The sequence below is a fragment of the Lacerta agilis genome, chromosome 14, assembly GCF_009819535.1.
Source record: "Lacerta agilis isolate rLacAgi1 chromosome 14, rLacAgi1.pri, whole genome shotgun sequence".
NCBI lineage: Eukaryota > Metazoa > Chordata > Lepidosauria > Squamata > Lacertidae > Lacerta > Lacerta agilis.
In genome coordinates, this window is record NC_046325.1 from 28,298,250 (window position 1) to 28,405,668 (window position 107,419).

The 107,419-nt window shown below is 46.8% G+C and overlaps 3 protein-coding genes across 6 annotated transcripts; all 3 read right to left on the reverse strand.

Moving 5' to 3' along the window:
- Positions 1 to 4,981: 4,981 nt before the first annotated feature.
- Positions 4,982 to 12,250, reverse strand: LOC117058421 (keratin, type I cytoskeletal 17-like). Its single transcript, XM_033169587.1, has 6 exons — positions 11,660 to 12,250; positions 10,377 to 10,459; positions 8,007 to 8,163; positions 7,362 to 7,520; positions 6,259 to 6,384; positions 4,982 to 5,233 (listed from the first exon to the last, which is right to left on the reverse strand). The coding sequence occupies exons 1-6, from the start codon at positions 12,248 to 12,250 to the stop codon at positions 4,994 to 4,996; spliced, it is 1,356 nt and encodes a 451-aa protein (XP_033025478.1). The 3' UTR covers positions 4,982 to 4,993.
- Positions 12,251 to 22,952: 10,702 nt separating this feature from the next.
- Positions 22,953 to 28,968, reverse strand: LOC117057944 (keratin, type I cytoskeletal 19-like). The gene is made up of 6 exons (XM_033168787.1): positions 28,121 to 28,968; positions 26,895 to 26,977; positions 26,028 to 26,184; positions 25,190 to 25,351; positions 24,324 to 24,449; positions 22,953 to 23,183 (listed from the first exon to the last, which is right to left on the reverse strand). The coding sequence occupies exons 1-6, from the start codon at positions 28,904 to 28,906 to the stop codon at positions 22,953 to 22,955; spliced, it is 1,545 nt and encodes a 514-aa protein (XP_033024678.1). The 5' UTR covers positions 28,907 to 28,968.
- Positions 28,969 to 43,028: 14,060 nt separating this feature from the next.
- On the reverse strand, positions 43,029 to 76,601 carry LOC117058318 (keratin, type I cytoskeletal 14-like). Of its 4 annotated transcripts, XM_033169415.1 has the most exons (10): positions 76,113 to 76,329; positions 53,654 to 53,676; positions 53,307 to 53,623; positions 49,675 to 49,757; positions 48,476 to 48,632; positions 47,445 to 47,606; positions 47,194 to 47,319; positions 45,550 to 45,770; positions 44,654 to 44,694; positions 43,029 to 43,413 (listed from the first exon to the last, which is right to left on the reverse strand). In XM_033169415.1, exons 1-10 carry the CDS (start codon positions 76,310 to 76,312, stop codon positions 43,316 to 43,318), a joined length of 1,428 nt encoding a protein of 475 aa, XP_033025306.1. In that variant the 5' UTR covers positions 76,313 to 76,329; the 3' UTR covers positions 43,029 to 43,315. The 4 variants fall into 4 exon arrangements, with proteins under 4 accessions (XP_033025306.1, XP_033025305.1, XP_033025307.1 ...); XM_033169414.1 differs by lacking the exon at positions 76,113 to 76,329 and adding an exon at positions 76,337 to 76,601 and having other exon boundaries at positions 53,307 to 53,870; XM_033169416.1 differs by lacking the exon at positions 76,113 to 76,329 and having other exon boundaries at positions 53,654 to 53,984.
- Positions 76,602 to 107,419: the final 30,818 nt, after the last annotated feature.

A 107,419-nucleotide genomic window follows, 5' to 3' on the forward strand; every position in this document is an offset into this window, starting at 1 on the left:
AGGACAGGGATCGCCCATCTTCTGCTTCTGTGCTCTGGTGACTTCTAGGCAATATTACTGCAATTCGTTATACATGGGGCTGCCTTTGAAGACAGTTTTGAAGCTGTAACTGGTGCAGGATTCAGTGGCTAGGCTGCTCACCAGGGCAAAACAGCCAGGGCACATAGCACCAATCCTGGCCCAACTGCACTGGCGATGGTGACCAGGCAATCATTTAATAACACAAGTCTGCTGTAAGCAGTTAGTTTTCGGCGTCCATGAACATTTTTGTCTACCTAAGTTGCCAATCCTCTTTAGTTGGATCCTTGCTCACTTTCCATTTTTGGGCTTACAGAACATGGGCCGCAGATGTTGCATGCATAAATAACCTTTTCTGACACCTGGGAATACATGCCTTTGCATTCTCTGCCATGGACTCACTAACTGTTTTCAGGACTAATTTCATTCTCAATGTTCTCTATCTGCGAAATGGGTCAATGTGTTCTAGAATCTACTAAAGGCTTAATCCCTTAATAATATGCTACATATATACTTATGCCTTGTCATGTAATTCTAGCTATGCTCGTCTTGCCTGACTTGTGTTCCGTGTGCACTTTTTATTCCTGCTTTGTGCTTTGACTCTGCTGGTAATTTGTATAGCGTATGGATTCTGCACAACCCAAAAACCAACAACCCCACAATCCATGCACAAGAGGGAGATAGCAGCAGGTTTGGATGAATCCCAAGATTTGTGGAAGTTAGAAAAAAAGTGGAAAAAGAAACAAGAAGAGGACAAAAGCAGCCTCTGAGAACTAAGCATGTTCCGTGGCCACAGAAGGCTGGCTAATTGTTGGAGAAAACCAAAGGGGTGTCAAATGGAGTGCAGTCATACCTTGGAAGTCAAATGGAACCCGTTCCAGAAGTCTGTTCGACTTCCAAATGTTCGAAAAACCAAAGCGCAGGAAGCTTCTGCAGCTAATCAGAAGCCACAGAAGCCCCATCGGACGTTCAGCTTCCAAAAGAACGTCCGAAAACCGGAACACTCACTTCTGGATTTTGATCGTTTGGGAGCCAAAACATTCAAGAAATAGGCTGTTCAAAAACCAAGGTACGACTGTATCCTAGAAATGGGCATGCCTGGATAAACCCCCAGTCCCACTAGGAGAACAGAATATCTAAGAGGTTCTTCCATTCCCTGAGAAATGCTTTGCTTCTGCCAGCAATTGTGCAAAGCTTTTTTAAAAATAAAAATAAAAAATCTTGTTGCCTGTCATAATGAGCTTGCTCGATTTACATAATGCCTAGCAGGCACCATCTGATGAAGACTTTTTCCGTGTCTTTGATGTGCTAGGGAAGTAATGTTGAGGAAGAAATTAACATAGGAAAAATAATGAATGTGGGCTTTTAATTTGTGTTTGCGTGTTAGACACACAGAGAGAGGCATTAAATTTTAATTCTATATTACATGTTTACTTAATTCATGTATTCATTACAGTTCAGGAGGCGCAGCTACAACCTGGAAAATGTTGGTGCTGCATTTTTTTTTCCTTTTTAATGATGGGGTTGCCTTTAATATATATTTGACTGACAGGGTGTCCCTTATTCTAATTCATCCCCCTTTCTTGGTGTCACAGCGGATTCCTTTAAAAAAAAAAAATCCAGTATCTAAAAGAGACTATCACATGGTTAAATTAGTGCTGGATAGACCCATAGCTGTCAACTTTCCCCTTTTCTTGCGAGGAATCCTATTCAGAATAAGGGAATTTCCCTTAAAAGGGGGGGGGGAGTTGACAGCTATGGATAGACCCAGAACATCTTCATCATCTGAATTATATCCTGACCTTCCTCCTCAAGTAGCAAATGGCTACACAATTTCAAAACAAAAAATCAGAGCGAAAACACTCCAAAAGTTTTAAAGCTTTCTAAAAACAGTTACAATGAAAAACATGTAAAAGCAGTTTCAGTTTTAAAATATATATATATAAGCAATTACAGCTAAAAACATTCTTTCATCGGGTTAGTCAGGAATGGTGTTCTTCAGCCACTGAATGTCTGGGTAAATAGGAATGTTTTCGCATTCTTCCTGAACGTTAAAAGGGGGAAAGTTCCAGAAGAATTTCAAAGGTCTCCTCTCCAACTGAGAGGCACATTCTGTTATCTCAAAAAAGCATTTGTCTTGGCATTCAAGGCCTCACTCTGCCTGTTCCACAGACTCCCAGCCCTTCCCCACCCGCTTGGACATGCCACATTCTTCAGTGGACTTTTAAAGGTTAGGATTTTGCAAGTGAAAGAAAGGTAGGTGAGGAGGATAGAAGTCAATATTTCAATCTGTGTGCCTCACTCAATCTGTGACATTTAAATGTGAGTGAAGGGGGTTCGACATTTAGAGAACGCTGCCCATCCCAGAGAGTGTTTCTGTTTCCTCTCTTTGCTTCCGATTCTCTGTGAGTGAAGCAATATACCCTACCATAAAGGTAAAGGACCCCTGGACGGTTAAGTCCAGTCAAATGTGACTATGGGGTTGCAGCGCTCATCTCGCTTTCTGGCCAAGGGAACCGGCATTTGTCCACAGACAGCTTTCCAGGTCATGTGGCCAGCATGACTAAACCGCTTCAGGCACAACAGAACGCCATGACGGAAACCAGAGCACACGGAAATGCCGTTTACCTTTCTGCCGGAGCGGTACCTATTCATCTACTTGCACTTTGATGTGCTTTTGAACTGCTAGGTTGGCAGGAGCTGGGACAGAGCAGCGGGAGCTCACCCTGTCACATGGATTTGAACCGCTGACCTTCCAATCGGCAAGCTCAAGAGGCTCAGTGGTTTAGACCCCAGAGGGCCCCCCCCCCCGGTGTCCCTTGCTCTCTTATAAGGACAATGGCGCCCACCTGAGAGGTGCCGGAATGGAGTTCCTGTGAGTTCTGGCTGAAAAATAGCACTGGGAGTAGTTATAAAACAATCCAAAGTCCAATACTGTTTGCATCTGCAGAATAAAGGGAAACACCAGCCTCAGGAGGATGTAAGACCATTAAGTCCAGAGTCTTAAAACTATCTAAGTGTACCTCTGACCCTTTAAGCTATTGACAATATTGTGAGCTGCCTTGTTACTTAGTACTTAAAACAAGGAACCAGTCACAGTCAGGATGCCTATGTCCTGGCCAGGCCTGTGCCCAATCTTGTTTTTGTACAAAATCTTGTTTGTCCTCAGTAACCAAAATTATATTATCAACATATACAAGCAGAAAAGTTGTTTTCCTTCATTTGCAAGGAATCATACAAAACAAAGTGGCACTAATAAGGAAAAGTTCCAGGGTGGCAACAGAAAACAAACTAAAAATGCTTTTGCAGTTCATCAAAACTATCCAGCAATATCAAGTCATAGGAAAACTGGTGCTATTAACAGTAATCCTTCTAGTTGGTTATTTGGTTCAGCAACTTCCATGCACATGACGTGTGATGCTAATTATTTCACCCAAGAGAGCTATGAGATTCAGGTGAGGGTCAGATGCCCAGGCCATACCCGTCATCATCCTTGGCTTCACTCTATTTTGTTTATAACACTCGTCCATTTTCTTCTTTGCCTTGCAACTTCATTGCAGGGAACTTGCTCTCTGCAGCCACCCGGCTCACATGTGGGTTTGTTTGTTTTTTGTGCAGGCAGCTGGTGCAACACCAAGCTCTGGAGTTTGCAGAATCCAAATAATGCAGCTGCTGGAAACAGCCATGTGCCCTTCAAATCATTCCAGAGAATGAATCAATCTGCATTGATTCAATCTGCATTCCTCCAATATCGCATGATTTCTGTGTATAGTTAAAGGAAAGGAAAAAGGCCCCCATCCCCCACCCAGACAGTTTTCTATTCTTGTGGCCTTTTAAAACTTAAATTTTGCAAACTTCAATCCCCCCCCCCCGCAAATTGCACCCCTAAAATGCATCCGGGACCATCCCCATGGCTGCCCCCCCTACAGCACTGAATGCATGACCTCCAGAATTGTGACAGTTCTACACTACTGTGTAGACTTAGCTCAGAGGTGGGGTTGAATGTGGTTGCTGGGGTCCCAAGGCCATCAGCTGCCTGTTAGGTAGCGAAGGGGACTTGGAAGCCATGCCTGCAGGTGGGTCTACCTGGTGCACAGCAGGTCTGTTTGGAAGAACCATGGCATACAAAGAAGCTGGGATAATGATGGGTTTAGTGTTGACTTGGTAGTTGATGGAAACTCGCCGAGAACCTGCCTGGCGGATGACAGCGGAGAAGTGAGGCCTAACTCATCTGCACCTGTTGTCCTTCTCAAAGACCATCAGTATTATTATCATTAACCGTAATGGTTTGTTATTCATGAGAATGACACGTTGGAACTAGTCTTGTCTAAGGCAGTTTTATGGGGACATCCAAAGTGTAGGGTGAATGCAACCTGTCATTTTGTGATGCCTCTTAAATGTGGTTTCTCATATGACTGTCACCATCACACAGTCAGAATTGACGAAGCTGCTGTTCAGGTTCAGATGGAACCGGCAAAGCCTTCATTAGTCTTTATTAGAAACAAATGGGTTGATTAAACAGCAAAATGAGCAAGTTGTGTGGATTAGCAGAATAGCTGCCAGAAGCAAAATAAAATAAAATAAAATAAAATAAAATAAAATAAAATAAAATAAAATAAAATAAAATAAAATAAAATAAAATAAAATAAAATAAAATACAGAAAGAGGATCACTTCAACAGAAGGCTGACGCAGAGCAATGCTTCCTGAACACTTTCTCCCCCTCTTACTGCAGTCCCCTGCAGGTTACCAAAAGGAGTCTTTCCTTTAGTATTGACAAAACATGTTTGCAGAAATCTCCCCCTCTTTCAGCTCAGCCTTATTCAGAAGTAGAAATGACCAGAAGCCATTAAAAACTGAAACCAAGAATTAAGATGCAGGTGTTTCAACATAGTTGGCATATGCTGGAAATTAACCTTAGTCCCAATCTAATCATGCAATGGGAATGGTGGGGGATAAGAAATTTGGCTTTTCTTTCATGGTGTGGCATGTACTTCGGCTGGCACATTTTCTAGCAGGCTGCGGTATGTCTGGATCTCTTGCTCCAACCGGTTTTTAACATCCAGGAGCTCTTTGTATTCCCGGTCCTGGCCCTCCATTTCCAAGCGCAGCTCTGCCAGCTGCTGCTCCATGCAGGAGATGCGATCCTGTATTTCGGCTAGTTGAGCATTGTAGCGATGTTCTCCTTCAGCCAAGGACACTTGCAGTGTGTCTCTCTAAAGGGGTGAGGGGGGGAACAAGAGGCAGCATCCTAAGTGCCTTAAATGTGTGGGCATGAATGAAAAGCTTTTGGAACCAGAAGCTATGTAGAAACCAGAGAGAAAGTACATAGGTGAACATAAATCAAATCAGCCTATCAATGGCTACTAACCATGATGTCTGTATACTATCCCCAGGATCAGGGTGCTGTTCCTCTGAATGCCACTTGCTGAGGAACAGACTGCCAATGATGCTCAACGTGGCCTCCAACATGTGTGTGGGGGTGTGTGCGGGTGGCGCTGTGGTCTAAACCACCGAGCCTCTTGGGCTTGCCAATCAGAAGGTCGGCGATTTCAACTTGTGACGGGGTGAGCTCCTGTTGCTCTGTCCCAGCTCCTGCCAACCTAGCAGTTCAAAAGCACACCAGTGCAACTAGATAAATAGGTACCACTGCAGTGGGAAGGTAAACGGCGTTTCCATGCACTCTGGTTTCTGTCACGGTGCTCCGTTGCACCAGAAGCGGTTTAGTCATGCTGGCCACGCGACTCAGAAAGCTGTCAGTGGACAAACGCCAGCTCTCTCGGCCTGAAAAGCGAGATGAGTGGCCCAACCTTTGACTGGACTTAAGTGTCCAGGGGTCCTTTACCTTTACCCTTTTTTACCTCATGTGACACCTTTGCCAGGTTCAAAGTCTCTGAACAACCTAGAGTAGCTTAGAGACTGTCTGAAACCTTATATCCCAGCTCAATCACTGAGATAATTATTTTATGTATTAATGATTACAACAGTGTTCCAATGCTACTCTGCTTCATCCTGCCCCACCAACCACTACTGGACCTAAGTTAACGGAGCGCTCTCACCTCGTTCACCCAAGCATCTGTACCGACTGAATGTCTGGAGAGAACCCCATGGCATGGCATGATTAAAACTAAGGGATTTGTGGACCTGATTAGTCCCAGGATGGAAGACCCACCATAACTCCACCATGTGAGTTGCTCTGAGCTGCAAAAAATAAGATGCATCCCACACTCGCTCTCCTTACCAGGTTGCGCTGGGCTTGTAGATCAATCTCTAAGGCCTGCAGCTGACGTTTCAGATCAATGGCCTTATGGTTGCCATCCTCAGCTTCCTTGCTAGTGGTGCAGATTTCCTGGTTCACTTCCTCCAGCTGAAACACAGATTCACTGAAACATCAGCATTTTCAGAGGTTTTATGTACTATTAGGTATGTGGGGGGTGGGGGTGGGGGAAGGGAACTGGAACATTGGCTTTGGCAGAACAAAAGAAAAGAGCACATTCTTTTCCATTTAAGAAATGCTGAGCCAGGATTGTACATGCTTTGATCCCCCTCCCACCCTGCTCTTTTTTAAGAGGCTCTAGTTATTGCAACCTAAGTAACATTGCACTTTTGGATATACTGCTGCACGGCATTCTTCCTACTTCTTTGATTAGTCAAAGGGAAGAGCAGTGTCGAGACCTGGGTTCCAATCTCCATGCAAGGTCATGAAGCTTGCTGGGTTACCTTGAATCAGTCACCATCTCCCAGCCTAACCTACCTCACAGGCTTGTTGTGAGGATGCAATGGAGGAGGTGGGAGGAACCACACTCAGTCTTTGGGGGAAGGTGTGGGTGTAAAAGTAAAGGTAAAGGTAAAGGGACCCCTGACTATTAGGTCCAGTCACGGACGACTCTGAGGTTGTGGTGCACATCTCGCTCTATAGGCCAAGGGAGCCGGTGTACAGCTTCCAGGTCATGTGGACAGCATGACTAAGCCGCTTCTGGTGAACCAGAGCAGCGCATGGAAACACCGTTTACCTTCCCGCTGGAGCGGTACCTATTTATCTACTTGCACTTTGATATGCTTTCAAACTGCTAGGTGAACAGGAGCAGGGAACGAGCAACGGGAGCTCACCCGATCACGGGGATTCAAACCGCCGACCTTCTGATCGGCTAGCCCTAGGCTCTGTGGTATAACCCAAAGCGCCACTCGTATCCCGGGTGTAAAAGTAGTGAATAGCAAAAACAATGCAGAGCATTGTACCACCAGCATCACCCTGGAGACTCCTGCAGCCCCTACCCTTTTCCCATCAGGCTTCTTCTTCTTTTTTTAAAGTTTTGCTTCCTTTCAGGGACCGGATTCATTTACCTTGCCTTCATACCACTCTGCAACCTCCTCGCGGTTTGAGTCGATCGTCGCTTCGTACTTGCATCTGATCTCCTCCAGGATTTTCTTCAGATCTGGACCAGGGCAGACACTGATTTCCATGTTGCTATCATTTGACCGTTCTTGCAAACAGATTAATTCCTGCAAAGAGAACTTTGATGGGAACCATGCCTTTACTGTCATATAATGAAAGGGATGGCTGTGCACAGCATCAGCTGTTCAACCTTTCCTGTAGAATGACACAAGAAGAGCCTGCCATTGGCCCATCTAGTCCAGCATCCTGTTCTCACAGTGGCCAATCAGATGCCTGGACCAGAGCACAAGAGAACTCTCCTCTCCTGCTGTTTCCAGCAACTGGTATTCAGAAGCATAACTTACTACATGGAGAAAGGGGATAGACCTTATGGCTAGTTACCATTGGTAGCCCTCTCCTCCATGAATCTGCCCAATCCTCTTTGAATTTGTGTGTGTGTTTGAAATCATGAATGTAATCTGTTTGGGGGCACTTTGTGTCAAAAAGTGGCTTGTGCCAATTTTTTGTATAAATAAAGCAAGCAATTCATGCATACATTGTTTTTATGAAAATGGGGGGGGGGGGGCTCATATTTTGGTGAGCCAACCATGTACCTCTTCGTGGTTCTTTTTGAGACCAGACAGTTCTTCTTGCAGTGACTCCAGCTCAGCTTCCATGTCAGTCTTACAGCTGGCCAGTTGATCCAAAATGGGGTATAAGCCATTAATGTCAGCTTCCACATTCTCACGAAGGCCACACTCAGTATCAAGCCTATATTGACAAAAAAAATGGGGAAAGGGCTCTGAGACTTAACTGCACTCTATTTATTTAGTAATAGTGCTTATTTCTGCAGGGCCAGTGCAGCCGCTAAAAATTAAACTCAACAGATTTTTCCCCATTTTAACACTACTGAGTATGAGCATGCTCAGATGCAACAACTGAATCAGAGACTAGACATCAGGGGGGAACAGTATTTTTTTTAAAAAAATGTGTTAGTTTCTTATTTGTTATTTGAATATTGCATTTCCACCAAACGATGTTCAAGGAGGCTAACAACAATAACAACACAGATGATTAAAATATTATGAAAACACAATAAAACACCAAAGTAAGGCCAGTAAAATAACAATTCGTCACAAGACCCAGCTGAATAAAAACTCATACGTCTTCTGGTGGGAAATTATGAGAGATGGTGTTAGCTGGGCCTTCTTAGCAAGCTGGGGTTGTTGTTTTTACAGGCCTTCAAAATCTGTGCACCTGACAGAAGTACTTCAGGTAAACCCACAGAAATGCTCCACTGCTTTCTGCTGGAGCTATATGTTTATTGAGACACGGTAAGAACATAGGAGCTCTTGCTGGATCAGGCCAGTGGCCAACCAGTCTAGCATCCTGTTCTCACAGTGGCCCACCAGTGGCCCATGGGAAGCCTGTGTGCAGAACATGGGATAAACTAAATTCTGAGCACAATTGAAAGTGTTTGTTGTTGTTGTTGTTGTTTAGTCATTTAGTTGTGTCCGACTCTTCGTGACCCCATGGACCAGAGCACGCCAGGCACTCCTGTCTTCCACTGCCTCCCGCAGTTTGGTCAGACTCATGTTGGTAGCCTCGAGAACACTGTCCAACCATCTCGTCCTCTGTCGTCCCCTTCTCCTTGTGCCCTCCATCTTTCACAACATCAGGGTCTTTTCCAAGGAGTCTTCTCTTCTCATGAGGTGGCCAAAGTACTGGAGCCTCAACTTCAGGATCTGTCCTTCTAGTGAGCACTCAGGGCTGATTTCTTTAAGGATGGATAAGTTTGATCTTTTTGCAGTCCATGGGACTCTCAAGAGTCTCCTCCAGCGCTATAATTCAAAAGCGTCAATTCTTTGGTGATCAGCCTTCTTTATGGTCCAGCTCTCACTTCCATACATTACTACTGGGGAAACCATAGCTTTAACTATACGGACCTTTGTCGGCAAGATGATGTCTCTGCTTTTTAAGATGCTGTCCAGGTTTGTCATTGCTTTTCTCCCAAGAAGCAGGCGTCTTTTAATTTCGTGACTGCTGTCACCATCTGCAGTGATCATGGAACCCAAGGAAGTAAAATCTCTCACTGCCTCCATTTCTTCCCCTTCTATTTGTCAGGAGGTGATGGGAAGAAAAGGAGGCAGTGAGAGATTTTACTTTCTTGGGTTCCATGATCACTGCAGATGGTGACAGCAGTCACGAAATTAAAAGACGCCTGCTCGTTGGGAGAAAAGCAATCCCTAAACAGCCTCGACCCTGTATACCTGAAGGAGCATCTCCACCCCCATCATTCAGCCCAGACACTGAGGTCTAGCTCCAAGGGCTTTCTGGAGGTTCCCTCCACGTGAGAAGTGAGGTTACAGGGAACCAGGCAGAGGGCCTTCTTGTTGGTGGTGTCTGCTCTGTGGAAAGCCCTCCCGTCAGATGTCAAGGGGATAAGTAACTATACAACCTTTAGAAGACCTCTGAAGGCAGCCCTGTATAGGAAAGTTTTCAATGTTTGATGTTTTATTATGTTTCTGTATTTGCTGGAGGCCACCCAGTGTGGCTGGGGCAACACAGTCAGATGGGCAGGGTACAAATAAAATTATTACTATTATTGGGAAATGATGCCCATTCTAGAATGAACAAGTTAACTTTATGCATTTCATGATAAGCCCAGCCCTGATTCATTCGTGGCATGCTAAAATTGGTAGCTGTTTGCCATAAACGGAAATGACTAAAGGCTGGCTTCAGTGTGATTTTAAACGATAAAAGCAATTTGGGATCCTCATGTTCCGTTCCAGCTAGTGCTCCTCCTATGAGTTTCTTAACATGAAATTAAATTAAATGAGACATTGCAAAAGAACCGGGGCTACTGACAAAGTTAGCAGGCCTGGGTCTCTTGTTTAGCAAGGGCCAAACTAGATGCAAACAGTGACAAAAAGATTTCGGGCTCAAAAGGCAAGAGGAGGCGTTCAGAGCGATGCGAAACTCACTTGTGCTTCATGTCTTCAACGTTCAGGTGATTGTTGTCAATCTTGATAATTATACTGTTGTTCTCCACCGTTGTACATACTATCTGGGGTGGGGCAGGAGAAAGAAATGGAATTTGTTAATTTCTCCTAATCCTATACAAAGACCAAAGAATGAAGTCCAGAGTTGAATGATGAAAAAGCTGGTTTGGGTACATGGCTTCCTTTTCCTACAACACAAGAACACACACTGGCCTGGTTCACACAATGAGGTAAGCCAAACAATGGCTCACCCGGATAACATGAAGGGGTGAGATCCCCCAGAGCAGCTAACAACCATTTTGCTCCTCCCCAGTCCTATTTGCTCTCATGCCATGCTGGGCTAAGCCATGGTTTGGTGTAGCCTTCAATGCAGACTAGTATTCATGGTTAAGAACTGTCCTCACCAACCACGAGCTGTAGCCAAGAATAAATCTTGCCTACAGCTTGTGGTTAGTGAGGACAAGGGATGGGGAAGCAAGTTGATTAGGTTCCCTTTTTAAGCCAAGCCTACCTCATTTCCGCTTTCTGAAACAACACAAGAACCAAAGCATAGCCGTCCTTCAAAATTCGCAGCTCTCTGAACTTTGCAGTGCAGTTCTCCAGCCAAGTGATGGGTCTTAAAATGCATACACTGGGGTCAAGTGTCCACAGAAATGCATATATTGCTAAAAATAACATACTGAAATGCATTATTTTCAGAGAAAAATGCTTTACATAAATGTGTGTATTAGACAAAATAACACACACACACACACACGTGTATATTGGGAGAAATTCACGTTAAAATGCTGCTCAGTTTTCACAAGGGCATTTTATATATTTATTTAAATCACAGACCGATATGGAAATGTGAAGAACTGAGATTAAGACTGGGGAAAATGAGAAACAGGGAGAAACTGAACTTGACAGATTTCACCATCCCTGGTGAGGACGGAGCTTAGCCACAAGTCCCTGTTTGTACAACATGCTAAGTCAGTCATAGGCAAACTCCGGCCTTCCAGATGTTTGGGACTACAACTCCCATCATCCCTAGCTAACAAGACCAGTGGTCAGGGCCGGAGTTTGCCTATGCCCGTGATAAATCAATTCTTGGCTTAGCTCAGCACAGCACCAAAAATGACTGTGGAGAAGCAAAGAGGCTCCAAGTCCCTCTCTAGGCACCCACACATCCACATGACCCCAGCAAGCCATTGTTGGGCTTATCATGTCATGTAAACCAGGCCACCAGGAATGCTTTGAGTGTTCCTGAGAGATGACATTCCTACCTGCTTTTGAAGCTCCTCAATCTGCTGGTAATAGTGGCTGTAGTCCTTCGGTTCACCAGCCAACCTGTTCTTGGCATGGAAATCACTGATCTTGGACTGAAGCTCAGCATTTCCAGCCTCCAGGCATCGCACTTGGTCTATATAACTGGCCAAGCGGTCATTGAGGTCCTGCATGACCGCCTTTCCGTCAGTAGAAGAAAAGACAATGCCACAAGCTTCGGGATCACCGCCCGTCCCGCCAACTCCATTGCCGGCTCCATCGGACCTGACTTCAGCTAGCCCATCCCCATATCCAAAGGGAGGGTAACCGCCATGGTTACCACTGGGGCAGCTACCTGTACTCATACTCCTCCTATGGCCACCCCTGATAAATGCACCACTACAACCGCTGCTCAGAAAGTTGTTTTGGCCAATTCCGTAGTCATAGGTGGAACGACCTTCAAAGCGGGAGGAATTGCCTCTGGCACTACCTAGCCCACAAGAAGTGTGATTGCTGGAAGAGACAGAGGGCAACCTGGACCTCCCATTCGTGCCAACACTTGCGTTATTTCTTCCCATGATTACTGGACTGTGCACAGAGCTGCTTCTCATAGCGAGAGCGACTTGGAGATCCAACCCAAAGCAGAAGCCAACGCTCAAGGTTTGACACTCAGCCAGAGTGTGTCGCGTTTATCCTGCAGGTCTCGATTTATACCTTTTGCTAAGGGTGTCACCATTGGGGAGGAGGGTTGGTTTTTCTTCTCACAGGTTTGCTGCTGGCTTCTCCTTTCGTCCCACTGGCAATTTGCCTCCAGATACCCCACCAAATAGGCAGTTTCTTCTCACATCAACTGCTCGTTTTAAACAAGGTTACCACACCAGATGTTATTAAAGTTGTACAGAATCATCAAAAGTTTGCCTTGTTTTTCTTAAGGAGAGGAAACGGCTGTTCCTTGAAGCAACTGGGGGGGGGAACCCTTTTGTTGTCCATATTATGAGAAGGAATCGATGCTGGCCAAAGACATTTCGCTACCTCGGGGGTACTTCTGGATCCATTGCTGGTAATAATAATAATACCGATAATAATAATAATAATAATAATAATAATAATAATAATAATAATAATAATAATTTATTACTTATACCCCGCCCATCCGGCCGGGCCTCCCCAGCCACTCTGGGCGGGTCCCAACAGAATAATAAAAACACAATAAAACATCAAACATTAAAAACTTCCCTAAACAGGGCTGCCGTCAGATGTTTTCTAAAAGTTAGGTAGTTGAGGCTCACATGGCCTGGCTGTTTCAGAGTGCCTTCCATCAGCTTCAGCTGGTGGCACAGCTGTGCCCCTATTTGGTCAGGGACAACTTCTGTCGTCAATGCTCTGCTAACCTCTAGGCTAGATTACTGCAATGTGTTATACATGGGGCTACGTTTAAAGATGTTTCAGAAACTTCAGCTAGTGCAAAATTCAGCGGCCTGGTTGCTCACCAGGACAAGATGGTTTGAGCATATAACACCAATCTTGGCCCAACTGCACTAGCTACCAATCAGTTTGTGGGCCCAATTCAAATGGCTGGTTTTGACCTATAAAGCCTTAAATGGCTCAGGACCACAATACCTCAAGGACCCACCTCTCCCCCATATCAACCACTCTGGACCCTGTGATCATAATCAGAGACACTTTTGGTGTGCCCTGTCAACGGAAGGTCCAGAGGGTGGGAACATGAGAACAGGTCTTTTCTGCAATGGCTCCCCACTTGTGGAATGCTCTCCCCAGGGAGGCTTGCCTGGCACCTTCGTTACTTATCTTTAGGCGCCAGGCAAAAACATGCCTCTTCCGCCAGGGCTTTGGCTAATTAAACAATATATGATCTTTTTAAACTAGGGGGAAGTGTATTGTTTTGTTTGTTATTGTATTGTTGTTTTTCTACAGTAAACTACCTTGTGATTCTCAAGTGAAAGGCAGTATAGAAAATAAATAAGTAAAGGCACTTCCACCAACCTTGCTCAGGCCAAAACCTTAAAATGTCTTGCTTCACCATTAGCTATTGGAAAGTACATTAATTTCAGTTTCTCATTTTCCCGGTCTCAAGTTCAGTTCTCCACATTTGCATGCCGATTTGTAACACAATTATTTAAGCCCTCACGAAAATTCATCAGCATTTTAGTGCAAATTTCTCCCAATAAGCATGTTTTTGCAAAGCAGTTTTGCCTAATACAATGCACTTTTGCATGTTATTGTCACTGATATATGCATTTACATGCGTGCTTTGCCACAGTATGTCCATTTCCATGCACATCACTCGGCTGAGGGATTCGCTGCAAAATTCAGAGAAGCGTGAATTTCAAAGGATGGCTATGTTTCAGTTTGTGTATCGTTTCAGAAAGTGTGAGTTGGTCTTCAGATGCAAACTGAATTACATTTCTCCCACACCCCTATGCACCGGTATGGGGAATGCACCCTGATTATGTGATGGTGACAGACAAAAGGGGAAGCAGCAATGTTCTCCAGTGGGATTGTGGGTGGGGAGGGACAGTTCTGGGAACAGGCTCGGCTCTGTGGGAGGGGAAATGTTGCACTGCTCAAGGCCACACACCAGTTCTTCAGTTCTCCTTGCAATTCTTGTTCCTTATTTCATGCTATCTTGAAATACAAACGAGAGAGCCTAGTTCTTCCCCCATCTCCTTGCCTTGCGCTGCTAAACAACCAATGGGGAAAAACAGCACCCCAGCTTCTCCCTAAATGCAAGTCAGCAAAGACTCAAAGACCCAGTTCAAAAGCCCCTCTGGGCAAGGAGGCAGACCTATTACTTTAATTGCAACTTATGCAAAATGCTTGTTTTCTTTAAAAAAAAATAAGGTAATATCATTCATCATGGGATTTTGCTCACACTTTTCCTTCAGGACACTTGTGCAACTTTTAATTCAAGGTAGGGGTGGGAGAGAAAAAGTTTACTTTTAAAGGCAAACCTGACAATTCCACACTTTCCGAAGCATTATGTGAACCAAAATATAGCCATCCTTTGAAATTCCCGCTTCTCTGGATTTTGTAATGCATTTCTCCAGCAAAGTAATGTGTACAAATATGCATATACTAGGGTAAAGAGGGCATAAAAATGCATATATATTTGTGAAAATATCATTAAAATTTTGTTACATTAGGGCAGGCATGGCCAAGCTTGGACCTCCAGATGTTTTTTGGCCTACAACTCCCATCATCCCTAGCTAACAGGACCAGTGGTCAGGGATGATGGGAACTGTAGTCCCAAAACATCTGGAGGGCCTAGTTTGGCCATGCCTGCATTAGGGGAAATTGCTTTGCGAAAATGTGTACCTTGGGCTAAATTGCACAGAAAAATGTGTTTATTTGGAGAAATGTGCACTAAAATGCTGGTGAATGTTCATGGGGATTTTGTTTTAGAAAAATCATAAACGGTTGCAGAAATGTGGAGGATGGAATTTAAGACCGGAAAAAGGAGAAACCAAGAGAACTGAAATTGACAGATCCCTCCCTCCCTACTGAAGGAGGCCTGTGACTTCCAGAAACATCCAGTTGGCCACTGTGGTACACAAGTCCGCAAGCTCTGATGGGCTTTGAGACCAGTCTTTCCCACATTGTGGCAAACACATCTCCAGCTTGAGATCATATGCTGCAGAGTATAGAAAGAGGAGATACGGGGAAATATCCAACAAACAAGATGGCTTCATTTGCTGATTACATCATCAGAGTTGGCTTCACTGCCTTAGGAACCATAAGTCACTTTCCTTATCCTTGTCACAAAAGTCTGATCTTTGGGGGCCAGTGTGGTGTAGTGGTTAAGAGTGGTAGACTCGTAATCTGGGGAGCCAGATTTGCGTCTCCGCTCCTCCACATGCAGCTGCTGGGTGACCTTGGGCTAGTCACACTTCTCTGAAGTCTCTCAGCCCCACTCACCTCACAGAGTGTTTGTTGCATGTCGATATCCCGACCCCTCCCGTGAATAAAGACACAAGACACCGTAGATAAGGTTAAAGTGGAGAATAAAAGGCCACAACTTTATTGGTTCCGGATGTTGAGCGGTATTGGCTTTAGGCATTGGATCTAACTAGACTATATCCGACTCCAGTACGACGTGCTGGCAGTCCAGGAAGGGATAACCACTGTTGGGTGAGCCCTTGCTGCTGCACATCAGCTAAGGACTCACCCTGTGATCGCCGATCTGGGGTGTGCCTTAGGCCCTCACCACCCATGGCTCCGGACACGGACACGCCCCCCGGACTCCTTTACGAAGTACCCTTCAGCACTTGGGGGGAGGTGTTGGCCCGTCCTCCCCCCCCCATCTCCTACCTTCCTGACCTTATCCAATGCCTAACCGCCAAACCAAAGTTGTGACGAGTTGCTACGAGGTAGGCGAAAACCACAAGGCGGAGCCAATTTGCCAGGTGGAAAAATTCCTACCAGGCCCTTCAACGGCGACCAACCATGGTCCATAGCAAGGTCAAGAAAAACCTAACCTAGAGGGAGGGTGGGAAGGGAAAGCTGTAACGATCGGGAGCCCAGGGAAGAGAGGGCGAGCTCTGGCTGCGGACCCACTTAAGTGCAGTGGGCACGCCCTAGCCAGCTGCGCCGGTTGGCCAGCAGGCTGGGCACCGCACCCAGAGCTCCCCCAATATTGCCAGGGGATGCAAGCATCCCCTGTGCACGTGGAGGGCTCGTGCTCCACTGCAACCCCCCCTCCTTTCTAAGGGCGGAAGGGGCTTTGTGGGGGAGGAATGGAAAGGAGAATGTTAGCCGCTTTGAGACTCCTTTGGGTAGTGATAAAGCGGGATATCAAATCCAAACTCTTCTTCTTCTTCTTTGTGCCACAAGACCACCCAATCCATTATAGTTGAACAACCTGAACTGACAAGTATGTGACTGAATCACACCTGAAAACACCAAACATCTGGCACTGTCCTTTGTCTCTCTCCCACCCGCCCCCTTTTACATTCACATATTCACACTTTCCTCCTGTTCATTCACACATTCTTCTGGAGTGCTTAAGAATTCAAAATTGTGTGAATCACTTGAATGTCACAATCAGAGTATGTTACACAAATTGTGTGGTTTGAATCCTTGATTCTGGGTGCAAGGTTTTGACAGTCCCTGGTGCAGAATTTGGACAGGGAAGCACATTGTCCTGCATCACCATCAATGAAGCTATGCTGTTTCCATATGTGGGGCCATCTCAAGTAATGGCTAGATGATACATTTGTCCTGGAGGGGACAACCAGCTACCCAATGCCCTTGCTTTGTGAGAGAGGGGGGGGAAGCAGCCCAGTCATGGTCAACTAATAAGATATGGACCTCATCTCAGCCCAAGAATTGCACTCTCTGCTGAGATCTCCCCCACCTTTCTTTGCCAAGCTGAGGTGGCAGTCATGGTAGGGAGGTAAATAAGGTTTAGCTATTCTTACCATTGTATGTATGTATATCTATATATATATATATATATATACACACACACACACACACAGAGAGAGAGAGAGAGAGAGAGAGAGAGAGAGAGAGAGCGCAATCAACCAAGCCCAGCAAAATATCCCAGTTGCAAGTGTGAACATCTCCATGTTGTATGTTGTGAGCATTGCTTTTGACCAAGATGCTAATGAGAACACCTCATAGCTAATTCTACACTTATTGGCAACCAAGCTGATTCCTCCAGGAAGCACACAATAGGAGTGATGGTTATCAGATGTAAGAGAACTTGTGGTAACCCCAGGAGTGCATCACACAGTGCCGGATTGTAATCCTTTCAGAGCATCAGACATTCTTAGTATAAATACCTGCATCCTCCAACTGGCATTCCTCCAGCCCAAGCAGTCACGGCAGACTCGCCCTACTGTTATATAATCTCCATGACCGAATAGAAAAGTCTCGTGCTAGCAGAGGGGCGGTAAAGTGAGGGTTCTTTAGAGGAATGCAGGGCTGAGATATGAGAGGATTCCACAGTTTACAAATGTCTGTTTATAGCAAGGGTGGGTAACTTCAGACCTGAGGGTCAAATGCGGCCTTCTAGGCCTGATCCCAGGCTGCACATCCTTCACCAGTCCTGCTTCACCACACCCTGTTTTAGATCTTTCCCCTGCCTGGGCTATGTCCTTCAGCTGTCCTAAGGCCTCTTGTTCGCCTGCATGGAGAGATTCAAGTGTAGAAACCTCTGGCTTCCATGTGGTGGCTGGCCCATGGCCCACTGTACAGAGATAAGGGCTGTGTACACATTATACCTTCAAAGCACATTTCCCCCCTTAAAGAATTCTGGCCACTTTCATGTGTTTTTGGTTCCTGGGACCTGTAACTTTGTGAGTGGTAAACTACAATGCCTAGAATTACTGAGGGAGGAAAGTGCCTTCAATGTGCTATAAAGATATGGTGCATATTTTTCAACTGTCCCAGTAAAACCTGGATATCCTGTTTTTTTTTTCCCTCACAAGAACATGGCGGCCATTTTGGGCACCATGATCTCACATGGTTTTGTGCCCCTGAAATAAGTGCTTTTCTTCAGGGCTGCTATCTTTGCATGGTACTCCCAAAACGCCCATTTTGGGGCCCCATGCACAAAAATGCTTTTTCCGGGGCTGTGGTCTCGTGCAGGTCATGTGACTTGCATGGGAGCAGGGTCCTGGAAGATGGCATCCATGTTTTTTGTCACAACGTGCTGGAGGGTATGGTAGTTGTGTACGCAGCCAATAATTAAATGAGTTACTCTGCCCACTGCTTGCCTCTGGCCAATGCCATCCCTGGGCAGACAGCCCCTTGAAAGCTGTCTGTGACACAATGTGGACCCTGGAGAAGGTTCTCCATTCTTGGTGTATAAGTATCATAAATGGACAGGGTGGAGATGTGGCAACAACAAAAACGGGCATATGTTGACTTCAGAAGAAAAAGGAGAAATCTGGTTGCTTGGCATTTCAAGAGATCACTTTTGATGAGCTCTTGCTTAAACGTAACTTGGAAGCTAGCAAGATGCTTCTCTTAGGGATACTGATAGTTGGTTCACAAGACAGTATTTATCACATGGTAGAGTGAGGGCTCTTGCAGACTATTCATAAACTAGCCATTGCTTAGTTATTGTGGAGGATCGAGTATCTTTCATCGCAGTAGCGTTGTTGACACATTTTGCAAAGATATCTGAGAGCTCGCATGACTAAGACAGAGCTTGAACTGTCAATCTGGGAGCCCCTTCTAATCAAATCATTGTTGTGCACATGCTGGACTAGATGTCTGAGATCCAGCCAGGCTCTTCTGGAGAATAAATTGAAGGATTTCCTTGGAAGGAAAGGAACATCTCAATCTGAGTGCCTGATACTTGTATGAGAAGAAGCACTCATGGGAGCTTGGAAAATTCATAAGCTTCTCAGTGAGGAATGAGACAATTAGTCACTATCTCTTAGAAATTCTGAAGTCTGCCTGATCTGTTTTGGGAGGTCTATCTTGCTTCCAGCTGGAAGCCGAACCAGCTAATGTAGGGGTAGTGTGTTGTTGTAGCACACCTACACTCAGGGACGGACGGACGGACACATACCTGTGCAGTCATACCCACATGCTTCCGTTAACACACAAGCATGCTTATTTATACACATTCAAAAACACACACTTGACTTTGTACCCTTTGAGACAGCAATAACTTTAGTACAAGTGATGAATGGGAAGAACATGGTCACTTACTGTGACTGCTGCCTGCATATGATGTCTAAGAAAGAAAGACCACAAGAAGAGCCTTGCTGGATCAGTTGTGGAGAACCTTCCCCCTGATGTTGCTGAACTACAAATCCCATAAGCCCCAGCCAACAAGGCCAATGGGTAGGGATGATGGGAGTTGTAGCTAAGCAACATCTGAATGACCACAGGTTTACCACACCTAACCTATCTAAGTCCAGCATTCTGTTCTTGCAGTGACCAACCAGATGACTCTGGGAAGCCCACAAGGAGATCATGAGCACAGTAGTCTTTCCCCACTCTTCCCCCCCCCCCAACACTGTATTCTGCAGCATCCTGCCTCCCATAGTGGAAATAACATATACCCATCATGACCAATAGCTAGGGGTGGTCTTATCTTCCATGAATTTGTCTAATCCCCTTATAAATTTATCCAAGTTGGTGACCATCAGTACATCCTGTTGTAGCAAATTCTGAAGCTTTTATCAACTGTGTGAAGAGTTTCCTTTTGTGTGTCCTGAATCTCCCACCAGACAGCAATTTCCACATTAGCTGTGTTTGTTTCTTGCCATAATAATTTTGTTAGTCTTTAAGGCACACTGTATTGTTTTCCCTACCATTCAGCTTCACCATTCACTGTCACGAGGAAGAGAGAAAACCTCCCCATCCACTTTCTCCACACCATGGATAATTTAATACAACTGCAGGAAGGGCTCAGTATTCTCCATATGATTTTTAAAAACATTTGGATAAGAAAACAACAACAACAACAATTTTGTACGCAGAAAATTGGGTGGCATCAAGAAAGAAGCAAGGGGTTTATTTAATTTTTTTGGACTTCTTTTGTTTTCAGTGGTCAGCAGGTTGCCAACCACGGCACTGATGCATGTTGGGTAAGAAACAAGAGTCTGGGCAAATGGCATGCTGGGAAATAATGGGGAAGCAGCACAGGAGACAGTGAAGTAGGGCATCTTGATCAACTTTGAAGGATACCGCTGGGAAGGTGGACCAACAACAGCTTGGCTGAACTACTAGGAATACTTCTCTTGTGGGTAGCATGCTCTCTGCCCATTCTCTGGCAGTTTTCTAGAAAAGATAAGGAAAAACAAGTTTGAATTACTATGGGGGGGGACCCAGCGACCATCAATGGTGCTGTCCATTACCATTCTATTCAACAGAAAACATTTTAAGTTCATGTACACATAATACATTTTAGATGACTGCATCGTTCAGCAAATCAGAGATCCATTACTATCCAGCTGTAGGTATTGTAAAATAGTTCATAGCATGTCGATCTGTGACCAGCCAGTTCACCCATGTGATTCTTACTATGCCCACTATCTCTAAGGCACACACAACTATCTCAGAAAATAAAATCACTGCACAGATTTGCAATGAGCTCAAGATGTAGTTGTGCGAGTTCAAATAATTTTCTTCTCCTACTCTCTTATTACGGGTTCTGCTCCATAAAGCCCAGAAACTCAAAAACTCTCGAAACAATGATTGGCATATATGCTCTGAATGCAAATGGGGAAAATGCATATGGAAACTAGGCTTTAGAACAGCAGATCCTGGGCGTTATCCAGTGGATCAGGAATTGTTACTCTAAGGAAACCACATTGAGTCAGTTGAGAAACTATCACTCAGTGGTTCAAGTATGTCAGCTTCTGGGTTTCTATAACTGCATATGTGAGATTGGGACTCCAGGGCCCCCTTCACCAGCTTTGTTAAGAGACCAGTGCCTGAATTTGCCTATCTTCCTCTTTCCTTCCCATCCATTTTTCCTTCCTTGACATACTTTTTTAATTGCAAGCCCATAGTCAGGGCTTAAGACATTTTACCTGCCGTAAATAATAAAACATATGCAAGACATCATAGCTCTTCGGCCTGTTCTTACACCACCATCCGCTTGAGCCTCAGTCAGAATTTCAACTCAACCCAGCCTTGATTCAAGAATCAATGACCTTCCAGATGTTGTTGGACTCCAACCCCCCATTGGCCCCCAGCATGGCCAATAATCAACATCTGGAGTGCCACAGGTTCCCCACTCCTGATTTAAATGCTCTTGGAGGACCTAATTCCACTCTAGGCACCGCCTTTGTGCCAGCACATGACACAGGGACCAAATGCTACAGAGTTTCCCCACCCCCACCCCCACTTCCCTATAGGTGTTGGGGATGCAAAGGCTAGAACAGAGTAGGGGACATTTCTTACCTTATGCGTTCTGTTCCTGCGATCTAGTGGTGTGAATGGCCCCCGTGGCACGCATGACCTGCGGAATGGGTCACGTAAGTGTGGGATGTCCGGACTTCACCAGATCTTCCACCTGATGTACTGTTGGCTCTAGCAGCTCCTCCGCCTCCGCCACTGCAGAGAAAGAAGAAGAGTCTTGATCAGCGAGGCTACAAATCAATTCTGACAAATACAGCAGCAGCCCCAGCCCTGTGCACTGGTCATCAGCTGCTGTTTTCTATCTAAGCTGAATATTTCCTTATAAGCTGGAGAAAATTGTTTGGGTGTAAGAATCACTTGCACCTGCACTTAGTCACAGAATCGTAGAATTGTAGCATTGGAAGGGACCCTGAGAGTCATCTAGCCCAACCTCCTGCCATGCAGGAATCACCACTAAAGCACCCATGGCAGTTCTAAACATCCACATCTCTGATGGGAGATCTGATGTTTAGGGCACAGCTTATTTGTCTTATTTTAATAGGTTGCTTATATGTATTTTCCACCTTTTTCCCCATTCAATGAGTTTAGGGCAGTGCTTTTGCCTTCACACACACACACACACACACACACACACACAAAACTGTGAGTTGGGTTTGCTTTAAGAAGGAACAGTTCACCCAAGATTACTCAAGCTGCTTCAGAGCAGAGCGAGGGTTTGACTCTTGAGTTCCCACATCCAAAAGAACTAGATGCTTTAATAAAAATAGCACTTAGTATTTTGTGTGTGTGAGAGAGAGAGAGCACACATTCTATACACATTACTCAGTATACCTGAAGGAGCGTCTCCACTCCCATCATTCAGCCCGGACACTGAGATCCAGCTCTGAGCGCCTTCTGGCGGTTCCCTCCCTGCGGAAGTGAGGTTACAGGGAACCAGGCAGAGGGCCTTCTCGGTAGTGGCACCCGCCCTGTGGAATGCCCTCCCATCAGATGTCAAGGAAATAAACAACTATCTGACTTTTAGAGGACATCTGAAGGCAGCTCTGTTTAGGGAAGCTTTTAATATTTGATGTTTTATCATGTTTTTAATATTGGTTGGAAGCCGCCCAGAGTGGCAGGAAGAACCCAGACATTTGGGCGGAGTATAAATAATAAATTGTTGTTGTTTTGTTGTTGTTGTTGTTGTTACTCGACTGAAGAATTGCAATGCAAAATCAGGAAAGTGCAAATTTCGAAAAATGCTTGTGTTTCAGTTTTGAGAAGTGTATTGGGTAGGTTTGCCTTTAAGCTCATGCTGGACTGAATTACTTCCCCCATCCTTTAAAAAGTCCCTTTTGGAAAAAGTGCATTTGTTAAGCTGCGTTAATCGGCTTCACATGCACGAAACTAAATTTCCAGTAGGCGCTTGAATCCCACCAGCAAAACATTGGCGGTCTGGAGGTGACTGACGTCTCCGCATGCTACTCACACAATATCATGTTGCCCGCCCTCCAGCAAGCAGCGGTATGTGGCGATCTCCTGCTCCAGCCGGCTTTTGACATCGAGGAGCTCCGTGTACTCATGGTTCTGGCACTCCATTTCCGAGCGCAGCTCTGCCAGCTGCTGCTCCAGGCAGGAGATGCGCTCCTGGAGCTCACCCAAGTGGTTGTTGTAGCGGTGCTCTGTTTCAGCAAGGGAGGCTTCCAGGGTGTCCCTCTGGGGAAACAAAACAAGAACCCACCGTTTCTCTTTTATAACAGGAGTACAGTTGTGGGAGATAAGCATAACAATTGTCTTAATTAATACAGAATAAAAAGGGTTTAATTTCACTCAGCAGGGTTGTCGTGGGGATTAAATGAGGGGGTAACTGTGTGTACACCATTTTCAGCTCATTGGGGCGAAAGATATAAGTGGAATGAATGAATGAATGAATGAATGGTGCTTCTAGGCCCCATCTGCACTATACATTTAAAGCAATATCATACCTAAGAATTCTGGAAAGTGTAGTTTGTTGTGGGTGCTGAGAGTTGCTAAGAGACCCCTAGTCCCCTCCCAGAGCTTTAGTTGCCACAAGGCTTTAACTATCAACCCCTCTTCACAGGGGAGGGGAACTGTGGGAGGGGAATGGGGAGGGGCGGTCTCCTTACAACTCTCAGAACTCACAACAAACTAGAGCTCCCAGAATCCTTTGGGGGAAGCCATGGCTGTTTGAAGTGGAATCATAGTGCTTTAAATGTATGGCATGAATGGGGCCATACTTGGCAAAAGGGAGGCAGGAGGGAGGGGCACAGACTAGTGTCAGAAATGGTCCCTCGTAAGTTGTTGTTTTCTTTCATTGAATTTACACTGCAAGTAAAAACCGTAAGTGAGCTGGGCTGTGAACATGGCTTTCCCCAGGCATGGGAAACTGGCTGCCAACCTGTCAATCACCTGATGATCATTGGCGCTTGCAAAGTCACATGCATTGCATATCCCAATGATTAGCATAGTGTTGGGGCTATGCTTCCTTGCACAGAGCGATGCAAGCGTGCATCAGGTTGCCCTGTTCAATTTCAGCCACTAAAGCACAATGGCAAGGAAAGGGGTGGAGAAAGATCAGGTGAAGCTGGATTAAAGCCTTCTCCAGGAATTCTGAAACTAGAGTCTAGACTCTTGAGTAAAACCCAAGAGGGGAGAGCAGGGGTGAGTACACCAGCTCCCCGTCATCATTGTTCTCATTGCCCTTCTCCAGTCGTGGCTTGTGCCAGTTCATTGCATGAAGGCATGTCGCTGCCTGCTGTAGTTTATCTCTCCCTCCCACCCCAACAGCACGCAGCTCCAATGATGCCTAAGGGAAGCTCTTGCTCTCTCTTTTACCAGGCTGCACTGGGCATCATAGTCGATCTCCAGGGCTTGCAGTTGGCGTCTTAGTTCCGTGACCTTGTTGTTGCTTTCTTCGATCTCCTGGCTGCTGGTGCAGACATCTCGGTTCACCTCCTCGATCTGTAATGCGCGGAATTAGGGAAAGGATGAAGCTCAGCTTTGCACACAAAAGGTCCCATGTTCGATCCCTGACATCTCAAAGCCTGGAGTCTCGGAAGAGCCATTGTCAGTCAGGCTAGACAGAGCTAAGCTAGACAAGACAGGTGGTCTGACTAAGTGTGCAGCAACTTCCTCTGTTTCTCTTTGCTGATGTGTGACTTTCTTCTAAATATGTGACAATGCAAAGGGGAAAGTACTCATGAAAGTGTCCCAATGAATGGGATCCTTTTTGGCAGGATCAATTGCAGATGTGGGTTGGGCCCAGAATAAGGAGAGGTTTTACAACACCCTAATCCCCACCCCTGAATTAGACTCCTGATCTGGACAGAGATTCCCATGCTGGCTGTTGGTCCCAAGAGCACCTGCCCTTAAGAGTAGACCTGCTTGGCCAACATATGGTGGAGCAGTCTATAGAGAATGTATAATATTTGTAGTATTGTAAGAGATAATGAAAGAAGAGTGCCTCTGAGCATATTCAGAGTGGTTTCCCCCCAATGCATAACTAAGCAAGCAGCCCACATGCAACTAGAAATAGGTGTATATAGTTTCTCCATTTCTAGGGGTTGACATCCAAGAAGGCTTGAATATTTGGAATTAACCATTGACTGTGTCCATTGCACTTTCCAATTTTACTTGAACTCTTTACAGTCCCCGTTGTACCTCTGCTTTATGTATTATGGACTTGGAGGTCTACAGCTTACCTTGGATCCATACCATGCTTCGACCTCCTTGCGGTTGCCATCTATCATTGCCTCATACTTGCACCTCATCTCTTCCAGGATCTTCCTCAGATCCGGTCCAGGGCAAGCATTGACTTCCACATTGACATCGCCGGTTGACTGGTTCTTCAGGCAGGTGACTTCCTGCAAAAAAAAGATTGCAAGCCAAATGAAACCTCTGTCCACCCCCTTGGTAGATTCTCACCTCCCATTTTCTACTATCCATTCTACCCCCCAATGAACTCTCTAATGAGAACTACCATGATAATAGAAGTCAATAGAAGGCTCAAAGCAGGAGATCTGTCTCAAGGAGGTGAGGTGGATCCTCTCTGGACCAACCATGAATGGCAGTGCCGTTCTGGGGCTGTGACACTTCAAAATGCACGCGACTGAATATCCCTTAATATAAAGAGGCTCCTGCATTGTAGTAATATGTTAACTATGCAAGTGAAAGGAAGAGCCTCTAGGCCAGAGGTGGCCAGGCTATGGCCCTCCAGTTTCCATTGGACTCCAACTCCCATCAGCCCCTGTCAGCATGTCCTGATAGCTGGGGATGATAGGGGTTGTAGTCTAACAACAACTGAAGGGTCATAGCTTGCCCAGTCCTGCTCTAGGCAGTTTTGCTAGCGACTGATGCTCTGCCAGTTAATAGATCAAAGTTTCTTCTGTGGCTGGAAATGCACTCAGCTATCCAAGTCTTAGATGCAATCTACTCATTTTATAAAGCTGTGCCATGTTCAGAAATGCACTTGGGATCAAGAAAGCATCATTCCACGTGCTCCATTTTGACTTCATTAAAGGAGAAGACGGTGTTCCTCACCTCCTCATGGTTCTTCTTCAGGCAACACAACTCATCCTGCAGGTTCTCACACTGTACTTCCAGGTCAGACCTGCAGGCAGTCAACTGATCCAGGATTTGATGCAGGCCATTGATGTCGGCCTCCACATTCTGACGGAGGCAGCATTCCGTCTCATACCTAAGCCGCAAGGAGCAGAGCATGAGAATTCCACTATTCGACGCTGGATTATAATTTTGGTCCCTCTGTGGGGAAGGCCAATTGTGATCATCGCTGTTACACCCTAGCTGTTCAGGAGGGCTGGTAGCTCTTTTATAACAATAAATATTCATGTGTGTGTGGGGGGGGGGGGCTGGTAGCTCTGATAGGCTTTCCCACATTGTGGGAAACACATCTCCATCTTGAGATTATATGCCACAGAGTATAGAAAGAGGAGACACAGGGAAATATCCAAAAAAACAAGATGATTTTGTTTGCTGATCACATTGTCAAGACATGGCTTTGCTGCCTCAGGAAACGTGTCACAGTCCCCCTCATGTGTCTTATAGCTGGAATGCAGAAACTGTGGACTTCCACAAGTTGTTGGACTCCAACTCCCATCAGTCCCAGCTAGCATAGCTAATAATGAGAGGTGAGGGGACCTGTAGCCCAGAAACTTCTGAAGGGTCAAAGGTTCCCCACCCTAGAGCAGAAATGGCCTTCAATTCTGCAGAGCTCCATGTATTCCCACAGAATAAACACTTCCTGATGCCTAGAAGGACAAACACCCCCATCTTCAGACAGCACACAACCTGAGCCACTGAGAGTATTCCCTCCCTCAAACAAGGGGACCCCATCTAATGCACACAGATTTGTTCCATATGCCGCCTTGTTTACTGAGAAGTACTCACTTGGTTCTGAAGTCATCAGCAGTCAGCTTGCTGTTATCAATGCACAGGAGGAGTTTGTTGTTCTCCACACTTGTACAAATGAGCTGGGTACAGACAAAGTTAACAAGAGACCAGTTACCATCTCTGCATGTGAAGATCTAGTATTAAGATTTAGAGTGCATCAATCCACGCCAGATGTTTATCAGCCTTACTCTATCTTCATGCCAGTGTGTGCAACTGGTCCATAATAGTTCCATATCTACACACAGGTGAACCAGAAGTCAGCAAGCCACCATGATCACAAGTGGGTAGAAATTAATACCTTGTAGCCATTTTATCTTCAGGAGTTGTGTCAGCACTGGATTCTCCCCTCTCCAGCCTTGCACATTTTAAGCGTACCCAGCACTCCACAACCCTCCCTTCTGGGCTGGTGTGCCAAGAAGCATGGAGACCACTTAAATTTCTACTTGTAGAAGCCATTTCCACATAGTATGCCGTTTGCATGCATGCATGGCAAAAGCAGACAGCATGGTGAGGCAGCAGTGCCCACTTGACCTCCCAACAGCTGAGTTACTGCTGATTAATGGAAGGGGAGGGAAAGGAGAGACACGGTGGGGATTTCAGTGCAATGGAAGCACATCTACAAAGCCACTCCACACTCCTGACAGTGCATTTGTGTCATGCCAACCTCCCTGGCACATCATCCCGCCTCCACTCCCTCCAGGTAAGCAGCAGCGACTCCGCTTTCAGACGATCAGGTAAGCACTGATGCCCCACCACACAGTATGCTACTGCACTGTGGGCCTAGCAAAATTCCATCCATGCCACCACATACCACCCAAACTATGCACAGGCTCCCACATGGTTGGAATGATAGCAGTAGAAACTGCAACTGAACATTATAAGTGGTACACCAATATGAAATGAAGATGATGATCTTGTAGGATTTTCTTTTAAGTCTTCTTGATTGCAGTTCTAGTTTTGTACAGTCCACATCACACATCTGAACAAACCTTTCATCGTTGAAAAATAGCAATACCGAGTTTTAAGGAAACAGAGTATCTACTGAATGAGTTTGGGAATTCCAAGAACAAGCTTAAGAGAATTTCAGTCATTCATCTTTCATGAATTGACTTCACAGCGCTGTCATTTCAGATCTGAGTTTAAGCCAAGGCCTGCTGAGTGTAGTCAGTTCAAAGGAAAGCATGCAAGAATGACTAAAGGTTGGCTGGCAACTGGCACCCTACCTGGTTCTTATAATCTTCAATTTGCTGGTGGTAATGGCTGTAGTCCTTCGGTTCACAGAGTGGGCCTTGCTTAGCATAAAATTCCCGGATCCGACACTCGAGCTCGGCATTCTCCTCCTCCAAGCACCGGACTTTGTCCAGGTAACTAGCCAGACGGTCATTGAGGTTCTGCATGGTCATTTTCCCATCAAGGTTAGAGAACATGCCTCCGCAGAAAGGTTCGCTGACTACTGCAGGACCACCCATGCCACCAACCATGCCACCAGGAACACCTCCAACTACACCACCCATGCCACCAACCATACCGGGATGAGGACCTCCAACCATGCCACCCATGCCACCAACCATGCCAGCAGGAACACCTCCAACCACGCCACCCATGCCACCAACCATACCAGGGTGGGGGCCTCCAACCACGCCACCCATGCCTCCTACCACACCAGCATGACCACCACCAGCACCACCAACCGCACCACTCCTAGCAGCAACGCTCCCAGCATGGGATCCGGCGCCTAAACCGCCATTTCCCCCAAGATGTCCGCCACCAACAAAGGCCCCGCTGCAACTTCCGCTTGAGAACTGGCTTCTTCCCGCTCCGTAGGCACAAGTGGAACCTCCTCCGACATGGCTCCGGCCAGAGAAATTGGCTCTCCCGTTGCCTAGCCCGCAGGAAGTGTACCGTCCAGAGGAGACCGAGGAGACCCCCACCCTTCCTCCACCAAGGTTGCAGCTGCCACTGCTGCTTCTTCCAGCTGTCAAGACGGTGTGCCTTGCGCTACAGCTCATTGTGACAGTGATGGAGGATCTCTAGCGCTAAGCAGAAAGCAAGAGGCACTGCTGGATGTAAAGTAAGACTGCTAAGCTCCGGACCCCACCAGGTCTCTATTTATACTTTCTGCAGAGGGTGTCACCGGTACTGGTTGAGCTCCTTTCTTGGTTTGTGTGTGAGGTGGTTCCCCCCCCCTTTCTTCTAAACTTGTAGCATTGGATACTGTAATTATCCGTGCCACGAATATTCTCCCAAAGGCAAAGATATAATGGGATCTGAAGAAGATGCTGCACGTGTCAGCAGCTCTTTGGGAGGGGGGGAAACCCCAACTAGGAGTAAAATGTTGTGTCGTTTGTGGGAAGCACTTGGCAACAGAATGTGGCACTGCAGTGCATCATAGCCTCTTTTGCCTACAGGATGAAACACGGCTTTCCTGAGCCAGCCTAATTTTGTTCCACAGCTGGAATGCAATTTCGTAAATTTAAGGATGAGACAAAACAACTCAGTTTTTGAACTAAGATTGATTGAGTGCTGAAAAGTGCCTCCTTTCGCCGATGATGTTGACACTGCTTGAGAAATATCTGCCTGACTTGATCTTCTTTGCAATAGATTTTGCCTGCCCTCAGTGATGTCATCAAGTGGACAAATTTGATTGACTGTGTGGTATTGGTAGTGTCGCTCTATTCATTCTGTGATCCCTGATTGGCTGGGCTCACCTATGTCCCAGAAGCATTGTCCTCGTTCTCAGCTTCCCTGATTTGCCCCCAGTAACTTTATTCTGTAGTCAGATATGATTTGCATATATCACATTGTTGTGTCATTGTATTCATCAAAGGACTCCTGCTTTGCTGGGGGGGTCACTCTTATGACCCATTTAGGAAGGAGAAAGAAGCTAAGACTGGGGGGGGTGGCTGGTACCAAAGCTCCTGTAGCTAAGAAGGAACAATGTCTCTGAATAGAGGGGAGAGGGGAGTAGCACATTTCTATTTTCCACCCAAAAATCCAAAATCTAAGGATATTCCACACACAACTCTAGTAGAATTGAAACGTGACCCATTTTAAACATGAAAACAGTTATGATTCCTAATTCAATATTTAGCTGAAAATTATCACTCAAATGCTGAATGAATATTCACAAATAATCAAAGGTTGAATGTGAATTTTTTACTCAAAATTTAAGCCAGTGTGGTGGATTGGTTAGAGCAGCCTTCCCTAAACTGATGCCCTCCAGGTTTGTTTGTTTTTTTTTTGGACTGTAATGTCCATCATCCCTGACCATTACTCATGCTGACTAGGGCTGCTGGGAGATTTACCGGTAGTCCAAAACCTCTAAAGGTCACAAGTTTGGCTAATGCTGCTCTAACCACTCAACAACCCTGGCTTAAATGTAGTGTAATAGCTCTGAAATAGGTTTGGCCATACAACAATACAGAGGCTCTACATTTTACAGCCTGAAATTTAATACTGATGTTATAACTGATGGGGGCGGGCGGTGTCATTGTCTTTCGGCAACTACAAATGTCAGTGGAATTTTGAACAACTTTTCAAAACTTTTCAGTAAATATTAAGCATCAATATGTGCAACAAATAATTTTGTGAAGCAAAATCATTTTGCTGGGTTGGGGGGTGGAATAATAAGTTGCTACGGCATTACCCGATGTCCTCTCAAAGCAGCCCCCCACCCCACCCGAACTTGAGTGAGACTGCATTATTTCCCATTTCAGTCCCAACCTTAGCTTTAGCCTTGCTGGTTCACTGCGTTTTTCAGTTCTCCATTTTCTCACTCGGCAAAATAATTCCCCAGTCAACATTTTTCTTGTGGTACTCCGCGAGAAGGGTGTTGCCTGCCCAACAATGTTTGACTTCAGAAGTGTCTCTTAGTTATTTGCTTGCTGGATTTGGGGCTAGCTAATTACTCTGGATATTAAATCTTGTTCTCTCTACTGGCATAATAGCCCAAAGGGGCCGCTGATTATACATCTTCTGAGTCCTTTGTGGTACTGACAAATGCTTACTCTTAATGAAATTGGAGTGTCTGCCATACAGACTTAAGTTTACCGCCCGCTTTCTGCACTTCAGGCCCAACACCACTAAGAGTTTAAATAGTGAAAGTTGAGGGCTCCACCAGTCTCACCGCCCTCTTAACACTGCTGAGATGAGCTGCCCATCCACTTGAAAGGCAAAAGTCAAGGAATAAACAGCTATTCTGTTTACTTAAAAATATTTTAGAGTGGGAAGAAATTAGGGTTCACTGGCGTGGCCCTTATTTTAAGAACTAGATGAAGTTATACATCTAGTTTCTCATAGTCCAATGGTACCAGAGCCTTCTAAGCTGAAATGGACATTTTAAAGATTTTTTGTTGTTGTTGTTTTGGCATTCTGGTAACATTTCCAGTAGAAATAAAACCTTTTTTTTAACAATCCAGTCTTGAGAGATACTTTTTCTTAGGAAGACGTTTTGGTCTTTTCTCACTTTTTAATGAAGCTGGAAAAAATATGAATGGGGGCAGATTTGATTCGGCAAACAACAACAACAACAACACCCAGGAACTTACTGTATTGCGTAAGAGAAATTGTCAGAGAAAATGTTCAAGAGTTACTTTTTCATTATACGTTTTAAGTAACAATAGAAAACCACAACAATATTGCCAAGGTACAGTAAAGACAGTGTTTACACCCATGTTGAGGACACTGTTGAAAGACTCTCCAGCTGGAAAAGGAACGGGAACACCTAGCAAATAGCTTGCTGCTTGGAATCGCAGGTGGGGAGAATCAGCAGGGGGATTTTCCATCTGCACAACTTCCCTGACAGACTTTTTAAAAAGCCACATTAACTCAAAGCGTATTTCACTCCTCACTTACACCTTCTATCAGTGGTGATTCAAGAGGTTTTCCCATTTCCCCACGCTTTCTAGGCAGGGGTCCAAGCAGTTTTCCATTTGCCCCACCACTGTCTGTGGGGGGGGGGGGCCCTCTTTACCGACTGCTTAATCAGAGCAAATGAAAACTCGATGGACATTTGCTCTGATTCAGTGGTAAAGAAAGGGTTTTTCCCGAGGGGAAGTGATGGGGCAAAGAGAAGTGTGGACAAGCCCTCTGTTTATTAGAACTGAGTTCAAACCATTTTTTTATAGGTGCAACCAACCAGTTTGTTATCCTTTCTTCGTTAGGGTAACAGTGTCTGTTGGAAACCCCCCAAAGCTAGCACACAGGTACTGCCCGGGCAGATGGTTTAGCTGGTTGACTCATCTGAGGCTAAAGCTACTGTTGTTGTTGTTCAGTCGTTCAGTCGTGTCCGACTCTTCGTGACCCCATGGACCAGAGCACGCCAGGCACGCCTATCCTTCACTGCCTCTCGCAGTTTGGCCAAAGCTACTGTAAACTGAGTTAATTACCTCAAGCCTTGCTCAAAGAAATGGCCCGGGAGCCTGGGGATTATTTCTAAGTAATGATAAACTTCCATCCCAAATCCCTTTTAATATACTCCTACCAAGTCAGTCTATCTCTCTACGCTTTCCCCCCCAGCCAGTGCAGAAGGAAATTAAAACTTAAATGCCAGCTTCAAAGGAACTGGTTGCCTCAGCGAGAATCCCTTGGGTCACATCCTCAGCCGGCTGAAACTCTTAACTTCATGGCATTTCCTGGTTTGCAACACGCTCCCAGTGGTGGAGGGGACATTTTGGTTGATGGGATTCTCAAAATGTGGGGTTTGCATTCGCACAAGTGGGAAATGGACAATTGCCGGGGGAAGAACAGCTTCCTCCTAGATATGCTCCTCCCAACTGTCCTACAGCTGCTTGGCGCCATATGTCCAAGTGAACCCTCTAAACCACCACATGTAAGCCTCCACTTGCTCTCATTTGGAAGAAGCTCAACAACGTTTTCATGGAGGAGAGGGCTTCCAGTGGATACTAGCCATAATGGCCATTCCCTGCCTCTACAGCTGGAGGCAGCAATGCTTCTGAAAACCGGTTGCTGGAAACCTAGGAGGTGGAGAGTGCTCTTGTGCTCAAATCCTGTTTTCAGGTTTCCCACAGGCATCTGGTTGGCGACTGTGAGAACAGGATGCTGGACTAGATGGTCCATTGGCCTGATCTAGTGGTCTCTTTGGTTCTTCTCCAGCTTTCAGCACCCTGACCTTCTGCTCTCTGGGAGCCTCCATGCAGTGGCATAGGAAGAGGGGTGCGGCGGGTCCGGTGTCATCACTGAGGCAAGTGACAAAATGGCAAAAATATGTGTTTTTAAAATATATATTAAAAAATGGGTTCACGACACCTTTTTCGAAAAAATAACTCCTGCACTCACCGCACACCCCTTCCTACGCCACTGGTAGCTAGCTGAGGCAGGGGGCACTGGGTGCCACACCGCAGGGACTGCAACGTGCCTGAGCCACACGTCTCTCCTGAGGGGGAGACGGCAGACGGACCTCTTGCAAGCTCCACGCTGCTTTTTCGAGCAGCACGGGGCTTGCATCTGCCCACCACCTCAGCTGCCCTACAGCTGCAGGGGAGGCTGCGTAGAGGCTCCATGCAGCGCACCCTGCCTTGGCTCGCTCCACCCCTATGGGCAGCTCTCTCTGCCCCTGGCTGCAGGACACATGTGCCACACCGGGCACCCAAGCGGCTAGCTACGCCACTGCCTCTGTGGTGTTCAACTTAAACCCAGAGCCTTTCCGTGTTCATAAAAACCACCTAGAGAAAGTACGTGGTGGGGTGACCCTTATTTAAGACTGGTGCAAGACTACAATTTTTCTCAAGGGGATTAGTAGGAAAAAGAGAAGTGTACATCAGAGTGGCAGAGAATGGTTGAAGAAAAAAAGCACGAGACACTTACAGACAACTTGCTGAGCATTGAACCTGATCTGTTTGCAGGGAGTTTGGATGTGATGGCCTGGGAGTCAGACTCTGATGCTGAACCTGAGGGATCCCAGCCTGCACAGGATTCCCCGCCTCCAGAACCAGCTGAGCAGGGGCCAGGGCTTGAGCCTGAAGGATCCCCACCTGTGCTGGATCCCCAGGTGCAGGCATCAGCAGAGTCTGCTCTGGCTCCTGATGGGAGGGAGGACCCATTGCCTGCAGGTGCTCCACTCCCAGCCTCTTCAGAGGAAGCTGAGGCAGCCCCTGGGTCCAGTAACCCACCAGCCTCTCCTGAGCTGCAGAGGCTCAGGACAGAGAGGCGAAGAGAACTAAGTGCCTACAGGAGGAGTGCTCGCCTCCAGGCCCGGAGGAGAGGCGAGTCTCCGGAGGATCGGGGCCGCCCTAAGCATAGGGCCAGATAAAAGCCAGCCAGACCCAGCCCAAGTTGCGTGAGCAACTTAGTTGCAAGCGTATGCTCAACCTGCAACCTTGTGCCTGAACCTGCCTTGGACCTTGACCTGCTCCCTGCCGGACTGACCTCCTTTGGACCCCTAGACCCAGGACTGGACTTGGACCTCGCTTCACGGACAAACCCTTGGGGCCAGCACATTGGATGAGGTTGACTGTTTATTGAACATTTGTTCTGATTTGTTTGTGGGGAAGTAAGATGACATTGCACCAAGCAAGTCTCACCCCACACTTTCCAGTGCATTTCCTGTCACTTTCCTTGCTGCAAAAAGACTGATCTTTGGGGGAAGAGGTGCAACAGCTCGCAATTAACTTTCATGGTGCACCCTGAATTTGCCAGTATATGATTGGATCCCACTCAGAAATTGTGGCAATACTCCTCTTCTTTTCCTCCCCAAAAGAATGAAAAGCTGCATTTCTTATCTTTCTACATGCTTAAAAGGAGATGTGGAATTTATGACACACAAGCCCTTCTCAGTCTCTTGTTTTCTGACTTGATGAGAGATTAACATTAATTACTGCTTTGCTAAATAACAGAGTCCAGGAAAAGAGGTGTGTAATTTTTTGGGAAGAATTATCTTCCTAAAGCTCATTGCCCATGGTTTCCTGCTGAATCAGGAAAATTTAGTTCAGCACTAACAGAGATTTTCTGATAAATGATTTTCTAGATAAACGAGAGAAACAAAAATGCTGTCACAAGCACTGTTAGTAATACTCAACAGTAAATCCACCGAAAGCAATGAATTTAACTCCATTGGTTCTAATGGATCTCTGAGTATGACTGAGGGATTGTCCATATTTCCAGTTGCCCCGTGCCTAGAAAGTGCAGGTCTGAGAGGTTTTCAGCTTGTCCAGTGCTTTCTAGGCACAAGTCCAAGCAGTTTTGACTTTGCTCAGATGCTTCACTCCAGAAAACCTGCTCTTCAGTGCTAAATCGGAACAAACAACAATCCACACAAAACCTGATTGCTGTTTTTTCTGATTCTGTGCTAAAAATGGTTTTCCCAGGGTACAGCTGCAAGGCAAATGGAAGTGTGGATGAACCCTTAGTTGTCTATCACCTGTTTGCCTTCAAACCCTTGAACATGGGGTGGGAAAGCTGTGGCTTTCCAGATGTTGTTGGACTCCAGCTCCCATGAGCCCCAGCCAGCATGGTCAGTGGGCAGGGATGGTGGCAGTTATTTTCCAGCAACATCTGGAAGGCCACAGGTTCTCCATCCCTGTTCAAAAGAGCCAGTTCACTGGCTTAAGTTGTTCTTCCGTTTTGATAGTTATAGCTTGTCTTGTTGTGGAACCACAGCGGACAAGAAGTAGCAGAGCTTTGCCCTGGTGAGCCTTCCTAAGTAATCAAAACACCTTCTCAAGCCATCTCGAACAGAAGGTATTAACTTGCAACGTTGTCGCTTTTTGCAGCTTAAGGGCAAGTTAATGAATAGAAAAAGGAAAGGAGTGGGGTTACGTTCATTCGTTGTTGTTCGCGTGTAGCTTTCCTTTGCAAAAACAAATACAAACTGACTTGCAGCTAAGTTCTAAAACAAACATGCATGTTAGTGGTTGTGCTGGACTATGCTCATGCCACGAGAAAAAAAAATTGCAGTCTTTGTGTGCCAAGTGACAGCCATTCATCCGTAGATTCCTGGGTTGAACCCAAGCATTAAGCACATAATTTGCTCTGGATGAGCTCTGGATGCACTACTGGAATTATAATATTGCTAATGACACTTTTTCCTAGGAAGAGGGCAAGGTGTAACAGTTCAGCTGGTAGGCAGGCAGTCAACTGCAGGTGTAAAGGCTCCGTAGCAGGTAGGCCAGTCCAGATTCCTGTTGGAAACTGTGGAGAACCACTGTGAGTAACTGAGGAGAAAATACTGAGCTGGATGGGCCAGTGGTCTGACTCAGTATGAGGTAGCTTCCTATGGGCAGCAGAGCTGGCTTAACACATTTTGGAGTGACGTTCAGTTAAGAATTGTTCTGCTGGATCAGGCCAATGGCCCATCTAGCCCGGCATCCTGTTCTCACTGTGGCCACCTAGATGCCTGTGGGAAGCCCACAAGGAGGACTCGAGCACAAGAGCACAATGTGTAATAATGCCCATTACCATACAAAGGGAGGGAATAGCATAAGTAAGTGAAGTGACATCTGTAGAGAGGGACTCTGTCAGACAAGTACTTCAAAGTACCACTGCCTATTGGTCCACAGCTGAGGTATTTAGGGACATAACAATACATTCAAATCTAGAAGGATTGGGGGCGGGGACTGTGAGGTGTCGGGGGGGGGGAACGGCTTCCTCCCCCCCCCCTTTGGCCATGCATCAGCAGAACAAAGCAATTAGAGTCCCTTGCCAGTTAAGAGTGTTTAATGATCAGATTAAAAGAACAAAGCAGCCATTCTTGGAATGAAGGTGCTCCCAATTAGGTTTTCCTGCTACTCCCCCCCCCCAATTCCTCCCTGTCACTTCCCCTTCTCGCAACCTGATCTCTCAACCACTGAGCCTTCTGCATAGCAACCTTATCAGCTCTCCTTGCCCTTGGAGAGAGAGGCTGGACACTTTCCAGTGAAGGGGAGTCAGTTATCTCTCTCTGTTCCTGTTCTGCTTCTCTAGCTGTTCCCCACTCAGCTCTGCCCAGCTGTTGCTTTCCGAACTATGTCCCTCTCCAAACCAAGTCTCTCAATCTATACTGCTCCACTGTTCTTGGGCAGCTTCAGGATCCTGGTCAGGAGCAGGAAGAGGGGAAGGTTCCCACCATTCCTCATCAGAGCTGTAATCCTCAGTCTGTTCTCTGACAAGGACACATTTAAAGGGGGAAAGATCCAGGACAACTGTGAGGTGGGAAGAGTTTCTCTCCTACATTGATGGAGGACAGGCCAATGTAGATCCACATTTTGTTCTGGTGTGGACAAGCCACTGGTTGGCCACTGTGGATGTGTTTCACCTTATGTTCTTGATTAAGCCTAGTTGCCTTTCATCCTGGCCACCTGCCTCCTTTGAAGCAGTTTTCACCCTCAAGTTGTGGTGCAATGCAAAAATAAAACAAAATGCTGAGTTGCAGGGCTTGTTTTGCCATGGATGAAAATGTTCAGGAAGCACCACTTCATTCCTTTTTCAGCTCTGCACTTAACCTGATCTTTTAGAACATCCCAGGTGGCAAAATCTTTGGATCTGCCAGATCTCATCACTGCCCCAGAGAATCAGAGGCTTGCAGCTTCCAGCCCCTCCTATCCTTCACTGGAACCACCTCATTACCCCCTAATTGTACACAATTTTTGTGTCACTATCATCCCTTGTCCCATGGATAGCTGATGCACTGGTGACAGAGGAAACACCCTCTAATTGTTTTGCAGTTCTTGTCCAGCTGGCTTTCTAATCTCAAGCTCACCCACTCAGAAAATGTGTTAGGAGGAGGATTTCAGTCTCTGATAAACAGAGTTTCTGGCTCCGAAGACACCGGTAGCTTTTAACCTGATCCTCTTGGTTCGGAGAGCAGAGAGGCCTTGTTGGCAAGCCTAACAGGACTGAATGGGAGGCCCCATAAGATCTCGAGATGCTGTGTGCAAAAGAATGATTGCCTAAAGCTCACCCTTACTGGTTCTGGTACTCAAAAAAAGTGGGGGTGCTCAAACTGGGGAGGGATGAACTTGCCAGCTTCCACCCCATGTTCCCACAGGCACTGGTTGTACCCATTCTGCCCCCAGCATTGAGCAAGAAGGCCTTCAGTTGTGCGCCCTTAGGAGCCCCCTTCTGTCATGGCTTGGGACCACCTCTCCTCTGGTAACAGCAGTTCTGAGGAGGAGGGGGAGGAGAACCCACTCCCAGGTCTTTCCTGTTTGGGAGTGTTATCCCTGGAGCCTGCCTCCCCTTCCCTGAAACTGAAGAAAACACTGCTAGCAGATGTTGATGGTTGGTCTACAGGCTCCTCGGGGGATCAAGCAATCCCACAGCTGGAAAGTCCGTTACCCCAAAAGGAGCTAAGAGGAGTGGCCCTTTAAATAGTCAGGCGGCTATTTACTCACTGGTTGAGTCCTCCAGTCAACGGCTCCCTTGCGCTGCTATAAAATTCAGCCATGTCTTTCTTGAGACAACTTGGATGGTTGGCCTCAGCTCTCGGAGAGCTATCTGTGGTGCTGAACCCAGACCCTAATCTTCCTCCAAGGGGTAACATTTGCCTTGCTCCTCTGCCTGGACAATCAGCAATGTCTGACCTCTCCTTGTTTGGCCGATCACCCTCCTGGGTCGTGGAAGTCCCTGTGGACTGTGACTGTTCAACATGGGACAGTTGGGGGGGTGTCACATGGGGGTGCCCGGTGTGTTCACCTCCTGCTCAGTTTGAGCTCCATGAATTCTTTTTGAAGGCCTGAAGGGGGCTGCTCTATCACTGTTAACTGCCCCACCGCATCAGAATGAAGCCAGCTGAGTCAGGGCAGTTTTACTTGCTGGCATTTCATTCAATAAGTGTTCCCTTTTTATGAGGTCTTGTTAATGCCATGATTGGCGTGTAGTGTATAACAGAACATGACCTTAAGAAAGATCTTTTAATGGGTTTTTCTGCAGGCTGGAGGGTGCTACGTATGAGATGCAAAGGCTGTGGGCTTTTCCACAATTGTTGCAATTAATAGATTGCAGTGCCATGGACCTATTCACCTCATTAAAGGTGAAGGTAAAGGTACCCCTGACCGTTAGGTCCAGTCGCGGACAACTCTGAGGTTGCGGCGCTCATCTCACTCTATAGGCAGAGGGAGCCGGCGTTTGTCCGCAGACAGCTTCCGGGTCATGTGGCCAGCATGACTAAGCCACTTCTGGTGAAACCAGAGCAGCGCACGGAAACGCCGTTTACCTTCCCACCAGAGCGGTACCTATTCATCTACTTACATTTTGATGTGCTTTCGAACTGCTAGGTGGGCAGGAGCTGGGACCGAACAACGGGAGCTCACCCCGTCGCAGGGATTCGAACCGCTGACCTTCTGATCGGCAAGCCCTAGGCTCAGTGGTTTAGACCACAGTGCCACCCGCGTCCCTTATTCACCTCATTAGGGAGGATAATAAAGGCAGGCTTCAATTCTACTGGCCTTGGGCTTGTCCTCTGATGTTCTTCAGTTTTGTCAAGGACACAGACTGAAATGATTTTCCTTGTTTAGTGTTTCTTTTCCCGACTGTCAAAAACTGCCTTCCATTTTTTTTTCCACCACTGATGTTGTCTTTGGGCTGCCTTTGTCCCCCCATTGTTATTTCCATTTATGGTTCTTTCCCTTCATAGTACTCAACCTCATCTTCCTTCACTGCTGATGTATTGGCTGTGACAACCCATGTGATTTTGTTGATGATGTTCCAGAGTGAATGGCAACTAAGGCCAAGGGCAGTGAGTGCGAAAGAAGAAGAAGAAGAAGAAGAAGAAGAAGAAGAAGAAGAAGAAGAAGAAGAAGAAGAAGAAGAAGAAGAAGAAGAAGAAGAAGGGAATTGTACCAAGAAGCAATAGGCAGGGGAATAAGCAATGCATTGAAACTATGAATTTGAAGAGGAATTCAAGTTGAATAATTTCACTTTCTTGTTTAAAAAAAAAATGAAGTGCTGGTTCTCATATATTTATAGAAGTGTTGTGGGTGCCAGCCCAAAAGTTCCAGTACTCCACACTAGGGAGTCTTGTCACAAAAAAATCCCTGACTTCCCCATTTTGGGGTGGATTTTTTTCCCTCCCCCTGGAGAAATTCAGTGGAAATGGTCAGCACACTTTCTCTGCCCACCAGCCTGTTTTGAGAGGCCATTTTTGCTGACCACTCTAAAAGATCCTGCTTCTGCTACCCATCTCTTGCATCCCACACCGTGGAGGCCTCCAGCTCTGCCATTTCATTGCACTTTTCCCAGTGATCTTCAGTAATGTGAGCTGTGTATTGTGGGGAAAGTTCTGTCTCCACCACCTCATTCCTTGTTCCTTCCTTTGATGTCCAGGCTTACCTGCCTGCACCATTCATATCGAGGGCACTGTTGCACCTGCAGCAAGGCAATCATCATCACCTTAATCACCACTTCTAATGAAGCTCAAGCTCCTCTGCAGTACTCCAGCCCTTCAAAGCATTGCTTAGTACAAATGCCGGTTAACCACAGGGTTTTGATGTTCTCGTTTTTATGCCCTTGCACTTTCTCCTGACCACCACATTGTTGCACACACAAGCAAGTAGCTCGCTTTCATCAAAAGGCTCTGAAATCACCCAGATTTGGCTCAGCAAGCTGTCATTCAAAAGTCCTTAGCATGATGTTGGCAATACTTGTGCGGTTGAATTTGAGGAATGTTGATCATGAAGCTTGGGATTCTGATTCTGGCACGATGCCCGTGGTGGTGAAGTGAGGTGTGGCAAGGCAAGTTATCACAGCAATAAAATAAAATAAAATAAAAATGCACCTAACAGCCAAGGGAAGCATCCAGTTATGCCAGCCCAAAGTGGCAGGAAACTGTCACATGAATCCTCCCAGCCAATCAGGAGTCTAAGGAGGCAATGCTAATATTTCCCTGCTGTTCTCACCTCTGCCAGCAGGGGGTCAGTGCTAACGTGCAGTCACTGTATTGTAGAAGAGACCCTAGATCAAATCCTGCTATCAGACAAAAGAAGTGTTCAAGGCCAACCATCAGGTAGCACAACCAACCCATGATTAGTGATTGGTTGATTTGGGGTCTTTTTAAAGGATTGTGCTATTTTAGGGATTGTATTATCTTACGTTCTTTTATTTGATGTTTTAATGTGTTCTTAATAATATAAAGCGGAATAGAAATGAAATTAATAATAATAATAATAATAATAATAATAATAATAATTAATAATAAAATTATCTATTTGATTTTGTTGCAAACAGACCTGTTGCTTGTGCAAAGGGCAGTATATATTCTCAATAAGCAAATAAAAATGGAAATGGGGAGGGGTGCTGGGGGAGTTGACTTGTCCTCTGTATAGCCGTAGCCATTCTGTGTCACCTGAAGTTGCCCAACCCTGGTTACAGTTGGAGAGGTTCCATGGCTGAAGTGAAGGGTGGTGCTCATTAGGACTGGTAGGGTGGAATTCAGGGAGGTTGACAGTAGGGGGAGCCAGAGCAAGCTGCTAGCCATGGATAGGCAGAGCCAACTCATCTTGTTTTTGTCCCCAGCCTCCACCCTTCTGGCCCCGCTGCTTCCTATTTCTGTCTGTTCGCCTATCCCCTCTGAGCAGGGAAGCAGTGACAAGGGTTGTGTCATCCGTTCCAGGCAGTTCTATATATTGGGGTAGGAGGGAGAGCAAAGGAATGGGTAGCTGGGAGAGAATCAAGGAGTGGGTAGTCCCACTAGGGGTATTTTGCTCAGATGGGACCCCGCAAAATCCAGAGGTGGTTCTGTGTTGCCTTCCTGTTCACCACAAGTTTGAGTTTTTGAGAAGTTCTTTAGCAAAACCCAGTAGCTCCAGAAGGAGGTGGGAGGAGACAGAGAAGAATGAAAGGGTAAGCCGATAACTGAGAATGTGGCTGGAGGATATCCATTAAGCTCCCTTTGAGGATTGGAATCTCTCTTTCTGTGGATGAAAGGGTAGATAGAAAAAGATGTAGAAGAAAAAGATTCCAAGCCGAAAAGCCCAGGTCTCAAATGTTATTACAAGAAAATTCTTGGAATGTAACTAAAAGAGCAAAACTGCAAGGTGAACTGGAAGCTAATAAGCTGAAGTAAAGCCTTTGTTTTCTGGGAAATAGCATGGCTAAATTCCTTATCTGCAGCCCTATAAACCTGTGTAAAAATACCTGATTTCTTTAGAGGAAGCAACCTAAGCTGAGGGACTCTGCTGGGTTTTTGTTATGTACTGAGTTGAATAGGATCCAAAATGCAGCAGTCTGATTGGTCCTAGAGCAATAGGATTCAGAATGCAGCAGTCTGATTGGTCCTAGAACAATAGGATCCAGAATGCAGCAGTCTGATTGGTCCGCAGGAGCCACCCAATCCAGCTCCAGGTGGAAGTGAATCCGCAACCCGATTGGCATACAGGAGTATCCCGGAATTAGCCAATCACGTGGGGCCCATTGTGTAAATAGTGTATATAAAGCAAACGTTTTGGGGGAACTGCATTCCTTACTACTAGGAGCTGAATAAAGAGCATGAAATTCACACTTGACTCCGAGTATATTTCAGTTTTCTACCTGTTCCTTTCAGCAATACACACAGGTCCTGCTATCCAAATGCTCGGTATATGAAAACTCACTTATCCAAACACGAGCAATTAGTACTCAAATCTCGCTATACACACTGCAGATTCAGATACCCAAACATCCAGACCTGCATGTAGTACTGTAAACAGATTATCAACCTTAAACAAGCCTTACTTTTTGTGTGTTTAGCTGGCCCACAGCTGTGAATTCATCAAAAACCATTGTGAGGGGGAGTAGGGAGGGAGAGGGAGAGATTGCACAAATATGAGAGCATTTTCCCCCTTACTTATTTGCCTTCTGCAAGGTTTCAGAGGGGTTTCCTGGGTTTCCCCAGGTTTTTTCATCATTTGGGGATCAAAATTCCTTGGTTGGGAATGCATTAAAAAAAATCCAGTAGTAACCAATTGAAATCATCTAGTCATTATACAAACACTCATCTAACAAACAATTTCCTGAGAAATTGTGTTTGGATAGCAGGACCTGTGTGTGAATTGCTTCAAATAAAGACAGATCTTTACACACACACTCCAAAATAATTCTTGAAGTCTGGTTTTTTTCTACAATAAAAAACACTGGTTCTTTCCCAATTTTATCCTTTCTTGTGGAATCCCACAATGATTACATTTTTGAGAACCCTAAATATACAACCATGAAACGATCTCGTGTTTTATAGGAAATAATGCTTTATTAGTTATTAGCAAGCAAGGCAGTTGACTGTAAAGGTCACCTAAGAGTGTGCTTTTTCTTCCTTATGCAAAGGTTTCATGTAGATGCACAACACAGAAAATGTGTGTTGTATTTGTTAATTTGGAAAACTTGCTGATAACTATTTTTTTTAATTAAAAAAAAGAAGGCATACTGCAGAACGCATGAAGATTCTGTGATGTTAAACTCTCTCAGTTGTTTTCACAGAACTATAATCTTGGGGCACTGTTGATGGCAGGTTCCTTTCAATAGCTGGACTGTTTGAGCTGCTCACGAGAAGAGACTACCTTTCCATCTTCAACCTCCTCGACAATCATGCGAACTTGACGTGAGGTCTTTGTCACTGCAAGAGAAGAGTTGGAGAGAGGGTTTATTTCCCCTTCAGGCGTTTCATAACTTCACCTGCTAACTCTACCTCAAAAACAGAATGATCAGGAGGTGAGAGGACCCGAGAAGCTTATATAGGGTCCTCAGCCAACTGGGAGGCTGAGCTGGGAGCCAATCAGGCCTTGAGGGAAGGAACAAGGAATGCTGGAAGGCTTCTGTTGCTTTCTAGGCCTGTGAGCAGAATGGTTTCCATTTCCACATACAGAAGACCCCAGGAAGTTGCTCCTGGTATTATTTCATAACTTGTCTCACACACCACTTGATTGTAAAAAAAAAACAACAACAAAAACTCAAAGCGGTTTGCAAAATATATGTAGTTGAGAGAGACAAAAGTAGAATGTCTTACAGGGATGGGGAACCTGTGGGTCACCTCCAGATGTTGCTGGACTCCTGTCAGCCTTGACCATTGGCCATCCCGACTGGGGCTGATGGGAGTTGGAGTCCAACAACATCTGGGAGAGCACCCACTCCCCGTCTGTGCCCTGTCAGAATAGCAGAGATGAGTACCTCATCTACTCTCCTCTTAACTACTTGGAATTGTTGAGGAAAATAGGAATTGTGTGGGCTGGGGCAATCCTAGGTCTGTTTGCTTAGAGTTCAGTGAGTTCAGTGTCTCTATGGCTGCGCACACATTATACCTTTGAAGCACATTTGAAGCACATTTTCTCCTCAAAGAATACCGGGTGCTGTAGCTTGTTAAGTGGTTGCTGGAGATTGCAATTCTATGGGGGTAAACTAAAGTGCGCAGAACTTTTTGAGGGAAAGAATGATTTTCAAATGTGCTTTAAATGTATAGTGTTCGTACAGCTTTACTCCCAGTAAGTGTGTTTAGGAAAGCATCGTAATGTTTTTTCTGAACAGCCTGAAAATCTGCTCAGGGTTCTGGCCAAGGGAAATGAGTGATAGTAACGCTGCAATCCAAGATGGTGATGTCGGTGAGCAGCATTCTTTGATGTGCAGAGATATCTGCATCCTGACTCACTTAGCAGTGGCAGCAGCTAACATCACACAAGATGAAGGGTCTCAGTGTTCAGATGATTATCTCCTTACCGCCTCCTTACCATTTGTGGTGGTCCTTCAGCTACTGTTTTTAGAAGGCTACTGGGTTTGGCTAAAAATGGGACAAGTCAGGGCCTCTCCTATATTTTCCCCATAATCTGAGCACTGAACTTTTTTTAGTCGGCATGCATTCTTACCATCTCTTGCAGACACAGCCGCATTGTACTGGGAACTGATGCTGTAAGAAAAGGAGGAAAGAAACATGGCCAAGTTAGAAATGCAGACTGCTTTTCTAGAATACATTATGAAATGCCAATGTGATAATAGGAAAAAAAGAAATCCTAAAAATGCCTCTTAAATATGGAAGCAGGGCTGTGTACCAATTATAGTGTTGTTTGTTGATTAGATAATCCAATAATTAATGGATCTATTAATGCCAGCACCACCAAAATCTGGATAAAATTGCCTTTTAAGATATTGAAGGTCATGTGGTGATCGCACAGGGTCCCCAGACGTTTCACTGTCCATTGATCCCTGTACCACCACTCTATCTCTCCGCTGCCACCAACCAGGCCCTACCTGGTAAAATACTGAGTCCAGTCAGGGCTTAACTGAAACATGAAACTTATGTTTATTTAGTGCAGTTTATCAGTTGTGTGGTTTCAAAACATTCACAATAAATTACAGTTATTTCCTTGTTTTCTTCGTTCCTAACTGTTCCTGCCTCAGCTTATCGTATTTAACTAACTCACCCTAACTGCAACTCCTTTCCCAACTCACACCCACACCAACCAACGAACTCCCAACTGCCAAGCAACCCTCCAACCTCAACCTCCAAAATCTGAACCCTCAACTCCCCCCACAAACTCCCCCAGAGTGGGTTTTATAGTCCCTCTGACTCCACCTTCCTCCTCCCTCTGGGTTCCGATTGGGTCACCTGTTTAACTATTTCCCTGCCAACACTCCATATTCTAGCATCACATACCGGTACCGTCACAGGAACCTCCCTGTTTTGCTCCATGCAAGCTGTTTTAGAACACCCTTCTTGCCATCCCTCCCCCATCACAGCCACCCCAGTCCCTCTTTTACATACTGGGCTTCCTCTCCCTCCAACAGGCGGCGGTAGGTGGCGATCTCCTGCTCCAGGCGGGTCTTGACATCGAGAAGGATCTTGTATTCGTGGTTCTGACGCTCCATGTCGCACCTCAGCTCAGCCAGCTGCTCCTCCATGCTGGTGATCATAACCTGCATCTGGGCGAGTTGGGAGCCATAGCGAGACTCTGTATCTGCCAGGGTGGCTTCCAGTGCCGCTTTCTGGGGGAAGAGAATTGAGAGGAGGGTCACATTCATTGCTTTGAGAACTTTGGAAGATGATCAGGTATATAACATGGCAGTAGGTGGGCTGCACGCTGGTTTCATGAAACATTTCGAGGAGGGATGGAGGGAAATTGAATTTGGTTTGCTCTTCTCAAACCCATATGCAAACCAAAACACAGCTATTCTTCACTTTTCCAGATTTTGTGGTGCATCTTCCTAACCAAATAATATGCATATATTAGAGGAAATTTCCATAAAATTCATTATGTTCAGGGATGTTGCTTGCAAAAAAAAGAAGTCTTTATAAAAATGTGTTTATCAGGAAGAATTCAGACGGAAATTCTAAAACCCCTACACATTACTACTGAGATATGGAGAACTGGATTTAAGATTGGAAAGTTGAGAAAGTGACAGAAACCAACATTGTCAGATTTGTCAAATCAGGAATAACATCTAAAGTCCTTAGGTAAATTCAGCTGTCCAATCAGCAAATATCTTTGGGTTATGAAGCCTGCTGGATCAGGTCCCTTCCCTCTAGCCCAGCATCCTGTTCTTACAGTTGCCAACTAGATGCATGTGGGAAGCCTGAAAGCAGTCCACAAATGCTTATGCCATGATAAAAATGAGTCTTTAAGGTGCCACAAGACCACAAGACTCTATGTTGTTTTTGCTGCACTAGAGTTACCGCTCTGGAAATTATTACACAGCTTTGTTGTTGCATTCATATTTCACCCAAGAAGCTTAAAAGAGTTTCACTCACTCGCACAGGCACACATTTCATCCTCATGAAAGCTCTACCGGGTACAGTAGGATGAGAGATAATGGCTGGTCCTAGGTCACCTAGTGAACTTCATGACCGCATGGGGAGTTGACCCTGAGTCTCCCTGGTCCTAGTTTGACAAGCTAGCCATGAAAACCACATTTTAATCATCCCATATTAAACTTTTGCAGAGCCTCCAGGCTATGAGAAAAGAGCAGCAGGACGACTCGCTCCATCCCTTCTCAATGCCACACCTCTGACTTTCTCACTCAAAGAACGCAAAGACCGCAGTCTGATACAGTGTAGTATATATAAGCTGCACACTTCGCTGGAAGTAAGTCCTATTTAATTTAATGGGCTCAGTAGACATATGTAGGATTGCACCGTTTGTCACCACCAACCTATCCCATTGAGTTCAGTGGGATTTAAGCACAGTTCGAGCCCTGTGTGTCTCATTCAAAAGCAAAGTTTCACTCTGTGTAAGGACACACTAATGATATTGTCCAAAAGAGGAGAGGTGGGCATTGTTACGCAATGGCCAGAAACGCACCGCAAATCATTCAAATGAAAAGGTCCTACTTCTTGGACTGTGTCACCAAGATAGAGCCATGGGGACTTTCAGAGACTCATCATCCTCCCCAGTGCCACGTGCCACCTTACCGTGCTGAGTTGAGTCTGCAGCTCTATCTCCAGGCTTTGGACGCTCCGCCTCAGTTCTGTGATCTCCGACTTGCCGCTCTGCAGCTGCTCCGTGTGGACGGCAACTTCGCGGTTCAGCTCTTCGGTCTGCAAGGAAAAGGAGAAGACATGCTGCTCACATGAAACTCAGAGCACCGAGCATCCATTTGAGAACCTGTGGCACTCTTTTCCCCCCCTCCAGAAAGCCCCTTCATCCTGAGAGGAAGTCCCACCTTGCTGAAGAACCACTGCTCAGCATCCTTGCGGTTCTTCTCCGCCAGGTTCTCATACTGCTCACGCATCTCCGCCAGGATCTTGGTCAGGTCCACTCCAGGAGCAGCGTCCATTTCCACGGAGATCTCACCACCCATCTGGCTCCTGAGGACAGCCATTTCCTGGAAAGAGAAGAAAAAGTGGAAAGTTTATTTGCTTTGTTGTTGTTTTGTTTTTTGTCCTCTACTCTGGGTTGAGGAGGGAATTGCACGCAGATGAAGGTGATGGATGGTTGGTGAAGGACCCTGTGTGAGAGGCAGGGAAGGGAAGTTCTCCCAGGGTGGGAGGTTGGGCGAAGAAAAGGAAGATCTCAGGTGAGAGCTGAGAGGGTTCACCTTTTTCTGTATGGGACAAGAGTTAAGATCTACCTGTGAGAGAGGACTCTGCATTCTATTTTTACTTACTTTTTTTTAAAAAAAAAAGTTTAGATCAATTTTTTTATTGTAATGTATTCTGAACATTCTTAATAAAAAAATCTTATAAAAAAGAAAGAATGTTTATTTGCTTATCCGTGCCAGCTGTGACAACGGGAGTCCAAAACCACATAGAAAAGTGCCTTATGGCAGATTAGCCTACTTCTCCAAGTTGTCCAGTCCATCTCTCCCAATACAACTGGAAGCAGCTCTCCTGGGTTTCAAATAGGGGACTTCCACATCACTTCCCCCTCCCCAATCCTTTTAGCAGGGGACCTTTTGAATGCAAAGCATATACGCCACCACTGAATAGAGCCATGGTCCTTTGAAGACAGGCTCTGTCTTGGTGGCTAGCAAGAAGGCTTTGACCAGCTGCTCAACTGCTATGAATTAGATTTTCCGCACGCCATCACAAACCACCCTAAATGTAGGTTTGTCCCGGCACTCCAAAGACCAGATCTTGAGCATGGAAGTACAGGCACATGACTGGTTGGTTCTAGGATTGAACCCAGCAAGTGTAGGATGCTTTACTTGCCACTGGCCATGCGATACAGGTTCATTGCAGGTTTGCCTCTCACCTCTTCATGGTTCTTCCTCAGGTAAGCCAGCTCCTCCTTCAGGTTCTCAATCTGCATCTCCAGGTCTGCCCTGGACAGGGTCAGCTCATCCAAGACTCTGCGCAGCCCATTGATGTCAGCCTCCACATTCATGCGCATAGCTTGCTCCGTCTCAAACCTGGAAGCAAAAAAAAGGGACAGATTAAATTAAAATATCCCTTTTTCATATTTGTTTTGTTCCACATACTTTTGCTTCCTGTATTTTCCTATGTATTAGACGAGGGTTTTTTGGCTCAAAAATCATGTCAAAAAACTGGAGTCGTCCTATACACGGATAGTGGCATGGAGGGGGGAAGCTGTGCCCTGCCAGCCAGCTGGTTGGCGAGCACGCAACTCCCCCCCCCCATGCCGCTGTGGGAGGCGCACACTGTAGGGCAGGGGTCAGCAAACTTTTTCAGCAGGGGGCCGGTCCACTGTCCCTCAGACCTTGTGGGGGGCTGGACTATATTTTGAAAAAAAAAATATGAATGAATTCCTATGCCCCACAAATAACCCAGAGATACATTTTAAATAAAAGCACACATTCTACTCATGTAAAAACACGCTGATTCCCGGACGGTCCGCGGGCCGGATTTAGAAGGCGATTGGGCCACATCCGGCCCCCGGGCCTTAGTTTGGGGACCCCTGTTGTAGGGAGTGTTTCCTGCCTGCAGTGGCATGGGGGGATCGGCTGCCCACTTTGCCAACTCCCAGCTGGGGTGCTGGCGTGCTGGTATGCGTGCAATTCCCCCTACTAAAAGCTCAACAACTTTGGGCCATCTCCCCTCATTTTCTTTAAACTTAGTCCCCCAAAATACACGGGAAAATACGGCATTTGCTTTTTCAGACTAGTTGTTCATGACAGGCCTTCGGTTAAGTTTCCTGATATATGAGGTGTCAGATTATCCAACCTCGTTTGTTGGCTTCCTAATCCAGCCTGCTAATTACACCTTGCTTGTGTTCTGGACCAAACTCTGTGTTTCTAAACCTAATTTTTCTTTCCTTGCTCCAACTTGTTTAGTGGCTTTTAGGTCTGCCTTGGAAGCTGTCGGCCTATTTGAATCCTAGCACCAGGGCTTAATATGGCTGAAGCAACTTCATCAGTCCATAGATTGGAGACTGTTCTCCAAATGAAATGCTTGTTCCATGGTTCTTACATATTCTGCGGAAGCAAAACTTACTTGGTTCTGAAGTCATCGGCAGCCAGGCGGGCATTGTCAATCTGCAGGACGATGCTAGCATTGTCAACAGTGGCAGCTAATATCTGGGGAAAGAACAAGTAGTCTTAAAGAGAAGTCTTAAAGAGCCTTGTCTGAATTATGTATTCTTAAGTATACAGGACAAGAGCAGGCATTAAGTGATGCCTAGGGTGGAAGTTAGTTAGAATGGCAGTTCAATGCACCAAGGTAACATGCTTGCATCAGGTCAGCCTGGATAGCTCAGTTGGTTAGAGCATGGTGCTGATAATTCCAAGGTTGCAGGTTCGATCCCCGTATGGGACAGCCTCATATTCCTGTATTGCAGGGGGTTGGACTAGATGATCCTCAGGGTCCCTTCCAACTCTATGATTCTATGATCTATCCAACAGGCTTACTCTACCCATCACTGCCACTATTGGGTTGACCATATTAATAGCAATCCCTACTAATCCCTGTGGAACGCCCTCCCATCAGATGTCAATGAAATAAACAACTATCTGACATTTAGAACACATCTGAAGGCAGCCCTGTTTATGGAAGTTTTTAATGTTTTTTAATGTTTGATGTTTTATTGCTTTATTATTATTATTATTATTATTATTATTATTATTATTAATTCTGTTGGGAGCCACCCAAAGTGGCTGGGGAAACCCAGCCAGATAGGTGGGGTATAAATAAATAAATTGTTGTTGCTGCTGCTGCTGCTGCTGCTGCTGCTGTTGTTGTTAGAAATATTGTCACCCAAATGAATAATGATAAACATGAGGAAATTGTAAAGCAGCCTTTGCCAACCTGCTGCTTGCCAGCAGTTTTGAACTACAACTCCCATCAGCCCTAGATAGCAGAGTTCTGTTGTCTGGAAATTGCCAGATTGGCAAAGTCTGCTGCCAAGCAAGGGAGAGACTTGTTCTCTGGTGTTGTCATCCATTGGCCGCTCCTCATTAGGTGCCATTTTCAAGACCTAGGAAGGATTCGTCAAAGGAACCATGTAAAGCTGGAATGCCAGATTTATTTTTAACTGCACACATGGACAGAAATAAGTCTGGGTTTCAGAAGGAAGGACATCAAGGTAACACATGTGGTTCCCCTCTTCACTTAATCCCCACAACGTCCCTGTGAGGTAGGTTTGGCTGAAAGGCAGTGTCTGGTCCAAGCTCCATTGCCAAGTGGGGATTTGAACCCTGGTCTCCCAGGTCCTGGTCCAAGCCAGTATGCCACCCTGGCTCCCCACTCTCATCACATTAAAGGGGTAGGATCAGCCTGCCTCCTTTTGTACCTGGTGAAATGCAGCTTACTTGACAGGGTTGTTGTGGGAGGTGGAACTGAGCAGGCTTGCGTTTGTTTTATTTAGCCAGTTCGCTCTTCAAAGAGCTCTCCTAATCTCTCGTTTCGGTCCAGTGAAAAACCGTTGCTCCTGCGCCTTGTCATCGCCCTGTCACTGCCACGCTAGACAAAAGGGTGAGCTGCCTCAGAGAGCTCTCCTCTCCCTGCCCCGGGGTGCTTCCAGCCCCTCCATTATCTGAGCGGCTTGGCAGGGGGAGCGCATAGTTGGAACGCAAGTCATATCCGCCGCACATCCACAAGCCCATGGTCCTGTCAGCACAGACATCACTCACGGCCCTTCTATTCCTTTTGGGTGCACCTGGAGTGAAGCCACTGGTGCCCTGCAGCCATGCGCTCTGGCTGATAGCTTTTTCTTGATCTTGCAGTTGTCATCCTCCTAGGGATTAGCTCAACTGGAAATTAATCCAGTTCCGTTCCTCCATCAGTCCACGCCCTTCACTCTTAAAATTATTAGAGACCAAGGGTTTTAGAAACTCTGGGTCCACACCAGAGATGTAAAGCACACCCAACTTCCCCCAAAGAAACCTGGGAATTGTTAAGGAAACTAGGAATCATGGAGAAACTACAGTTCCCAGGATTCTTTGGGGAAATCTATGTGCTTTAAATGTATGTTGGGTGTACTTTATGTGTCAGGTGTGCACCTGTCTCACAGCCGGTTTTTCTAAAGCACTTGAGCAGCACTTCAAGTACCTAATGGGTTGTTACATAGATGAGGGTGAAGAAGAAGAAGAAGTAGTAGTAGTAGTTATCTGCTTCTTTAAAAGGAAGAACTAGATCTAACGGTTTTAAGCCACAAGAGCATAGATCTCAGTTGACCATTAGGAGAAACCTCTTGAAGTTACAAGCACTTAGACTATGGTACTGTTTACCTAGGGCAGGGATAGTCAACATTGTGTCCTCTGGACATTGATGGACTCCAGCTCCCATCAACTCTCCCACCCAGCCAGCATTGGCCCATGGTCAGGATGATGGGAATTGCGAGTCCAACCACATCTGGAAGGTCACCTCATTGGTGCCCTGGACTTAGGGGTGGGTAGGCTTGAAGCAGAGATTGGAGAACCGACATCTGTTGGGGGTGCTCTAACTGGATTTCCTGCATCAAGAAGGGGGTTGGACTACATGGCCTACATGACCTCTTCCAGCTCAGTCGTTCTGTGAACTTTCATCTCCCTGAAGGTTATATGGGGTTGTTGTTTTTTAATCAGAATCTTAATCAAAAGGATTAGATATGATGTGTTCTGGAGGAAGCCTCTCAGCTGTTGGTTCATTTGACTTGACTCTGCAAATGTCTCACTGGCGGACCAGAAATCAGGATGCCCTTCTTGCCCCTCCCCATGACGAGCAGGACCAGAATAAATTTTGGGGAAATGGGGAAGGGCTGCAGCTCAGTGGGTAGAGCATCTGCTTTGCATGCAGAAGGCCCCAGATTCAATCACCAACATCTCCAGGTAGGGCTGTGAAAGACTCCCTACCAAAATCCTGTAGAGTGTCACTGCCAGTCAGTAAAGACGATACTGAGCTAGATGGACCAATGGACTGACTTGGTATAAGGCATCTTTCTACATTCCTCTGTGCCCTACATTTAGAGGGCTTATACCAAAATCTAACTTAGGTAACATATCTCAGTTGCACAACATAGCTTATGTTCAGGAGATCCACACCTCTGAATAAGAGTATATTTGTACCCCTAAGTTTATTTAAGCATGCACTATTTTTTTTTAAATGTAGTGCGTAAATGAGAGGATATATATGGAAACATGAGCATTATATGGGGCAGACGACAGGATAAGGATTTGTTGCAGGTTCCTAAGAAGCATCCGGCTGATAACACACTTGGCCACATAATGTGTAGGAAGCCCTAAAATGTGAGCACTCTAGAGATCTGAACCCACACTTCCCACAGCAAGCACCAAACTCTCCATCACACCCCAGTTTCGTACAGGAATCACAGATAGCTGTTCTTCTTATGTGCAAGGCAAATGGTCGCAGCTGCATTGTCACAAGTCGTTCTGGGCTCTGTAACAGCTACACATGCATAGAGGCTTAAGCCGGAAACAAGTGGAAAGGGTTCAAATGTCTTAATAGCCATGCTTAGGTTAGCAGTCCGGCAGCCTGGGAAGCCCTTATTGCTGGGCTCAAGGGTCCCTTGAGCATCCCCTCAACAGCTACCTTACTCTTCTTTTATTAACTGTTTTTACACCATTGCATTGCTCTAGACGACCCAACTCTACAATTCAATGGTTCCAAAGGCTCTCTGGTTTGCCATTTACCTTGCTCCGCAGCTCCTCGATGGTCCTGAAGTATGGGCTGTAGTCACGCTCTGGACCTGGTCCTTGCTTCATGTGCCACTCCTTGATCTTGACCTCCAGGTCGGTGTTGGCTTCCTCCAGCGCCCGCACCTTGTCCAGGTAGTTAGCCAGGCGGTCGTTCAGGTTCTGCATGGTTTCCTTCTCGCCTCCGGCCAGAAGGACATCGCCGCCACCAGCGACAAAGCTTCCACCATAGCCTCCACCATAGCCTCCACCATAGCCTCCACCAAACCCACCGCCAAGGCTGCTGCTGCTGCAGAAGCTGCCCCCATAGCCACCACCGAGGGCGCTGCCTACCCCATAGCCACCCCCAAGGGCACTGCCTACCCCAGAGACATAGCGGGAAGAAGAGATGGAGACGCCACCAGCTCCGCCATGGATGCTCGGGGCTCTGTATCCGCCGCCCAGATGGACAGAGGAAAGCCGGGAGGAACCCCCACCAAAGGAAGCCCCCCCTTTCATCGAGGAGGAAGAGGTGTATTGCCTGAAGGTGGTGGTCATGGCTGCCAGGAAGTGGAGACACCCAAGAGAAATGTTCTGACTATGTTCTAAAAGGCTGGAGAGAGCTAGCAGCTCCTTGTCTGTATTCTCCTCTTATATCTGAGACGGAGGCGTTGCCACAAGGAGTGGCGGGGGTGGGGGGGTTGCTTTCTTCTCTTTTCCATTCCCTGAAGGTTTCATCACCCCAGGCATCCAAGCCAACTTCCCAAACTATCCTTTTCCTCCCTGCATTTATTCGTGCCTATGTCACATTCCAGAGGGCGGAGTTTTCTTTTTATTGAACTGTTTCTTCTTTTGTTTCCGAAAAGTAATCGTCAGCTGTTACTCAGCCAGGGTGGTTCTTCCACCCAAGGCTATATCTTTTTTCTTTTTTTAAAGGGTTTCTGTACCAGGAAGGCTATGGAATGCAAGTAAGAAAGAAAGAATAAAGTATTTGGAGACTCCGCCCTGGTGCCTTTCTGAAAAGTCAGGGCAATCTGCCTTTCTTGTGTTTTCCTTGGCTCCCTCGGCTGAGTCTTTCCTAATCACCCATATCCTTCAGCACCTTCTGGAATGTGGAGTGTGTGGACTCTTGTCTCTAAAGCAGTGTTCAGCCAAAGACTCTTAAGAGCGTATAGCCAGTGATCAAGGATTGGAAGGATGGGTCTGCTGGCAAGACTTCGCTTGGCTGGGAACTGAAAATCTCAGGGCCAGACAGCAAACAAAGCTTATCTTCCATCACAACGTCCTTGTTGCAGTGGTTTAGTTACATGCAGGCATCAACAGAGGACACCCCCCCCCCCAGAACCACTACTGCAGCCAGTGTGGTGTAGTGGTTAAGAGCGGTAGACCCGTTATCTGGGGAACCGGGTTCGTGTCTCCACTCCTCCACATGCAGCTGCTGGGTGACCTTGGGCTAGTCACACTTCTCTGAAGTCTCTCAGCCCCACTCACCTCACAGAGTGTTTGTTGTGGGGGAGGAAGGGAAAGGAGAATGTTAGCCGCTTTGAGACTCCTTCGGGTAGTGACAAAGCGGGATATCAAATCCAAACTCTTCTTCTTCTTCTCTTCTTCCAGACTTGGGTCTCTAGCTGTTTTTGAACTACAACTCCCTTCATCCCTAGCTAACAAGACCAGCGGTGAGGTATGATGGGAATTGTAGTCCAAAAACAGCTGGAGACCCAAATTTGGGAAACCCTGCTCTAGTGGATCATCACCATCATTTCTAACCCACCTTTTTTTCCAAGGAGCTCACGGTACTTGGTTCTCCCCCTCCTCATATAAAACACACACACCCCAACAATTCTGCAAAGTTAGGGCTCCCAGGTGTGTGTTTGTCATTTGAAGGGAGTATAGAAAAGAATGGCTGGGGGGGTAAGGGTTAAGTACCCTCCCATCTGCCCTCTCTTTCTTACAAATTGCACCCCAGCCCTGTAGGGATAGCAGAATCTGCCAGTATTGGTTCTCTTGGTTTCTCATTTTTCCAGTCTTAATTTTTTTGCAGCAATTATATATATTTTAGTGTAAATTTCATATGCAGTTTTGACTAATCTACACATTTTTATGCACACTTTCCCACAGCAACTGCATATTTGTGAACGTATGTTGGAGAACTACACCACAGACTTTGGATAAGTGCAAATTTTGAAAGATGGCTGTTTAGGTTCAGAAAGTGCAAACTTGATAAATTCAGTTTTAAATGTGAACTGCATCAAATTCCCCCCCCCTGTCATTTTGCTCTGGAGTGCAACCATATTGCTGGACTACAACTTCCATCATCCCTGACCATTGGCCATTCTGGCTGGGGGGGGGCAGAGTACAACAACATCTGGAAAGCACAGGTAGCCCATCCCTGTTTAGCCCTGTCTGAGTTGTGGAATTCTGCATAAATCAATCCCCCACTGGTTCTCCAGATTCCACAGTTTCCAGCATTAGCTTGGCTCAGATCAATAAGTAGGTCTCAGCCCCAGTGAGCTTACAAACTAAATGCTAGGAGCATGGAGAGAATAGAGAGAAATTAAAGTGCACTGGTCTTACGTTTCTCCCTCCCTCCTTTTCTTTCTTTCTTTCTTTCTTTCTTTCTTTCTTTCTTTCTTTCTTTCTTTCTTTCTTTCTTTCTTGTGATACCAATATATTCCCGAGAGCCATTTCACACACTGCACAACAGTAAGCCTACATTTGCAACCAAGTGTCCCCTAGACCAGAGGTTTTTAACCTTTTTGAATCCACGGCTCCCTTGACCAACTACCTTCTTTCTGAGGCACCCCTGTGGGGCTCAGGGGCCCAGTTATGTCACCCCTTGCCTTCAGAGCCAGCAGCCCCTCACCCCTTTTTGAACACCCTCCCTGAGCTTCCTCTCTGCTCCCCTCTCCTTGGGAGTCCTCTGAGCAGCCCACTGCTGCCATCCCTGGTCTCTGAGCTGCCCCACCCCCTGCCCCAAAGAGAGGTGCCTCATCCTGCCACCCCACAGGGGCCTGGGCAGAGGGTGCCCCCAGCCTTAGTGGCCCATGTTTTGTTAGTCCAAAAATGGAAAACAAGTGAGTTCCCAACTTAAACTGATAGAATATGCACAGCTTGCGGATCTAACATATAGAATAAGAGAACAAGAAGAACATACATTTAAAGAAGATTGGAAAATGTTTATTAAATATATGGCGGGGGGAACTGTGTACACTTGAAAACATTGGCAGCATTAAGATAAATTCAACAGCGTAAGTTTTGATGGATGTAATAATGAAATACTGAATGGCTTGGTTTATTTAAATTATGCAGGGATGCAAAATGAACCATGGAAGGAGAAGAAGGGAAGTCTTGGTTAAATGAATATTCTAAATTATAAAACAGAAAACTTAATAAAACATACACACACACACCACAGGGGACCCTTGGGTTGCGAACGTGATCCTGCAGCGTTTGCAACCCGCAGCGCCGCATCTGCATACTCACGGGGTATGATTCAGCTCTTCTGTGCATGCACAAAGCGTGATTTAGCGCTTCTGAGCATGTGCAAAGCCAAAACCCGGAAGTAACCCGTTCCGGTGCTTCCAGGTTCAGCGCGGTGCGCAACCCAAAAACACAAAACCTGAAGTGGCTGTAACCCAAGGTATGACTGTATATAGAAAATCATTGCCCTAGACCAGGCATGTCCAACAGGTAGATCGTGATCTACTAGTAGATCACTGGACGTTTGCGGTAGATCACTAGTAGATCATTGGTTCCCCCCAAAGAAGCTGAACAACTGTGGCTCCCCTTAAAAAAACTCAACATTTTACCTCTTCCCTGAAAAAACTCAACAACTTTGACCCGAACCCCTGAAAAGGGGGTAGATCACTGCCAGTTTTTAATTCTGTGAGTAGATCGCAGTTTCTTGGGAGTTGTCCACCCCTGCCCTAGACAATGAGAAAGAGGCAAATCTAGCTTTCTGGCAAATGGAATTGCATGACACACTTGCTTGCAAACACCTTTTGTTTTATTCCTTCTTGACATTCTAGTTATACACCTAGAGATGTAGAAAGTTGCCTGACATCGTATCAGACCCTTGTCCTGCCTAGCTCAATACTGTCGACACTGAATGACAGCAGCTTTCTAGGATTTTCATACGGTTCTCTCCCAGCCCGACCTGGAGATGCCCTTCGGAACTGAACCTGGGACAATTGGGACATTCAACATGCAATGCAGGTGCTCTAACACTGAGCTATGACCCATCTCCATGCTGAAAGGACAATGTCCAGTGGCTCTAATGCCTGACTTTTGTAGACAGATCTGAAAGTGCTTGGATGCCTTGCAATGTTGCAGCTATTGCAGAATCCCGGGTCCTCTCACTGTGGCATCACTAAGTTTCTTGATGATTAATTTGAAGTTCTGGGAGCATTAATATGTCCAGCTTCATGAGGGTAAAAATGTCTTTAAAATGTTCCATAAGTGTCAGGCTTTGGGGGATTCTATCCCTCCCACGATGGCAGCAAAGAAGCAGAGCCAAACAAAGAAGAGTTCTTACCAGTTTGCTTATTCAATAATCACAGCGAGAGACAAAGAAATGCAGTCTCTCTCTCTATAATGGTGTTGCTCTACATTGTTCCTATTCTATGTCACCCCTGCATCAGGACTTTCTGCCTCTGAGCTCTCTGTTCTAATACCCTCAATGCCTGCCTGGTCCTGGGAGGGGGGGGTCAGGAATGCTTTCCAAGGACACTGAGTCTGTCAGTTGTCTCTCCCCTGGTGCTTCTTCTTCTTCCTGCTGTTCCTCTCCCAATATTTCCCAGCTTCTCCCCTCTGCAGCCTCTGAACTATGTCCTTCTGCAAACCACTGTTCTAAATCTATACTGTCCTCCTCTTCTCGGGAAGGTTCAGGAGAAGGGGGGGGTCAGTTCCCACCATTCCTCCTCAGTCCAGCCCCTGACAATAAGTGAACTGCAGTGGCTATGATCTCACACACACAAATCTCAAGTTTGGGGCTACCCAGTGGATATGAATGATGTTGCAAGCTGCTGCTTGTTGTACAAATCCGCTGCTGAATTAGCCGCATCCAGTTGTGTCATTCCACTGGAACGGCCAATTGCATGTACACACAATGAAAGTACACATCATACCGTTGGATTGCTATGACTCTAACCGTGCTCCACCTTAAGCATCTATTTGCCAGCTCAGAGCTCTGCAAGAAGGTAAAGGGGGGAAACAGGGATGGGCGGATCAGTCTATTTCAGGTCCAGGTCAGTTTCACATGCAATTCATTCATAAATCTGTTCCGTCCTGTTTCCAAAGTAATCTATGTATTGGGGGGGGGGGGGTAAGAATACACATGGACATTCATGTTCAAACTCTAAATACATATTTTGTTCTAAAAAATACATTTAGACAGATATTTCACGTATGCTTTTATAAATATATTCTTATCCTTGAATATGCAGTTTGGTGCCTTTTCCTTTTAAAAAAAAATATTTTATTTTTCATTTTTTTAAAAACAACACAATATTATTATATATTTAAAACATTTTAAATTTCTAGACATCTAGGCTTACTTCGATTCCCAGACTCTTCCCCCCCCCTTCGGGTTTCTGATTTTTGTTTTCTTTCTGTTACATCTAATCAGAGGCGGAACTAGCTGCTACGGCACCCAGAGTGGTACACATGCTATGCACCCGGGGGCGGGGCTAGTCACCCGTGGGGGCAGGGCTAGCCACCCGCAGTGAGCATCCCTGGGTGAGCATCCCGGGGGGGGGGACAGCGATGTCACCCACCTCAGGGATGACACCCAAGGCAGATCGCCCCCACCGCACCCCCTTCCTCCGCCACTGCATCTAATTACATTTAATCTCCTTTTTTTTACCTTAAATCATATTACATTATAAGTGTTGTAACAATCCTGCTAACATTTTTAAATATCTACAGTGGTCTTTAAGGTATTCTATATGTTGTTTTTTCCCCTCTCTTGGCTAAAATTTTTATCATCTTGGTGTTTGGTGCCTTTTCCAAGCTGCGAACTGTATTGCAAAATTCACCAAAGGGCAGAATAATCCGTGAAGTTAACTCCTTATTCAAAGAAACCAAAACAGTGCAGGCCTAGTGATCACAGCAACTCTTCCAGTAGGCCTTGCAGTAAACATCTTCCAGTGTCCTTCCCATCTTCCCACTGCTCTCTAAAACTCCTCCCCCAGGTCACTCCCCAGGAGCCTAAGGCTTCCTCGTCCTGTCTCTCTTTGGTCTGCCCTCTTCATTTTTTTCTGTGTGTTCTTCAAGACAAGGAGGAAAGGGAGCTGGTGACAGCAGGAGGGGGAGTTTCCCTGGCTTCTTCAGCAGCCTGACTCATTGCTGCCTCTTGGCCCCCTCCACTCCAGCCTCCACTTCTGTCTCTGAGCCTGGACTGCTCTCTGCCACAGCCTCTTCCTGCTCACTAAAGCCTGTTACCTCTACAGCTTCTGACACCTCCTCCTGCCCATTTGCTCCATCTTTTCCCTCTGGCCATTTATAGTTATCCTACAACCAAACCGCTGGCTCTGAGCCTTCTTCCCCTGGGGGTTCCCTTGGGGTTCCCCAGCTATTGCCTCCCACTCCTCTCCCAGTCCATGACAACCACTGATTAAGACTCTATTTTGTGCTGTCTCAAGGCGAGGGGTGTGGGAAGCTGCCTTATTGCTGAATTTTCCAACTTACAAGTTCCAAAAATGAGCAGGTGCTAAAAGGTTGCAACAAAAGTTGCCCTGTTTAGGGACGTTTTTGATGTTTGAAGTTTTGTTCTGTTTTTAATGTTCTGTTGAAAGCCGCCCAGAGTGGCTGGGGAAACCCAGCCAGGTGGGCGGGGTAGAAATAATAAATTATTATACAGTAGTATTATTATAACATGACTTGTGAATTCAAAAGATATTTTGGTTAAATTAATATGATATAAAATGTGTGTAAAAATTGCATAGAAATCGTTAGAAATGGTTTCCAAGTACTTGCAGGTATATTATATATTAATATTATGTTCTTCTTGTTGTTTTTATTTTTTTAGCATTATTGACATTTTCAGGAGCTAAAATTAAAATTCCTCATGCCAAAAACATATTTTTAAGACCCCTCGCTGAAGAAATTTGCAAAAATTAAGTCTCATCCTCTAAAATGACATGCCTTATACACAAGCCAGACGGTTTACTCATCCAGACCAATATTGTGTACTCTGACTGGCAGCAGCTCTGTAGGGTCTAAGTCAAAGGCATAGCTGTCAGCCTTCCCTTTATTTGTGGGAAATTCCCCTATCAGTACTATACTATAGACTATAGTACTGGTAGGGGACTTTCCCGCAAAAAAAAGGGAAGGTTGACCTCTATGGTCAGAGGTCTTTCCCATCTCTTGAACCTAACCTTTTAAAAAAAAACCAAAAAAAAAAAAACCTGGGGATTTAAGAGACAGGATTCTGGGTTTTCTGTATGCAGAGCATGTGCTTTACCATTGAGCTACGATCCCTTCAGACTGCAGATGGAGGCTCACATGCTGGAGCACTCCTTGATACATAAATTATCTCCACATGGAAAAGCAGGTACAGTCGTACCTTGGATACCAAATGCCTTGGCTCCCAAACAAATCGGCTTCCGAACAATCGAAACTCGGAAGTGAGTGTTCTGGTTTTCGAAGGATTTTCGGAAGCCAAATGTCCAGCGTGGCTTCCACGGCTTCCAATTGGCTGCAGGAACTTCCTGCAGCCAATCAGAAGCCGTGCTTTGGTTTCCAAACATTTTGGAAGTCAAACGGACCTCCGGAACGGACTCCGTTTGACTTCCAAGGTACGACTGTATTGGGGAGATGGGTTGAACCTACCGGTAACCTTCTCCTCCCAATTGCTAGATTTTGATGTGCAGGGACTATTTCCTTAAATTGGTGGGTTGTTCCATCCTATGAGCTCCACCTCATATGCCATCTTAAGTGGCACAGCCCAGAAGCAGAAAGAACGATGCCCTGAGTGAAAAGTAGTCTTGAGACTCAGGTACTCATTGTATTTCCATCAGACTGCGGCACTAGGTTGCCTTCAGCAAATGATTAATTTAAGCTCAAGTAGGTGATGCATTTGGCCACATGCACTGTCAGCTTAACTGTGAATTTCTCATGGATCCATTTCCTGTCTCAGCAAATCCCTTGAGGGTCCAGGAAGGGGGTGAGACATAGAAGAGGAAACCAGGAGACATTTTAAAACAGAGGTGGGGAGCCTTCAGCCTGTGGGCCCACAAGGCTTTTTCATTTGACCTATTCGGTGCGGGTACAGAGCAGGCAAGGTAGGGCTTCGAAAGAACAATTGCGGGATTAAAGTGATTTTAAAGGGGTTTGTGGAGGTTCAAAGAGTCATGGACTGGCCAGATGCAGAAGAGTGGTGGGAGGCACCCAGGCAGGGAAGACTGTTAATCCCAGGGTTGTGTGTTCAAGGCCCATGTTGGGTGAAAGATTTCTGCATTGTAGGGGGTTGGACTAGATTTCTGCATTGTAGGGGGTTGGACCCCGGGGTTCCCTTCCAACTCTACAACTCCATGATTCTAAAACATTGTGGCTGCACAATGAAAAGGACATCTGGAGGGGCACTAAGTCTGTGCAGGGGCCCTAAGTCTGTGCATTCTGTGCAGTTTTCCAGATTCTGCACTAGAAGTCCTATTTCATTCCCCGATGATTTGATCACACGCACACACACACACGCGCACACACACACACACACTAAGGGCAGCGCAAGGTGTGCCAGAACAGCATTCCCTTAAATGTCCTGCCAACTGTTTTACTGTCTTCAAAGGCAGGTCCTAACAATTCCATCCCAGCAACTGCAACGAACATGTTCTGCAAACAGGCTGCCTCAAAGGGAGACGAAAGACGACAGCCCTGCAAGACATGGAAAGGCTTCCGCTTGTAAAAATCATCCCCCAACAGCTGGGCAAGGGCACCTTAGAGAGCCTAGAGGATTCCTTCAAAATGACTCAGAGAAATAATGGAACTCAGCAAGCCTTTACAATATTTTGTTGGCTCCTTTTGGACAAATAATTTTGAGGATCATATGTTCAGCATCATAATTAACCTTAAGCTGAGGTTTGTTTTGGGGGGTTTTTTAAAATCAGAATTATTGGTTTGAAACCCTATAAAACTCACTTCCAAAAAGTTAATTGCTGCATGGTGAGATGAGCCAGGTTGGAATGAGATCATGTTCTTCGTTTAATCCCCAACAGAAATCACTACCCTCCTGGGATTCTGCTTTCAGCAAGTGTATGCAGAAAGTAACTTGGCATCTAGTGGAAGTTTGAGAGGTGATTTGCCGGAGAACACCACAAGTTTCCAAGTCCCAATGCTGTAGCACAGGCGTGTCCAACAGGTAGATCGTGATCTACCGGTAGATAACTGGACGTCTGCGGTAGGTCACTGGTACAGTAGTGCCTCGCTAGACGAAAAACTCGCTAGACGAAAGGCATTCGCTAGCGGAAGGCTGTCTCGCAAGACGAAAATGTCAATGGGCTTGCCTCGCAAGACAGGGGGGGGATTTTTTTTGTCTAACCGCTATTTTCCCGTTGGTGCTTCGCAAGACGAAAAATTCGCTATACGACAACACTCGCAGAACGAATTATTTTCGTCTTGCGAGGCACCACTGTAGATCATTGGCTCCCCCCAAACAAATTGAACAACTGTGTTTCCCCTAAAAAAAAAAGTTGAATATTTTACCTCCCTGAAAAAACTCAACAACTTTGAACTGGAACCCCCCCCCCCCCCGCAAAAATGGGCCTTACTGCTTCCTTTAAAAAAAAAGCTCAACAACTTTGACCTGAACCCCAAAAAAGGGGGTAGATCGCTGCCAGTTTTTAACTCTGTGAGTAGATCGCAGTCTCTTGGGAGTTAGCCACCCCTGCTGTAACAGAAGTAACCAAAGAAATCTACACACACACACACACACACAAGCTTGGGGAATCAGGAGTAAATTCACATGGGAAAGGATTTGTGTGCAAGCTTCATTTAATATTATAAGAAGATCCGTGCTGGATCAGGCTAGCGGCCCATCTAGACCATGGGACGCAGGTGGCACTGTGGTCTAAACCACTGAGCCTCTTGGGCTTGCCGATCAGAAGGTTGGTGGTCCTGGCCAGGCCTCCGCCTATTCCACAAAAGGTTTACAAAGTTCAGTTATTGCAAAAGTTATCTTATGTCCTTTAGAGGAGAAATTGCGAACTGCAGGATTTTAAATACCCATCGTCATCCTTGGCTTCACTCAATTTTGTTTATAAGACTCTTCCATTTTCTTCTGGTTGTGAGGGTGGGGGGTGGGGAGGGGCCTCACAAGTGGAGTAGCCTAGGGCCTCTCTTCATCCAAATCCGGCCCTGCCCATAGTCACCTTTGACTGGACTTTTTAACCCATCTAGACCAGCATCCTGTCCAAACCAGAAGATTGAGAGAAACCTGCCAGCAGGATTTGAGCACAAAAGCATTCTCTCCTCCTGTGGCTTCCAGTGACTGGTCTTCAGAACCAACTGTGGGAGCTGAGCATAGCCTTTATGGCTTGAAGCCATTGATAGCTTTATCCTCCATTAATTTGTACAATCCTCTGTTAAAGGCCACCCAGTTGGTGCCCATCACCGCCTCCTATGGAAGTGGGTTCCATGGTTGTTGTTGTTGTTATTATTATTATTATTATTATTATTATTATTATTATTATTATTGGAAAGCCAGCAACTGCAGCAGAGGAAAACTTCAGGCTTTTTCCGTAGACAGCACGAGGGCATGTTTTTGACCAAGTAACTAGAGCAGAGTTACATTTTAAGCCCTGAACCAAGTCTGTACAAGCAAGGCTTTTAACACGGCATCTGCAGAGAGCAGGCAAAGGGGCGATCTATCAGGAGAACAGACTCTATCTAAACAACCTACAAATATCAGTTTGAGTGTAGACTAAAGGGGGACAGTGAAGTGTGGATAAAAGCAATATCTGTGTGTACCACAACATCCAGCAGCAGTGATCCTGTTAGAATGTTGGCCATACTTGTTATACTTGCACAAAGGCCTACGGGCTTACTATGGGATGCTGGAGAATTCCGACGAAAACAGAAACGAGAGCAAAATTGTGAATGCTTGCTTATTCTTCCTGTGTAGAAGAAGGGAATCAATCCAGCAAATGTGATCGGTGTCTGCTGCTGCTGTTGCTTTCAGGCTGCATCCACAAGGCAGTTTATTCTGTTTCTGGGACTTTCCCCTAACTCTTAAGTTCTGCATTATATTTGAGCCTCCTCTGAAGTATAGTGCAAGTTCGGTGCTCATTTCCATGTTATTTGCTTCCGGGGCGAGAGGAGGGGAACAGTTTGCAAATAATGTGAAAACGGGTGCTAAACTTGTGCTATATACAGTATATTCCACTATAGTTCTAGAAGTAGCTTTTGCATCATGCCAAAGCTCAAATACTTGTATAATGTAGAAATTAACAGTTAGGGGAATATTGTGAAAATGGATGTGACTCTTCAATTCTGTTTCTGATTATGAGCCCTCTTGGCAGATAATGCTAGCACATTATTGGAGCCTCATTGGTGGAGGAATCTGGAGCACTGGTGCTGAGTAGGGGGTGGGGGCGGGGGTAGAGCTTCCCCAAAATGTTCAATGAAGCAGCCAGGGGCCCCTCTAAAATCTGCAGCAGCCACATATGCAGGCCATGGGGCGTCCACAAGACTCGTCAGCATGCCTCACAGTGTGCGCGAGTGATGTCAGCATGCCGCGGGGCACAGGCGCACATTGCAAGCACATCTCGGAGCGTGCTGACATCATGCGTGCATGCCTCAGGGCATGCATGTACAGTGTGATGATGCCACATGGCCCCAGGGCCCCTCAATTGTGGGGGCAAGGGGGCATGTGTGGTCTGGAGGCCTGGACTAAGTACATTTTCCAGCCATGGGTAGTGAAACTTTGGCCCTCCAGATGCTGCTGAACTACATTTCCCAACAACCACAGCCAGCGTGGCCAATGATCAGGGATGGTGGGAGTTGTGTTCCTGGAAAGGCAAAGATTCCCAAACCATTTTAAGCCCATTGGTTTCCGTTAGAGAGAAGGCCTTGTAGTTTAGTGGTGAAACAACGCCTTTGCACATAGAAGGTCTCTGGTTCAGATAAAGCTGGGAGCAGCCCCTTCCTAAAACCCTTGAAATTTGCTGGTAGTCCCCCAACCTGGTACCCTCCAGATTTTTTGGGACTGCAACTGCCGTCATCCCCAGCTAGCATGGCCAATAGACGGGGGTGATGATTGTAGACCAAAACATTGGAAGGACACCAAGTTGGGGGAGGCTAGTATAGACAATATGGAGCAAGACAAACCAATGACTTATACCAAGTCAGGCCATTCGTTTATCTAGCTCAGTATTGTCCTACTGTGCTCCTAAGACGTTTTCACAAGGATCTATCGCACACTGTATATTCGGGCACTGAGAGCATCATAGGAAATGATGTTTTGGAAGGTTTTGTCCTTTTGAATGAGATGTGCTTTGATACTGTGATATTGAGACTCAAATGATCAAATCTAATCTCACATATCTATCTATCTAGCCATCTATCTATCTATGAAATTATTTTGAAAAGGCATGTCTCCTTTCCATCTAGGAAGGCTGAAGGTTGTAGGGTTAAGAGCAATGAAGCTGTTATGTACTGAGTTGAATAGGATCCAAAATGCACCAGTCTGATTGGTCCTAGAACAATAGGATTGAGATTGCAGCAGTCTGAGTGGTCCCAGAACAATAGGATTGAGATTGCAGCAGTCTGATTGGTCCGCAGGAGCCACCCAATCCAGCTCCAGGTGGAAGTGAATCCGCATTCTGATTGGCATACAGGAGTATCCCGGAATTAGCCAATCACGTGGGGCCCATTGTGTAAATAGTGTATATAAAGCAAACGTTTTGGGGGAACTGCATTCCTCACTACTATGAGCTGAATAAAGAGCATGAAAGTCACACTGGACTCCGAGTATCTTTCAGAAGCCATTCTCTTGAACTGACCACAGAAAACTCCTGGTTTGCTGGAATGAACACACTTTATTGGAGCCTTGGGTATGCAGCCGTACAAGAACTCAGATTGTGGCTGGTAACGAGACAAGCAGGAAATGAAAAATCATAGCAGTATCTCAAATGAGAAGGAAAGGCTGATGTGTTCAAGGTGCAGACTTAACGCCCAGAGACGTGGACCTGCTCACGAGATGAGATCACTTTTCCGTCTTGGACCTCCTCGACAATCGTGCGGACTTGGCGGGTCGTTGTGGGTCCTACAAGGAGACAGAAGGGGGAGAAATGTCATTTGTAGGGAAGTGATTCGGCCTCCACCATTTGCTGACCTGCCTCTCTGTGTCCTATACATCAGCCAAAGCTCACTGTTAGAAGGAACTGGATTTTAACATCTCCCATGGAACCTCGGAATACTTTGCTTTACCAAACCATGGAAATGCGGAGCAAGCTTTGCAGGACTGGCATTTAAAGGGCTTCTTGTGCTTTGTTCAACATCTGCAGAACATTCCTTCAACCTCTACAGACTTGGGGCCAATATTTAACTCTGACCAGCCACGTTCTATTTGAAACATGGCGCCCACTTTTATTTCATACTGTATGTGTCTTTCTCGCTTTCCTTCTCCCTCTCTCCTACACACACACACACACACACACACAGTATCCCCTCTCCCTCCTTCCATCTTTCTCCTCTCCAGCTTGCCCCTTCTTTAAAAAAAAAAGCAACAAAACAAAGATAAAAAATAGTGGCCGCGACCCCCTTAAGACTTAACTGGCATGACCTACTTAAGAAGAACTTTATTGAGTCACACTAGAGGTCTATGTAACACAGTATCCTATATCTACAGGGCTGAACCAGATGCCTCTGGGAAACCCACAGCAGCCAGCAACTGATATTCAGAGACATACCACCTTTGACACTGACGGCGATAAAGCTATGGTGCCTAACAACCATTGATAGCCTTCTCCTCCATGACTTTGTCTAGTCCCCTTTTAATGTTGTTCAGGTTGGTGGCCAACACTACATCTTTCCGTGCCTTAACTATGGGCTGTGTGAAGAAGTACTACACGTTTTCTTTTCTTTTCTGCATCTCCTACCATTCCTCTTCAAAAGGAAAGGACCATAGTTCAGTGGCAGAACTTCTGCTTTGCATTCCGAAGGTCCGAAGGCCAATCCCCAGCATCTTCAAGTAGGGCTGGGCTAGACCCCAGTCAGAGTCTTTGGAGAGCTGCTGCCTGTCCGTGTAGACAATACTGAGCTAGATGGACTAATGGTCTGACTCAACCTAAGGCAGCTTCCTATGTTCCTATAGGACAACCCATAGCTCAGTCAAGGTTGAGTTACAACCCACTTGCTGACTATGACTCATTCGTTGAAGACCGGTGCTTTAATCCAATTAGTTTCCTGTGTTATCAAGTAACTACATGCATTGACTAATACAAATGACGTAGATGGCTTTATTGAAACATTGCACCCTTTTATGAAATACTTCACTGATAATCCTGAAGAATGGCAACTGCCGAAATCACAGACTGGACTTTGGCAAACTTAACTAGATCTATCCCTACTGGATGGTAAAAATATAGAAGCAGCTACCATCTTGAATGGCTAGGCCTGTTTGTTGACAGCATACTGATAAATGTATTATCTCCTTAGCCTGTCTGTCTGCATGCTTCAATACAGCTTTTATAAAACAAAGAGAACTGAAAAGCAAAAGGAAGAGCAACGGCCCAACAGATCCTTACCGCTAGAAATCGCCGATGAATACTGGGAAGAAATGCTGCAAGGGGAGAAAGACAAGACTGGATTAGAGAGAGATGAAGAGCAGATGCAGAAATGGTAATCAAATGCGCTAAAGGGAAAGGCACAACAACAGAACCATGTGTCCAGTAAATTTCGTGATCAGATTGCTTTAAAACACAGGAATCCCAGAGGAAGCCCTGGAACATACATCAGAAGTAATGGGATGGAAGGACAGCTAGCAATCCTAAATAATTACTTGGCAATGGAAAGACATCTTCTGTCATGGACTGGTTGGGCGCAGAGGAATAGTGGGAGAAATCAGCTGGGGAAGAAGAAGGCTCAGAGCCTGGGGAGTGGTGGTGGGACATTGTTGAGTGGTGAGAGGAAGAAGACTGGGAAGAGGAGGAGTTGGAAACTGAATAGGTAACAGGGCTTAGTGAGCTGGGAGAGTCTGTGGCAGAGAGAAGTCCAGAATCAGAGGCAGAAACTGAACCAGGAGAATGGGATGAGAAAGGCCAAGAGGCAGAGATGAGTCCAGCTGGTGTAGAGACATGGGTATCTTCTCCTCCTGCTGCAACAAGCTTCCCTCCCCACTGGTCTCCCAGAACCAGAAGAGGCGTGAAAAGGGCAGAGGAAAGGTTGGCTGCACTTAGGCACAGTCTCTGATTGCTTGGGGGAAACCCAGGAGAGGAGTGGGCTGTGGCAAGATGGGGACTTTCAGTCTCAGCAACTGATCCATGGGGCAAGACCTACCAGGGATGAGCTGCTGTGTTCATTAGGCCTGACACTCCACCAAGTCTGTGCAGATCGCGTTCTTGCTAACAAAGAGTTAGCTACAACTTGCACAGTGTGATTTACTGCCAGCTCACTCCTGACATCCTCCTATTTCAGCCTATTCACTCCTTACCCACTTCAGGTTCCAACATTAGAAAACAGCCCCCCCCCTCTTTATACATACTGGGATTCCTCTCCCTCCAGCAGGCGGCGATATGTGGAGATCTCCTGTTCCAGGCGGGTCTTGGTATCAAGGAGGATCTTGTATTCGTGGTTCTGACGCTCCATGTCACACCTCAGATCAGCCAGCTGCTCCTCCACGCTAGTGATCATAACCTGCATCTGGGAGAGCTGGGCTCCGTAGCGGGACTGTGTCTCTGCCAAGCTGCCTTCCAGTGCTGCTTTCTGGGGGAAGAGAATTGAGAGAGAGGAAATCAGAGTTAGCTTCTGAGGGAAGCTGCAAAGCAACCTTTAATGCTAGAGTCCTCCAGTGGTGGCTGGTAGGGCAGAAGGATGGGAGCCCAACAGTAGGTGGCGCCAGTGAGCCAAAGACAGACACAGACACCCTCTGACTGGTCAGATGCAAGAAGGCAGGCGGGTGGTGATTTGTTGAGGACAGACTGAGGTTGGCGGAGCAGCACCCCATTCACCCTAATAGACCTTCACTGGATTCCTCCCCATAAGTGGAAATCCTGTGCAATCAGATTCCCTAATCGAAGGGAAACACAGGGACTCTCAGTCAATGCATATTAAAAACATAAGAACAGCCTTTCTGAGTCAGGCCAGTGGCCCATCTAGTCCAGAATCCTGTTCTTCCAGTGACTAACTAGATGCCTGGGGGAAGCCTACAAGCAAAATCTGAATGCAACAGCACTCTCTCTCTCTCTCTACTTGAGATTCCCAGCAGCTAGCATTCTGACTGTGTGTCAGGATGTTGTCAGGGACTCCCGGCTGGTTGCCCAGGAAAGCATAAAGACAAGGAAAAGTTTCTTAAAGTCCCTTTTTTATTTCATTCTTTACAGAGAGAGGCTATAGAACTCAGGCTCTTGGATAATGGTGTTGTCCCGGATGCATCTCCACCCCCCCATCCCCGTCTCTCCCACTTCCTCATTCATTACTTCTACGGGTGCTGCTACATGTCCTCTGTCTTTGAGCTCTTTGCTCTCCTACTTTTAAGGCTCGCCTGGTTCTGGGAGATGGAGGGTCTGGAATGCTTTCTAATGACAACGTGTCAGCCAGGCGTTGTTCTGGCTCTCCCATAATTTCCCAGCTTTTCCCCTCATCCGCCTTTGAGCTGCAACCTCTCTCAAATCCCTGTTGTAAATCTATGCTGTCTTCCTCTTCCTCCTCCTCCTCCCTGGAAAGGTCAGGATGGGGAGGCCGTCTCCACCATTCCTCCTTTGCCAAGTCCCTGACACTGATAGTTACATGAGTTTGTCTAACCCTCGTTTATCCCCTCCAAGCTGATGGCCATTACACCTTCTGGAAACAAATTCTAATATTTGCTTTCTGGGAGATGGTAGAAAGTCATTGTTGGAATTCCCAGCAAGTCAGGTCTGGTGGTGGGTGCAACATTGTGGAACCGTTCCCCTGGTTAAGGGGCAGGGAGAAGATTGCCTGAACGCCGTACCGTGCTAAGATGGGACTGCAGCTCTATTTCCAGGCCTTGGAGGCTTCGTCTCAGTTCCGTGATTTCCGACTTGCCGCTGTGCAGCTGCTCCGTGTTCATGGCAACTTCGCGGTTCAGCTCTTCGGTCTACAAGGAAATGGGGGGAGAGCGCAATGGTGACCTCACCGATCAAAACGCCTAGCATTCTTTTCTTGTTTCTTCCCCCTCCCCCCAGAAAGTGCCTTCACCCCAAAGGAAGACCCACCTTGCTGAAGAACCACTTCTCAGCATCCTTCCGGTTCTGCTCCGCCAATGTCTCATACTGCTCACGCATATCCGCCAGGATCTTGGTCAGATCCACCCCAGGAGCAGCATCCATTTCCACGGAGATCTCACCACGGATCTGGCTTCGGAGAACAGTCATTTCCTGTGATGGAGGCACACGGAGCGAGGTTATTCGTAATTAAGATTCTATCATATTGTTGATTTTATTGTACACCAATATTTTTTATTGGGTTTTTTAAAGTGTTGGCAATTTAGAAATATTCTTATAAATAAATCAAATGCAACTTCTTTGGGGGAAATTCCACTGATCTGAAAAAAATATAGATTGTTTTTAAAAAGAGATTGGTCTTTGTTCAGCACTTAGATTGCAAACCCTAATGAAAGTGTCTTTCATAATGTGCAGGGGCGTTCCTAGCCCCTTGGCTGCCCGGGGCGGGAAGCCAAGGGGCACCCCTGGGGGGCGGGGTATCGCGGCGCGCGCGTGCGTCATGACGCACACGCGCGCGGCGACGGCCCGGCATCCCCGGGGGCGGGGCATCGCTGCGTGTGCGTCATGACGCGCGCGCAGCGACGGCCCCACCCCTGGGGTATGCCGGGCGGGGGCTTGGGGGCATCGGCGGGCTACAAAGAGCCCCGAAGCCGCTGCCATAGCGCAAAGGGCTGCCAGGCTGCGGCTTCGGAGCTCTTTGCAGCCCACCGAGGCTCCGGAAGCGGCGGCCCGGCATCCCAGGGGGCGGTGCATCGCTGCGTGTGCGTCATGACGCACGCGCGCGCAGCGACACCCCCGCCCCTGGGGTATGCCGGGCCGCCACTTCGGGAGCCTCGTCCGTGCAGCGCTGCTGCTCCCGGGGTGATGGAGGGAGCGGCGGCGCATGGGAGTGGTGGGACGCGCCGCCGCTCCCTCCGTCACCCCGGGAGCAGCAGCACCGCACACACCCGCCTAGGGGCGGCACGAGGGGCGGCCCGCCCCCACCGCCCCCACCCTACGACACCCCTGATAATGTGCTACTGTTTCATGCGAGGATTTCCTACACGCATCTGAAAGCATGAGGCTGATGTTGTCATGGGTCAGCTATCCCGGATCAGTACCGTATTTTTCCATGTATAACCCCCCCCCCCCCCCGTGTATAACAAGACTCCTATTTTGGGGAACTCCAAATCAAGAAATCCCCCCATATGCACCATCTGTGTATAAGACGACCACCAATTTTAAACTTGAAAAAAATAGGGGGAAATGTAGTCTTATACATGGAAAAATACGGTATTTACCACACTTGCCAGTAAACTCATTGAAAATGTACTAGAGAATGACTGGTAAGGGAATCAGCAGGTTCCTGCGGTCATTTGATCCTGACAGCCTAATTCTCACACAATGATATTATTTTGAGCCGTGGCCCCAAGGATTTAGTTCTTCTTCACGTTGCTCTAGATACATTGAGTTTAGATTGGAGGCCAACCATTGCTGCAATCTGGCTTTGTAGAGACTGGGTTTTATCTCATTACTGTTGCAATCAATTGTAGTCATTGCTACCAGTCAGTTTTAAGGGGGAGTAGTGGGTGACTGTTGTTGTCGCTGCTGCTGTTAGGACTTCTTTTCTGCTGGAGTTTGCCAGAGCTCAGTTCTGGCACCTCTCAGGTGGGCGCTATTGCCATTCTAAGAGAACAAAGGAGAAGTTCGTGGTGGGCTCTGGCACCTCTTTTTCTAGAAAAATAGCACTGATTATTAATATTTTTTTAGTAGTATGTGTTTATGAAATCGTGTACACCGCTTTCAAGGGCCGATTCTGCCCTAAAAGGCACACTGGAGCCAAGCAGATCTAGGCTAGATTCTCACAGCTGTACTTGACATGCAGAATTCAGCCTGTTCGCTTTTCCAATGGACTTTTTAAGGGCCGATTCATTCATGCATCTTCAACACTTGATGGCTGCAGTATCTAAGAGCGACTTGCACGTGTGAATGGGCTTTTACAGATAGAACAGTCAGAACCTCTTCAAACGCAATACTTTCCAATGGAGTCCCTTGGAAAGTATTGACACCTGTGATCAAACGTATGTTCATGGGTAAATCGGGCCCAGGTTTATGGATACACGAATTGTTTGGTAAGTGTCTAGATCACAGCCCGAGGGGTCTGTTTCCTGCCCATTTTTTCAATGATATTTCAAAGACATTTCACTGTTGCACAGTCTGTTGCGCAGGGCCATTCATAAGACACGTGTAATGTGTGCAGCCGCATTTGACCAAGGTAGTGTGTGTTGGGTTCATCAGACATAAACCAGTTGCATGCTGGTGTCCCCCTCCCCCCACACACACACTTTAAAAATGTGCACCCCTCTGTGATGTTGGCCGTTGGGCATCCTTACCTCCTCGTGGTTCTTGTGCAGATAAGCCAATTCCTCCCTTAGATTTTCCATCTGCATTTCCAGATCAGATCTGGAGAGGGTGAGATCATCCAAGACTCTGCGCAGACCATTGATGTCAGACTCAACACTCATGCGCAGGGCCTGCTCTGTCTCAAACCTGCATCCACAAAGGATTGGGAGGAAGAGGGAAGGGATAAGAGGTCGTCTCAGGAATAATAATAATAATAATAATAATAATCATTTATTTATACCCCACCCATCTGCCTAGGCTTCCCCAGCTACTCTGGGCGGCTTCCCAAAAAAAATTAAAATACAATAATCCAACAAACATTAAAAGCTTCCCTAAACAGGGCTGCCTTCAGATGTCTTCTAAATGTCAGGTAGTTGTTTATCTCTCTGACATCTGGTGGGAGGGCGTTCCACAGGGCGGGTGCCACTACCAAGAAGGCCCTCTGCCTGGTTCCCTGTAACTTGGCTTCTCGCAGTGAGGGAACCGCCAGAAGGCCCTCGGCGCTGGACCTCAGTGTCCAAGTAGATCAATGGTGGTGGAGACGCTCCTTCAGATATACTGGACCGAGGCCATGTATTTAGGGAAATGTTTGTCATACAGCTTCCATGGTGCTGGCTGTGAAACCAACCACTGGGGTGTGTGTGTGTGTGTGTGTGTGTGTGTGTGTGTGTTTAACAATTAAACCTACTTGGTTCTGAAGTCATCAGCGGTCAACTTCGCATTGTCAATCTGCAGGAGGATGCTGGCATTCTGAACACTGGCAGCAAGAATCTGCAAGGGAAGTAGGGAATGGGTGATTTAAAATGGTAAAAATTCTGGGCAAGTTTTATTTTATTTTTAGGGAACCCTTGACGGGCATTTGATTCAGGACCTAGCCTTGCGCTACGTGCAAGCTCTGGGACGTTCTTTCTAATTTACTTAACAGAAAGCCATTTCAAGGGAGGGAAATCATAGAGGAATCACAGAATTGCAGAGCTGGACCATCTAGTCCAACCTTTTGCAATGCTGGAATCTGCAGCTGTCCCTTACGGGGATCGAACCTGCAACCTTGGCATTATCAGCACTGTGCTCTAACCAGCTGAGCTCTCCAGGAAGAGCATGGCATGCACTAAATTATCATTATCATTATTATTTTTTAAATGTGACATCTTCATCCTTCAGCGTTCCAGATGCATTTTTATTAGGGCTTGTGCAGGGGAACATCCCAGTAGATAGTGCCCCGTATTAATTAGTGGGGACACCATTTAGAGTACAGGGTCTAACCTACAGCTCTCCAGAATATATTGGGAGTCCCCCATATTAGCCCCGGCCACTGGCATTGCTGGCTGGGGGTGATTGGAATTAAAGTCCCACAACATCTGGAGAAGAACAGGCTAGTCACCCTCTGGATTAGACATGAGGAACAAAAAATGTCATGGGCTGGCCTCAGTTTTAAGGGATCAAAGTGGGCAAAATAAATAAGCTTCCCGCACTAGGGAAACCCTAGTTAATTTTACTACAAGAAGAGGCTTTGGTTTGGCTGGTGCGATCCCTCCACAGCCTCCATAGCCCAACAGTTAATAATTATACCTCCCAATTAGGAGGTTGTGTTGGACCTTGGGCTACTTCACATAGGTCCTCCGTCCTGTGTAAGGGGAAAGTGTACAGCTTCAGGAAGGGTGTACACGAGGAGCATCCCAGACCCTGAGATTTCAGGGCCCAAACCTTAGACTTAGGGGCATCCCCTGGTGATGTCATAGAGGTGGGCCTTGGTCATTCTTCCGCTGCACTCCCTCCCACCTTTGAGCCCTGGAGATGGAAGTTAATTGGAAGAGGGGAGGCAGGCAGATCCTCCCAGGGAGTCTTTGCTGAAGCTTGCAGGCTGTATGCACAGTCTTCTCAATAAAATAAAATAAATTAAATTAAAATTAAAATTAAATTAAGGCACAAAAGAAAGTAGTATACCACTAATAGTACCACAATAGTAATGCATTAGTGACAATAATGGTATTTCTGGACGATAACTGGGCTAGTTGCAGCTAAACAGCCAAGAGTCCTGTGGTGGCATTAACTAAAGAAAGCTATGTGCAAAAGGAGGGAATACCCAATGGCTATGAAATGTAAGAGACAGGGGTAATTCAATGGCATTTCTATGCAGGGCCAAATCGTCGGCAAGATAAGATATGTTACCCGTTCACAGCACTAGCTAGCACTATCTTAAAAATCTTTGCTTTACAAATTTAACAGCTATAGTGGGAAAGAAACACACAGTTCTAAATTCAAGGGGGGAAAACACCAAATGTGCTGATCAATGCTAGCTCAGCAGGTTCATGTTGGAACTTCCCTTTAATATTATTTTCTGATTGTGGTTAATATTATTCTGACATCATCAGCTAAGTGTTCTGGGAGATTAGTGTGATTTTAAAAATCCTTGGCCTAATGCCTACTTACATGTTACACAGACTGAAAGAATTGGATTTGAGGTCTCTGGGTGCTAAGCAGATTTTTTTTTAAAAAAAAGGTTTTCTCCTCAAACCTTTCAGACTTTCCTCATGGGCTTGTTAACAGCCAGTTTGCTATGGTTTTCCATCATAGAATTGTAGAGCTGGGAGGTACCCTGAGGATCATCTAGTCCAACCGCCTGCAATGCAGGAATCTGCACATGTCCCATATGGGGATCAAACCCACAACCTTGGCATTATCAGCACCACACTCTAACCAACTGAGCTATCCAGGCTAATAAGCCCCCTTAGAGTTACTTCATCATACCTTGCTCCGCAGATCCTCGATGGTCTTGAAATATGAACTGTAGTCGCGGTCTGGACCAGGTGCTTGCTTCTTGTACCACTCCTTGATCTTAAACTCCAGCTCAGTGTTGGCTTCCTCCAGCGCCCGCACCTTGTCCAGGTAGTTAGCCAGGCGGTCGTTCAGGTTCTGCATGGTCTCCTTCTCACCCCCGGCCAGAAGGCCTTCGCCACCACCAGCAACAAAGCTTCCACCATAGCCTCCACCATAGCCTCCACCAAAGCCACCGCCAAGGCTGCTGCTGCTGCAGAAGCTGCCCCCATAGCCACCACCAAGGGCGCTGCCTACCCCAGAGACATAGCGAGAGGAAGAGATGGAGACACCACCAGCTCCGCCATGGATGCTTGGGGCTCTGTATCCGCCGCCCATATGGACAGAGGAAAGCCGGGAGGAACCCCCAGCAAAGGAAGCCCCCCCTTTCATCGAGGAGGAAGAGGTGTATTGCCTGAAGGAGGTGGTCATGGCTGCCAGGAAGTGGAGATGCCCGAGCCCAGAGAGTTGTTCTTGCTGCTTTCTAAACGGCTGAGGGAACTAACGGCTCTCTCATGTTCCATGCTCCTTTTATCTCCAAGGTTGGAGGGGGGGGCGTTGCTTTGGAAAAGCCCTTCTTCTCTCTGCTTTGCATTCCCCGGAGCTTTCGTCATCACAGACATCAAAAGCCAACATCCACGCTCATCATTTGTCTCCCCAGGTCTATTCATGCGTGTGTCACATTCCAGCAGATACACCTTGCCCTACAAAGGGCGGTTTTGTGTTTCCCCTTCTGTTCCCAGGTGGTGTGATTCAGAAAGCAGGAGGACTATTGCTCAAGGGTACAGTGTAAGGTTGCCACTTTTTTTCCCCCTGAACGCACAGCGTGCCCAGGTAGAAACAATGAGCCCTTGAGAGCTGGAAATCTCAGGGAGAGGGGAGAAATCATTGCAAAACAAAGGGATATTCATGCCGGAATCCAAGCTCCAAATGCCTTACGCGTCTGTTTCTGGCAGGAGACTCAAACCTGAAAGTTCTGGCCAGCGGCTGCTTCAGGGAGCGCAAGAAATGAAGAAAAAGTCCTATACAGAAGATTGCAGATACACATTGCATGGGTGTGCAGTGAGAGATTTGTCAGTCGATACCCGTGGGAGCTTTTATCCCAGCACCAGAAGGGAATTCTCACCAATATCACAGTATGTGATGTCCTTTGACTGAACAAAGATGCAGGAAAAGGAAACGTACATCTGTAGAGTTTCTGATTGATTAGCAGTTCTTACGTCTTAAAGAAAGAAATGAAACAAGGGAAGACTTGGGACTATTGTTCAAGTTCATGGGAGCTCCAAAATGCCACATGTTCCAAGTTATTCCAATCATGATCCCACCGGGCTCTCATTTCTGGTGCAGCTGAGTCACAATTAGAAAGTCAGGCAGTTCACAGCCTTTTTCACCTCCTTCCGACGACTGCAGTGACAGGAACAGCTAAGCCTGTTGTGCCCTTGTGCAAGGAGACACACACACACCTAACTGGAGGAAGTCGCACCCACTAATCAAGGCCCCTAACTTCCTAATTGCACCGCAATGAATTTCTACCCATCAACATTTCAGGACCAAGAGTGCATTTCAAGGGCGTAAGAAGGTTTTGGGGAGAGCTTGTTTTTTAAAAAACAACAACAACAACACACACACACACAGTATGAATTTGTTGTTTTTTCTCCAGTCTGCAACTCTGGTGCTCTTCCTGAGGCTGTGTACACACTACACCTTTAAAGCACTTTTGAAGCACATCTCCCCCTCCAAAGATTTCTGGGCACTGTAGTTTGTCATGAGCTGGTCAGAACTGTAACTCTATGCAGGGTGAACTCCTATGCCCCACTGAAATGGGGAATGCCTAAATGTGCATTACTGAAGGCTTTAAGATAGGGAAATTCCACTGGAGTATAATAAGTGGTCTCTGAACTCCTTGATGGGTTGATAATTAACTATAAATAACACCGTCAGGAATGCTTTGATGGTGTTTCCTGCTTGGCAGGGGGTTGGACTGGATGGCCCTTGTGGTCTCTTCCAACTCTATGATTCTATGATTCTATTGTTGTTTTCTGCTAGCTAACGCATGAGTGTTTAACCTTAGATCAGGTGACAAAGGTATTTGGTTCAAATCTCCATATTGAAAGCCCTTTGGTCTTTGTTCCCAGGCTCTGTGGGAGTAAGGATGTACAGTGGTACCTTGGTTCTCAAACGCCTTGGTACTCAAACAACTTGGAACCCAATCCCTCCAAACCCAGAAGTAAGTGTTCCAGTTTGCGAACTGTTTTCGGAAGCCAAACGTGCTCTGTTTTGAGTGTTAGGCTTCCATTTTGAGGGTTACGCTGAGGTCTGTCTGTTTTTGCTATTTATTTTGCGATTTTGTTTTTGCGACTTTTTTGTTTTGTTTTTGTGACTGTGTGGAACCCTGTTCAGTGATTGATTGATCGATTGATTGATTGTGTGTGTGACTGCAGTACATTGTCTATTGCTTTCATTTTATGTATCAATGTTCTCGTTAGATAGTAAAATTCATATTAAATTGTTGTTTTAGGGGTTGTTTTTAAAAGTCTGGAATGGATTAATCCATTTTGCATTACTTTCTATGGAAAAGCGCACCTTGCTTTTGGAACGCTTTGGTTTTGGAACAGACTTCCGGAACAGATTTCTAAGATGCTGAGCCTGTGTTGGACAGCACGAGATATTGTATGGAATTATTTGGATGTATCATTTACTGGTTTTTGTTCTGCAAGTAAAGCTTTAATTAAACTTATGGGCCTTGACAATGTTTTATTTCCAAAAGGAGTTTGTTTTTATTCACCCTGTCACTTCATACTGCACAATATTAATATTTGGAATAAGCTTTTGGCCATTATCGAATATTGTCACAGCAAATTCCAAAGACTATGTATGAAGGGGCTGGACTTTACTTGTGAGCGGGCCAAAGAAACTAAGAAATGGATGTGGTTGGATACTCCCTTATAAAAAGCAGTCAAGCATGAGGCCACTGTGGCATTTTGTGGCAAAAGTGGGTTTTTGTCACTACAATTTCATCCCACATTGATTTATACCAGAGATTTATACCAGAGGTTGGGAACCTGCAAACCTCCAAACTTGTACTCCCATCAGCATACCTTCCAAAACATCAAAGGCAACAAGCAGAATACCAATTTCCCATTTTTTCTTGCAAAAACATGGCGGCCATTTTGGGTGCTGTGATCTCACACAATTCCTCACTGCAAAAAAAGTCTTTTTTCAGGGGGAATCATGGCGCAGAACTGCACAAGATCACAGTGCCCAAAATAGCCACTGTTCTCTCACAAGGAAAAAACCAGATTTCCCGGTATTCCTGGGACAGTTGAGGGGTCTGCATTGGGCATGACCTACACAGCAAATAGCCAAGGAGTGTGATGGGAATTGTAACAACATCTGGAGGACTAACAGTTTCCCCTACCCCAACCTATTTGGAAGTTCTTTAGATAATTGTTTCTCAACTGGGGGGGCATATGGCCCCCTGGGGGCCCCCAGGATATTCCAAGGCGGCTACAAGTGGAATTATATAATTTGTAATAATTATAAAACATATAAAAACATGTTCTATTTATAAACAAAATACAAAATAGCTACCTTTCTACCGGTAGGATGGAGGGGTGCACAGGAAGGAAACCAGGTGGGACCATAGTCAGAAAAAGGTTGAGAAACGCTGCTTTATATTCCTGCCAAATTTACTTCCAAATATTTGTGCTTGAGCAAGATGGCAGCAGTGAATCTGCTCTATGCACGCAGGAAGCAAAACAAACAAACCCTTATATTAATAATTAGGATGGCCAGGTGGCAAAGAGGAGAGGTCCCTTGCAACTTTAGTAGAGGCATAGAAGAGGGGTTTTCAAGCAGGGATGGTTTGTCACGCAAGTCACAGCTGCTGGCAAGCTACACTTTCTGAAACTCCCTGTTCTGCTCAAGAAGGAAAAGCCAAGGAGCCCTTTCTTGTACCTGCTCACCCAGAACAAGCTTTTGGGGTTTCATGCTCAGAGAGGCAGCCAGGAGCAAAAGGAAGCGGGAACCTGGATGAGCCCAAAGGAGCTTATCACCACTCTCTTCATCCTCACACTTCAGGGAGTGTCCCCAAACAGAGGGGTCCCATTTAACTCTCATGGTTAACAGCCTATCCTTTGTGGAAATGTGTCACTCGGGGCTGGCGAACCTTTCCCAGTCAGCGAGCCGGATCCTTACTTCCCCCCAACTTCCCCACGGGTCCTTTTGAAAGGTAGGCACCCTGCACCTTTGAAATAAAACCACGCAGGCAAAAGTTCTGGGATTTACAGGCACTCTGCTTCTTGCAGGGAGCCAGGATCTTCACCTGCCCTGCACCTGACATTATGGATGACATCGGGTGTAGGGCAGGTGAGCGTGGCTGGAGAGAAACGGCCTGACAGGCCAAATCAAGACCCCTCCTGGGCCTACGTCCATCGCCACACCTTCTGGCAGTGAATTCTGAAGGCAAATGTCGCTTGGAATGCAGACCTATGGACTTTACTGCATCCCCTAAACACACAAATCTGAAATGACACCCCCTTGTCTCTGAGGGAGGGCTGTTTCCCTGGATACCTGCCCGCCTTCCACCCTCCAGTCCAGACAGCATTTGCATCACAGCCAGAGAGCTCTGGTGGCCGTTGCCACATCATGCGCAAGGGGACTGCGTGCCAAATGCACGTTGTCGCACTGTGACTGCACGTTGTCGCATTCTGTTTCTTTGCTCCTGCGTTTCCCACGCGTTGCCAGCTTTGGCTCTTAACCAAGCTCTAATTATTTCTTTTTTCTCTCTCTCTCTCTGTCACTCCTTTTCTTTTCACAACCCTTCAGAAAGGTGGAAACAATTCTGTGTACTCGGGGATCAATAAAACTTGCCCTGGCTTGACTCCTGGCATCCTATTCACCTTGGCGCCTTTACTTAAGAAATTACGTGGCTTCTGTTGGGTGAATAGCCTCAGGGCCAACCATTGCCAACCATGACTTATACTTTTGGTTTGCGGTGTCTCTCTCTCTCTTTCATTATGATTTTATTATTTTTATTTTTACTAGGTAACTGTGCCAGGATTTCTCCTGGCAAGAGCTATCAGTTGATGGATGTTTTTTTAAATAATAATAATTAGCACTTTATAAATTGCGTATTTATCCTGTGCTTTGTTTTGTATTTGTTCCTAATCTTTGTTTTATGTATTCTTTTCTACTATGTGTTATTTCAGCTGCCTTGCGGGCCCCAGGCTGAAAAGGCTGAACATATACTAGGGGCTGCAGCCTCTGCTGACTCCAGTTACCAGGTATGTCAACCTCTTTGCTAACCCCCTCCCGACACACTTGGCCAACCAAGGGGGACACCCTTCTCTCGGTCCTGCCACCGTGAGAATGTGGGACGGGGCCTTCTTGGTGGCTGCTCCCAGACTTCGGAACTCCCTCCCTAGAGAAACTAGACAGGCTCCCTCCTTGTTGTCCTTGAAGACCTTGCATTTGCAGGGGAGAATCAGCAAGCATGGTGGCAGTGCTTCACTCTTTTCCCATCCAAGGCTGGCACTACCATTAGGCAGAGTGAGGCGGTCACCTCGGGCAGCTGATTTAGTAAGGTAGGAAGCTACTTTATTCTGAGTCTGACCATTGGTACACCAAGCTTAGTATCACCCATGTTGACTAGCAGCAGCCCTCCAGGGTTTCAGGCTGGGCCTCTCCTAGCAGTGTCAGAGGAAGGGAGTGCGGGAGTGTGGTTCGCCCCAGGTGACATACCTGAGGGGGGGGTGACATCGCCGTGGGTGGCACCCCCATGGGACGCATGCCACCCCCCAGGATGCTTGCTGTGGGCATCGCCGCCCCCGTGGGCAGATCACCCCGCCCCCAGGTGCACCTCTCCAGGTGCCAGAGCAGCCATCTCCACCTCTGCCTCCTAGCCCTACCTGGCGATGTCAGAGATTGGACCTAGGATCTTCTTTGTGCAAATTATTTACTATCTTGACTGGGGAGAGAGAAGGCAAGGGTACAGTTTGGGCTGGATCTAGACACATCAAAAAAAACGTTTCATGAAAACACGTTGTAAAGCTCGTAATGGGAAATCATGTTGCCGAAGGATCGGATTCTACAGCGCCATCTGGTGCTGCAGTGTTATAATGCATTTAAAACACTTTTTTAAAAAAAAAACTAATATAGCTGAGTCCTTGATTTTCTTAGGCTAGCCCTGCCCACCAAGTCTTCCCTACAAAGGCCTTCATTTTCCTTCTGAATTCATCCTCCAACAGGTTCCAAGGACACTTCCAGACAACCTGTTTCCTGTTTGCAGGGAGGCTAGACAGCATTGCCTTGAGCAAATCACACCCCACAATCCGTTTTCCCGTCACTGTCCTTATTGCCAAATATCTGATCTTCTGCGAGAAGCGGGTGTGTTGCCCAAGACATCCCTAGCAGCTGTTATTCAGCAAGCTGAGTTCAGTGACATGCAATTGAATCACACGAAGTCATCAGGGGCCAAAATGATAGGGGCGAGGAATTTTTTGGGGGCGGGGATGGAATTAGTGGGTTTGGTAATTGGTTAAGCACCTCCTTTCACCTGCCACTCCAAATGTACCCTCCCACCTCTGCAGTCATGTTAACTGGTGCCATAGGCACCAACTCCTTAGGGCTCAGGTGTCTTCAGCCCTCTCAATATTGTTGAGCGAGGGGCTCAGCCTCCTGTAATATTGGGGGGGTGGGGGAGGCTGGGCACCAAGCCAAACCCAGTGCAGCATCAGTGCCAGGCTCCTCCTGAGCATGAGAGAGGTGGAACTGTGGCCACTGAGGCTCCACGGCGCTGGGCTAGGCACTCAGCCTCCTCCAGACAATGCGTACACGATGCATGCCGTGCTTGTGGTGTCGCTAATGTGCGCACGATGGCGCATGCAAACCGCGGCACTAGCTCCCAGCCCCCTCCAAATCATGGACCGAAGCTGGAGCCTCCAACTGGTGGACACCTGTTTTTAGGAAACCTGATCATGGATATACTGTGAGGTTCCTTCCCCACTTCACACAAATATATGGTGCAACCCATTTGGAATGCCGTGTGCTGTGTCTGGTTGGCTCACCTCGAAAACAATAGGAAAGGGCAACCAGAAGATGATTGTGGAGAGACTTCCCTAGGAGGAAAGGTTGCAGCATTTGGGAACCTTCAGCTTGCAGAAAAGGAAAACGAGAGGCAACATAATAAGGAGGTGTTCAAAACCATGTGAGGCGCTGAGAAAGTGACCAGAGGAATGTTTTTCTCCATTTCTCACAACATCAGAATTCATGGACATCCAATGACGCTGAACACTGGAAGATTCGAAACAGACAGGTGTCAAAAAGGTTGCTTATGTATGCCACTACTGCGGCTGGTGTTTCGTTAGCCCAAAAATGGAAAATGAGTGAGGTCCTAACTAAAGAAGAATGGCAACTTAAGCTGACGGAATATGCGCAGCTTGCGGACCTAACATATAGAATAAGAGAACAAGAATAACATACGTTTAGAGAAGATTGGAAAATGTTTATTGAATATATGGGGGGGGGGGGTTGTGTGCACTTGAAAACGTTGGCAGCATTAAGATAAATTCAACAGTGTGAATAAGTTTTGATGGCTATAATAAAAGAATATTGAATGGTTTTGGTTTGTGTAAAATACGCAGGGATTTATGAAATGAAAAATGAACCATGGAAAGAGAAGAAGGGAAGTCACTGATGTTTTAATGAGCATTCAAAATTGTAAAACAAAAGATTCGGTGCTTTTTTTTCTGGGGGTACGCAGGGGTACGCATACCGCTAAATGTTTGTGAATCTAAGTTTGGCCTCATTGAGGGGAAAGTATTTCAATATGCTTAGGAAATGAGAGTACCCCTAATATATTTCATGGACATCCAGTGATGCTGAACACTGGAAGATTCAGAACAGATACGCTTCTTCATGCAGCGCGTAGTTAAAACTATGGAACTTGCTTCCGCAGGCGGCCCTTGGATGGCGTTAAAAGAGGATTGGACCAATTCATGGAAGGCAAGGCTACCAGTGGCTACTAGCCATGGTGGCTGGGCTCTGCCTCCGCAGTCACTGCCAGCACTGCTTCTGAAGACCAGTTTCTGGACATCGCAGGAGGGGATGTCCTCCTGGACAGGCTTCCGGACGGCCATTGTTAAAACAGGCTGCTGGACTAGACGGGCCATTGGCCTGATCCAGCAGGCTCCTTCTTCGTACGCATTAAGTTTTCCAGGAGCAAAGGGTGATGGGGCTCAAACATACCTTTAGGAATCGTACAGAAGAAGGAGTTGTGATGGGTTCGGCTTGCCACATAAGGATGAGAAATGCTGACCCTACCACAACTGTCAACCTTCCCTGCTGTTCCCCACTGCTATAATAAGGGAATTCCCCACAAAAAATGGGGGAAAGGTTGACAGCTATGGACCCTACTCCAATATCAATGAATCATTAGAGTGACAGGAGCTCTGCTGTTGCTTCACTCAAGTTGCAAAAGGTCGAGATGGATGGTTTGGCCTGTTTCTCCTGTGCTCCATCCTGACACGTGCTCTTTCATTAGTCTGCTCTGTCCTGTTCCAGCATCAATCTGCATTTTGGAGGAGGAGGAGGGGGAAAAACCTATTAATATTTTTAATTGTCCACAGATTGTGCATGCTTTCATTTTACCCTGAAATGTGCACCTTCTTATGCATTTCGCCCAAGAATACTTATGCAGATTGCAGGACATTTTTGAACAGAGGACTATACCACAAAATCTAGAGAAGGGAGAAAGCCAAAGGATAAAGTATATTTGTTTATAAGGCCAGGAAATGTTGATCATGTCTGTTTACTAAAGAAGAAGAAGAAGAAGAAGAAGAAGAAGAAGAAGAAGAAGAAGAAGAAGAAGAAGGAGGAGGAGGAGGAGAAGAAGAAGAAGAAGAAGAAGAAGAAGAAGAAGAAGAAGAAGAAGAAGAAGAAGAAGAAGAAGAAATTAAAAGGTTTGGAGAAGTGGCAGGTTTCAAAATAAACCCAGATAAAACCAAAATGTTGGTCAAAAACAAAGATGAGCAGTCAAAATATTTTTGGAAAGGATGTCTGGCTTAAAAATAGGCATAAATAGTTAAGTATTTGGGAATTTGTCTGACAGTAAGAAATGTTAACCTATTTGAAAATAATTATATTAAATTGTAGAAAGAGGTTAAGAAAGAGTTGGAGATGTGGGGGAGAATGAAACTCTCCCTGAAATTTCCTTATAATTCCCATATTTAATTTTGTATCCTTATTAAGGATTTTATTGTCATTAATTTTTAAATTTAATGTGTGTATTTGTCTTAGTATTGTTTTATATGAGCTTAAAGCTGAAATAAAGTGATTGAAACTCTCCCTGTTAGGTAGAATTTCAGCCATTAAAATGAATATACACCCCAGGATGTTGTTTATATTCCAATCAATCCCAACTGTAAATAATTTAAGCCGCTTCAAAGAATGGAAAAAAGATATCTCTAAATTTATCTGGCAGGAGGAAGCCAAGAATTAAATATAAAATCATGATACATACAAAATAAATAGAAGGCTTTGCCCTGCCAGATCTGCAGTTGTATTATGAGACAGATTGTTTATGTTGGTTAAAAGAATGGACTGTATTGGACAATGCAGACATTTTAGATTTACAATTAAGAGAGTTAATATGGATTGACAATGGGTGACTTACAGGGAACTGCTGGATTTTACAGGGGAGGAACCCAAACTAAAACCAATGGAAAACTTAAGGGGCCAAGTTATGGATTGGTTGCAATATCACCAGATATATGACATGTTTAAATTAGATAGAAAGAATGGATTGCTGGACCAAAGCTAACAATCTGAAAAAGAACTCTTATGAAATAAAGATAAACTTCAGTCTAAAATGTATAATTTTTTATTAGAATGGGAAACAAAAGACGAGCTAGTTAAAGCTTCAATGACACACTGGGCAATAGATATAGGACACAATATAGATCTTAACCTCTGGGAGAAACTTTGAAAAAGCAACTTGAAATTTATTGCATGTTATTCCCTGAAAGAGAATTATTTGAAAATGATTCATAGAGGGTACCTAACTCCGAGTAGGTTGGCTAAGATTTATAAAACAGAATCAGATATGTGTTGGAAGTGTAAAGAAGCAGAGGTGTAAAGTGGAAGTGTAAAGAAGCAGTGGTGGACATGTAAAAAGGTAAACGTATATTGGGAAACTATTTATAATGAATTTGAAAAAAATATTTAAAATTACTTTCCCCCCCCAAAAAAAAAAAAAACAGAGTCCTTTTTGTTGGGAATAACCCAGAAAGAAATTCCTAGATTTCAGAAAAGGTTATTTTTGCATGCAACAACTGCGGCCCGTGTTTCGTTAGCCCGAACATGGAAAGTGAGTGAGGTCCCAACTAAAGAGGGTTGGCAACTTAAATTGACAGAATCTGCAGAACTTGCAGATTTAACACATAGAATAAGAGGGCAAGAAGAACATATATTTAAAGAAGAGTGTGTGGGGGGGAATTATTGAATATATGGAAAATAACTGTATATAGCTGAAAACGCTGGCAGCATGAAGATAAATTCAACAGAGTAAATAATTTTTGATGGATGTAAAAGTGGGGATGTATGGAAGTGAGAGCTGGACCATAAAGAAGGCTGATCGCCGTAGAATTGATGCTTTTGAATTATGGTGCTGGAGGAGACTCTTGAGAGTCCGATGGACTGCAAGAAGATCAAACCTATCCATTCTCAAAGAAATCAGCCCTGAGTACTCACTAGAAGGACAGATCCTGAAGTTGAGGCTCCAGTACTTTGGCCACCTCATGAGAAGAGAAGAATCCCTAGAAAAGACCCTGATGTTGGGAAAGATGGAGAGCACAAGGAGAAGGGGACGACAGAGGATGAGATGGTTGGACAGTGTTCTCGAAGCTACTAACATGAGTTTGGCCAAACTGCGAGAGGCAGTGAAGGATAGGCGTGCCTGGCGTGCTCTGGTCCACGGGGTCACGAAGAGTCGGACACGACTGAACGACTGAACAACAACAAACAAAAAGTGGGGAACTGATTTGAATGGCTATAGTAAAATATGCAGGAACGTATGATATGTAAAATGAACCATGGAAGGAGAAGAAGGGAAGTCATTGGATATTATAAAGTTTGTAAGGTGTTTATTTTGTAATGTAAAATTGAAAACTTATTAAAAATTATTATTAAAAAAAATAAAAATAAAAGAGGATTAGACAAATTCATGGATGATAATAAGGTTATCCACGGCTATCAGCCATGATGACTATGTTCTACTCCCAGTGTCAGGATGGCGGACCCTCCAAGTGTCCCTAATTTTCAGGGACAGTCCCGGATTTACAGAAGTCGTCCCAGTTTCTGATTTGATCCCGGAATGTCCCGCTTTGACTTTAGATGTCTCTACTTTCATCGGAGAAATGTATGAAGTTATGCAACCCCCAAGCCAATGAGATTAGTAACTCTACAACCTTTGTAGAGTTGAGTGAGAGCTGGACCATCAAGAAGGCTGATCGCCGAAGAATTGATGCTTTTGAATTATGGTGCTGGAGGAGACTCTTGAGAGTCCCATGGACTGCAAGAAGATCAAACCTATCCATTCTCAAAGAAATCAGCCCTGAATGCTCACTAGAAGGACAGATCCTGAAGTTGAGGCTCCAGTACTTTGGCCACCTCATGAGAAGAGAAGATTCCCTAGAAAAGACCCTGATGTTGGGAAAGATGGAGGGCACAAGGAGAAGGGGACGACAGAGGATGAGATGGTTGGACAGTGTTCTCGAAGCTACTAACATGAGTTTGGCCAAACTGCGAGAGGTAGTGAAGGATAGGCGTGCCTGGCGTGCTCTGGTCCATGGGGTCACAAAGAGTCGGACACGACTGAACGACTGAACAACAACAACAACAACCTTTGGAAGACATCTGAAGGCAGCCCTGTATAGGGAAGGTTGTTTTTTTTTAATGTTTAATGTTTTATTGTGTTTTTATATATGTTGGAAGCCACCCAGAGTGGCTGGGGCAAACCAGTCAGATAGGCGGGTATAAATAAAATCATCATCATCATCATCATTCTTATATTATATATTATTGTGGAATAGGACGTTCCTATTTTCATCTGAGAAATGTTGAAGGGTGTGTGAATACCAGTAGCTGGGAGCAGTGGCATAGCTAGCCGCTCGGGTGCCGGAGACGGCCTGCGTGTCCTGCAGCCGGGGGCGGGGCGAACCACCCATGGGGGTGGGTGGGGCGCTGCATGGAACCTCTCCACCACCTCCCCCTCAACTGTAGGGTGGCTGAGGGAGAGGCGGAGGGGCAGGCGCAAGTCCCACACTGCCGTTTCAGGCAGCGTGGAACCTGCAGGCGCCCAAGCCACCACGTCACTCCCAGGAGAGACGCGTGGCTCGGGCACGCTGCAGGCACCGCGGTAAGTGCCGGGCCCCGCAGTGTGGTGCCCACTGCCAGCCGCGTTTCATTACGTTTGTTGACTGAACTAAAAAGTTTCGTGAGCCTAGTTTTTTAATTATTATTTAATTATTATTATTGTCAGCCCCCCTCAGTGATGATGAAGAAGAAGAGTTTGGATTTGATATCCCGCTTTTCACTACCCGAAGGAGTCTCAAAGCGGCTAACATTCTCCTTTCCCTTCCTCCCCCACAACAAACACTCTGTGAGGTGAGTGGGGCTGAGAGACTTCAGAGAAGTGTGACTAGCCCAAGGTCACCAAGCAGCTGCATGTGGAGGAGCGGAGACGCGAACCCGGTTCCCCAGATTACGAGTCTGCCGCTCTTAACCACTACACCAAACCGGCTGACACCCGGGGCACCCCGCACACACACACACACCCGGCACCCCCTTCCTCCGCCACTGGCTGGGAAACACAGCTTGGGAGAATGCTGGTGCCCTCAAGATCTACTTGTGGGCTTCATCTGGGCACCTGGTAGGCCACTCTGCGAACAGAACTCTGGACTACATGAGCCTTTGGCCTGATTCAGCTGCGCTCTTCTTACACTCTCGACCTGCAGTGTGCATTTCCCTCGTTTGAGTCATTCTGCATTATGTACTCAACCGCCTCCTTGGTTTCGCAAGCTCTGTCTGTCTGCTGCTGCTGCTGCTGCTGCTGCTCCCAGCGAAGTTTCCCAGTTTTGACCGGCTCTGCATTTGGTAATCCATCTGTCTCCAGCTTTGCATATTTCGCTCTGCCTTTCTGAACCCGCAAACCTCGGCATTCCATTCTGCCATTGGGTTCTGCACCCCACCCTGCTAGACAATGCACATCTGCCCTGGAGGGTTTCTGTGGTCCAAAGGAGAGTGTGCATTGCAAAGCTGGCCTTCTCCCAGAACTGCATGCTATGTGTCTCATGAAAAGGGGGTGCATAATCACATGCGGCACATTTCATCCCTCCTTTGTGTCAGATTTCACTGAAGCACGGCTCAGTTGCATCAGTCACACGCCACCACTGGCAGACACTGTGTGTGTTCCAATCCCAGAGAAGGAGACAGCCGTCTTCCCTCTGCTTTGTGTGTGAAGCACCTGTCAGAAAGTTCCACCTGCAATCCGTCCCTGTGACCTGGCAGGTGGGTGGCCTGGAGCACCTCCAGAGGAGAAACTGAGGCAAGGCTGAAATGAGCAAGGCGTGGCTGTTCCCAAGACAGAAAAGCACGAGCTTCTTCCCAAACAAGCCCTCCCACAGCCACAGAAAATACGCTGCTTGGAAAGGTGGAGAGAACAAGGGAAAATCTTTTATCTTTCCAAAAGAAGGCTTTCTACCGGTGGAAACAAACTTTGCAAATTTGTTGTTTTGGTATTTTTTATAAAAAACGGAATTATACTTTTATTTTGGTCTTATTTCCAACTGCTCATGTGGGTTTCTCAGCCCATTCTCCCATCCAAGGCAGACCTCCTCAGGCATGCGGCGGTCCTGTGTGTGCCTTTATGCTACAGGTGAGATTGAGCTGGTACCCGTCATCGCCTGTCAAAGCAAAAGAAGGAGGCAGGAAGCTCAAGCAGTGCCAGTTGCCTGTCTGCCTACTCACCTGTAAGTAAGGTGCATCTTCCAAAAGTGTATCAAAGGTGCCCTCACCTGGCGGCGGAGCAGCTGTGCATGAACGTCTCTACATAAGTGAAATTGGTGAGACGATTTCACACGATCTCGGGCGCCTGCTGAAACAGTGGAAAGACCGCACACAATGAAGTGTTTTGGAGTCACTTTGAAGTCAATCAGATTTAATCATCCTACAAGGTTGCAATTACTGGAGCAATCAACATCCCTGACAATTTTCTTGTCAGACATATGCTTGGTTCAGAGTGTCTTCTTAATATGCATCCTGGGATTGCAGGTTCAGATCATGTACCTATCAATATATCTAAATATGACTTTACATGCCATTTTCAGAATAAGTGTTTGCCATTTGTTGTCCCTAAATATAGGGCTGCTTGAATAATTTCTTTGTCAATTCCCGTTGATCTGATTGCGTAAATGGAGGGCCACAGCATGAGGCTAGGGGGCCACAGAGGGAAGTGAGAAGTGAAGAAGGGGAGAAATGGTTTTTTTAATTTAAAAAATCCTGATTGGCTGGCTATCCGCTTGGCCAATCACAAGAGGGTAAGAGGGTGGCCCACCACCTTTTTGCCACGTGCATTTTCTTGGAACAGTCCTGGTTTGTTTCCAGTGGGAGTGCGCAATTGCTGAGGCTCCCGTTTTGACCAGAACTCCCAGGTCAGCTACTGTAAGTGCAGCGGTGGGGTAGCAATGGGTAGGGCTGGGTGAGCCGGAGCTGCTTGCTGCTGCCGCCGCCAGTTCTGGACCCAGTGGCAGCCTGGGCCTGACTCTGCAAAGCGCAGGGTGTAATCTACCCTAGCGCCTAGCGGATCAGGGCCTTTGGATGTTGCCAAGGGGCACAGGGCCTGTCGGCGGCGTCAGCCCAGCTCTGCAATGTGTGGGGTGAAATCCACCCCAGCGCCTAGCTGAGCGGGGTCGTCTGGTGCTGCTGACTTGCATCTAGTAAATAACTGTCTACTCAGAATAAAGCCACACTCAGTTCAGTGGGGCTTACTCCCAGGTAAAGGTGGGGGGCGGCTATAATGTTTTATCACTGAGGACCACTTGCTTTTAAAGATTCTCCCATATACATGTGTACAGAACTCCCTGTGCGCCTTTTGGACTGTATCTGTATCTATTTATTTATTGGGGAGACTGATGCCCCCCCTCCGCCTCCCTTGACTACGCCCACGGGGGGGGGGGGCAGGAGGAAAACAAGGTTGGAAGAGGACCACGGTCAGAAAAAGGTTGGGAAGCATGGTACTAGCCAACGTCATATCCTCCAACATTTCTCCGATGGAAATAGGGACATCCTATTCCATAATAACAGTAATAATTTATTATTTATACCCCACCCATCTGACTGGGTTGCCCCAGCCACTCTGGGTGGCTTCCAACATATATAAAAACAAACTTCCCTATTCAGAGTTGCCTTCATATATCTTGCATATAGGTTATATAGTTACTTATCTCCTTAGCTCGGGGGTCGCATAACTCCATACCCTCTAATATTTCTCCAATGAAAACAGGGGCCTTCTAAGGAAAAGTGGGATATTCCGGGATCAAATCAGAAACCGGGATGGCTTCTGTAAATGTGGGACTGTCCCTGGAAAATAGGAAAACTTGGAGGGTCTGAGGTGGCTATGCTCTTGCTTCCATGGTTGGAGATGGAAAATGCTGGCAGGTGCTGGTTAGTGCTGACGAGAATCTGTTAACATCTGGAGGGCACCAGGTTGGGGATGGCTGATCCATAGGTTACACTGCCATTGTAAATATGTCGGCACTATGAGCATTGTTGCATCTGTGCCGAACAATGGGACTGGGGGGGGGGAACCAGAGACCTTTTTCAGCTTCTTGAGGGCAGCATTCCTATCCAAGCAATCTCCCAGGGGCCGCATGCTTGTGGCGGCCAGGGCCAGAGGCAAATGTGGGCAGAGGAATGGATGTGGATTCCACCTTTGTGGCAGTCGGCTAGTTTCCACACACATTCGGACACCCTTCTCAGTCCTCTATCCAGGCAAACAAGAAGCTTTATCAGTGTTCAAGGACACATTCCATCCTGGCCAAGAAAAAGGAGGGCATACAGGCCGACGGGCGAGAGATGTGGCCTGAGGAGAGGGCTGCAGCTTGGGGAGAGTCCCAACAGCCAGGCAGCTGCAATTGGCCTCTGGGCCTGCGATTTCCCATGAATGCAATGTCCTGTCGTGTCCCTAGGATTCTAGCTGCTTGCTGTGCCTAAAAGTACCGTATTTTCCCGTCTATAAGACGATATATTTTCCTTAGAAATAATAGGCAAAAATTGCAGGTCATCTTATACACGGATAGCAGGGGGGGGGGGGACGTGCTATTGGTTGCAGCAGCCAGCAGGAGATTGGCAGTGGCGAATGGGCGTGTGATTGGTTGCTGCGGCAAGGGCTGCTGACGATTGGCTGCGGCAATTGGGCGGACGATCTACGGCAGCTGCGAAGCTTGCATGCAATCAGCTGCAGTTGCGTCGAGTGCGCAGGTGGGGTTTTTGGCGGCAAGCGTGCAGACAATTGGTGGTTGTGGCGATGTGCGCGGTTTGCAGTGGTGGGCAGGCTGTAGAATGATTGGCGCTGCTGACCCCCTCCCCCAAAAAAGCTTGACAACTCTGGACATTCGCCCCCCAAAAGAAGCTCAACAACTTTGGGCAATTCCACCACCCCTAAAAAATTTTGTGGCGGTCCCAAAAAATAGGGGTCATCTTATACATGGGGGCGTGTTATACATGGAAAAATATGGTATTTGCTTTAGGAATAGGAATAGGAATAGGAATAGGAATAATTTATTATTGGCCAAGTACATTTTCCAACATACTTGGAATTTGTTTCGGCTACATTGCAATGTAAACATACAGACACTGTTCCTCTCACAGCTAAGAGTTTACGTGCTGTTTATCCGCCTTGCTGTGTATCTCTGTTTGCTTTCCACGTCTTTGCCCTTTCTTCTGCTATCCTTGACGGGAACGTGGATGCAGGCCCATGCATACAGTACCAGTCCCTACCCAGAGGTGGCGCCAAGCTGCTGCTGCACGGTGCAGAAAAGGCAGCCAGAACTGGGTCACGTGACCCACACCCTCCCAGGCATTTCAGAGTTAACCGGCGAAGAAGGCGAAGCCAACGCCTGAGGAATGCTTCCTAAGCGCCGTGTTTCTAAATAAATATTATTTCTTAAGTCAACATAGGGACGGAGAGCATGTGGTCATCACACCTAGCATTCCCTCCTCTCCAGCAACATCCCTGCCATTAGGCAGAGTGAGGGGGCGACCTCAGGCAGAAAGTGCAGAGCAGTGGGGGGTCATTGGAAGGCCGGGTGCTGCATGCCACGTCCCCCCCCGGCACCCCTTCAGCTAGCCCCTTTCCCTCAGGTTCAAAAAAAGATGCTAGCCCAGGCTTCCTCAAACTCAACCCGCCATATGTTTTGAGACTACAATTCCCATCATCCCTGACCACCGGTCCTGCTAGCTAGGGATCATGGGAGTTGTAGGCCAAAAACATCTGGAGGGCCGAGTTTGAGGAAGCCTGGGCAAGCCCATCACCACTGTCAAAATAAGAGTCAGTTACAGGTAGGTAGCCGTGTTGGTCTGTCATAGTCAAAACAAAATAAAATAAAAAATTCCTTCCAGTAGCACCTTAGAGACCAACTAAGTTTGTTCTTGGTATGAGCTTTCATGTGCATGCACACATCGGTCAACATAGGGGCCAACTCCCAAGTGGCCAAAGGGGCTTCAGGCCCCCCAATAAATTATTTCAGGGGGCCAAGCCCCCACCCCTCCAAGTTGATGGGCATTGCCATTCAAATGGTGTGTGTGCACCACATCATGTGATCAATTATGTGGGGCGGGGGCTTGCTTACCTGCCCCCCTCCCCAATTCAAGAAGGCATCCTTGTCGGTCAATCTGGTCAAGTTCTGTACATGGAATGGGAGCGGGTGCCATCTTGTCCTCTGCTGCCTGAGGTAGCAAAATTTCTCGCTCCTCTCCCCCTCCTTGCACTTAATTTAGTGTTCTTCACTGGGGGGGGGGCTTGAACACATTTGCAAACTAGAGAAGCTGTCATGAGCACCACAAACACACATACAGAGAGAGAGAGAGAAGCCAAGCACATAATAGGTCATATCCGCAACCATGCATTTAAAGCGCATGACATGCCCCATAGAATCCTGGGAGTTGTAGTTTACCCCCTCACAGAGCTACAGTTCTGGGCACCCTTAACAAGCGACAGCTCCCAGACTTCTCCCGTGACTGCTTAAAGCTGAATCACAGCACTTTAAATGGACAGTGTGACTGCAGCCTCCTAGAACTTAACCTCCCAACCCTCAATTCCCAGGGTTCCTTGTGGAGAAGGAATGGCTTGTGTGTGCCGCCATTCCACTATATGTCTTCAGTATAGTCTGGGATTAAAGACAGGTCCTGGTGAGCCTGAAAAGACTGGAAACTACTGCTTTAAGGAGTTGTATATCAAAGGGGGAATTTTGGCTGGATGCAGCTTCTCCTACAGGGATGAAAGGAGCTGCACTTATCGGAACTCCCTGTCCAAGGCAATTGTTGAAGGGACTGCAGCCCCACCCTCCTGTATATCAGATATGAATATAACTGGTCAGCGTAGGCATGGTCTGTTTCCTATAAAGGCCACAACTGCAATATGGGGCCACTGCTCTTCCCTGCTCCAAACTTGCCATTTGCCTCCATTGACCTAGCCAGAGCAGAGGCTGACAATCCTGATACAGGAACAGGAACATGCATAAACAGGTGGGTCTTGCTGCAAGGGAAAGCGAGGAGCAGGGCTTCTGCTCCACCCTTTCCCCCCCAAGATAGCGGATGACGCAACAGTTGAAAATGGAAGCAATCAAACTCTAAAAGGGCAAATCGCACAGGCAAAGCTTGAAGGTGGGCAACCTATGGCGGCACTGAGACAATGGGGTCAATCTCAGCCCTTGCACACAATAGACCAAAGACCCATCTAGCCCAGTATCCAGTTCTCACAGTGGCTGAACAAGTAGAACCTGAAAACACAGGCGGCTTCTTCTGTAGGCTGAATGTTAGCATTTGGGTCACAGAATAATATGCACACGGCAGGTGGGTGGGATTTGCTCGTTCCCAGTTGACATCACTGGCATTGTCCAATAGGGTCCAATAGGGACCTGTGTCAATGTTCCCAGTTGACATCACTGGCATTGTCCAATAGGGTCCAATAGGGACCTGTGCCATCTAGTTCCAGCAGTATCTTCTGAGTAGCAACAGTTCTCTGCGTCTTCCCCACATTTGTTAACCTGAGGTTATTTTTCACAAGAAAGGTTGAGTTTGAGAAAGGAACCTGGGGGGCTGCCTTATACCCGAATCAGAGCATTGTTCCAACAAGCTCAGTATAGTCTACCCTGACCGGCAGTGGCTCTCCAGGGTTTCGGGAAGTGGATATTCCCAGCCCTAAACGGAGATGCCAGGGATTGAACATGGGACTCTACCACAAATCTACAGCCCTTCCCCTGATGCTCTCTCTGTTGAGGCTCCTCTAGCAAACTGCAAGGGCCCCGCTAGCTGAGGAATCACGTTGCAGTATACATTTTACTTTTTGCTATGTTAGTCCCCCTTGAGCCTTGGAAAGGAGGAATGAAAAACATCTTAAGCAAATACATTTTCCCAGCAAGAAGAATATCCTTCCCCACCACACCCCCAGGGGGGGAAAAATAGCAGTTTTCCTTGAGGAAGGCTAGTTCATGCAACCAATGAGGAACAAGCATGCATTTTGGGCATGCATGCCCTAAAACAGGGTTCCCAAACTTGGGTCTTTCGGACTACAACCCCCATCATCCCTGGCTAGCAGGACCACTGGTCAGGGGTGATGAGAACTAGGCATGGGGAACATCTGTGGACCTCCAGATGTTGTGGAACTCCAGCTCTCAACAGCCCCCAGCCATGAGAATGACATCACCGGCCTTGTCCAATAGGGACCTGCGCCAATCGTGCAACCACAGCCCAAAGGGGGTTGCAGTCTAGCAACATCTGGAGGGCACTATTAGGTCCTCCATGCAGATGATCTGGGAAGTCCCTCTGCCAGCCTTGCAGAGCATTAGGCCCAACTACCTGTGAATCATTCATCGTTCATTCCTTTGTCAGGAAGCAACATGCCCTCACCCTTTCCCCGCCCCACCCCCCTCTCTCTCTGGGGAGGCGGGTATCTTTTGTTTGCCTCAGCAACTTCTTTGCTCTGGACTTCACCCAGGGCTGGGGACGCCCCGGATCAACTGTGCTGAAACTTGCAAGCGAACTAATTGCAGGGATGGGCGAGGATTTCAAAGCTTATTCTGCATACCTTCTCACCAAGCCGCACCCGCAGCACAGCTGGACTCTCAGAAACGCGGCAGTTGCTTAACGAGTGCGCCGTACCTTTTCCGCGCCTATGTTTTTATTGGGCGAGGGTGAGAAACCCAGCCTGGGACACAGATGCGTGAGAACCAGAAGCACACAGACTCTACCTCTTTCCCATGGTTCTCTCTAAGCCAGGGGTCCCCCTGACTTTCTTTCTTTCTTTTTATCCCAAGAGGGGAGCAGGGAAGGCGCATTTGGGGGAGAAATACACATTTCACAGAAGGGGGAAATGGCAATGCTCGGAGAACTGCCCGGCAAAACATGTATATAAACCCTAAAGCGAAAAAGAGAAGGGAAAAAAACCCTAAAAAAGAGCAGACAATGCTCCAAACAAACAATCCCCCAGAGCTAGAACAGAAACTTAACAACACCCCCTCAATTTTTATTTTATTTTTTTATGAAAGAGAGGGGGGCAAAGAGCCTTGTCTGACCTTGTCTGAGGTTACCAGAGTGTCCACAGGTGCCACTTTGGGGACCCCCCCCCCGGCCGAAGGCAAGGAAGGTTGATGAGCAGACTACAGGCCAGGTTGGGCTCCGCTACCATTTTGCCATCCCTCCCCCCAACAATGCTGTTATCAATTACAGTGGTACCTCGGGTTACAGACGCTTCAGGTTACAGACTCCGCTAACCCAGAAATAGTACCTCGGGTTAAGAACTTTGCTTCAGGATGAGAACAGAAATCGCGCACCAGCGGCCCGGCGGCAGCAGGAGGCCCCATTAGCTAAAGTGGTACCTCAGGTTAAGAACAGTTTCAGGTTGAGAACGGACCTCCAGAATGAATTAAGTTCTTAACCCGAGGTACTACTGTAATTAATTAATTAATTAATTAATTAATCAACCAACCAACCACTTAATGCCAAAACAGGCTTCTAAGCAGTTTATAAAGTTGGGCATACCAGGTGTCACTTCTCCCCTTACAGCCATGGGAAGCAAGAGGTTACCTAGATCATGGGACCGTATCCGGCCCAACTGCCTTCTAAATCCAGCCCTCGGATGGTCCGGGAATCAGGGTGTTTTTACATGAGTAGAATGTGTGCTTTTATTAAAAATGCATCTCTGGGTTATTTGTGGGACATAGGAATTCGTTCTTTTCCCCCCAAAAAATATAGTCTGTCCCCTCACAAGGTCTGAGGGACAGTGGACCAGCCACCTGCTGAAAAAGATTGCTGATGCCTGACCTAGATGGTGCTAGGGTTACCATATTTCAAAAAGTAAAATTCCTGTTGAGCTTTTTTGGGGAACAAACCAAAAAAAATGTTGCGCTTTTTGGGGGAAACCTAAATTTTAAGCTTTCGGAGCTGTTTCCACTACTTTTTCCATCGCATTTCCGTACACCCATTTTTTTCCATGTCATCCCCCCCACACACACACACACACCGGACACCATTTCCCCCGAAAACAAGGACATGTCAGGTTTTTTCCTGGCATGTGGCAAGCCATTCTTCCAGGTGAGAAGTAGCACTTTGTGTTCTGCTTTTGACCTGGACTTTGAGCTGCTCTCTGAAGATTTTGCTTAAGAAGAAGCAGCCTGAGAGGAGTGGAAGAATGGTGCTGGGTGGGTGACAGTCCCATAGGGTGGCCTCCAAACCCTGAAAAGTTCACCTCAGGAATGATCCAGATCTCCAGCCTGAAGAACTTTGGCCTTCTCTGGTCTGGCAAGGTGGAAAGGGGAGATGAGGTCCCTGCATCTTTAAGAGCCCTTGGAGAAAGGATTTGAATTGGGAGGAAGGAGGTTAAGTTCGCTTAATGTCAAATGGTGGGAAACATTCAAGATAAGATTACTGAGCACATCAACTGCACTCCATTTAGGTAGCCAGCAAAGGAAAGGAAGACACAGAGAATCCATTGTTTCTAAGCACAGGAAGATCTCATTTACCTAAGCCCAAAATGGCGGTGGTTTTGGCCAAGAAGGGGACGTGCGCAGGAAAAATAAAATTGCAGGAGGAGATCGGAAACGCAAGCCTTATGAAAGCCCCTCTTTGAGTTCCAGCAAGTGCTGCAAATGCATAACAAGAGAAACCAAAGATACATGGGTCTCACTGGGCCTCTTCCCAGATCTTTTGTTGGGACACAATGCTGAGAGATGCCAGCAGCTTGTGTGTCTCATACTGCAAACCTGGGAACTTGGCAACAGCCCTAGGAAACTCCCTCTCGCTCTTTGGGCCTGGGCGTGTTGGGCATGAAGCTCACCCACAGGTAGGTGAAGGAGCTTCTCAGCACCTTCCAGACACCCACTGCAACAGTGGCAGGCAACGTGCATGCGACTAATAGCTTGGATGCGAGCAGAAGGCCAGGTGGGACATAGAGGCATAGGAAGCAGCCTTAGGCTCATAGAATTGTAGAATGGGAAGGGACCCCAAGGGTAACTTTCTAGTGTAGCCACCTGCAGTGTAGGAATCTCAACTAAAGCATCCATGGCAGATGGCCATCCAACCTCTGCTTGAAAACGTCCAAGGAAGGACCTTATACTGAAGCAAATGGCTGCTCCATCAACCTCAGTGTTGTCTGCACTGGCTAGCAGCGGCATGACAGGGTTTCAGGCAGGAGTCTTTCCCAGCCCTATCGGAGATGCCAGGGATTGAACCCTGCGCCATTTCCATGCAAGGCAGGTGCTCTACCACTGAGCTATGGCCCTTCCTCACAAATGGTCTTCAGTTTGGACGTGGATAGCCCTGCTTCAGTCTTCTTGATGCATGGTGTCCAGATGTGTGGAGTTTTAGTTGAGGAACGGGGTCTGTAGCTCTCTAGATGTTCCTGGACTCCAGATCCCATCATCTCTGCCCATTGGTCAGGCTAGCTAGGGGTGATGGGAGTTGGAGTCCAACAACACCTGGGAGGCGGGAGTAGCAGAAGGGGGTTTGCTGGTAGCACAAAAACTCAAATCATCCAATGGAACCAACTGATTGCTCAGACCCAGGTGAGGAGTAGGGGGAGTTATGACTTTTTCCAAACAAAGCATAGTTCATCTGTGGAATGCACTGTCACCAATTCACTGTCATTGTTATCCTTATGGAGGTATAAGAAGATGCTGTAGAATAATCTTCAACAACCCAGTGCTGCCCTCGCCGGATTTTCCAATCCTGCAGCTTCCATCATCCCTGACTACTGGCCATGCTGGCTGAGGCCAATGGGTTTTGTAGCCCCAACAACTGTAGGTTGTCTACACCAAAGGTATAGGATACTAACAAGCTGGAACGTGTCCAGTGGAGGGCAACCAAAATGGTCAAAGGCCTGGAAACAATGCCTTATGATGAACGGCTTAGGGAGCTGGGTATGTTTAGCCTGGAGAAGAGAAGGTTAAGGGGTGATATGATAGCCATGTTCAAATATGTAAAAGGATGTCATATAGAGGAGGGTGAAAGGTTGTTTTCTGCTGCTCCAGAGAAGCGGACACGGGGCAATGGATTCAAACTACAAGAAAGAAGATTCCACCTAAACATTAGGAAGAACTTCCTGACAGTGAGAGCTGTTTGGCAGTGGAATTTGCTACCAAGGAGTGTGGTGGAGTCTCCTTCTTTGGCGGTCTTTAAGCGGAGGCTTGACAGCCATCTGTCAGGAATGCTTTGATGGTGTTTCCTGCTTGGCAGGGGGTTGGACTGGATGGTCCTTGTGGTCTCTTCCAACTCTATGATTCTATAGAGAATTGCAGCACTGTGAAGTCAGTGCCCTTAACAAACTACAGTTTCCAAGATTCTCCTCTGCTACTAAAGATGCATAAGGACGCTTTGAACGTACAGCGTGGATTTGACCTAATTTAGATTGCAGAAAAGGGAGAGACTTAGCTCGGCTGTTGCAGAAGCAATGGCACCAGTGGCTTCTTGCACCTTCCTCCACCATCTTCCCACTCCAGTCTCAGCTTTCAGAGGCCCAAGCTGTCCATGTTTCCCCTGCCTTCTCCGGACACTACCAAAAGCATGGTTCTCTGGGGCAGAGACTGGGCTGGTGGTTTCACAGTGCCCAGCACCCTCGGGCCTCAGCATCATCAATCCCTGCCCACTCTCGTGGCTGTGGTGAAAGCAGCGAAAATCTGGAAAGCCTCCCGCCATTTAAAATTTCCCACAATGCCCCAGAAGGCCCAGTGTAGCATTGCACCAGAGCATTGTGGGAACTGCATATGGCGGGCAGCTTCCTAAACCAAGTGGCTGCTTCCAGGTAAATCCACAGCTGCAGGACCTTACTGACTAGGGAAGCACCTCGGCGAGGCGCCCACAAACATGGCAATCTCCTCCCTCCCAAGCCTCCCCAGACCCCAGCCTCATTTCCCTGGCAAAACATGATCAGCCAACAGAGTTAGGCCACCCAGGTGTGCTGGCCTGCGTAGGCATCCGCAGCTCTTGCAAAAACATGCGCGCTGCAATTTGCTTCCTTATATGGTTAAAAGTATGGCCTGTTCCCTCGGTGGGTGCGGCAGGCAGCTCGGGTTATGCAAACATTCCTCCCCACCTGCTTAGCCACCTTGGCAAGGCCTGAAAGGGAAGGAACGCCCTGGGGCAGAGCCCCAGAATCGTCTCCAGAGAGAGCACCCAGCTCTTCCCATTAATCAGTGACTAAGCCAAGGCGTTGGCCAACAAGAAAACAGAAGCGTCAGCTGAAAACCAGTGACTGCCTGTTTTCAGCTCAGATGCACTGCCCTCGTTTGGGAAAGTGACCTCCTGCTCTGACAGTTGGTGAGAAAGGGTGCCTTGGCTTGCTTTGGCTACCAAAGGCTTGCTTTGCAGTTCTGGCTTTGCCACATGAAACCTGGGGGTCACTGGGGGGGGGGGGTAGATACCATTTTCTAGGCTGTACTGCTGCGTGTGAAAGCTCGCATGACTGAATTCTCTCCCATAGACCCTCCCCTGCAAATAGAAAGCTAGCTTGCTGGGAATGGAATGTTGGGACCTTCCACCCTGTTGTTCAATTGTTCAGTCGTGTCTGACTCTTCGTGACCCCATGGACCAGAGCACGCCAGGCATGCCTACCTTTCACTGCTTCCCGCAGTTTGGCCAAACTCATGTTAGTAGCTTCCACCCTAACTTGCTAGATTTCTAGGTGTGTGGATTTATCAAACGGTTTGGTTTTGTTCTTTCGTATGGAGGAGCAATCAAGTGAGGAACGCCACCTCAGTGAGAACAAGGCCTCTTTCCTGCAGCCGTTCTTAGCTCCCATGGCTCCTCTCTTCTCTGATAGTTGCTGAATCTCAAAACAGCACGCTGACTTGTTTTTTTTGTAAGTCTCATTTGAATCCGTTCTCAGTTGTGCCTTGGTGCACTGCCAAGCGCCTGTGAAAATCTGTACCACCGCCAATTTGTGCCTCCCTTCTGTCCCATTCCTTCAGAAGGAAGAGCTCAGATTCTGGCTTGAATCTCCTTCTCTGCATCTTGCAGATTGTGGCCAGTGGGAGAGAGCAGCGCTGCCCCACTTTGTTCTGGGTAACATTGACACCCTTTCTGGGGTTGCATTCCAGAACGCAGTGCAATGCAGATTCCAAAATGCAGTGCAATGCAGATTCCAGAATGCAATGAAATGCTGCTGGATAGAGCTGGGACAGTTGCAGGCTCTTCTGGAACCATCTGGTGCAAGGTGCCATTTTGCAAAAGAGGACTGGTTCTCACTAGCCCACAAAGGACAACTGCCAAATGCCCAGTGACCCAACGTAGATCATCCTCACAGTCCATGGTCTGCCACACTGCCTCCATCTGCTCTGCAGATACCTTGGCTGGATGCATCTATTTTAATTATTTTATTTTATTTTATTTTACTCCTGGGCACCACACCTTGTTGCTGGAAGAAGAAGAGTTTGGATTTGATATCCCGCTTTATCACTACCCGAAGGAGTCTCAAAGCGGCTAACATTCTCCTTTCCCTTCCTCCCCCACAACAAACACTCTGTGAGGTGAGTGGGGCTGAGAGACTTCAGAGAAGTGTGAGTAGCCCAAGGTCACCCAGCAGCTGCATGTGGAGGAGTGGAGACGCGAACCCGGTTCCCCAGATTACGAGTCTACCACTCTTAACCACTACACCACACTGGCTATAATAGATCAGCCTGGCCCTGATCCCTATGTCTGGGGCTTCCTACCTCCCATTCCAGGAGGCAGAATCTCCCTCTCCTTGGAGTAAAATTGAGAAAGAACTAAAGATGCTGCCCTGCTAAGGAGAAGAAGGGTCATAGCTCAGTGGTAGAGCATCTGTTTTGCAGGCAGGAGGTCCCAGGTCCAGTGCCCAGGATCTGGGATTATCCCCTGCCTGAAACCTTGGAGAGCAATTTCCAGTCAGTGTAGATCAGTGCTCTTCAACCTAGCGTCCCCAGATGTTGTCAAACCACAACTTCCCAACCCTGGGCTATGAGCTAACTGAAGATCATGGGAGCTGGAGTCCAACAACACCAGGAGGCCAAGGTCAAAGGGCCCTGTTGCAGGGAACGCTGAACTAGAAGGGCCAATGGCCTGACTCTGTGTAAGACAACTTCCCACATTCCTAAATTTATGAAATGGTCAGCCAAACCCTTTCCATATCTTGACCTCGGCATCTGCTGATGAGGAAGCCTCTCAGCATGCCACTTACTGGAAACGTATGCCTCCCTTTGCCAGGGTTGGGGGTTGTCTCCTGCAAAGCCCTACTCAGAGGAGACCCACTGAAATTAATGGGCACAGCTCAGATAGGTCCATTAACACCAACTGGTCCTCCTTCTCTCTCTGAGGAGAAGGGAAAGAGGAACGAGGCCAAAAGGACTTTCCAAGCTCTTTGGGCCCCTGTGGACAAACAGGCTGGAGTAAGCAAAACATGGTTGTGCAAATGACTGGACTTTTTTTTTTTTTTTTTTTTGTCTAACAGAGAGGCCTCCTCTTTTTTCCGCCTTTGCTCCAGTTTGGTATGATCCAGGCAGAAACAAAGGGTGTCTGCCTTAACATGCAAGGCGAGTTGAGTTCTTTGCCATTCCTGCAGGGCCTGGCTGCCAAGGAGGAAGAGAAGAAAACATGGCTCCCACCCACACAGCGTTTCCCCCCCTCAGGGCCAAATAGTGGCAGCCTGCCAGACACTCCCTTTTTGCGAGCTCTTGTGTGTGCAAACACCAGCCCCACCCGGAGTCTGAGGAGAAATGCGCGCAGCTCACCAAGAGTCCTCTGAGGAAGGCTTTGCGGCCTGTTTTTTTTTCCCTCCCACCCCGTGTTTTTCATAGATAACACTTGGTGTCCCTGGTGTGAATTGGTTTCGTGGGCTTTGTTAAGGAATTTTGGAAACAAAAACTAAGAGCATAATAACACGAAAAGAGCCTGCTGGATTGGGCCTAGTCCAACATCCTCTTGTCACCGTGGCCAACCAGTGGAAACCCAAAAGCAGAAGCCAAGCACGAGAGCATTCTCCGCTCGTGCAGTTTCCAGCAACTGGCATTCAGAAGCACCACTGCCTCAGGCCACGAAGAGGTCCTCGCCTTGTGGGAATAATCTGTTCCAACTGCGCAGCTAGCTGACACGGGCAGCAAACCAAGCTAAAATTGCAACTTTGCTTTAGCACTGCCATGGTGTTGCAAATGCAAATAGGATCATGCTTCTGTAACCAATGGAAATGCGCATATGTGCTGATCGTGCCTCAAGTAGCTTATGCATATTCATAACATGTAGTGTCCGCATGAAACTTTTGCAGACGAAATTGGGCTTTTGTGCCTTTGCGTGGTGCGCAGAATCTTGGGAGTGTTAACTCTCTGTGCCTCTTTATCGCTTAAGCTTGAAATAAACTCCCCCCCCTATCTTTCCACCCCTGACAGTGATTTTATTAGCTTTTGAGTCACCCCACTGCACAGCAAGGAGCAGCAAGCAGGCAGGTTGGGTGAGTTGCTTTGCGTTTCCTGGGGCCTACACAACTAGGGTTGCCAGGTCAGCAGCATCCCAGACACTTAAGATTTCAGGGCCCACACCTGAGAGCTCGGGGTAGCCCCTTGGTGATGTCTTAGGATGGATCCTGGAGGCTGAGAGGGGAGCAGATGAGGGCAGACACACACAGACACACAGACACACACACACACACACACAAGTGTCTGTGCCATAGTTTGCAGCCATCTCCTGCCAGGGTGAAGTTTGCGAGCCTTCCTAATAATTTTGTGGTTATGATTAAAGGCCCTGTCTCCCGCCTGGAGATCCACCTGCCACTCATCCACTTCAGGTCAAGCCCAGAGGCCTGGCAACCCTCTACATGATACTGCCACTCAGTCTGCTGCAATCAGCCGTCTGATTTCTGGCTCCTCCATATTTTGGAGGGGCGACAGGATGCCAGCCTGAAGAAGCATGCAGAGCCCAAAGTCTGCCAAGAGCTTCATGTGTCCGTCGCAGCAAACCAGTGGGAGATTTCCACAGCATCCGAGGAGCAGCTGACACCCAGGACTTCCAGAGAGGAGGGACCATGCCTTGGTGACCAGATTGCATGCATTGCATCTGAAAGGTTCATATGTGGTCTGGGCTGTGTTTCCCTTGCCTCCTTGCTGCAGAAATTTGGGAAGGGCCATGGCTCAGTGGAAGAACACCTACTTTGAATACAGAAGGTCCCAGGTTCAAATCCCCGGCATCTCCAGGTCGGGCAGAAAATGCCCTACTCGCCTGAAACCCTGGAGAACCACTGCCAGTCAGCATAAAGACAATTCTCAGCTCAATGGCCTGACTCAGTATAGGGCAGCTTTCTATGAGGCCACATCCACACCCTGCATTTAAATTGCACCTAATGCACATGGCCTCCTCCAAAGAATCCTGGGAATTGTAGTTTGTTGGGGGCACTGGGAAATCTAGGTCTGTGGGCAGTAAACCACTTCCCAGGATCCTTGCAGGCATCCTAGGGATTCTGCTTCCATGTGGACTAAATGGGGACGGAAGCAACAATCTACAGAACAAGCTAGAGAGGGGAAGGGCTGTGACTCAGTGGCACACCATCTGCTTTGCATGCAGAAGATCCCAAGTTCAACCTCCATGACAGTCTCGCCCTGCAGTTCTGATTTACTCAATGGCGTTTCTGAGTTGCAGTTTAGGCCCTCCGTCCGTTGTCTTCCTGAGCAGCTGGAGGCTCCCTGGCATCTGCAAATGGCTGGCTCTGAGAGGGCGGGGCCGGGCTCCGCAAACACTCTTGGCGCTTTCCTAGCAATGGGTCTGATGCCAAAGCTTTAACTCAGAGGCACCAGCTGCCAATTAAAATATTGACTCAGAGGTGCAGAGAGTGCCCTAGCTCTTCGTCACCCATCTCAGGTGCAAGAACCTTGTCTCTGCCGCCAATTTAGCAAGTGCGGCCACCATCACCTTCCTCCTGGCAATGCCCTCCAACCTCCTCCTTGACCTTTGTGTCCAGGATCCTCAGCAGAAAGCAGTACAGAGCAGGGAACACACCAGGGCTCGCAGCCAAAGCTCTTTGTAACCAAATACGAAACTGGGAGAAGGTTGTGGCTCGGTGGATAGACCGCCAGCCTTGAATGCAGAAGGCTCCCGGTTCCATCCCCAGCATCTCTAGGTAGGACTGGGAGAGTGACCACCAGTCTGAAACCCTGGAGAGCTGCTGCCGGTCAGTGTTGACGATACTGATCTAGATAGACCAATGTTCTTTGGACTTGCTATAAAGCAGCATCCACAGTCCTATGTTCACAGCTTGGGTCAGCTCTGAGCAACATCAGGCGCTTCTAAGTGCCCTAGGAGTAGCCAAAGGCAACCCACTGCCATGCTTACTTTGCACAGAGGACTCAAGACAGACCCTCCAAGTGTCCTCATTTTCCAGGGACGTCCCTGATTTACAGAAGCTGTCCCAGTTTCTGATTTGATCCCAGAATGTTCCGCTTTTCCTTAGGACGTCCCTATTTTCATTGGATAAATGTTGGAGAGTGTGGAGTTATCTGACCCCCGAGCCATCTGAAGGCAATCCTGTATTGGGAAGTTTAAAAAAAAAATGTTTCGTGTTTTATACAGTATTGAGTCAGTGGCTCATGTGCTTCTGGTTTGCACTCTTTATAAGGAGTGAGGTTATTACCCCTCTATTATTGTCTATGCCAGGTCGCTCAACCATTGCTACTATTTCCTTTCTTTTAGCAGATCAAGATGTTCAGGTGACAGCAAAAACTGCAAGATTTTTAGCAGGGGAAATTAGAATGAGATCTGTTGTAAACCCCCCAAAAATGTATTTTCTATAGTTAAGTTTTTACCTCTTATCTTCAGTACATTTATTTTTATTTTATTGGCACGGCTAGTGACTGATGCAAATAAAGATTCTTCTGATTCTTAATGTTTTATTATGGTTTTATACACGTCGCAAGCTGCCCAGAGTGGCGGGGACAACCCAGTAAGATGTGTGGGGTATAAATAGTAGATTATCATTATGGAATGGGACGTCCCTATTTTCATCGGAGAAATGTTGGAGGGTATGTCAAGATGATCGGAGGCAGCAGAAACCGGCTGTGGGTTCGAGGGAGCCCTCAGCAAAGTGCCTTCTGGTGAGTGCCTTCCTACATTGGTGGTCCCCTTCTTCCCACGTGGTTGAGCCTAACATGGCAGCAACAGCAGCGGCAGTCAGCAAAGCAACAGCCGCGCTCCAAGCAGCAGCAGGCAACCGGGCCTGGGAGCTGCCATCTTCATTCCCCACAATGCCTGCAGTGATGTGGCCGTGGGGAATTAAAATTGCGGCTCCTGGACCCAGCTGCCTGAGTCTACAAGTGCCTTTGCAGCTGCCTGGCCGTGGCAAGTGCTGGTACATGAGAAAGAGAGCAGGAGGGAATTCCATTTTCATTCTTCACTCCATGCAGGCAAAGGGTGCGTCTTTCGCAGGGACCTCCAGGACCCTGCAATTGTGCAGCCAGAACTAACCAGGTCTCAGTAGGGGCTGGGCTGGTTTCAGAGGGAGGGCATGGACTTTTTAAGACGTCTGAAGCACCAATGAAAAGACTCAAGATCGGAAATCCTGCCTGTTTAAACTTACTTTTTTATCATTAAAAAAAAAAGCAGCTGGGGGGAGTGGCCGCCCAAATTGGATCTTTCCTTACCCCTCAGTGCTATTTGTTCCATTGCAGAAGGCAAATCCTTGGGGGGAGAGGGTGTGATTGTAGGGGAGAAGGTGTGATGCAAAGCGAGTTTCCCCACAGCTGCTTTTAAAAGGAATTATTAGACCATTGACTGGTCTTG

Excerpts from the sequence above, each read along its gene's own strand:
- LOC117058421 (XM_033169587.1), bottom strand. The coding sequence starts at position 12,250 with ATGAGAAGCAGCTCTGTGCACAGTCCAGTAATCATGGGAAGAAATAAC. Across the intron at positions 10,460-11,659 it reads TTGAGGAGCTTCAAAAGCAG|ATAGTATGTACAACGGTGGA; the intron begins GTAGGAATGTCA and ends GCCCCACCCCAG. Across the intron at positions 6,385-7,361 it reads CAGAGTGGTATGAAGGCAAG|CTGGAGGAAGTGAACCAGGA; the intron begins GTAAATGAATCC and ends TCTGTGTTTCAG.
- LOC117057944 (XM_033168787.1), bottom strand. The coding sequence starts at position 28,906 with ATGAGCTGTAGCGCAAGGCACACCGTCTTGACAGCTGGAAGAAGCAGC. Across the intron at positions 25,352-26,027 it reads TGAAGAAGAACCATGAGGAG|GAAGTCACCTGCCTGAAGAA; the intron begins GTGAGGAACACC and ends TTTTTTTTGCAG. Across the intron at positions 24,450-25,189 it reads AAGCATGGTATGGATCCAAG|ATCGAGGAGGTGAACCGAGA; the intron begins GTAAGCTGTAGA and ends CGCGCATTACAG.
- LOC117058318 (XM_033169414.1), bottom strand. The coding sequence starts at position 53,846 with ATGACCACCACCTTCAGGCAATACACCTCTTCCTCCTCGATGAAAGGG. Across the intron at positions 47,320-47,444 it reads AGCAGTGGTTCTTCAGCAAG|ACCGAAGAGCTGAACCGCGA; the intron begins GTGGGACTTCCT and ends TTTTCCTTGCAG. Across the intron at positions 45,771-47,193 it reads TGCAGACTCAACTCAGCACG|AAAGCGGCACTGGAAGCCAC; the intron begins GTAAGGTGGCAC and ends CTCTTCCCCCAG.